The 144,179-nt window shown below is 36.8% G+C and overlaps 4 protein-coding genes, 2 long non-coding RNA genes and 1 pseudogene across 8 annotated transcripts; 4 read left to right on the plus strand and 3 right to left on the minus strand.

The window, feature by feature from the left end:
• Positions 1 to 15,468: 15,468 nt before the first annotated feature.
• Positions 15,469 to 19,990, minus strand: LOC114292000 (uncharacterized). The gene is made up of 2 exons (XM_082874665.1): positions 19,845 to 19,990; positions 15,469 to 16,411 (listed from the first exon to the last, which is right to left on the minus strand). The coding sequence occupies exon 2, from the start codon at positions 16,355 to 16,357 to the stop codon at positions 15,929 to 15,931; it is 429 nt and encodes a 142-aa protein (XP_082730791.1). The 5' UTR covers positions 16,358 to 16,411; positions 19,845 to 19,990; the 3' UTR covers positions 15,469 to 15,928.
• Positions 19,991 to 21,339: 1,349 nt separating this feature from the next.
• LOC114291998 (WAT1-related protein At1g21890) lies at positions 21,340 to 23,738 on the minus strand. Of its 2 annotated transcripts, XR_014332998.1 has the most exons (4): positions 23,478 to 23,738; positions 23,004 to 23,162; positions 22,566 to 22,710; positions 21,340 to 21,840 (listed from the first exon to the last, which is right to left on the minus strand). XR_014332998.1 is itself a non-coding variant. In XM_082874666.1 (3 exons), the coding sequence occupies exons 1-3, from the start codon at positions 23,646 to 23,648 to the stop codon at positions 21,781 to 21,783; spliced, it is 390 nt and encodes a 129-aa protein (XP_082730792.1). In that variant the 5' UTR covers positions 23,649 to 23,738; the 3' UTR covers positions 21,340 to 21,780. The 2 variants fall into 2 exon arrangements, 1 of the variants encoding a protein (XP_082730792.1); XM_082874666.1 differs by lacking the exon at positions 22,566 to 22,710.
• An 18,330-nt stretch (positions 23,739 to 42,068) lies between these two features.
• LOC114292041 (uncharacterized) lies at positions 42,069 to 60,512 on the plus strand. Its single transcript, XR_003639565.2, has 4 exons — positions 42,069 to 42,263; positions 43,872 to 44,050; positions 56,258 to 56,332; positions 60,048 to 60,512. It is a non-coding gene; the product is annotated as an uncharacterized LOC114292041 (long non-coding RNA).
• Positions 60,513 to 84,438: 23,926 nt separating this feature from the next.
• Positions 84,439 to 86,958, plus strand: LOC145792379 (uncharacterized). Its single transcript, XR_014331774.1, has 3 exons — positions 84,439 to 84,505; positions 86,527 to 86,558; positions 86,690 to 86,958. It is a non-coding gene; the product is annotated as an uncharacterized LOC145792379 (long non-coding RNA).
• A 15,901-nt stretch (positions 86,959 to 102,859) lies between these two features.
• Positions 102,860 to 107,300, minus strand: LOC114292040 (WAT1-related protein At4g08290). The gene is made up of 7 exons (XM_028235949.2): positions 107,001 to 107,300; positions 106,581 to 106,643; positions 105,435 to 105,551; positions 105,007 to 105,244; positions 104,371 to 104,529; positions 103,518 to 103,669; positions 102,860 to 103,210 (listed from the first exon to the last, which is right to left on the minus strand). Exons 1-7 carry the CDS (start codon positions 107,219 to 107,221, stop codon positions 102,997 to 102,999), a joined length of 1,164 nt encoding a protein of 387 aa, XP_028091750.2. The 5' UTR covers positions 107,222 to 107,300; the 3' UTR covers positions 102,860 to 102,996.
• Positions 107,301 to 110,384: 3,084 nt separating this feature from the next.
• Positions 110,385 to 111,565, plus strand: LOC145793558 (protein FAR1-RELATED SEQUENCE 5-like). Its single transcript, XM_082876409.1, has 3 exons — positions 110,385 to 110,625; positions 110,758 to 110,990; positions 111,077 to 111,565. The coding sequence occupies exons 1-3, from the start codon at positions 110,385 to 110,387 to the stop codon at positions 111,563 to 111,565; spliced, it is 963 nt and encodes a 320-aa protein (XP_082732535.1).
• A 16,707-nt stretch (positions 111,566 to 128,272) lies between these two features.
• LOC145793559 (5'-adenylylsulfate reductase-like 4 pseudogene) lies at positions 128,273 to 129,397 on the plus strand (annotated as a pseudogene). Its single transcript, XR_014333879.1, has 2 exons — positions 128,273 to 128,378; positions 128,574 to 129,397. The product of XR_014333879.1 is annotated as a 5'-adenylylsulfate reductase-like 4 pseudogene (transcript).
• Positions 129,398 to 144,179: the final 14,782 nt, after the last annotated feature.

The raw sequence follows: 144,179 nt of genomic DNA on the forward strand, positions 1-144,179 counted from the left end.
TTTTAAAATCATGAGGGGAACCTAGGGTTGGTTGCTTGAGAATGGTTTTGTTATCATTGACTGTGGTTTGGACTAATTAGAGAATAAAATTAGCATGATATTATTGAAAGAAGAGAAAGCCCTAAATTATATTTTGATTTGGTAAAATAAAAAGGGTTTATGGTTGAACAATGTTGGTAAATTTCTATTGTTAATATGAGTTGTGTAGAAGGTGTTATCAGTTAAAGGATTAATTATGGTATTGGAGTTATTTTGAAATGAACGTAATGAATCAAGTTGGGTTATGGCTTATTATCCATGGAAATGATTTTGTAAAATGAAGAGAATGTAATTGGTTTTGTAAAAAGGAAAAAGTGTTTTTGGAATAAGTGATGGAACATGTTGACTTGAAAAATTATGAAAGTTGATCTTGAAAATGGTAAATGAAATGTTAACTCTATGTGAGTCTCAGAAAATAAATTTGAGAATTGAACTATTGTATCATGAGTGTTGAATACACACATTTGGGGGTTTTATCTTTACCTATCATACTAGTGTCGTTGTTGGGTTTACGGATTGCTTGAGAGTTGAGTCTCTTTTATTAGGTGTACTGAATACATGCATCTAGAGGTTTTGTCCTTGGTCATCGGTGGAGGATGACATTGGTGTGTTGAATTGTGATGTATGCGTTACACTTGTGTTGGTTAAACATTATTGAATAGTTTATGTGTATGTATTACACTTGTTATTGATGCTTTGTTGTATTGAGGAATTTGTATATGATAATTGTTTATATACATTGTGTTGTGTGGGAGGAGATAGGGGATGTACTCCACGGTTTAGGGGAAGATAGGGGATGGACCTCTAAACCGGAAACTGTTTGATATTGATACAACACTAAAATGTGTATCATTTGTGAAGTATAGAAGTGTTTTGGTTACTCAACGGTTTAGGGGAAGATAGGGGATGGACCTCTAAACCGGATTTTGTTTGGGAGGAGATAGGGGATGGACTCCATTAGCACCACTATATGTGTGCTTATTGTTATTGGAAGTGTTTTTACATGTTATTGATACAACACTAAAATGTGTATCATTTGTGAAGTATGGAAGTGTTTTTATCTGAGATTGATACAGTACTAAAATGTGTATCTATTATGAGGTATGAAATGTTTAAAATGAGTTATTATCTCGCTTATCGCTTGGCGTATCCTTAGCTTACTGTGCATATAGCCGGTAGAGCAGAGTTTTAATTGTTATCGTCAATGTATCTAAGTATGTTATGGGTTGCGATGGTTACAGTTTTGAAAGGCCGAGCTGCCTCATTTGTGGATTATATACATGTTGATGATTTGTTATTTCCTTTTTATTTAAGGCATGCATGTATTGATATAAATGTATTGGGAACAAACCAAAATGCCATTTTAAGATTTTGGAAAGTGTGAAGGAAAATGGGGTATTTGTGAACATGTTTTCAAAAAAGGTCATTTTGTTGTAAGTACGGAAAATGGGGGAAGAGTAATGGGCTTGGTGAAATTGTTTTCTAGAACTGTTATTGTCATGAAAGTTTGTGGAAATGGGTAATGAAAAGGAAATAAAGATGAACCGCTTATAGCGTCTAATGAAATGGCTGTTTTCGAAAAAAGTTCATACTTATGTATATTTTGTATAAACTGCCACATTACTATTCTAGTATGAGAATGAACATTCATGATCATAGCTATCTGTAAGTTGTTATTGTTGGAGATCATGTTGAGATCCCTACTGGACTATATGTTCATCCCACGTTGTTGAATCTTTTTCAGGTGATAGCCAGGATGTTCTACAAGGTTTTGGATCTTCTTATTTGTTGGCCACGGGGCCTCTTTTGTGTTGGCGGAATGCCATTTTTGTAAAAAGGGTTATACCCTTCTTCTTGACTTTTAATGATGTAAGCCCAAGGGCAATTTATTTAGTATACTCATGTTGTATTTACTTGCATACGAATGAGAGCAATGTTATTCACTTCTACAAGTTGTATATACGAGTTTATTTCCGCATATTATCTCTGAAATGGAATTAAGTAAATGAAATTGGTAATATTTCGAGTAATAAAAAGTGGGGCGTGACTACTTGGTATCAGAGCGAGCCGGGTTTGAATACTTTGGGCTTGTGGGAAGTAGTTTTTACTACAGTGGGTTTGCTACATGTGGTGAGGACGTTGCATATAGTTAACATGAATGTTACGACTTGTTTGTTGCATTTATATGAGCATGGGATTAAGTTTTCTGGATAGTACTCGTAGCCGGTGAACTTGCTTTGAGGTCCTCTTGGAAACACGCCTGATCAACGTTGTTTCTGATAGGAATTCCTTGAGAGTTCCGGGATGAGTGACTATCTTTATGGACTTGATTCGATTATGTGTTTAAATGTTTAAATGTTTATATGCAATAGAAATGTATGTTTAAGGTAGTAAGTGTATGCCTCAGGAAAGGCTGTTGTGTTGTGCACTAAGTGTGGTTTTGTTTTTGGACTTTATAGGATGTCTACACGAGGGAGCATGAGATTTGTATCTTGGGTTAGAGGGAATAGTACCGGTGTGTGTTTTGGGCTTTGCTAGTTAATGAGTTTGTTGTGATTCCATCAGTTATGTATTTGGGTGGTGTTCGTACTGTGACTTGTTATCGGTTGGTGACTATGTGAGGGTGAAATGAGTTAGTGGTGTTATTAGTTATTGGGAATTTTGTTGTATTGATAAACTTTAAGAGCATTGAATATGTCTTAAGTTGTAAAACATTGTATATGTTTCGGTTTATGGAAATATTATGGAACTTGCCTTGAAATAGAAGTTTATTTTAACATTGCATATGTTAATTCGGTTTTAGAAATGCAAATATATTGATTGGCATTGAATATGTAATTGAACTGTGGAAAACTTGTGTTGAAATTTTTGAATTTCAAGGGAATGCATGTTGATGACGCATGTTGTAACATATGTTGTAATTTGCCTCATGAAAAGAGATGGAACGACCGGTAGTGAGTCAAGTCGATAAATATTGAATTGTAATATTGTTGAGAATTGAGAAATCATATTTTTGAAATTTATTTATCTAATTTCGGGGACGAAATTCTTTAAGGGGGGGAGGTTATAGCGATCCCGATTTTACCTTCATTGTTTAATTGTAATATATGACAACTTTTCAAAGATTTTGCATGATTATACTAGATTCATCTCATTAGTAAGATACATGTACATCAATTAGATGGTGACTAATCATTAATACCTATTTATACAATGTATAGAAGACTAATGCTAATACATTGAATGTGATGGATTTATTATGAATGAATCTTAGAGATGCATTATGTTTCTATTATGAATATGTAAAATACATTAATCTATCTAATGAATTCATTAATATAGAAGATGCATTATGTATAATGAATGTATGAGATACATTAATCAATTTAATGAAGTTCATTGAATGAATAACTTGAGAGTTTCTCTCTATAGACTACATCTTCTCTCTATAAATACATCTAGTTCTAGTGATCTTCTACCCTAGTTCCTTTGTATTGAGTGTGGAGCATCCCTTGATCTTCATTTTAATCTGAAAGTTTGGCGATTTGGAGCACTTTGGTTTTTGGCCTTCATCTTCTCCATTTGAGGTAGGGATTTCTTTGTTCTTTTTCAATACTCCGTCTATAGATAGACATGTGGTAATTTTGTATTGCATGAAAATCATATCCGTGTTGGATTTGTTTTAAAATCATGAGGGGAACCTAGGGTTGGTTGCTTGAGAATGGTTTTGTTATCATTGACTGTGGTTTGGACTAATTAGAGAATAAAATTAGCATGATATTATTGAAAGAAGCGAAAGCCCTAAATTATATTTTGATTTGGTAAAATAAAAAGGGTTTATGGTTGAACAATGTTGGTAAATTTCTATTGTTAATATGAGTTGTGTAGAAGGTGTTATCAGTTAAAGGATTAATTATGGTATTGGAGTTATTTTGAAATGAACGTAATGAATCAAGTTGGGTTATGGCTTATTATCCATGGAAATGATTTTGTAAAATGAAGAGAATGTAATTGGTTTTGTAAAAAGGAAAAAGTGTTTTTGGAATAAGTGATGGAACATGTTGACTTGAAAAATTATGAAAGTTGATCTTGAAAATGGTAAATGAAATGTTAACTCTATGTGAGTCTCAGAAAATAAATTTGAGAATTGAACTATTGTATCATGAGTGTTGAATACACACATTTGGGGGTTTTATCTTTACCTATCATACTAGTGTCGTTGTTGGGTTTACGGATTGCTTGAGAGTTGAGTCTCTTTTATTAGGTGTACTGAATACATGCATCTAGAGGTTTTGTCCTTGGTCATCGGTGGAGGATGACATTGGTGTGTTGAATTGTGATGTATGCGTTACACTTGTGTTGGTTAAACATTATTGAATAGTTTATGTGTATGTATTACACTTGTTATTGATGCTTTGTTGTATTGAGGAATTTGTATATGATAATTGTTTATATACATTGTGTTGTGTGGGAGGAGATAGGGGATGTACTCCACGGTTTAGGGGAAGATAGGGGATGGACCTCTAAACCGGAAACTGTTTGATATTGATACAACACTAAAATGTGTATCATTTGTGAAGTATAGAAGTGTTTTGGTTACTCAACGGTTTAGGGGAAGATAGGGGATGGACCTCTAAACCGGATTTTGTTTGGGAGGAGATAGGGGATGGACTCCATTAGCACCACTATATGTGTGCTTATTGTTATTGGAAGTGTTTTTACATGTTATTGATACAACACTAAAATGTGTATCATTTGTGAAGTATGGAAGTGTTTTTATCTGAGATTGATACAGTACTAAAATGTGTATCTATTATGAGGTATGAAATGTTTAAAATGAGTTATTATCTCGCTTATCGCTTGGCGTATCCTTAGCTTACTGTGCATATAGCCGGTAGAGCAGAGTTTTAATTGTTATCGTCAATGTATCTAAGTATGTTATGGGTTGCGATGGTTACAGTTTTGAAAGGCCGAGCTGCCTCATTTGTGGATTATATACATGTTGATGATTTGTTATTTCCTTTTTATTTAAGGCATGCATGTATTGATATAAATGTATTGGGAACAAACCAAAATGCCATTTTAAGATTTTGGAAAGTGTGAAGGAAAATGGGGTATTTGTGAACATGTTTTCAAAAAAGGTCATTTTGTTGTAAGTACGGAAAATGGGGGAAGAGTAATGGGCTTGGTGAAATTGTTTTCTAGAACTGTTATTGTCATGAAAGTTTGTGGAAATGGGTAATGAAAAGGAAATAAAGATGAACCGCTTATAGCGTCTAATGAAATGGCTGTTTTCGAAAAAAGTTCATACTTATGTATATTTTGTATAAACTGCCACATTACTATTCTAGTATGAGAATGAACATTCATGATCATAGCTATCTGTAAGTTGTTATTGTTGGAGATCATGTTGAGATCCCTACTGGACTATATGTTCATCCCACGTTGTTGAATCTTTTTCAGGTGATAGCCAGGATGTTCTACAAGGTTTTGGATCTTCTTATTTGTTGGCCACGGGGCCTCTTTTGTGTTGGCGGAATGCCATTTTTGTAAAAAGGGTTATACCCTTCTTCTTGACTTTTAATGATGTAAGCCTAAGGGCAATTTATTTAGTATACTCATGTTGTATTTACTTGCATACGAATGAGAGCAATGTTATTCACTTCTACAAGTTGAATATACGAGTTTATTTCCGCATATTATCTCTGAAATGGAATTAAGTAAATGAAATTGGTAATATTTCGAGTAATAAAAAGTGGGGCGTGACAACCTTCCACCAGGTTCTAAACCTCTTGGATATAAATGGATATTCAAGAGAAAAATAAAAGCAGATGGTTCAATTGACAAGTATAAAGCAAGACTTGTAGTTAAAGGTTACAGACAAAAGGAAGGTCTGGACTATTTTGACACATATTCTCCTGTGACAAGAATAACTTCCATTCACATGCTTATTTCTATAGCAGCGTTGTTTAATTTAGAAATACATCAAATGGATGTTAAGACAGCTTTCTTAAACGGTGATCTCAATGAAGAGATCTATATGGAGCAACCTGAAGGGTTTGTAGTGTCGGGGCAAGAAAAGAAAGTTTGTCGGCTTGTGAAGTCTCTTTATAGATTAAAACAAGCACCTAAGCAATAGCATGAAAAATTTTGATCATGCAATGCTTACTAATGGGTTTAAGATAAACGAATGTGACAAATGCGTCTATGTTAAAAACGCTGACCAAGGATATGTCATAGTTTGTCTTTATGTGGATGACATGCTTATCATTGGAAGCAGTAAAAACATTATCAAATCAACTAAGCAAATGCTTAACAAAAGATTTGATATGAAAGATATGGGGGTCGCAGATGTTATATTAGGAATGAAAATTACTAAAACATCTGACGGATATGCATTATCTCAATCACATTATATTGAGAAAATTCTTGGTAAATTTATAAAGGATGATATGAATTTAGCTAGAACACTTGTAGACGTCAATCTTTATTTATCGAAAAATAAAGGTGATGCAGTGTCTCAGTTAAAATACTCCTAAATTATTGGAAGCCTAATGTACCTTGTACTCATCCTGATATAGCTTATGCTATCAGTAAATTGAATAGGTACACTAGTAACCCCGGAGAAGACCATTGGAAAGCGATCATTCGGGGTCTTAGATATCTAAGATTCACCCGTGATCATGGTTTGAACTTTGCTCGATATCCAGCAGTACTTGAAGGTTATTGTGATGCTAATTGGATATCGGATACTAAAGATTCAAAATCCACCAGTGGATATGTCTTTACTCTAGGAGGCGCTGCTGTTTCTTGAAAATCCACGAAACAAACTTGCATCGCACGATCCACAATGGAATCCGAGTTTATTGCTTTAGACAAAGCAGGAGAAGAAGCAGAATGGCTTCGTCACTTCTTAGAAGACATTCCAATGTGGCCAAAACCTGTGCCAGCTATTTGCATTCATTGTGATAGTCAATCTGCAATAGGCAGGGCACATAATCATATGTATAACGGTAAGTCATAACATATTCGTCGTCGACATAATACCGTAAGACAATTGTTGTCAAACGGAATAATCTCAATAGATTATATAAAATCTAAAGAGAATATTGCCGATCCGTTAACAAAAGGTTTGACAAAAGAGCTAGTGTATAGTTCATCAAAGGGGATGGGATTAAAGCCTATTACATAAGAGTTGTCATAATGGTAACCCTACTTATATGACTGGAGATCCCAAGAACTAAGTTATGTATGGTTTGCCAGAAATCACCAAAGGATTAAGTTCCTACCCATTCCTATGGTGAGAGTGATACCTGCAACATATGTTGTATGCAGGGGTATAAGGATAAGCTTTGCTTTTAATGATTACTTATATTTTGATTAAGGCATAAAATCAAGACGAGTATAAGGAGATACTCACAATAAGAATTACCTATATGAGTGTCGAACTAGGGCCGGTTCTATGAGAATGAAAAGGCTAAATTCTCTAGAAACATTCATGAAAACCAGGAGCGTTCAAGGCCAAAATGAACATAACAGTGAGAACCACGATGTGTTAAAAGATATTTTGTGTGAAAACTATTATCTTGGCTTACACAAACGGCTGAACAATTCAAGGCATCGCGTCCATTGGTTAGCTAGTAAGTCCGATAGGTTATCACTACGGAAGGTTCAAGGCCGAAAACTACCTATCCTGATGCAAGATATTTTCGACTTATACTCTTTCGATAAATCTGCATATTGTTGCATTTCCGTTGTCATCAAATTCCATTCATGTGGGGGATTGTTGGAAATGGTTATAAATTCTGGGTAAAACTAGAATTTTATCCTAAGTTCGTTCTATTTTTTAGGTGGGCCCCATGCGTCGATTTTCACGGGTCAAAGTGGTAACGCGTTCTATGCCGCGTTGTGATTCACGTGGTATATTTGGTTGCTCAAAACCATTACCGAGCGAATGGGAAATTGAATCCAAAGTGTGTTCTATGGAAATGGAGTTTTTGTAGAAATTCCTTAAGGTTGTAAAATGGCTTGTCCCACATTGATTTGGTGGGAAGTTTTGAATGGGTTTATAAGGCTTGGGTTTGGTACTTGGGGTGTGCCCCAAGAGGTACCCAAGTGTTTTAGAGGGAGAGATTATGGGCAAAATGGGCTAGACCCATTGGACCCAAAAATCACCACACACACGCGTCGCCGTCCGTCCGTCCGTCCGTCCGGTCGGGCTGGCTGGGCTGGGCTTGGACGCGGGTGCGTGGTGTGAGGTTGGGTTGGGCTTGTTCGGCCCAATATTAATCTTTTTGGGCCAAAAACATTTGAATTTAATTTTATTTTTGGTAAAATAAAATCCAAAATTCAAAATTAAACTGGTTTTGTTTTACTATACATCCAAACAGGGCCCTTCCCGGTTTTAAACCGGAATTAAACTGGGCCGGATTTACTGTACACCCAAACAGGGCCCTTCCCATTTTTGTTATCTGTTTGAATTGTAATCCAATAGATTCAAATCTGTTTGAATTCAAAACCAACAGGTTTCATACCTATTCAATTCAAAACCTACAGCCACCATTACATCTATAAATAGGACAACCCTCATTTGGATTTTGTAACTCTAATTTTTGTCCTTTATAATTCTGCAAACATCCTCTTCACTTTGCTGCATTATTTTCTTGTCAGAGAGAGTATAAACACTTAGTGTGTTCGTTAGGCAAGCAATTTGTAGTGCTGCTATTGTTTGTAGTAGATCATTTTATCCTGGGAGATAAACGTCCAAATTCTAAAAGCACCGTGGAGAGGACGAATCTGTCTTAAGGACACAGTGTCAAACACTGGACTTGATTAGATTATAATTCAAACAAATTAAATCAAGTAAGTTATTTAATTTATTTATAGTGTTATTATTATTTATTTAAATAAGATTTTAATTTTTTTTTGTAACAAAATAAAATTTGTTTTTATTTATTTATTTTTATTTTGAGTCTAATTTTTGTAATCAAACAAATTCTCTCATTTCCTTTATTTCTTTATATTCTGATTGTTGTTTAGTACACAACAAAATTTAATTTATTTAAATACAGTGAAGATTGTCTAACAGGGACAGCCTGGTCTTGGACAACTGGCGCCAAATTTTGAAAACTAGTGTCCTTTCTCGTCCAGACTTGTTGGGTTTGCCGGTTGTTTTGCTTCTCCGGCATCGGATTCTTCAACTGTTTGCCCTTCCTCTAGACCAACATCCAAGGACCAAAAGTAGCAGTAGATAAGGAGGATGGGGTGGCAGTACCTAATTTTCCAGATGACTGCTTATTTTGGACCAGCGATGGGCACTCACTGGACTTGTGTCCAATCATTCCATAGTGAAAACAAATGGCATTAATGCCTTCATAAGCAATATTGATGAGGATGGACCCCACTAACAATTTGGCTATGAGTGGTTTGGCCAAATCGATTTGCGCACACAGTCTTGCAAATCTGCCTCTATCTCCATTCTCAGTGTGGAAGTCAATCTTTAGGACCTTACCCAACTTGTTACCAATCCGCCGAAGAATCTGGTGGTCATAATATTCAATGGGGAGACTGTGAAGTCTGACCCACACCACTATAGTAGAAAGACTTTCCTTCTCCGGTTGAAAGTCGAGTTCCCAGCGACGAATCGCAAGGAAATTCCTTCCTACAAATCAAGGCCCTTCATTCAACACCTTATTCAAGTCTACCACATCTTGGAATTTCAAAAGAAAGAAATGGTTGCCCAGATCGATACTTAAAAAGGAACTATGTAGTTTCCAGATGTTCTTGAGTCTGTCCATCAAGTACGTATAACCCAAACTTCGGCCCATGAGCTTCACTATGAGTGAGTTCTGCCAAGGGTTACGGATTCTCTCAAACTCTTCCTTCGATAGAACAATGGAGGGTATGGAAGTATCAGAATCTGACACCTCCTCAACAACCCCATTCGAGAGTAACTCTGGCTGTTCCGAACTGCTTATCAGGTGAAATAGAGAAGACAGAGCCTCTTTGAAGGAGCGATTAACAGAAATAGGCCCATCCAGAGTATTCCCCTTCTTCCTGCTATGACGTTCTAGTAGATCCTCTTCCTCCATTGATTTCTCAGTGTCGTTACCCTCCTCTTGGTCGTGCTGCTGGTTGGTTACAGTAGAATAGTTGAGCGTCCCTGTGCCGTCCTCCAGTCTCCGAGCTGGTGAACCACCGTAATCCGCCAAAAGTATCCCAAAACACAATGTCATTTACAATTAGGGCAAATTACCAATACCACTTTGAGGTTTGATTAAAATACATTCCCTCTAAAGTTTGAGAAATTACAAATTGTCCATTGAGGTTTATAATTGCATAACAAATTACTTTGTTATGCAATTATAAACCTCATGAGACAATTTGTTATGCAAATATAAATATCAAGGGCGGGATATAATTTCTCAAGCCTCAAGAGAATCCATATTTTAGTCAAACCTCGAGAGGTGTTGGTAATTTGCCCTTACAATTAATATTTTTACAAATAACATCAACATAAAAATAGTTGTATAAATATATATATTCGGTAAAAATATTTATATGAATTACATATATCTTAAAATATGAATAAATATAATTTTTATTTAAAAATAATTATTAATATATTTATTAGATAATTATGACGTTACAATTTAATTCTAATTTATCTGACGATTGAACCACTGAACCATAATTCTGTCACTTTTCCAGTTTAATCAATAGTCCAACTTTCAGAAACATTAACACGTTAATTGACTCACAACAAAAATAGTATTCTCGTTTGAATGGTAAGGCATGAATTCAAACACAAATGTCGTTTGACCTTCGTCAAATTTATGCGTGAAAAAAGTAAGCTAAATTAATTATTGTCAAAATACTGAAACCCAAATATAAAAACATACAATTGTGTGAATACACATATACGAGTGTATAAATACCTGTAGAACTCAGAGGAGAAAACAATGGATTTTTAAGCTCATCCTTCAGATTGTATTGAGTTTGTCCCAAGCTTCACTCGAGTATTTATGAGATCAAAACTATGAATGCTCAAGGACTCAATCTAAGCTAAAATTAATATATAAACTCAACATTTATAATGAAATTGAAAACGCCAAAGTGATGCATAGGATATCTCGAATTTAAATCACTTTGTGTTTTGAATTTCATTATAAATTATTTTGGATACTTAACTAGAAATTGGAATTTAAAAAGGAAGATGATACTCACTCCCGTTTTTGTCTTTTAGGCCTTGTTTGAAATAAATTAAAAAAGCTAAAAAATCAAAAAGTTATTTAAAAAAATTAAAAAGTCTATACTATTCAATGATAGCTTGTGGAAAAGCCACAAGAGCAAAAATATTATTTTGCCCTTTAAATTTAACTACTCAAAAAGTCAAAAGGATAAAATTGTCATTTTGATTTTACTATAATATTTTATTACACATATTTTTGTAAAAATTTAAAAAATTATCCCAAACATACATTTAAGTCCCCATGGATGCCGTGGGGGAACGTAGCTGTTATGACCTCAATGTTACAGCCACAATCAGTAACTTTTTTTTTGAATAATTCAATAGGAAAATGTTTAGACCCCACAAAGGAAGACTCCCACGATTCCCATTAATATGTTGGCCATTGATGTGTTTGAATTTTTTTGAAGGAGTTGGGTCTGACAGTGAAATGAATGATTCAGATCATTTTGAGAGTTGTGAGGGTTGTATTTTATAAGAGTCTCTATCATTACTGTAATTCAATACAAACTAACACTATTACTAAAAATTTTCCTAAAAGTACAAGGTCCGAAATATGATTAGTTGTCATAAAAAAAAAAACAATACTTGGTGGGTGTTTGGAAAATTGTTATTTTAGTAGACTATTTTAATTTTTGACTATTTTAATAAGCTAAAATTTTTGTGTTTGGAAAGATAATTAAATTTTTTTGTAGTTGGATGTGATATTTGTGAGAGAAAAAATAAAATGATTATGGATTCGATGTATCATTTTGTCTTATTAACTATTTTAACCTATTTGTAAATTGTAGCATAAAAAGAGCTAAAATAGCCGTTGCCAAACACCGCCTTAGACATCTGAGGGTTGGACACATTTTTAGTAAGAGTTCTCGTACATATAGCATTACTCAATCTTTTTTCCAAACAATATATATTTGGAAAAACCAAATTCTAATCTACACATAAACCCACAGCACCCCATGATATAGCACTAGCAAGAAAGAAGAGAAGAACAAAGAATAAGAGAGAAGAAGAGAAAGAAAAGATATGCTAAGAAAAGTTAGTCCCGAAAACTCAATCAATATTCAATATTCAACATTCAGCCTCTGTTTGGGAAGTGAGTTGGTTTTTTAGTTTTTTGGCTTTTTAGTTTTTTTGTAAGGTGTCTTCCTATTAAATTACCAAACTGTCCTTCATCCATGTTTACATGTCACCAACTGAAATCAACTCCTCCACGTCAGCCTCCGTTTGGACCGAATTTGTTTTTTGTTTACTTATTTATTTATTTTATTTTGGGTTTGGATTTGGCGTATTTGCATGGTTTTTTTTTTTTTTTAAAAAAATTATGTTTTTGTCATTTTTCTTTTTTTATACATTAATTAGTTCTTCTTCTTTAATTTACGTTTTTTGCGTTATTTATTTTTATTGGTATACAATAATTTTTTTTTATTTTTTAAAAATGAGTTTTCATGTGTTTTATTTATTTGTAAATTACGTGGCGAATGGTAATTTATGTTTTTATGATGTTTTTTAAATGTTTTTGAATGAGGCGTATTTTTGTCGTTTTTTTTTTTAATTTACGTTTTTGTCATTTTTTTATTTGTGCACATTAATTTGTTTTTATATTTGAAAAATGGGTTTTCATGTGTTTTATTTCTTTGTAAATTACTGTTTTTTGTTTTTTGTTTTTTTTGTTTTTTTGTTGATGAGGCGTATTTTTGTCGTTCTTTTTTTTTTAATTTACGTTTTTGTAATTTTTTTTATTTGTATACATTAATTTGTATTTATATTTCAAAAATGGGGTTTCATGTGTTTTATGTATTTGTAAATTACGTGGCAAATGCTGATTTCTGTTTTTTTAATTTTTTTTTTTGGATGAGCCGTATTTTTGTCATTCTTTTTTTTTAAAATTTACGGTTCTGTCAAATTTTATGATGTATACATTAATTTGCATTTATATTTCAAAAATCGGGTTTCATGTGTTTTATTTATTTGTAAATTACGTGGCAAATGCTAATTTCTCTTTGTTTGTTTTCATTTAAAATGATGTGAAAAATCATACATTGCTGTGGCACATGACCAAAAATGGGTGAACAGTTGTGGTTTTTTGTTGTTTTCAATTGGTGTTTTTATGTTTTTAATTGACGTCGCACATGATAATTTCTGTATTAGTTTTTTTTTTTGTTCTTATTTGTTTCACCTTGTTTTCTTTTTCGAAAAGGCTTTTTTCAGTAGTTTTTGATTTTTCGAAGTTAGGCACGTCACCAACTGAAAGGGGGTATATTCCCGTGTAAACACATACATATTGTACATGATAATATACAATAATACAGTCTGTTCCACGTGTGTTACCAATGTTACAACCCTACGAATATTAGGTCGACTATTATATATTTCCTAACGTTCCGTTATTACGCATGTAACATAACTTGTCGCGTATGCAAAGGCGCACCAATGCCATATGCGGGTCCTCATCCCCAACCATTAAACCATCCTCGTCATGTTCAACTTCTGGTATGACATTTACTATTGTCATAGCCTCTTCCTCGTCACAGCTTGGGTGAACAGTTGTTGGATTACCTGTGTTTCGCCGTATATAATTATGTAATGTCATTGACGCACCTACTAACTGAACTTGCACATTCGCAAAGTCATACCGAGGCATGTCTCGAATAAACCCCCATCGATTTTTCCAAGCACCGAAAGTGTGTTCCACCACACTGCGTAACGACGAGTGAACTTTGTTAAATAATTCCCTTGGCGTGTTTGTCGTCCTGTTCCGTTGAATACGTCAGAATTCTTGTTGGTGGTAACGACTGCCTCTGAATGGTGCTAAGTAACCTATCTGGTTTGCATAGCCAGAATCAACAAGATAATATTTGCCTGTAGACAGGACAACAATGTATGACACCAAAAACAAACATTGTGCTTCATTTTCAAGTAACGCTGTTTGACAAAAAATTATAGCCCCATCAATGCAGAATTCATGGCACTGTGTTACCTTCGTCAGGATGTGGAAATGGGACATTGTCATTTGTAAGTATCTCGTTGAAGATGCGACTATCATGCATACTTCCTTCACTTCCGCACGAAATGAAGATGAAACACATGTCAAAATCGACTGCGGCCATGATATTTTGCGCCTGACAGTATTTCTTACCGAAATATGTCGCCGCATCTGGCCCCGTAACCCATGCACTTACATGTGCTCCGTCTATTGCGCCAATACAGTCCTGCAAACAACCCAGTTATTTGATTGCTTAAACGGGTAACAAGTAATGGTTTTTTTCGTCACGTCACGTCCTGTTAATAATAAAAACAAAATAACTGCACTTGTCCCACCTATATGTCAATAATTTTTTTCAGTAGTATCTTGAACGGTAGGTATTTTTCTCTAGACTGCACATACAGATGTATACGATGCTGATTGTATGTGGGCTAGCAATGAACAACAGTAAACTCTTTCATAGAAGTTAATACGTTATGCACGTGCCGAGACACAGTCTCCCCCGAATGTTGGAAACGTTCTTGGATTTGCCGATTTTGCATCCCTTGCAACACGTGGAGAAACGTTGCAACGCTTTCTTCAACAGCTAAGCCATGTGGACGTTGCGGTACTTGTAACGCAAAATCATTTACTAATGTCTCACACAAAGCAGCAAAAACTTCCGTCGGCATGCAAACATTTTCCTCAAATCGACCCATATGACCCGCATATAGTTCGCATATCCATGCATGCCCGGTTAATATCGAAGTGCGACATGGCGTTTTAGCCATGTGTTTTTTGTACCATTCTGTCGCATACTGACATGCTTGTAGAAATGTGCAGTTGTGTTCTTGTTGCACCTGGACCGCCATTTGATTAAGCATTTCCCTTAAATCGTCATTGTTGCTTCCATCCCAGGGATTCATCACTTCCTTTGTTGATGCGAAACCTACAAGAGTGGCACTATTTCAATTAGTTTGCACGTGATTCATTGACTCAAATTATATTGAAGTTTGCAATTAAAGAATGCCGACATTGTTTTTAATGTAAGTAACGCCATCACCAATGTCATTACTAACGCATAATGATATGAATTGAACAAATTGTGAACCTGGTCGTTATTGTTTACAGGGGGACCATGGTGGTAACAACCACTAAAAATGACGTCAAACTAAACTAACAATTATAAATTTGCAAAATATAGACATACAAAAGCTAGCAAGAAAACCTTTGTTGCGCATTTCATTGCCATACATTTAATTAAAACAGAAGCATCCCATTCCTTTCCCAAAAAACATGCACAACCATGCTTCCATTCCGTCTACGACAAACCTAACTAAAAGTTTTGTTCACCACAACTAGCAAGAAAAAAAAACAACAAGGAAGAATAAAAACATGCAAACACAACCATCCTGTTTTAATACAGTGCCAACAATAACATAAGTAAAAGTTTTCAAAAGCAAGAGAAAGGCAGGCTTCTTCAACAATCCTAACACCGCTACATCACATCCGGCGAGCCCCAAACAGGTTCACAAACGGCACCGACGCAGTACACTAGAGCTGCTTTTGTGTAAGCCACCCTATGATGTGGTCGTCATCAGGCTGGCACATCATCACCTCCCGGTAATATGCGTCATCCATAAGTGTCAAGGCGAAATGGAATAGCGGCGTACCAATCAGGGATGGAATAGCGGCGTACCAATCAGGGATGGAATACTCATCAGGCGATGCATGCACTCCGAAATAGTGTACAGCGATTCGTTTCCTGTGAGTTGCCTCATCGTAACTTGCTGATTCTTCGTACGCACCACATCTGTTAGATTGTTCATGCTTTCCACAATAACTGACGCTCCACTTGTTGCCTTCTTCGACTTTGAAACACTTGTTGATGACGTCTTTCTCCTTTTTCCCTTTTCAATCGGAACATGCCCCAGTGAAGAATCTGAATCCATGTCCTGTACTCCTGCGGGTATAGGACCAGCAAATGGCTGGGCTCCCAAACTATGCACTGAATTAGATGAGTCATCAGCAGCTTCAGGAAGTTTCTCTCCCGGGGTCCAATGGTGCTTACCAGTAGCTGATACCCCCATGAAGACCGTCTCCATCAAGTCACGATGTTCCAAGGTTTTTTTCCTGAACTTGGCACACACCTTGTTTATCTGTAGAAAGTGAGATATATGAAAGAGAAAGACGTTACATTTCATATAATTAATTAAAGTTAACTAAAAAGGTTGAAAATGTACTGGTAACAGACAAATATGAAACTTGTTTGTACATGTACTTACCTATTCCATCTTGTCCCATCACTCCTCAGGTACCTGAAACATACCGGTGTCACAGTCAAACCCTATCCCTGACACTCCTTTGCTTGAATCCATCAACTTTGTCCATGCTTGCCACTCTTTTTTCAAACTCATGTATTTATTCTTCAACTGTTTCAGGCCATGTTTTCTTCCTGTTTTTTTTTCTCAAATTTCCTTGCCAAGGACTTGTACCCTGCTTGGCTGAGAACTAGGAATGGGTGATTTCCTTTTGTAATCTCATTTGCAATTAACTGCAGGAAAACTTGGATTGAGTCACTGTCCCATGAGGCCTTGTGGCTGAACTGATTATGTGTCTCTTCAAGACTGCTTGACTTGTCTGTGACAATGCCTTTGCTTTTGCATTGGGTACGCGGAGAAGTACGTATGGAAGCCATTACTAATGTACGGTTACAAAAGATTACCATCACAAATTCGGTTGTTATATACAAACGCATAAGCCATTGCACATTAATAACAACAAACAGAGAGATAGGATGCTAAATTAGACAGCATATAACCATTGCACATTAATAACATACATACACAGGTTCCATGGAACTCAGTAGTGGACATAGTTATGATAGTCATTAATAAGTCTACCGTTTCGTAGTGGAGGAAGGCAAAGGCAACTTAAAGTCATACTAAAACATACTACCAACATATTACCAACATACTAACAACCTCATAACGTGTTTGTACATACTGACAACATCCTAACGTTGCTTACATACGGAACAACAAAATGACAACGACAATGCATAGCACATAGACAATGGTCTTAAGGACACGCAAGGATTGTTGAATGTCTATGACATCAGCTCGCAATTGCATGACAATTTCGTCTCTAGGTGACGCATAGTCTTGGTTCTCTCACCTTGGTTCTTCGCACCAACCAATCCAACTGGCACAGGGCTGATGAGTGCAAATGATGGAACTATTAGTCAATGGGTTGTTAATGTTCATGCAGTTATGACCGGTAAATAATGGTCACTCACCACAGGGCGGGGACATGCAAAGTAGGGACGCCCTGGATTTTTGGTGGACCTGGAAATCTTAACAATACAGGGGCCATGTCCATAGGCACACATTCGTCGTGGCCATGTACTGGAAGTTGCAGTAGAGGTAAACGAAGCCATGCTATGCTTTACAAACATACGGAAGTGACAATGAATCATATAAGTAATTAATTTATGTTATCCATATATCAGGTTAAACATGAACGGAATACGCTGATGCACAAGTTAAACACATATGTATGAAGCATAGGGGAAAATCCAACGGTTTGGATTTCGTGCCATAGTGAAGCATAAAATCCGCATAACATATGGAGCTCTACAAGGAGAATGAAGCATGAACCAAAGTAATTAAATATGGTGTTTTGTTATGAATAGGACAGGGATGGTTCGTATCAGAACTAAATGGTTTCACCGTGGAGGTGATCTAGAAAAAGAAGACCAAGGCCAGGATTGGTCAAAACATATAAGTAAAAAAAAAAAAAAATTAAGATGGATACAAACATGAAGAGAACACGAACCCATAAATGTAATGCAATGTGATATACATGTATGTACAACCAAATGGTTCGATCATAATACACTTGTCAGTTGTCGCTGACGGAGTAGTTGTGTTTGAAGAAGTGAAGTTGTGTTTGACGGAGTAGTGGTGTTTAACAAATCAATTAAAAACGTTTATGTTATCCATAATAGTTGTGAATACGCTGATGCATAAAAACAACAGAGGGAACGCTTTCAGATTTATGAATACAATAGCAGAGGGTTTTATTCAGATTTACCAATGCTAGCAATACATAAATTTACATTTCTTTCTTCATTCACTAATGTACGTTACCAATGTTACAAAACAGAAATTTGTAGCAGAGACACAGATTTCATTCACAGAACCCATTCAGAGACTCACAGATGTGATTCAGATATTTCATACACAGGACCCATTCAGATACTCACAGACTCACAGATTTGATTCACATAGTCACATATGTGATTCACAGATTTCATTCACAGGACCTATAAACATTTCAGATTTCATCTTTCATTCACAGAATCAGATTTCATTCAGCATTGACAAATCAATGCGTGTAACAGATCTGAAATGTTTTATGAGGTAATGAAATATAAGAAATGCAAGCTACTAGTGTTTAAGAGAATGAGAATTATAAGAAATCAACTTCAACTTCTGATATGAAAATGTTCACAGAATCAGATTTCATTCACAGATTGAACTTTCCATTTGTTTAACAGACATGATGGAGAGATGTGATTTCATGAACTTTCCATTTGATTCACAGACTCACAGATGTGATTCACAGAATCAGATTTCATGAACTTTCCATTTGATTCACAAACTCACAAATGCGATTCACAGATTTCATTGACAGGACCCATAAACATTTCAGATTTCATCTTTCATTACAGAATCAGATTTCATTTAACATTGACAAATCAATTTGAATAACAGATCTGAAATGTTTTATTAGGTAATGAAATAAAAGAAATGCAAGCTACCAGTGTTTAAGAGAATGAGAATTATAAGAAATCAACTTCAACTTCTGATATGAAAATGTTCACAGAATCAGATTTCATTCACAGATTGAACAAAATGCTAATTCTGTTGTTTATATAGATACATGGAGACAGGGTGTTTGTAAATTCAGAATGTTTGACATGGAGCCATTGGCAGAGTTATGAACACAGAAAGTTCGTTTTCAGAGAACTTGCAAAAAAAATTGGTATACAAATTCCAGAAATGACAGGGAAAAATTGGGAAAACATATGAACTGCATGTTTCATATTTGAGAAAAATCTAATTTCAGCAATGAGATTTCAGGTGAGGCACAACAGTGAGTTTTATGAAGAAAATAATTTTGATTTTAGATTGGGTGACAAATCAAGATGTAGAAATTGCAGATCTCACAAAAAAATAGGTAGGAAAAAAAACAGAAAATGGGTGTTCAACTTTGAAATCATAGGGTTTACGATTCAGATATCGTAATGTGAAGAAAATGTGTTTTCAACCACTAATCAGCCGTATTTTTTATTTTCCATGACAGATTCAAAATCGGAGTGAGGTTTTGCATCTATATCCACACAGATATAACGGTGGGTTTCCCATTCTACAAACCGAAATGAAAAAAATGTAACCCAAAGTGGAGGAAAAATTTTTAAGCAGCAACAACAATGGGTTCTAAAGATCAAATCACAGATCGGGTTGAAGGAAAGGGTATTACGCAAACAAACCCCCCCCCCAAAAAAAAAGGGAAAGCTTAGTTTACCTTCAAATTCCAGATCTTTGAGAGCCTGAGTTGTAGGGTCGCCGGCGATATGAACTCCGGTGGCGCACCAATGTCAATTCTGTCGTCGTTCTTCTTCCCTTCAAGTGCCGATTGGATCGCCTCGTTTGCTTCAGCTCCAAAGTGGATGACCTAACTGGTGCGAAATGTGTTCGAGGGTGTGATAGTGTGAACACCGACCCAGGGGTAATTTGGTAATTTCACCCCTCCTTGTATGTAAGATACAATTCAAACGGGGGAGCTTCTATATACACACACACAACACACTTTCTACACAACCCCCTCTCTACACTTCCCACACACCTCCTTCATTAAGTGTGTGTGGAGAGGGGGTTTAGTGTGTGTATATAGAAGCTCCCTTCAAACAGAGGCTGAATGTGTTTTTGTCGCGTTGTGGCTAATTTAGCCAATTCTGTCATGTAGTGGGTAAATTAGCCCACAACTCTCTTACCACACTGGTAGCTTGCATTTCTTATATTTCATTACCTAATAAAATATTTTGACCGGGCCAAATTTACACCCCTATTATTATGTTTGAAAATTCTATATAAAATTTATATTTTTATATCATCACTCAATAAGAATATGTTTAGGTAAAATTTAATGATGGAAAGTTATAAAATGTAGTCATGATGATAGGAAGAATAAATGATAGGAAAAATGATAAGATGGTCATTTAAAAAATTTTAAGGCATGACATCAGCAATTCAGGGGTCAATTTGTAATGAGATTACAAATCTCAAAGAGGAGAATGTAATTTTTCAATTATGAGAAAAAATTTGTATTAAATAGAAACCTCAGGGGGTGTCAGTGTAATTTACCTAATAAAAAACTATAATAGAAACAAATAAAAAAATATAAGTAACTCTAAATAATATAGAAATATAACAAATAATATAGATAACAAATAAAATAAATCAATATTTGATAAAATTTAATTTAGAAATTATTTTTAAAATTTTGTAATATAAATAAGGGAGATTTATTAGAAAATCATTTTTCAAGTGTTTGTATTGCAATTAGTCCATAAGATATTCTTGTATTCTAATAAGTCATATTATTTGAACATTTGATCTACCGAACCTAATTCTCATATTTAAAGTATTTTATGAACATTTCTACCCTTACAAATATTTTTTGAACGGTTAGCAATTTGGTGATGTGAACATTCATATTTTACAATATGAATATTCACATTGACAGTGTGAACATTCATATTTACATGTTAACATTCATATTGATAGTGTGAACATTTATATTGACGGTGTGAACATTCACATCACGGAACATTCACTGTAAATGTGAATATTATTACGGGTATTTTGGTAACTATATCACTCATAAGGCTTATTGAAACGTAAGAAAATAATGTGGACTAAATGAAACATAAGTAGGTGAAAATGGATTTATGAAAAAATGCCCCTATAAATAATTAAGAAAGTGAGAATTACTAAAATTTTAAGAATGCTTAATACTCTAATTTAAAATTATTTTATTAATTATTTATATAATATATATAATTTTTTAGAAATTTTAGGAGTGCGAAAAAGAAGTCATAATGAGAATGATTTAACTTAAGCCACATTGGAATCTCAAAGTACAAAATAAGAGTTGCATCATTTAGAAACAATACACAGAGAGAGAGAGAGAGAGAGAGAGAGAGAGAGAGAGAGAGAGAGAGAGAGAGAGAGAGAGAGAGAGAGAGAGAGAGAGAGAGAGAGATTCTCATTTGTGCAATATTCTGAATCATGGCTCTTGGGGTAGAGAATTTTTTCCAGGAATCTTCAACTTATTGGCAGAAAATCCACAATCATTTGTATCATCAACAATGGTTGATCTATTAGCATCAACTACTGGCAATGCATAGGCTTTGTCTTTCTCAGTTGCTGTCAATGTTGTTTCTGAGATTAAAGAGTCTTTACTTTTCCCCCACACCACTGAGTATAATCCAAACACTATTATGATTGCTCCAATTAAACTGAGATCACAAGCAACCAACAACCAAACAGCATTGTCAATTAATTGAATTAATAATCAGTTTCAATCTGTATAAATATTTATTTATTTAATTTTTTTTTTCGGATAAGATTCAAATAATGTAAATCATGTCAATTTCCTAATTTCTAAATGGAAGAAGGACTTCCCTGGATAATTAGATTCAAGAGCCTAGTTAAGGGGTTTGTAGGCCCTCCTTGAATGTAACACGGTTATTTAAATGGTCTATTTTATAGTATTTGTTAAATAAATTATTCATATAAAAATGAGATTGATAAGATATTAGTAATCATGGGATTTGATCACAATTGTAATACAAAATTGGTAGTCTATTTTTGAAATAATACTTGTCTAACTTTTTTTTTGTTTTTTATGACAAATTTTCTTACATGATGTTGAAAGATGAACTGTTTGGATGATTAAAAATGAGCCCAAAATTTGCCCACAATCCTTTTATAAATAGCATTATATGAGTTTGTGAGTTGATTTTGAGGGAGAAATGCAGTTTGGGATCCTTTTATGAATAGCATTAAATTTAAATTAATTATGTCATTGTTAAAATCTAGAAGTTCATTAATAATTTTAAAAATAAATTACATTAAATTCAAATTATAAGGATATGACAACAATGGAAGGATAGAACATAAAGTTAGAATAGAGAAAACGAACAGAGGATCCAAAGACGGGAAACTGTGGCAAAATATATACCTGCCAAGGTGGATTTTTTCCGCCAAGACGATGGCACCGAGAACGGCGGTGATGATCATGCAGAGAGGGCTGAATGCTGTGATGAACACCGGACCTCGAACCTTGTTCACTACACCTTGCACATAATATGCTACTCCGGAGCAAACTACCCCCGTTCATCATCATCAAGTTCAGTTTTTAGTTCATCCCCCCCCCCCCCCCCCCCAAGCAAAAAAAAGCATTTTTTCTATCAATAAAATCTCTTTTGTGCTAAAAATAAAACATCCAATTGATTGATTGGTTGTCAAATTTGTTAAAACTTAACACATATGAAACTAAACCCTCAGGAAGAAAATGAATTCCAGGATCAAACTCTATATTACTCTATATTATGTATTGATATCAGCAATATGATCATATGGTCACATATCAGTCAATATCAGACAGTGTGATACTTACAGAATAAACTGCAGCAAGAAGTCTCGAGTCAAAACCGACCACCCAGGCACTCATGTCGCGTTCCATAGCAAGTGCCACGGCTGCACCTTCCACCATGCCCATCAAGCATATTGACGCCGTCAAAGACAGCTCTGCTGGATATTGCTTCAATGTAATCGACTGAAAAAAGAGAAGGATCAAATAATTACTTGTGTACTCTATGTTCAATTGTATGTTTGATTTCTGTGCTCGTAACAAAACTATACATAAAACATTCAAAACCTTTTTTTTTTTTGGAAAATATTTCAGAGCTCTAGAGCAAGAGCTCTAGAACTGCTCTAATGATGTGGCAATTGTGTGAGTCTCACATTGATGTGATATTTTGGCTTAACTTTTTTTTTTTTGAAATTGCCATCTCAGTAGAGCTCTATTTTTAAAGTTACCAATCACTGCTGTTTTTTTTTTGTGTAAATAATGTCGAGGAGGGGGGCTTACTTGCACAATGAAGAAACCAGACCAACCACAAGTGCAGGCAAGGATCATGAATGTCCCCATGACCCAATGCTGATCAGTAGAGGTACTATTGGTGGTGTTATGATGGTGATTTCCTGATTTGGAGTACCATAAGATATCAACAATAGCGCCTTTATACAAAGTCATCACCATTGCTCCTGTTACTGTGATCACTGTTCCAACCACCTTTGCTACACTTTATATCTTCTTCAAATTCACTTTCTCCAACCTATTCATCATCACATGAACAAATATATATATATAATATTGATGAAGATGAAGCAGAGATCATCATGTGTACAATTTAGTTGAATTGATGAAGATGAAGCAGAGATCATCATGTGTACAATTTAGTTGATTAGTGGTAATTTCAGAAAATTATTACAAATTCATGAAAAAGTTTATGTTTTTAGTTATTAATATTTATAAAATTTATTACTTATTTGCAATTATTTTTTAAATTACCTCTGAAGTGAAATTTTGCCACATAAAAATATTATTCTCATACTATTATGTATAAAAGTCCTTATTGTTTAACACTTTCTAAAAAAATGTCGGCAAAAGGTGATAACATGCAGAAACACATGTTCTTACCAATTAGTAAGTAATATTACGGATTCATAAAAAATTGACAAAAAAAGTGTCAAAATTGCATTTATTGTGGTAGAATATGTAGGCCTATCCAGAATGAATACAGTGCTGTTAGCATAACATTTTAGACACTTTCTTGGTTTTATTTATTTTAATTATTTTTCTTTCTTTCTTTTTTTAAAAGGTTTGTATGATTTTCTTACCACCATGCATCTATAAAAATATATTTAAGAGTTTTGACAAAAAACAATTTATAGTACCAGATCATAAAATAATTTTCTAATAGTTGTGCTTCTATGAAAAATTCTAAATGTACATAATTAGATCATATAACCAAACACAACCCACTTTCATATGAGATTGGGTCTACAAATGCATGAACCCTGCTCTACATGAAAAAAATTTGTCTGGTTTTTTGATTGAATTTTGTTTACGTAAATGTCTAAATTAAGAGCTAGGATTTTAAAAAAAAAATAATAATAATAATAACCAAAGTCCCAACTGACCTTTGTTCATGAGTTTTGAACTAGGAAAAAGTGAAAAAGTAAAATTTTACGCACATGAAAGTCTATATTCTAACATCATCCTTATATGTAAAGAGTGGGTGCTTAGAACATTACTCTAGTAAACCGAGTGCCATTATTTTTAGGAACACTGAGAGTGTCATCTTTGGCCTTATTTTCCTGTAAACAAAGAGCACAAATGATGTGAATCAGTTATGTTATTACGATGTCAATGACAAACTATTATTAACTCAATAAACATAGAAACTGATATAAAAATGAAATCTTAGGTTTTAGTAATGTAATAGTGTGTATAACTTGTATTTTATCTTGCATTAATAATATGTTTAGGTTTTAGACTCGACATAAAAATGAAATCTTAGGCCCCAAGGTCTATGGACAATTGAGGCATTTGACGATGCAATTTTATTTTGAAAATTTTGAAGACTCAGATAATATGTCAACTTACTTAGATATGTGTCATGTAACTTGTAAGTGTGAGTTATTGACTTCATTGTACCATTCATTTTAAAGTCATGCAGGCTCAACGCTAGCCGCTAGCCCATCGCGAGCGAGGCTCTCATTCACCCGCTTGAGGTCCCATATGTTTTGAAGGTCTTAAAATTTTATTTCTTTCATATTTGTCAAAAGGTTCCATTGGGGGGAAAAAAAAAATATCCTTGCTAACTAGAGACCATCCAAATTAAAAAGACCATGTCTAAATGCTAAACAAAATTAAAAACCGTCTTTGTATCCATAAAAAAAAGAGTTATCCTTAGGCCTAAAAGCTTAATAAAGCGCTTTTTGTCCAAAAGGGCCAAAAAAAAAAAAAAAAATGACATAAAGGCCCAACAAAAATTAAATGAAAAATTACCATCCAGGGTAGATTTTGAAAAATTATTACATATTGGTGAAAAAAATTATAATTTTAATTATTAATATGTATAATGTTTATTATTTTTTTGTAATTTTCTTTCCTAACACCACTGAGGTGTAATTTCCACCAAAAAAAAAAAAAAAAACCCTTTTGTCCAAATATCTCCAAATAAATTTGTTATTAATATTAGGCCGTCCAACCAAAAAAAAAGAAAAAGAAAAAGCATCTCTCCTCATTTTGAGGATGTGTTATTGGAGAATCGAATTGATCATAACCATTCAATCAACATGGTAGTATGTACTATTATTATTATTCGAAAATGGACAGCAATGTCTTTTGATTATTGAGTACAAAAGCATTTGGGAGACAAATTCCCCGAAAAGAAAGAGAAGTTGGTGCTTTCAATCTTGGCTTCCAACTTAGAAAGAAAAATCAATTAGGTTCCAACCCCCCCCCCCCCCCCCCCCCCCCAACCACCAATTGGGAAGCTTTGGAATTGAAATCTCAAGGAGAATGGTCCCGTTTGGTGTAGTTGTTAAAACAACTTATAGATTATAACTTAACAGATTATACATTATGACTTTAATCAAAAGTTGTTAATCTATTTGGTGTAGCAGTTAGATTATAGATTTAAATTGCTGAGTAGTGTTTGTTAAATATGCTGTGAAATAACTTTTTCAATTATTTTTTATTTTTTGTTATTTACTATTTGTGTACATTTCTCATAAAAAATAATAATAATAATCTATAGTCCATTTGGGTCTTTTTATATTTTAAAAAAAATAAAAAATAAAAAAATCTAAGAGTATAACCATAAATTAATATATCCATAGCAGAAGCTGATAATCAGAAACAAGGGGTGAGTAGCTTTTCAAAATCAGTTTTTTTGAGTTAAAATAAGCTATTAGAATTAGAAATTGTTTGAAATAAGTTTAACCAAACAATTCAAAATAATTTTTTTAAACCTAAAAGCTATAAATTAGCTTTGAAAAGCTGAAACAAACACCTCCAATGCATGGTAGTAGGTAGATATTGCGCATAAAGAATTTTGTATTTTTTTTGTTTTTTTTTTTTTTGGTGATTGGAAGAAATCATCTGAAAACTGTGTATGAATCATGATCATGAGATGTGGTTGAGAATTTTTAACTCCCCACCAAAAAAAAAAAAAAAAGACAAAAAAACAAACAAAAGTCAGTGTTCCTTGCTGTTGTGTATTACTCATGCCACTGAGCTTTGTCCTCGATAAATTTTTGATAGGAAAATGTTATTCTTTTAAAATTTTGGGTTAATTATATTTTTCATCACTGAATTTGACTCAAATTTTATTTTAATTCCTATAATTTTAATTTTAATAATTTAGCCCTACACCTTTAAGTCTAATTTTAATGTAAATTTTTCGTCAAAATTGGAGGTTAAAATTAATAATTTTGGAAAATTTATCAAATTTTTAGAGTGCTGCTGTTAGTATCTCATCAATTATTTTAGGCCCCCATTTTTTTAATTATTATTATTATTATTATTATAATAATCTCAAATGAAATTATTAAAAAAGATATCAATAATTTGGGACACACCATCTTACAATTAAGCTTACACACCCATTACATCATGAGTTAGGGTTTATAAGAGCACTCACCTTCATTACCACTCATCCATCTTCTGTAAATCTCACCTTCAAAACCCACCTACCTACAAAACCTTGATAATCTTTGGCGGCAATATTCCAGCGGTAATGGTAGTAACCATTTGATTACCTATACTTATCCGGCAATGACAATGAATGGATGTTTTTTTAACAACCATAACTCCATGAGACGAGAGTAGTACAACAATAAAAACTCAGAGGAAGTTCATAACTTTGATGGTGTTCTTAGCTCAAAGGAGATAGACATTGTGAGGGTAAGTTTCTTAAAAAAAAAAGGACAAAACTAATAAAAACTGTTCGTCATTTTTTCGGGACTGAACTCTCGAACATATGATTAAACTTCAGAAATACAAGCCCGAATATTGTTTATTTGTTCAGAAAGAGATAACCGAACATTTCTTATTTGTTAGGAAACAGATAACCGAACATTATTGATGAACTTTTTTCAAACTTTAAAATTACAAAACCCAGGTAAGATAAGGAACAAGAATTGAAACTGCCAGCGAATTCAAAGAAACCCACTTTTTTTTTTTTTTTTTTTGATCAACCAAAAAGAACCTTTATTGATGAAAAACTATACAAGAGATGAGATTACATCAAAAAAGAGGGGAGGGAGGGGAGAGCAGCATGCATCATAACGACCTAACCCAATCCCAACTAGGTTGGCATCGAGAAGATAGCCTAGTCATCTGCAAGCTCAACCCCAGGAGTTTGGTGAGGAACCAAACTCGACAGAAAAAATGCAAAAAACAAAAAACCAGGCAAATTATAGACAAAAGACATAGTGCCTGTTTGGTGCAGCTTAAAAGCTGCTTATTTCAGCTTTCAGCTTAATTTAAGCTATTTTGATGTGTTTGGTTTAGCTTATAGCTTATAGCTTTTTGGAAGTCAGAAATCAGCTTATTCTTTGAGTTGGGCAGGAGATGCTTAATTTATAAGTCAGAAATCAGCTTATGTTCATAGTTATAAGCTATAAGCTGTTTAGGCATAAGCTATAAGCACTTTCCCACAGCTCTACCAAGCAGGGCCATAGCATAATAGCTAACAACAACATCAACTGATAGAATCACTCAACAGACCCCTAGCAGCCCATAAACAACCACAGACCCCAGCAGAATGAAAAAAAGAAAAAAAAAACTCCAGCCATAAGACAATATTGATAGAGGCGAAAACTGAGAATCACAGAGACCAGCCGAGCATATCAATTCATCAAACCCAGAAACTTGCAGCCACCATCAGAACTGAACAAAACAACAGTAGTCCAACAATAGTTTAGCATTACCAACAAAACAAAAAGATTTGCAGCCATTTTCCACCCCGGACTTGCATCCAGCATCACCAACAGACTTAACAGAGCGCCACTATTGAGCATAGCAGACCAAAGCACCACTGTAGAAATGCCCAAGGTCTATTGAGGACTATATAGCCTTGGAATTGCATAATGAGACGATAAGTGATATTGAAGCCACAACGCAAAAGTCGATTGAGATGATTGTTAGTAATTGGATCACATTTGAGGACCAATCACAGTTACGACTTCAATTGACTGCCGTATGGTAGTTGGTCCATGCATCATTTTCCCTATTCTCTTGCACCAAAACACCTCAGCAGACCAGCAGAGAATAGATCTTCTCCCTTGCTTCATTAATAGACCACATCTGATGAAGAACTTTACAGAAGCAAACCATAGAAAACTGCCCCTTGTTGCCCAATGCACTTTATCATATTCCAGCCAAAATGCCCAAATTTACTCCTAGTGACAGATCCCAGTCTCAGCACCACAGCACACACAACAGCATTTAGGAAAATTGAATCTGCTTGTGTACTACCTAGTAAAAGTGCAATTCTTGATATTTTGATTTGATGATGAAATAGATGTTGATACAATACAAAGATTTGCACCAACCAACAACAGACATCTTTTGCAACCTTAGACCAAATTTGCAACCTTCCCCTGCTACTACCCAAAACGGATCATGCACCAGACAGAACATGTACCAGAAATCCACAGCAAAACACACCAAACAGATCATGCACCAGAAATCCACAACAGCAGCCCAGAAATCCACAGCCTAGAAATTTACTTGAACCAACAACAGCAGCAGCATCAGAACTACCCCTTACAAACACATCCTAATCTGCTGAAAATTAAACAAGAAGTCATGCACAGAGTATTGCAGACCTGACACACAACTCTTGGCCCAAAAAGCTACTCTAAGTTTTACAACTTCCACCAAATCTGTAAAATTTGCCTGCCCATTATTAAAAACAATCTCATTCCGAAATTTCCAAATTGATCACAAGACAACCAATGGCACAATCTTCCAGATGCACAAAACTTTTTTCTTGAATCTAGCTCCAGACCACCATTGTAGCAGAGCTTCAATAGAACTCGGAGTTGTCCAACACACATCCCACCAGCTCAACATTGCAGCCCATACTTTCTAAACCAATAGACAATGGAGGAGAACATAACTAACTGACTCCACTTCATTTCTGCAGAAAACACACAAAATACTAGCATTAGCTGGCAACACCCCAATCCGATGAAGGAAAGCTGCTGTTTTTACTCTGCCCCGCCATGCCAACCACCCAAAAAATTACAGTTTTGGAGGGACAGCAATCTCCACAACCATTTGGCAACATTCAAGTCTGGACCCCTAGCTGCTTGTAACCACAACCGAATAGAGGACACAGTGAATTGACCTGAAGTATTCAACTCCCACGACAGATAGTCATCCATTTGCCCACTATTAACAGAGGTATCAACCAACTAGGCATGGAGGCAACTTACCTCCTCTTCCTCCCACACCCTAAGTGGTCTTCTAAACCTTAAATTCCAATCCCCTGAACTTCCCTTTCTCTGTTTGAACTGCATAACAAAACCATCCCTATCTTCCGATAAACAAAACAACCTTGGAAATTCCTCACTGAGCTTACTGTTATTACACCAAATATCAGTCCAAAATTTGACTCTCTCTCCATTTCCAACCCTTAACCTTATATTATCCAAATAAAACTCTACTAACCGAGGATGACCCTTAGCAATATCAAGAATACCCTACCAAATTGAAGACACTCTCCTTACAGCCCCCAACTCTAGCCACCACCCCCCACCAACCCATCCATAAATGCTACAAATAACTGACTTCCACAAGGCCCTATCCTCTGCCCCAAACGTCCACCACCACTTTAGCATCAAACAAACATTCATAACTTCAATACTACTAACCCCTAAACCACCTTGGCTTTTAGACGTAGTTAGCTCTTGCCATTTTCCTAAATGGACTTTTCTTCTCAACTCACTGCCTCCCCAAAGAAATGTAGCCTGTAATTTTTCAATCAACCTGACCACTCCCTTAGGCATTTTGAAGACCGAAATATAATATAATGGTAAACAAGACACAACTGACTTGATCAACGTTAAACGTCTAGCGAAAGACAATACCTTTCTCTTCCAAAGAGACAACTTCTTCCTCACTTTATCAACCACTGGTTGCCAAGTAGACTTCCTTTTCGGATTAGCTCCTAAAGAGAGGCCCAAATACAACAAAGGCAGCTTCTGAACTTTGCAATTAAGCACAACACTTAAATTTAATACCATACTATCTGATATACCCACCCCACAAACAATGCTTTTGTGGAAATTAATTTTGAGACCCAACATAACTTCAAAACACCTTAACACCCTTTTAATATAGAGTAACTTTGAAATCTCAGCTTCGCAAAAAATAATTGTATCATCTGCAAAATGCAGATGCGAGATGTTCATGTTAGTAGAACCCACTATAGCTCCCTTAAACAAACCTAGCTGCTGAGCTCTACTTAGAAGCAAATTAAGACCCTCAACCACAATATTAAATAAGAAGGGGGATAGGGGATCACCCTGTCTAAGACCCCTTTGTGGTGTAAACTCATCTGTGGATAATCTATTCACCAGAACAAAAATCCTGGAAGAGGATAGACACTCCTTAATCCAACATAGCCACTTCTCATAAAAACCAAAATTGCACACCATTGAAAATAAAAAATCCCAATTCACAAAGTCGTACGCCTTCTCTTTGAGCATTTCCACCATTCAATAACTTCATTTGCTATCATGACCCCATCTAAAATACAACGACCCCCGATAAACGCTGTTTGAACCTCATTAATTATTGCAGGAATCACCCTTTTCAGCCTCCTAGATAAAACCTTTGCCAAAATTTTGTAAATAGAATTCACTAGACTAATCGGCCTAAAATCCCCCAGCTCCACAGCATTCTCCTTTTTAGGCACAAGGGCGATGAATGAACTGTTCAGCCTTTTGATCAATTTCCCATTTAAATGGAACTCCTGTATGAACTGCATAACATCATTCTTCATAACTTTCCAATTTTTCTGAATACATGCTAAATTAAAACCGTCGGGCCCTGGAGCTTTGTTTCTACACATTCCTTCATAGCATCCCATACATCTTCCTCGGAAAACTCCGCTACTAACTCCACTGAAATCCTATCCCTGCCAATAGTAACAAGTGGCCTTTCTAACTTTGGTCTACCTCTCCACACCTCAGAATACAAATCTTTGAAATGCCTAAATACAGCTTGTTTGACCTGATCTGGATCACCAACTTTAACCCCATCCACAACAACAGAATCAAGCACATTCTTACGCTGCCTTCTACTAGCCACCACATGAAAGAATTGTGTATTTTTGTCCCCCTCTTGAGCCCACTTCAGCCTAGATTTCTGACGCCACAACCATTCTAACCTTCTACTGTAATTCCAAACTAGAGATCTCAACTCGCGTCTTCTATCAATAATAGTCTCCAGCAATGGCCCATCTTCAGCTAACAAATCAATCTCATGTAATTCCTCTTCAGCTACTTTTAACTGGTGCTCCACATTGCCGAACACATCCACAGTCCATTTCTTGAGATCTAACTTAAGCTTGGCCAATTTATCTTTCAATCTATACCCTGCCCATCCAAGAGCATTGGCCTCTTCCTAAGACTTCTTAACAACTGACTTAAAATCAGGATGAAGGAACCAGGCATTTATAAACCTAAATGGCCTAGGTCCCCAATTCCTAACATCTTCCATGAGCAATAAAGGACAATGATTAGACACACTTCTTGGCAATCCCTATTGCTTAAACCGAAAAACCTCCAACCACTCCGGATCCACCACAAACCGATCAATCCTACTCCATCTCTCGCCTTCAACCGAGTTACACCAGGTGAACCTCCTTCATAACAGAGGCAGATCACACAACTCCATCTTTTCTAAAAACTCATTAAATTCAAACATACCTCTGCCACGCCGCAAACAACCCTTTCTCTCGCCCATACTTCTAACTTCATTAAAATCCCCTCAAATGCACCAAGGTTGTTGGAAAGATAGCTTCAACCTAAGTAAAACTTCCCATAATTGACCCTTTTGCCTACTCCCATTCAGTGCATATATGTTGACTACCACACACCCAAATGACTGATTATATGTACCTAACAGTAGAATGAAAGACCTTGCACTGCAACACTCAACAAGGTTAAATACTTATGGGTTCCAAACACATAATAAACCCCCGACACTCCCCTTCGAATCCACAGCCATAAGCTGCAAGACTCCCAAGGTCACATAGACTTCACAAAACTACCATCCACGCTACTCCTCTTGGACTCCTGCAATAAGAGAATGTCAATCTTCCTCTCTTGGACCAGCTTCTTAATCTTCACCCTTTTGTTTTTTCTCCCCAAACCCCTAATATTCCAGGACATCAACTTCATGACCATAACAAAAACCCCAAAAAACCCCTTTCGGATACCCAATCATACTGGAACATCCCTCATACCATCTCCCACCTGGCCCAGATCCTTGGCTTCCATCTCCACAATGCGATTTATGATCTCCTCCTCCTTACCCATACAGTTCATCCCCAACATCTTACCCACCTGCATCATAGATAAAGCTTCCTTGAACAGCGAATTCCTCCAAACAGCCTCAACCTTCTGAGAAGAGGAGACCGACAATGTAGTAGCTGTAGCTTGGAAAACAGCTCCTCTCGAAAAGCTACAAGAATTACCCGAGCCAAACCTTCTCCTCCTCTGAACACCCTTCCTCACTGTTGATCTTTGCCTAATCTTACTACTCTCCACCCTACCTTGTTTACCCTTATCCTTTCTAAATCCAGCCTGTGAAGCCATTAATTTGAAACCGGGCCCAACAGAATTAAAAGAACTTCCCCTTATAGTTGGGTTAACTCTTTTGCTACCTATTACCCCCCCATGGGCCTCTTTCAACACAACCTCCAAATTAATACTGGGCCTATCCTTCTCCAGCCCACTAACACTTTTTAGAAAGCCCTGGGTCACTACCTCCTCATCCACCCTCTACGATCTACCTGTTTCCTCAACCCACAACTCTTTCCCTTCTCCTACTTTCGCCCCACTCAAGCAACCTTCCTCACAAACTTTTTCCATCCCCAATACAGCCTCATTAGTTGTAGAATACAACAATCCATCATTACAAATGCCCACAACAGGCAGTACACAATTTATATTAACCACCTCATTGACATGCTCTGATACCTGCACCAAATCCTTGTTAACCACCTGTCCCTATGGCTCCACCTCAGCAATTGTGTTTGCCTCTTCTCTCACCTCGCCTACTGATGCTGCACCACCATTAACTGAGGACTTATCAAGCTCAGCAATGGTGTCAACCTTAACATCATCACTTTTACTGCTACTACTGATACCACTATTTAGAGTCTCCAAAGCCTCACATACCCTAACAGGGTACAGCCGACCATTACAGTTCAACTGAATCAACCTATTAATATATTCCAAGGACTTTGTAATAATTTTAACTTTCCTACACTGAAAAGATCTCATTCTACTTGTGTCCTTATCAGCCTGTACTACCTCACCCAGACACTACTGATTCTTATAAAAGTATTCACACTCCATAGATTGAACGAAACACCAAAACAGACAATCCAAACACATCTCTCCGGTTCCTCAACAACCCCTTGTCTCCCTTCCATCACAGTCTCGCACCAATCATAAATCTATTTTTTCAGACTGCCAACACCCTCGTTTAGAGCTTGTTTTGAATTAAACATCAGCACTGCTACCTTACCTCCCCCTTCACGAACAAGAACATCCTTCAACCCTCTGCTACTAATCTCCTCCTTCAAATCTGAGAATGAAAAGCAAGCTTTTAGCTTAACAAACACGCTCTCGTATATCCAACCGTTACCTTCTTCTTTTGTGACGACCGTGATCATATCTGACCTTTGTCCCACTCTTTTAACCACTACTTCAGCAAAGGTTCGTTCATCCCTCCTCGCTTCCCTGCTCTGCAATTGAAATTGCTTCACTTATTTCACTATAGCCGTATTTGCTTCCATCCTTCATTGCACCTTCTGCGAAAAGCCATTTGCCTTATCATACTACCCCTTACCCCCTTGCTCTTCCTTAGCAAACTCTGCTTTCTTAACTTTTAATCTAGAATCATCACATCATAACCCATTTGCCTTTTGAACTACAACACTCGCCGCAATCGGACAATCAAATCGAACGAAGCTGAACCTTAAACCCGTCGATTTCCTCCTCTTCATAGGAATAAAGACATCCTTGACCACTCCAAAGTTACTGACCACATTGAACAGATTCTTCGAGCTCATAGATGCGGGAATATCATCAACAAACAACGAAACTAAACCTGACTCCACTGGTGGTCCGCCTAGTTTTTGTCCCCACTTTTTCCTCACCACCGGTTTCCATCCTCCATCCATCTCCTTTTTTTTCTTCCTCATCCAAATATTGTTATAGTTTACTCAAAGAAACCCACTTGAGATATCACAAATCTAAACTCATGGAGATCGCATAACCCATAAAAGGGGAATTTTGAATCAACAACAAAAAAATCTTACATTTATTTTCTTAGGTTATGAACAAGTATGTGAAGATAAAGTAGTAATCACCTTCATGGGCTTTGTTAAGGTTTTTGGGAGAGGCTTTTTGACGTGTGAGGATGTACATTCAATTGAATAGGTGAAATATTTTCAAAAGAACAATTTTGGCATTATTTGGGGAGAAAAAAGAAATTTTAAGGGTTTTAGAATTTATAAGTGGGACTCCAAAGAAATAGAGGATCCAAAATAATTGATGGGGTGCTAATAGTAACACTCAATTTTTAAGGTTTCAATTTGGTTCGTCTTTCTAAATTGGAGGTTAAAATTAATAATTTTGGGACACTTATCAATTTTCTAAAGTATATACATCGATAAAATTAACAAAAATTTAGAAAGAATGACCACATCAAAAACTCGACTTAAAATGTATGGTCCAAATTATTCAAATTGAAATTATAAGGACCCAAGTCAAATTATAATAATGAAAAGTGTATTTAAGTCTAAGATTTTATACAGAATCATTCACAAAAACATGTGTCAATGATATTTTCTTTTTCTTTTTTTATTTTTAAAGAGGCATTTAAATTTTTTTTATAAAATTTTTAAAGTGATAAACTTACAATTGTGCCACACCATCTTTTTATTTGTATATCAATACTCATTTTCATGAGGCTTTGCAAGTATTTTCTCGATTGACAAAATTATGTACCTTGAAAATAAAATAGATGATGCAAATTTAGTTTTGAGACAACTATAAAAAAAATCTCAGGGTTTGAGTCTTTTAACAAAATAAATTATGAGTTTTTAATTTTATCAATTTCAATCTTAATCTTTTGATTTGTTTTTATTCTAAATCATTTATATTTTTGTTAAGTAAAATTGACAAAAAAAAAGAGACTATTATGCAAATGGGAATTACGTCTCAATTGTTGTCAGAAAAAAATTACAAAAAATTAATAAATTAATAAATATTTAATAATTAAAATCATAAATTTTTTCATTAATATGTAATAATTTTTCTAAACATCTCCTGAATAGTAATATTCCCTATTTTGTAGTGCGAAAAGAAAATTGGCCAACTGTATTTATTTTGAATGTGTTTCATATATATATGTGGAAAAATTTTAGGTTGGGTACCATGTGCACTTTTTGTTACAACATTTATGCTTTTGGTTATGATCTACTATATTGTTAATTATGATATACTGTGATGTTGGTTATGACATTATTTTGATTATGATCCAAAAGTTATTTAGTTATACCTCATGTGAGGTTTGGTTATAACTCAAATTTTCTTTTAGTTATGACTATGTACTATGACATTATCCAGAAAATATCTGAATAAAAATTAAAGGAGAAATTATTTAAAAAAACTCAGGATTTGACCCTTATAATAAAATAAACCTTGACTTTTTAATTTTGTCAATTTAAACTTAAAAAAATTTAATTTGTTTTTAATCTAAACCATTTGTTTATTCCGTTAAGTAAAATCAAGGAAAAAATATGTATTTTAATTATTAAACTTAATAAAAAGATTATTTTAAACATTTTATGTACATAATATTGCGAAAAATGTTAAAAATTCTAAAAAAATGTCATGACCCAAACCCACCCCTATAGGTTTAGTATCGTAACCGGCCAATAATCCTTAAATTACCAAAGGCCTCTTGATGGATTAACATAAAGTTAGGAGTTGAGGAAGCAAATATACATAATATACACAATCCATTGAGCTGTGAAGACATACATGATACGCATAATTTAAAACTTTTATAAACTTATGAGTGATGTTAAGAGACAGTCATTACATATCACCCCTAGTAGCATAATGTCAGAAACCTTGCTCAAAACTTAACAAACAAACAAACTCTAACATGATTACAAAAACAGCCACAAATCTCGACTTCATTCGGAACCTCCTTAGGAGGCACAAAGGTTGGCTGACAAAAACTGAACATAGGCCGTCAACTCTGGGCCTGGTCACGTGCCTGCTCACCTACATACATAATATAAATAGTGAGCTAAAGCCTAGTGAATAATAACAGAGTAAAGACTTTAATAAATGATGCCCATAACATATTTCAAACCTCATAGCAAATCAGAATCATATTCAGATGACAAAAACAAAATCATAATATTATCCATATTCAAATCATGTGTGGTACATCCATTAGTGTAATCATGTCTCTTTGGTCAAGCATATCAAGTTCCATAAAGGAACCTCCAATATCGGATGACACATCTCATACATAGGCCAGGGTATTGTTTCCCCCGGGCGAGGGCCTGTGCCACGGTATTATTTCCCCCGGGCGAGGGCCTGGGCCATGGTATTATCCCTCGGGCTAGGGCCTCATGACCATAAGCCACAGTATTATGTCCCTTGGGCGAGGGCCTCTACTAAGGATACCAGAATTACGTTTCAAAGAAAATTGGGCAATCATTCATTCATACAAAACATAATATTTCAGAAAATTTATCATTTCATAACATCAGAAAATAATTAAAGTTAAACATAACTTTACAGAGTTATTACTCACAGATAATTGGTAGCTCCAATTAGATGGCAAAGTGGGCAATTCACCTTTCCTGCGACGCGTGATCTACATAACATGGCAGATTCATACATTGAATCACACGCTCGATTGTACATAGCTTAATTCATTTGTTCTTAGTGTGTTTCTAGCCTTTAATCCTCATTATGGAGTCTTAATCATGGCTTAGGAATGCCTAGGATGGAATGAGGATGCAAAAATGCACTTAAAAATATTTTTCAAAACTTGCTGAAAACAAGGGTCTCGCTCGAGCGTAGCTTTCCTCGCTCGAGCGGAAATGCAAAATGTGAAGCTTAAGCGTGAATGCAAAAATCTAGAATTTCTAGATTTGATCTCTAAGCGTCAAACTCAAACCAAATACTTCAAAACTCATCATCTTGGGCCAAAATTCTGGAAAACACTTAGAAACTCACAAAATATCATGGTTTGAAGATCATTTCATGAAATAAAGGCCCCAAAGTATGTCAATTGTTCAAAAATTCAACTTAAACTTTATAAATGTTTCATGATCATAACATGCATGAATTTTCTTGATCTTGAGTTTCTCGAAACATGATCAAATGCCATAAAACAACGTAAAACTTGATAATTTCCCAAAATCAAGGTGAATTCAAAACATGCATGAGAGAATTCTTGGAAATCATGCTCAACTTGTAAAGGAATAGACATGCATGTATGAATTAATCTTCCTTCCTATTACCTAAGCTTAATTCTCACATTTCATAGCTCAATTCTCTTGAATTCATAGATGAGTTAACTCAATTCCAAGACTAGAGACTTGGCTTCTTACCTTAGATGTTCTATTGAGTCCTAGATGCCAAATTCTTGAGCTAGATGATCAATCTCCAAGGTTCATTCCTTTTCTCCTAGCAATCCCTCTTGTTTGTGTTCAATCTTTTCTTCCCTTCTGTCTCTCACGTTTTTGAGCATCAAAGAGTAGGAAATGAGAGTGTAAAGCCAAGTAAAGGAGTCAAAGTAGCCTTATATAGGCTTATTAGTGGAGCTTAATCAATGTAAGCTTAGACTAATCAATTGGAGTTACTTTATTCTAATTATTTATTCCGAATTGATTTCAAATTGAACTCTCCAAAAATTCCTAAAAATACCAAATAACACATAATTGAAGTCAATTTTTGTAACGGATGCCGATAAGGCCTTCAATTCACAAACCAAAAGAAAAACATGAACAAATCTTTTTACTTTAAACAGATATAGACACAAAATGATGCAATGCACATGTAATTGACTCAAGATTTCTTCTTAATTACTTATTTGGCATACTTAACGTGAATTAGCGTTAATCATGGGTCAGGGTTCTAACAAAAAATTACTTGCGTTTGGTTTAATTTTGGAATTGTGATTCTCTTTTTGGAGTTGTGATTTGAGTGTGAAATTGCGAGTTGAGTTTTGCAAAGAGAAAATTTGTTTGGATATGAGTTTTGAAAGGAATTTTTGAATTTTAAATTTTGAAAAGAGCGGATTGGGACTACCCGATCGTCCGCCCGAACATCCTTCCAAACGTCCAGTTGGTTGACAATAACAGTGCAAATTTGTTTTTTTTTTTTTTTTTTTTGTTTTTTTTTTACAATTGCAACCTGTTATTTTAAATATATATATATATATATATATACATTTGTTTTAGATATTTTTTAAATATAAAAATTATTTTTTTAGATTTTTAATAAAAATAATTTAACAATCCCGTTACTAAACATCTTCAACAATATATTATCAACAGAGTTTTGAAAAGAGTTTTAAATTGAGTTTTGAATTGTGTGTTTGGTTATGAGTTTTAAAAATAATTTTTGAATGAAATTTTAAATAATTTTGAATTGTGTATTTAGTTATAAATTTTGAAAAATAATTTAAAAATTATACCTTCAAAATTATGATTCTAAAAGCAAACTAAACACATAATTTCTACAAAATATCTTTTGGAACCTTTCGCATTATTTTAATATTCTGTTTGTGGACAAACCCAAGAAGTTTGGCCGCTGAGATAAGAGAGGAGAAGTTGTGACAATAGTATGTTAAATCCAGTTTTGGATAGGAAATTCCTGGTGGAATCCGCGTCTTGAAATGACAAATTAAGCATATACATGGATTCCAACCTAATTCTATTTTTATTTATTTATTTATATTTATTTATTATTTTTATTAGGGAAAGATGAAATTTTATTGATAAATATTTGAAAATATTACATTAATAAAGGAAACAAATGAGTGCAAAGATCATAGCGAAATATCTCAATCCCAATTAGATTAGCACCAAAACACCAACCCAATCATATGCTAGTACACTATCAAGGATTAATGAGAAACCAACTACAAAAGAGACACTACAAGAATTTACACTTTTAGCGACTAAATTTGGCGACTAAAACAAATTTAGTCGCCAAAAGTGTAACAATAGGCGACTAAAAAAATGATTGGTCGGCTTTAACATAGATTTTAGGCTACTAAATTTTTTTAGTCGTGGTATGTTAATTTTTGCCGACTAAAAAAAATTTAGTCGCCAAAAGTATAACAATAGGCGACAAAAAAACAATTGGTTGGCGTTAGTTTAGGGTTTAGGCTACTAATATTTTTTTAGTCGAGCTATATCAATTTTTTCCGACTAAATAATAATTTAGTTGCCAAATAATAATTTGCAAGTTTAATTTAGTCTTCGACGACCAAAACATTGGTCGCTAAATATGTATTTTTAGCGACCAAAACCATTTAGTCGGCAATGGTGTTACACTTCTGGTGACTAGAAAAAAAAAATCGGCATTAGTTCATGTTTTGGCTACTAAAATAATTTTAGTCGTCATTTGTTAATATTTCCCGACTAAAATCTCGTCACCAAATGTGTATAAAAATTTAGTGGGAAATATTTCATATTGGCGCCTAAATTTTTGCCCAAATCTGTTAGTCTTCACACGGTTCTATTCTATCTCTCTCTTGCTCTCTCTCTCTCTCTCTCTCTCTCTCTCTCTCTTTCTCTCTCAGAGAATCGATCACCACCGCCCCTCTTCTCGCAGTCCCAGACGACCACAGTGTCCGTCAATCTTCCACTATCGAACATCGCCACCGCAGCTCACCATTGCCTCGCCTCCCATTGACATTCAGGTTATTCTTTGTTCTTCTCTCTTTCTCTCTCCCCCTTCCTCTATTTCCTTATTTCACTCTAGCTCTAGGGTTTTTTTTTTATGTTGTAGGATTTTGATCTCTATGTTTCGAGTAAATGGGTTTTGATTTTTGTTCTAGATTTAGGGTTTTTTGAACTGATTATCGAGTAAATAGGTTTCTTTGCTTCAAATCTATTGATTCTTTTGCCTTTCTTTTACATTTATTTTTGGGGGTTGATTTGTATAATCTGATAAACCACTTGAGCTTGTTTGGGGAAAATTTCTAAATGAGGCTATCTTGGTTGTTTCTTCTATGCATGATGCTTGACTTCTACCTAAAGCTTTGGTGATTACATTAATGGAGGGATAGTTGAAAAGGTAGAAGACATATTTCTTTATGTGTTTGTGTGTAACACATGCATTTATAAATAGAGTTTTTTTTCCCCTATCTAACAGGAAAATAAATAAATAAATTGGATTTAGTAAAAGGCACTAACAAAACAAAAGGCAACAATTAAAACCTAATCAACTTTAGCTAATCTATCCAGAAATGGATCAGTTTTCATAATATATCTATGACAAAATATTGTTGATTTTCAAGAAGTTATCACTCTGTCCAATCACATTACTAACTATGACAAATTCAGTCCTTGTCTTGCATTGCAGGCTTTCCTTCTTCATCACCATTTCTTTACTAGCTTTATTTGACTTCTAACTTTTTTTTACATGGGTTATTATACAAGACACCTTAGATATATGCATGAGTAACACTATCACATGAAGCATTCTAAGTGGTGAAGCTAATGTAAACTTCATTTTTTGTAATGAAGAGGGGGAAGAATTAAACCATGTGTTGCTCTTTTGTCCTTTTATCTAGAAGGTTTGGTCTCATATTATCAGATGGTGAGGCTTGCAATGGGTACTACCTGGCTCTGTGAATTGCTTACTACAATGGTGGGCTGGTATTAAATTTTAAAAATAGAATAATATCATCTGGAGGGCCATTCCTTTGGCTATGCAATGGTCCATTTGGAAATAGAGGAATAATTGCATTTTTAAGGGGTCACAGCCATATATAGAGGAGTTGTGTGAGACTATTAAATTAAGGATTGCAATGTGGATCAAAGTATCTTGCCCCTCTTTGGATTTTTCAATTAATGATATTATTTTCAACTTGCAAAAAGTCAAAGTTTGCATTGGGGGGATTGGTTAGCAAGCCTGGGGTAGAGTATTTAGGCTGGTGATTTTGCTTTAGGTTTGTGCTAACATTACTTGTATTTGCTATACAATCTTTTGTACCATTTCCTAATTCCATGTTTCCATACCCATTTAGGCTTTAGCTATTTTAAACTTTGTGTCAATCACTTCTACACCTATATAAGCTCGTATTAAACAATCTGAATTTTTTTATATGGTTGGGATTGTTTGTCTTATTTTTGGTTGAATTTGGATTGAAGGTTTACCGAGCATGATAGCAATAGGGACTTCAACATGCAACGGTTTCATGACAAAAGGAAATCTACCTGGAAGGTTGAAGACTTTGGAGTGAATCTTGTTTTAGCCTCTTATGATGATAAAGAAGCCTTAAGAAGTAAGTTGATGATGCCACTTATGATTATAAAGATGACTTCTTCTTGATGTAAAAGCAGTTGTGATTTATTATGTTCTGTAGTCATTGGGAAGTCAGCTTTTATGTCACATATATATAATGCTAAATCTTTTAAAATGTTGTGGAATTTTTTATTATTTATTATTGGTTTTTGGAGGAATATATGTTGGAGGTTGGAAAATGACTGCACTGATAGAGAATGCATATGCTTTATTTTATCTCATTTCCCCTTTTCCTGAACTCTGATCTTCCCATGTTGCTTATTGTTTGATTTCTTTGGAGAACATGCATATGTTTTATTTTATCTCACTGCTTTGAAATTCAAAAATGCCAGCTTGTCTCTTATGGTTTTCAGTTGGATTGCTGCCACATGTTGAATAAGCTTGCTATACTCTTATTTCTTAACTTCTTTTACTTGTGGTTTGCTCAATATCATACCAGGCATGTCCAAGCAAGAGTTCATTTTCTGTGAGCGAGTGAATGAGAGGTTGCGTAGTTCAGATGATTACCAAGCATTCATTTTCTGTGAGCAAGTGAAAGTGTCTTCATATTTATAGCACATAAATAATCACAAAAAAGTATTTACAAAGTTTGGTATGTGAGATCCTTGCTATCTATCCTGGTGGCGATTTTATTCTTTTGCATCTATAGAACTACTAACTATTCCATTTATAAACAAGAACTTGGGTTAACAACCCTTATTGAATTTGCACTATTGATTTCATATGGTGTTTAGTTGTAAATTTTTATCAAAAATTAGTTGTCCAAGTACTATAAATGTTTTTAATATATAAAAGAAATAGAAATATTAATTTGGTTTACAATTTTTTTTCTTCATAATAATAATAGTAACAGTTTCTTTTTTCTCCAGTTGCTCGTCAAACTTGCCATTCTAAAGTGCATAATTTATTTCATGATTTATAATTGTGAATGGAGGAGTAGAACTATTTAATTCTTTTACTTTTTAACTACATGGTTTAAGTAAAGTAAAATTTTTAAGCAGCAATTCGTAAATGATGGATAGATAGTTTGTAAGTCAATTGGTCACAACATGTATACCCCCAATCTCTTGTCTTGTGAACAAACACAATGTTTAAATTTCATATAATTTCAAAGTTTTGACTAGTTGTTTCATTGTCAATGCTTGAGTTAAATAGGATGATGTAATATGTTTATTCATTCATTTGAGTAGTTAAGGTCATTGGTTTTAAAATAAGTTTGCACATCTGTCACATGTATGTAGGATTTATCAGAATAACAAACTAATTAATGACTTTATGCTCTGTTTAAATTAATGACTTTATGCTCTGTTTAAATTAATGACTTTTGCAAGTTCACAATGAATGGTTTGTATCGTCAATTTTTTTGCAAATCAAATAATTCTAGTGGTTGCTAGATACTTTTTTGCTCACAAGATTTTATGGTTTCATAACTTTCATTATTTGTGTGTTGTTCCTGTAAGCATACTACATGTTATATAGCTGCTGATTTGAGAATATTTAAATAATATAATCTTACAGTTAGGAAATATTTCTAGATTAAATTATGATCTTTATTTTCAAATTTGTATATCTTATAATTGTGCCTTAGGTTAGGGAGAGGGAACTGAGTGGAATGCCTATTCCTTTTGAGTTTGAGGATTGTGATAGTGATGATTTCAAGGATCTCTTGATGAATGAGACTCCTTCAAATATTATTTATTGAGCAAAAGTGCTTGCAGGCCTCTTGGAAGATCAGCATATGACAGAGACTCATTACTCGTTTTCCTGGTGAGTGTGTCATTCTTTTGCATGCATTATTACCATGATTTCACTACAGCCTCGCTAGCCAACCATGCAGCAGTTTTACTGTCATTGATTATCTTCCTCTGGTTGTTCTTGCTTTAGAAGGCTCTCTTGTCTCCTTGTGCTTTCTACATTTGGTTTGTCTGATGTAGTTTCATACAACTTCAACCTATACAAAATTTAGACAAACTCTTCTGATAGGGTAATTTATGTGAAAATTGGGCCAAGCTAGGTAAATTGGCCGCTATGAGCCGCAGTACAAAGGGCCGAGTAAAAAGGGCATGTAAAGTTACTCCGGTCGTGTGGATATTTTGAAGTTAGTCTGGTCCTAAGGCTGTGAAGCTAGTCCGGTCCGACGTAAGATCGGAGTTAGATCGGTCTAATGGTACCTTTGAGTTAGACCGGTCTTGGAGTTACACCGGTCACGACTTGTTAGTTCGGTCTACCTACGCCATGGGTTGTGCATGAGAAGCCGACGTAAGAGCAGTAAAAGGAAGCTCTAGTTCGGCTTATCCTACGGCTATGCATAGTCATGTTTACTTCGGCCATATTGGAGTTCGGCCATGATAGAACCATCTCACTTGGTTTAAGCAGTGAGGGGGGTGTTGAAGGATAAGCATTATCTTTCAGGAGTATGAATCCTAGGAGGACTCTGCATGGAGGAGTAGAAGTCCTACTAGGATTGTGCCACACGAAACCTATAAAAGCTCACAAACATCACCTTTGGAGGGGTAAGACACAACTTTGCTTTCTGAATACACAGAGCTTTTATCTATTTGTCAAGCTTGCTGACTTAGGCATCGGAGAGGTTTCCGACACACACCCGCCAACTAGCTCACGTTTGTGTTTTCAGGTGATAAAGCGACGACGTACAGAGGAGTGCAGACTTGATCAACAGGATTATACGAGAAGGTTTATTTCTTTCCCGTACAATTGGCGCCGTCTGTGGGAAGAACAGACAGGACAAAACCTCTTGATCAAGCTTTACCTCTTTAGGAACAATGGCGCACAACGAAGCTTTACCGCAGTCCGCCATCGACGGGCAAACACCAGATGGGGGTGCAAGGCGTGAAGGACTACCTTCTATCCCTCCCATGGCGAACTTGGAGCCCCAATGACATAACCCTAGGAGGAATACTAGGGGAAGGAGGACTAACAGCCCCCGTCAGTCTCGTTCACAAAGTCCTGACAGGCAAAGGCAGAGGATTGATCCTCAAGCTCTGGAGGACCGCGTAAAGGAACAAGATGAATTAATAAAGAAGATGGCAGCGGACATGGAGGCCTTGAAGCGCCAGATGAAGAGAAAAGAAGTGGCGACAGGAGAGGGGCACAAAAACAAGATGCCCCCTCGCCACTCAGAAAATCGTAGTAGGAATACCACACCCTCGCAAGGAGAAAGCAGAAGCCTCAGGACAGGCAACACTCAATCCAGGTCTTCCAGAACTCATCACTCCAGGTCTGAGAGGACGAGATCTGAAAGATCATACACTGAAGGAAGCACGTATTGGCCCTCACATACGCTCCAAACCAGATCCAGACAGACGGAGTTACCCAGATCATCCGACTTACGAACCGTGCTCGAAGAAAAGGCACGATGCAAGGAGGATGCCAAGGCACGGGATCCACACAGAGTTTCTGCCTTACAGCGGTTGGCTCCTCGGACGCATGGAAGCGTCGAGGTTGGAATGCCAATACCGCGCCTTGCCTACGAACCAACGGACAAAGCAGTAGCAAGGCTGCAGACTTCGCCGTTTGTTCCGACGATTGAAAACACGCCCCTACCATCAGGCTTCCTTCAGCCCAAATTCACTACATATGAAGGGAAGACGGACCCCTACTCACACTTGAGCCACTTTCGCCAGGTCATGGCTGTATACAGGCGAAACGAGGCCTTAATGTGCACACTCTTCCCATCTAGCCTTGGCGACCTAGGCTTGACTTGGTTCGAGAAACTTCCAGAGGATAGCATAGCCTCTTGGGCGCAATTGATAGAGGCGTTCGTAACAAGGTTCCGAACAAACACTAAAACCCTGGTGGAAATCGACCAGCTACTCTCCATCGACATGGGCGATAAAGAGACCCTAAGATCCTACAATAGTCGCTACTAGGAGACATTCAATCAGATTGGGGACTGCCCCACCAATCTCGCCATTGCATAGTATAAAAGAGGCCTTCTAGTCGGGAACAGACTAAGGGACTCGATCACCATGACGCCACCCCTCACCATGGAAGCCTTGATGGAAAGAGTGCATCAGCACATCAGGGTAGAAGAGGATGGCGCACGTGCCAAAGCAAAATCCGGGGCGACCACAGTACCAGAAAAGAAGACCTTAGCGAAGGTTAATACGGTAGATCGACCAAACAGAAACGGACGTAGCAGACGAGATAACGGAGAAGACCCGGATAAAAGATGGTTGAGAATCCGCACTACCATAACCACGGTGTTCAAGAAACCGATATATCAGATTCTGAGCGAAATAAGAGATGAGCCTTTCGTCAAGTGGCCGGCCAAGCTGGGAGAAGCACAGAAAGACTACGACGAAAGATCGCGGTGCACCTTCCATAGAGAAAAGGGGCACCGCACTGATAATTGCACACCATTGAGACAGCACCTGGAGGAGTTGGTGGCGGCTGGTCACTTGAATAAATACATTGAAGGAGGGACGCAGCCAGCCCCCCAGGACCATAATAACCCCAATGGTATGCCAATCGACGCCCCGCCTCAAGGCATTATCAATGTGATACATGGAGTTTTTGAACCTGAGCGTGTATGCGAGCTCAAGGGATCAATCAAAAAGGCTGAGCACTTTAGAGAGGTGCTAAGTGCCCAACCTGCCATCAAGAAGGGGAAGACAGAGGCAACAAACGTCATGTTTTTTTCCGATAAAGACTTGGAACGAATATACTGCCCTCACAATGATGCCCTGGTCGTCACTCTCCGAGTCAAGGATTTTGACGTCAAGCGGATTCTGATTGACCAGGGTAGTTCATGTGAAATCATGTACTACGAAACATTTCAACAATTAAAGCTGCAAGACAAAGACTTGGCACCGGCCGTATCTCCCCTAATTGGATTCAACTCCATACCAGAATGGCTCGTCGGTAAAATAATTCTTCCAGTCAGAGCAGGAAGCGTGACGAAACAAATGGAGTTTTGGGTATTGAGGGTCCCCTCCACTTACAACATCATCTTGGGCAGAACATGGCTGCATGCCATGCGATCAGTGGCGTCATCCTACCACCAAGTAATGCGGTTCCCCAACGATACCGGGGTAATTGAAGAAGTCTATAGAGATCAGATCATGTCAAAGCAATGCTTCGTCACGGTGAACGGCAGCCGCGCTGCCAAAGGATACGTTCATTCGGTGGAAGAACCAGAGAGCAATGAGCTATTCGTAGATGTCGACAAAGCGGCTGATCAGAAAGCAGTGGAGGACTTGGTAGAGGTAAGAATAGATGAAAAGAACCTGGATAAGTTCTTTTTGCTCGGTTCGTCGTTGTCCAGCACTGAGAGATTAGAGGTCTTAGAATTCTTAACCTCTAACATCGAAGTGTTCGCTTGGACACCCTACGACATGCCAGGCATTGATCCAAACTTCATCAGTCACCAACTTAATGTCCACCCATTTGCCAGACCAATCATCCAACGAACACGCAGATCAGCACTCCACCATGCCGAGATAGTGGCGGAAGAAGTAGGAAACCTACTGGAGGCAGGACCAATTAGAGGAGTGCACTACCCAAGATGGATCTCCAACACAGTCGTAGTGCCAAAGAAGAATGGCAAGTGGCGTGTCTGCATCGACTATAAAACAGTCAACAAGGCATGCCCAAAAGACAGCTTTCCTCTACCACGGATAGATCAACTAGTAGACCTAACGGCGAGGCACAACCGACTTAGCTTTCTGGATGCATACAGAGGCTACCACCAAATCGCCATGCATGAACCAGACCAGGAAGTCACATCCTTTACAACTCCAAGAGGACTATACTGTTATAAGGTCATGCCCTTTGGCCTAAAGAACGCTGGGGCAACATTCCAACGGATGGTCACCAAGATGTTTGAACCATTGTTAGGCAAAACAATGGAGGCTTACATCGACGACATGGTGGTCAAGAGCAAGGATGAGAATGTCCATCTCAAAGACCTAGGCGAGATGTTTGAGATCCTGAAGAAGCACAAGCTGCGCCTCAATGCATCCAAATGTGCATTCGGAGTAGGGTCTGGCAAATTCCTAGGCTTCCTTGTGACCAACCGGGGTATAGAAGCTAACCCCTCTTAGATCAAAGAAATCCAGGATTTGGAGAGACCAAACTCAGTAAAGGAAGTACAGCATCTCGCCGGCATGGCAGCTGCGCTCAATCGGTTCATAAGCCGATCATCAGATAGACTACGACCATTTTTTCATGCCTTGAAGACCAAGTTTGAGTAGGATGAAGAATGTGACCAAGCTCTGGAAAGCTTGAAGGAATATATGTCTTCCCCACCACTGCTCGTTACCCCAGTACCTAGTGAAGAACTCTTCTTGTACCTGGCTGTCTCTCAGCATGCAATTAGCGCAGTGTTGGTTCGTGCAGAAGGAATCCAGCATCTGCCCATCTATTATGTCAGCAAGACATTGCTAGGAGCCGAAATAAGGTACTTGCCACTGGAAAAATTGGCGTTGGCCTTAATGATGGCCTCCAGGAAATTGGCACACTACTTTCACGCCCACACCATAGTCGTCCTCACAGCTTTTCCACTAAAGGCTTTGTTTGAGAGGGCGAACTTTTCTGGGCGAATCTTGAAGTGGGCAGTAGAGTTTGGACAATTCGACATCAAGTTCCAACCCAGAACCGCAGTAAAGGCCCAATCTTTGGCAGACTTAGTCACAGAGTTTACTCCTGGAAGTCATCATATCTGCCCAGTCGACCTAACTAACACAACCGAACTGGGGATGGAAGTTGACGCCGGAATAGCGCAACCCCTAGCAGAAAGCACTCGGTTAGACTCCAAGGCAGACCAGACTAAAGACAGCAAGGAAGAAACAAACCAAGACTCACCAACAAATAAAGACTTGGTACAATCAGATAGCGAGGGGCAGACAGCAAGCATGGACCTTGAAGAAAACACCAGTAACATTCTTGACCCCACGACATCATCTGACCTCTCCACCTGCTGGAAGTTGTTCGTTGGAGAGATGTGGAAGCTCTTTGTGGATGGAGCATCCAACCAGCATGGTGCAGGACTTGGCATAGTCCTCATCTCACCAAACGGCCTGGTTGTAGAGCAAGCAATCAACCTTGGCTTCCCAGCATCAAACAATGAAGCGGAGTATGAAGCGCTTCTCGTAGGACTCAAATCAGCATACTACATGAAGGCCACCGAATTAATGGTCTACAGCGACTCACAGCTGGTGGTAAACCAAATTTCTGGCGACTATGAAGCAAAGGATGATAGGATGGCCAAGTACCATGAATTGGTCAGAACAGAGATCAAGAAATTTGAAGTAATAAGGATAGAACAGATAGGCAGGGAAGAGAACGGCAGAGCAGACGAACTAGCAGGCTTGGCTTCAATGGCAGATACATCCATCCCTCATCCATTGCTCATCGACTACTTACCAAGACCAAGCATCGAAGACCCAGAAGCAGAAGAAGTATGCTGCGCCGATCTAGGCCCCTCATGGATGGATCCCATCATACTATTCTTGAAAGATGGCGTCCTACCGGAAGAAAAGAAAGAAGCCAACAAAATTAGAGCAAAGTCACAACGATTTTGGCTCTCCCCATCTTTAGCATTATACAAAAAGTCATTTTCAGGACCCTATCTAAAGTGTGTCCACCCTAGCAAAGTGGAAGCATTCTTGTACGAGATACATGAAGGGGTGTGCGGAAGCCATCAAGGAGGAAGATCGCTAGCTTACAGGGCCATTTCACAAGGATACTGGTGGCCATACATGCAGGTCGATTCAGAGAAATATGTGAAAAAGTGTGAGAAATGCCAAAAATTCGCACACCAAATACATCAACTAGCTAGAGAACTCCTATCATTGACCAGCCCATGGCCTTTCGCAGTGTGGGGCTTGGACATAGTAGGACCACTTCCAACAGCACCCGGCAACAAGAAGTTCTTTCTCGCAGCAACAGACTACTTCACAAAGTGGGCGGAAGCAGAAGCATTGACATCAATCAAGGAAAAAGATGTGAAGAAGTTCGTCTAGCAAAACATCATCACTCGGTTTGGCATACCAAAAGCCCTAATCTCAGACAATAGTACTCAGTTCGACAGCAGAATCTTCAGAGGCTTTTGTGAAGAATACAAGATAAAGTTCTATAATTCTACACCGGCATATCCCCAAGCAAATGGACATGCAGAAGCTTCAAACAAGGTAGTCTTGGATGGGCTGAAGAAAAGGTTGGAGAAAGCTAAAGGCAAATGGGCAGAAGAGCTTCCTCATGTTTTATGGGCTTACCGCACCACACCTCGGCGGTCAACAGGAGAAACACCATTCTCCTTAGCCTACGGAATAGAAGCAGTAATCCCACTAGAAGTTGGCCTCCCCACAATTCAAAGCGAAAATTTTGATCCAGACTTAAACGGCGAAGCCATAACATTGGAACTCGACCTTGCAGAAGAAAGAAGAGAAAGAGCACTAGTTCACATTGCCTCATATCAACAAGAGTTATCCAGGAAATACAACAAGACAGTGCATCCAAGACAATTCAAGATCGGCGATTGGGTACTGCGCAAAGTGATAGGAAACACTCTGGTGCTAGGAGATGGCAAGCTAGGGCCTAATTGGGAAGGTCCTTACAAAGTGGTTGGGTTAGCAGGCAAAGGGGCATATCGCTTAGAAGACAAGGACGGCAAAGTAACCCCTAGGCCATGGAATACCGCCAATCTCAAGTTATTTTATTTTTAGCTTTTCTCTTTCAAACATGTGTAATTTTTTATTTCCTCAATAAAACAATCGATTCTTTTCAGCATGAGTTGTTCTCTGTAAAAGTTAGCTTTAGTGAAGTTTAGGTACATTGCAAACATTGTATTCTAAGTTGGTTGGAAAAACTAACTTAGAGGTTGGCTGGAATAAACCAACATCCCTCCTAAGCCCAGGATAAGGATCCAGGCTGCAGGACGTTTGGTCGGTATAAACCAAACATTTTATTCTAAGTTGGCTAGAAAAACTAACTTAGAGGTTGGCTGGATTAAACCAACACCCCTCCTAAGCCCAGGATAAGGATCCAGGCTGCAGGACGTTTGGTCGGAACAACCAAACATTTTCTTCTAAGTTGGCTGGAAAAACTAACTTAGAGGTTGGCTGGATTAAACCAACACCCCTCCTAAGCCCAGGATAAGGATCCAGGCTGCAGGACGTTTGGTCGGCATAAACCAAACATTTTATTCTAAGTTGGCTGGAAAACTAACTTAGAGGTTGGCTGGATTAAACCAACACCCCTCCTAAGCCCAGGATAAGGATCCAGGCAGCAGGACGTTTGGTTGGCATAAACCAAACATTTTATTCTAAGTTGACTAGAAAAACTAACTTAGAGGTTGGCTGGATTAAACCAACCCTTAGTACTCTTTCGCCGAAGTAAGGACATCGGCTAAAGAGTGGTTGGCTGGATTAAACCAACCCATAGTACTCTTTAGCCGAAGTAAGGACATCGGCTAAAGAGTGGTTGGCTGGATTAAACCAACTCTTAGTACTCTTTAGCCGAAGTAAGGATATCAGCTAAAGAGTGGTTGGCTGGATTAAACCAACTCTTAGTACTCTTTAGCCGAAGTAAGGACATCGGCTAAAGAGTGCTTGGCTGGATTAAACCAACTCTTAGTACTCTTTAGCCGAAGTAAGGACATCGGCTAAAGAGTGGTTGGCTGGATTAAACCAACTCTTAATACTCTTTAGCCGAAGTAAGGACATCGGCTGAAGAGTGGTTGGCTAGGGAGCTCAGTAAGATTGCTCAGCTGAGACCGAAATAAAGTATCTCGGCCACACTACTATTAGAAAGCAAGCTCAAAACAGGAATTTAAACCGAGATAACAGTTGGAAGAGAAAAGATCATGGAAAAGTCATTGCAAGTACATACAGATAAATCGAAATAAGAGTTCAAAACAAAAAGGAATTTTTCATTCATCAAAAAGCAATTACAAAGGGGGGGCCATAGCCCGATTACAAGAGCAAAAAGTAAACAAAGAAAAGAAAGTAAAAAATCAAGCGAAAAGGTCTTCAAGGTTGGCGTCAATGTCAACTTGAGCACCGGTTGCAGAAGGAAGAACAGACTCAGAAGCAACTACGTCAGTCGGCGGCGGCTCAACAGTCAGGTCTTCAACCGTTGCCTCCAACCGAGCTGATTGATCGTTGACTTGCTCGTTGACTACCGGAGTAACAGTTTGTTCGTTTTCTTCATCATCTGAATCCTCCAAAAATTGTTATTGGACGGAAGCAGCATACTCCGCTAGTGAGGCCGGAATGAAATACTGAGGAGCATTGTAGACCTCGGTTTCGGGCCCACAGCTGAGCTAGCACTTGAAGAATAAATCTTTCGCTCCCTCACATTGTGGAATGTAAAGGCCTTCCGCCTCCTTGAAACCTTCGGCGTTGGCATCTCCCACCTTCTTCTTCAAATCGGCTATTTCGGCGTCCTTCTTTCCTTCAAGCTTGACCAGCTCACGAAGGTACTTGTCTTTCATTACGATCAACGCCTTCTGCTTATCAGCTTCAGCCGAGGTAACTAGTCCGGTTCGACGAGCTACCTCAGCCTCTAGGTCGGCCGATTTTTGGTGAGATTCCTTCAGCTCGGTCGTTTTTGCTTCAACTTCTGCCAAGGCCTGCCTCGTCGTTTTCCTGAGCTCCAACACATTTTGGTGGGCAATTTGGCTCTTCTGAAGAGACTGAAATGAATGGAAAGAAATCAATAAGGAAACCAAACTGAAAGTTGGGAAATTTTTTTTGAAGAAACAAGGGGCATCATTCCAGGATCATGGACTTGCTGGCCGATCGAATGGCCTTTAGCTCGGTCAAATTCTGGTGGTGCTCCATGTCTGTTGGAAGGCACACACTTTTGGCAAGATTGAAGGCCATCAAGTGATCCTTCTCTGCGACCACCGAATCGGTATCTTGAATAAGGCGGTTCTGAAATTTCAGCTTCGGTGCCCACCTGGTATCTTGAATAAGGCTATATCTATAGGTCGGCTTGAACTTTAGCAGCTTGGCCCAACTACGTTCTTGATACCGTAGTGCGGCGTGCAAGGTCGCTAGGTTTGGGTAGCTGTATAGAGAATGGAGGTGGGCAGAATCTGCAAAAGAAGACAACTGTTAGTTCGGCTGAAAGATTGAAAAACCAAAATATTGTAAAGCACGCAAGAAAATCGAAGTAAATATACCAGGTGTTCCTTTTTTCCAATTGATGCTTCGGCCAGGTATCTGGGCTTGGTGATCCTCAAAATTCCCAGACACCCAGAAAAAATCGTCGTCATTTAAGTCTTTATCCGGTGTGTTTTTTATTATTTTCTCACGACGACGGCGTATTCTGAGATAGTACACCCAGCCGTCTTCCTTCGAACCAATGGAGTATTGGTGAAAGATTTCGGCCAGACCAAGGTTGAGACCGGCTTGGCGGTTTAGTTTGGCTATTCCCATTATTATACAGTATGAATTGGTGGATAGTTGGGTTGGGCATAGTCTAGTTTGCCTAAGAAACTCACAAATTAAGGGTTGGACTGGAAAACGTAGTCCAGTTTCAATTATGGACAAGAGGGTAAAGGGGACAAAGCCTTCGTTCCCCCAGGGTATGACATCTTTTTCGGCTAAAATTAGGTGGACGTCGTCGGGTATATTGTAATCTTTTCAGAATTCGGCTAGACCGCCCGGAGTATTTACTAAAAACCTATACTTCTCCATTTATTGTATAATTTATGAATAAATTAGTTTGGTCCAAAAATTGTGCTCAGTAGCTCGGTTGAGCGCGCAGAGGAGTGCTTGGGCAACCTAAGTCTGCAAAGTGAAGAGCAAAGGTGTTAAGCACAAATCATTGGGCTGTGCCACAAATCAAAGTAAAGATAAAGAAATCCTACTTCGGCCTATGGGGGATGCTACAAGGTTTATCTCGGTTCAGCAAAGTTCTTGATAACTCGGATTGAGCAAGGGGTTCGATAGATCGGTTTGTGTGTGGGATTGGTTTATACGGTTTGAACTACGGGTTTTTGTTAACCTCGGTAAACCTATAGGGGCAGCTTTCTTAGTTCGGTTTAAAAACTAGGAAAGCTGGCTTAGCCCCGAAGACTTAGCTCGGTCGAAGGCAAAGGTTTCCAGTTTGCTTAGTTCAAACTTAATTCGGTTCGTTTATCTCGGTTAAAGTGAATCAGAAGGTGGTTTGACTTGGTGAAACTACTAGTTTTGTGTGAAGTGTTAGTCCGGTGGGTAGCCTGGTTATGCAGGCACCAGCCACAAACAACTTTCTAGTTCGGTTATGTTGGGGTTACGGATCAAAAGTGATGTTCTACAGGTTTCATGAAGTTGAGTGGTTCTATTACATGTTTTGCAGAAAAGACGAAGGCTAAACAGAAAACATGTTTGCAAAAAGCACACAAAACAAAATATGGATTGAACAAATACGAAAACAAACAGAGCAAGAAAGATGGATTTGCTTACCAGATTGAAGTAGAAGACCTGGAAATGGAAGCAACGGCAGTAAAAGAGGAACACGAAGCAAACTTCACAGTTGCAAAAGTTGGAGAGCAATGAAGCTTGAAAGAGAGAATGAGGGAAATAAGAAATGCAGTGGTGAATTCGAAAATGAGGAGGTTGTTTTGTGAAAAGGACGAAAGGGAAAAAGGCGGGACTGTTCAAATTTCATGAAGTACGAAGAACGGCGTGACAGCCGTCCTCAGTCAATCACTGCATGCCACGTGCCATTAGAATGGGAAGCGTTTCAGTCTCTGTGATTGAAGAGACGTTACTACCGGACAGCTGGAGCTCGGTGTGAAAGTAGCCCGGCCGGATAGGCTAAAAATCTATAGCTCGGTTGGAAAGGCTGAAAGTTTATAGCTCGGCTGGTTGACAGATAATCCCAAACATGCTAGGCAAATGGAATTAAGGGGCAATTGAGAGGGTAATTTATGTGAAAATTGGGCCGAGCTAGGTTAATGGGCCGCTATGAGCCGCAGTACAAAGGGCCGAGTAAAAAGGGCATGTAAAGTTACTCCGGTCGTGTGGATATTTTGAAGTTAGTCCGGTCCTAAGGCTGTGAAGCTAGTCCGGTCCGACGTAAGATCGGAGTTAGATCGGTCTAATGGTACCTTTGAGTTAGACCGGTCTTAGAGTTACACCGGTCACGACTTATTAGTTCGGTCTACCCACGCCATGGGTTGTGCATGAGAAGCCGACGTAAGAGTAGTAAAAGAAAGCTCTAGTTCGGCTTATCCTACGGCTATGCATAGTCATGTTTACTTCGGTCATATTGGAATTCGGCCATGATAGAACCATCTCACTTGGTTTAAGCAGTGAGGGGGGTGTTGAAGGATAAGCATTATCTTTTAGGAGTATGAATCCTAGGAGGACTCTGCATGGAGGAGTAGAAGTCCTACTAGGATTGTGCCACACGAAACCTATAAAAGCTCACAAACATCACCTTTGGAGGGGTAAGACACAACTTTGCTTTCTGAATACACAGAGCTTTTATCTATTTGTCAAGCTTGCTGACTTAGGCATCGGAGAGGTTTCCGGCATACACCCGCCGGCTAGCTCACGTTTGTGTTTTTAGGTGATAAAGCGACGACGTACAGAGGAGTGCAGACTTGATCAACAGGATTATACGAGAAGGTTTATTTCTTTCCCGTACATCTTCAATTCAATATTAGATTTTTTTAATAGCTTTATTAATGTTGATAGCAATTGATGATGGTGTGTAGCATTTTGGGCATCCTTCTGAGGATGATGATCATGATATTGTTTCTGAGGATGATGATCATCATAAGATTCTACAGCTATGTAATATAATGATTAAGAAATATTTCTGAAATTTCACTTGGATACACAATTATGATTTTGTTTCTGAACGCTTAAGCTAGCAATTGCATTTAAAAAGTAGTGATGTGTTTTATATTTGATTATTCTTGTAGTTTGAGTCATTTTTTGTTGCCCCTCCCAAAATATCCTTCTTGGTTATATGTTCTTATGATATAATATTTACTTGCGTGAAATGAAACAGGCAGGTGGGTGACACAGGAAGAGGCATTTGCTGCATCTGAAACTTCTTCAAATTCAACTAAAAAAAAAAGCCCAGGTGGTTTTATCTCTGCATCCCATTTATCTTGTTGCATGATTTCATATTAATTGATATTTAATTACAATTTGGATTGTATGTGGATTTTGTGGAACAATTTGGAATACTCTATTTCTTCTTGTTGCACTTGTCATTGAGTTTGGTTTAATCTCTACATCACATTTCTTTTTTTGCAAGATTTCATATGAATTGATAACAATTTGGAGTGCATTTGAATTTTGGTAAACTTAAAGTACTATGTATCATTATATCTTCCTCTTCTCATTACATCATTCTTATTCAGCTAATTGCTCGTGATGATCGGATGTGTAGCTCTCTTTAAACTATCTTGATTGCTGTTCATCAAAATGTTTGTGCCCAATTTATCTTCATGCTATATAATGTCCTTAAGACTATTTGTTTATATGAAGTTCTAGTACTTTTGAACTTCTTGTTTAATCTTAATTCCTAAAATGCATTGTTCCTTTTGCAAATGCTGAATGATATGAAATTGAGAGTAAACAAAAACAGAAAACAAGATAGCAAACAATCTTCAAGTTGGCACGTTCCTCCGCTTTGTTTTCAAAATTCAGACAATAGTTACTATTTTATTTTGCTTACTTTTTTACTTTGAGCTTCTGAAAGTACAAACAGAGTTTTGTACAACTTTGAATTTAATCAAACCAAGATTTCTTTAGTTGTTCTAAGAAAAAAAAAGCAAAAGCAAACCAAAAAACTGGTTTACTTTGTCGAAAATGCCTTAAACTTAGTTGGAAAAAGGCATTCGTGGGGAAAAAAATACAAATCAGCCCCCGAACCACTCCATGGATGTCACGGGCAGCTTTCTCATGAAAAATAGAACCCATAGGGACAGATGACATGTAATTAGCACACATAGGTTGGGAGTTTGAGTCGAAAATGCCTTAAACTTAGTTGAAAAAAGACGTTCTGGGGGCGAAAATGCAAAATTGCCCTCGAACCACTCTATGGATGTCACAAGCAGATTCCTCATGACAAATAGGACTGATGAGAACTGACGGAACGTAATTCGGACCCATAGGTAGAGAGTTAGAGCCGAATACGTCCAAAACTTAGTCGAAAAAGTCGTTTTAGAGGAAAAAATTCAAAACAGCCCCCAAACCACCATGTGGCTCACACGGATAGCATCGCCATGACAAATAGCACTTGTGAGAACTGACGGAACGTAATTCGGACCTGTAGGTTGGGAGTTAGAGCCGAATACGCCCTAAACTTAGTCGAAAAAGGGCGCTTCAGGGGCGAAAATTCAAAACAGTCCCTGAACGACTGTGTGGCTCTCATGGAGAGCTTCGCCATTACAAATAGGACTTGTGAGAACTGAGAAAATGTAATCCGGACCCGTAGGGTGGGAGTTAGAGCGGAGTACGCCATAAACTTAGTCGAAAAAGAGCATTTTGAGGGCAAAGAGCATTTTGAGGGCGAAAATTCAAAACAGCCCCCGAATGACTGTGTGGCTCACACAGATAGCTTCGTCATGACAAATAGGACTTGTGAGAACTGAAGGAAAGAAATTTGGACCTGGAGGTAGAGAGTTAGAGCTGAATACGTCCAAAACTTAGTCGAAAAAGGGTGTTTCAGGGGAAAAAATTCAAAACAGCCCCCGAACCACCATGTGGCTCACACGGATAGTTTGGTCATGAAAAATAGGACTTGTGAGAACTGACGGAACGTAATTTGGACCCGTAGGTTGGGAGTTAGAGCCGAATACGCCCTAAACTTAGTTGAAAAAGGGCGTTTCGGGGGTGAAAATTTAAAACAGCCCCGCAATGATCGTATGGCTCATATGGATAGTTTCACCATGACAAATAGGACTTGTAAGAACTGACAGAACGTAATTCGGACCCGTAGGTAGAGAGTTAGAGCCGAATATGTCCGAAATTTAGTCGAAAAAAGGCATTTCGGGGGCAAAAATTCAAAACAGCCCCCGAATCACCATGTGGCTCACACAGAGAGCTTCGCTACGACAAATAGGACTTGTGAGAACTGACTTAACGTAATTCAGACTCATAGGCTGGGAGTTAGAGCCGAATACGCCCTAAACTTAGTCGAAAAAGGGCATTTTGGGGGTGAAAATTCAAAACAGCCGCTGAACGACCGTGTGGCTCACACGGACAGTTCCCCCATGAAAAATAGGACTTGAGAGAGCAGATGGAATGTAATTCGGACCCGTAGGTTGGGAGTTAGAGCCGAATGCACCTTAAACTTAGTCGAAAAAGGGCGTTTTGGGGGCGAAAATTCAAAACAGCCCCCAAACGACTGTGTGGCTCACACGGATAGCTTCGCCATGGCAAATAGGACTTTTGCGAACTAACAGAATGTAATTCGGACCCATAGGTAGAGAGTTAGAGCCAAATACGTCCAAAACTTAGTCGAAAAAGGACGTTTCGTGGGCGAAAATTCAAAACAGCCCCCGAACGACCGTGTGGCTATCACGGATAGCTTCCCCATGACAAATAGGACTTGTGAAAACTAACGGAATGTAATCCGGACCTGTAGGTTGGGAGTTAGAGCCGAATACGCCCTAAATTTAGTCAAAAAATGGCGTTTTGAGGGCGGAAATTCAAAACAGCCCCTGAACGACAATGTGGCTCACACGGATAGTTTCTTCATGACAAATAGGACTTGTGAGAACTAACAGAATGTAATTCGGATCCGTAGATAGAGAGTTAGAGCCGAATACATCCAAAACTTAGTCGAAAAAGGGCGTTTCGGGGGTGAAAATTCAAAATAGCCCCCGAACCACCGTGTGGCTCACACGGATAGTTTCGCCATGACAAATAGGACTTGTGAGAACTGATGGAACGTAATTTGGACCCGTAGGTTGGGAGTTAAAGCCGAATACGCCCAAAACTTAGTCGAAAAAGGGCGTTTCGGGGGTGAAAATTCAAAACAGCCCCCGAACGACCTTATGGCTCACACGGATAGTTTCGCCATGACAAATAGGACTTGTGAGAACTGACGGAACGTAATTCAGACCCGTAGATAGAGAGTTAGAGCCGAATATGTCCAAAACTTAGTCAAAAAAGGACGTTTCAGGGGTGAAAATTCAAACAGCCCCCGAACCACCGTGTGGCTCACACGGATAGTTTCACCATGACAAATTGGACTTTTGAGAACTGACGGAACGTAATTCGGACCCGTAGGTTGGGAGTTAGAGCCGAATACGCCCTAAACTTAGTCAAAAAAGGGCATTTCGGGGGCGAAAATTCAAAACAGCCCCCGAACGACCTTGTGGCTCACACGAATAGCTTCGCCATGACAAATAGGACTTGTGACATCTGGCAGAATGTAATTCAGACCCATAGGTTGGGTGTTAAAGCCGAATACGCCCTAACTTACTCGAAAAAGTGCTTTCCGAGGGCGAAAATTCGTAACAGCCCCCAAATATGCCTTACACTTAGTCAACAAAATTACAACACTTAGTTCAAAAAGCAACAACTTTATTAAAATAACATCTACATATTCTAATATTTGCCTTTATATATTTATAGGACGAAGAAATTACATATTACATTGTTTGTGTTGGTTGGAATAAATATTGCATGATACGTATATATATATATACTTTCTTTTATTTCCTAGAAGACATTTCTTGATTGTTCTGCCTTAGATGCATGTTAGAACATGTTCCATATGGCTGACTGAATTGATATTTTGTAACCAATTCTAATGTTTCGTTTTTTGTTTTTCTTTGTAGATGGCTTTGTTGCGTGGACTTGTGGATAATCCATATTGGTGTATGGAGAAGAATTTTCACTTTTGTGTAGAACTAATATAATACTTTTGTCATCCTCAGCTTTTGTGTAGTTCATTATTACTGACACAGAAAACTTTTGGCAATCAACAAATAATGACTGTCGTGGTACATAGATCACCTTCTGTTGTGGTACATATATACCATTTGTCGGTGTACATATAGGACGTTTTGTCATGGTCCATAAAAAACTTTTGTCATGGTACATATATCACCTTTTGTTGTGGTACAAATTACGACGGTAATTTGTACCATGCCCAATAGTAATTTCGCTTGGTAGTAAATGTATTTTTTGTATACGGAGGGCTTTGGTTTTTGTATGATATATTTTGTATGGAATTATTATTTTAGTTTGGACAATAGTTGATTTGTATGGACTTTGATATTTAATATTATTTATTTTTGGTATATGGATGCAGATTGTGGAATGATTGATAGTATGTATCATTTTGTTTATTTACGTATTACAGGTTGCATTGTATATAGACAGGTTGTAGAGAAATTATAATTTCGTGATAAAACATAATATCATGTTTTTGGCGACTAAATAATTAGTAGGTAAAAAGAAATTGGGACTAAAAGTTTTATAGCGAAAAAAAAAAGATATTTAGAGACTTAAAGTTTTGTAGCAAAAAAAAAAAAAAAAAGACATTTAGCGACTAAAATTTTTGTAGCCAAAAAAAATAGACATTTGGCAACTAAAAGTTCAGTAGCCAAAAGAAAATCAAACATTTGGCGACTAAAATATTTCGTAGTTAAAAACAAAAAACTAAATTATAAAAACACTTTTGCCAACTAAAATTTTAGTAGCCAAAAATGTAGAATTTTAGGCGACCAAATATTTAGTAGCCAAAAGAGGAACTCTTTGCCGACTAAATATTTAGTAGCCAAAGATGGGGACTTTCGGCAACTAAATTTTTAGTGGCCAAAAAGAACTCTTTGCCGACTAAAATTTTAGTAGCTAAAAAGGTGGGACTTTAGGCGACTAAAAGTTTGGTCGCCGAAAAGGGTCTAATTTAATTTAATGCCCAACCTTTTGGCGACTAAAATTTTAGTTGGGAATTGTATACATTTGGCGACTAAAATAATTTTAGTTGCTAATTACCTTTACCGACAATTTTTTGGCGACTACTTTTGCGAACAAATAATTTAGTCGCCAAAACTAGGGGTGCAACTCGGGCGGGTTCGGCGCGGGTTGGGGGTTTGCCCAAGCCCAGCCCGAATTGTGTTTGGTAGTGCCCAAGCCCAACCATGAACTCGAGCATTGCTGCCCAAGCCCAGGACCAAGCTTTATAATTTGAACTCAGGTTAGCCCAAATTGCCCGAATTGTTCGAAATTCACAAGGCAACAAACAACCACTTTACATGATAAGGCATGATTTCAATCTTGGCTTAGTGCTCTGCTAAACTAGTTTCGCACACCTAGCTCCACTCGAATCACTCAACTCCACTCGCTAGCCTACCTCATTGCCTCGCCTAACCATTGCAAGCTATGATTAGAAGGGTGCCATGTTGCCATGCCAATCTAGGTTAAGAATAAGGCCTATGAACCCCCTCAGGTTGGTGTCTCAATCATGGGATGCTTGAGGAATCTATGACCCTGTGCAGGATCACTAGGTCCTTGTGGAATGGGGACTAAAGTTGGGGATCACTTTAATATTAAAGACAACTATTTAATTTAATTTATACATATATTATATAAATTATATAATATATTAAATGTAATTCGGGCTCGGGTTGCTCGGGTTAGTCATTGATTCTGCCTAGGCCCGGCCCGAATTACAATTTGGGCATCAAAAATCTGTCTAAGCCCATCCAAATTACAAGATATTGTTGCCCAAGCCCTAAAAAAACTCGAGCTGGGCACTGGTTGCTCAGGTTGAGCCCGCCCAAGTTGCACCACTTGCTAAAACCATTCGGCGACTAAAAATTTAGTCGCCAAAAGTGAAAATTCTTGTAATGAGAGTACCCAAGACTAGCAAATTACACAAGCAAATACACCCAAGAGCCACCTAAAGAAGTTAAGGTTGACCTCATTGTAGGCCTTTCTTCATTCAATTTTGTGCGTCAAGTTAGGTCTTTTCTAGGCACGCAGGTTTTTACCATCGATTTATCAAAGATTTTAGTAAAATATCCTATCTTTTGTATAGTTTACTTACTAAGGACGCACTTCTCGTCTTTGATGAGGCATGTCTTAAAGCGTTTGAAATACTGCGAGTGGCCCATTCTACTGCCCCTATCATGCAATCTCCTAAGTGGTCCCTTTCCTTCGAGATCATGTGCGATGCATCTGATTATGCCCTCGGCACCATCTTGGGCCAAAGGGTGAATAAAGTGTCCCATGTTATATCCTATGCTAGTTGTACTCTTTTTGATGCTCAATTAAACTACACTACCACTGAGAAAGAGTTACTAGCTGTTGTGTTTGCACTTGATAAGTTCCGGTCCTACCTCCTAGGGTCTAAAGTCATTGTGTTCACAGACCATGCCGTTTGCGGTACTTATTGCCCAAAAAAGAAACTAAACCTAGGTTGATTAGGTGGATTCTACTCTTTCAGGAGTTTGACCTAAAAATCCGGGACAAGAAGAGATCAGAGAATGTAGTTGCAGATCATCTATCTCGTATCTTTATTGAGCACACGAGTGATCCCTTAGCCTTACATAACTCGTTTCCTAACGAGCAACTTCTTGCGGTATCACACGTGACCTTCTCGTGGTTTGCTCACATAGTGAATTACTTGGCGGTTGGTCAAATTTTGAAACGTGGTCTACTTAAGACAAATACCGATTTTTCTCACAAGTCAAGTACTATTTCTAGGAAGGCCCGGAATTGTTCAAGTATTGTCCGGATCAAGTGATTCGGTGTTGTATGCCTGAGAGTGAAACCCATTGCATTCTCACATTTTTTACTCTTATGCATATGGCAGCCATTTCAGTGTGCATAAAACGGCCGCTAAGGTTTTACAATGTGGGTTCTATTGGCCCTCTATCTTCAAAGATGCCCATAACTTCTGTAGAGCTTGTGAGCGTTGTCAACGCATGGTCTCTATGTCATGGCGAGATATGATGCCGATGAACCCTATTTTGATTGTTGAGATTTTTGATGTTTGGGGCATTGACTTTATAGGTCCTTTCCCACCATCTTTTGGATTTGAATACATCTTGGTGATTGTGGACTATGTCTCCAAGTGGGTGGATGTAGTGGCCACCAGAACGAATGACGACAAAGTTGTGGTTAAATTACTCCATGAGACCATTTTCTGTTGTTTTGGGTTCCCACGTGCCATAATTAGTGACGGTGACAAACATTTTTGCAATCGATTCTTTGAGGCATTGGTGCGCAAATACATGATCACTCACAAAGTTGGCACTCCTTATCATCCCCGGACTGGTGGTCAAGTAGAGGTTTCTAACAGGGAGGTTAAACACATCCTCGAGAAAACTGTGAGGCTCGATAGAAAAGGTTGGTCCACTAGGTTGGTTGATGCACTTTGGGCCTATCACACTGCATATAAGACACTCATCGGGATGTCTCCATATAGGATTGTGTTCGGGAAACAGAGCCATCTCCCTATTGAGTTAGAACACTAGGCTTTGTGGGTCATTAGGAAGTTCAATTTTGATATGGCCAAAGTCGGTGAGCACCGAAAACTCCAACTTAATGAGTTAGAGGAGCTCCATAATGATGCGCATAAGAGCTCAAAAATTTACAAGGCTAGGACTAAGGCATTTCATGATAAACACATTTCTCATAAGTTCTTCGAGCCTCATCAAAAAATGTGGCTGTTCAATGCTAAATTGTGGTTGTTCCCGAGTAAACTTCGGTCTCGGTGGGATGGCCCATATGAGCTTATAGAAGTCTTTCTACATGGGGCGGTTGAAATTAAAAATTCACAAGATGGTACGACCTTCAAGGTCAATGGCCAAAGATTGAAACACTATGTGGATGGTATTGAGAAAGGGGAGATGATTGAGGTCGTCCACTTGACGGACCCAATATATCTTCCATAGTACTTGCTTTGAGTCTAGGAGACTTTAAATCCTCTAAAGGTGTAATTCCTTTTGTGTTTGTTGTACCTGAACGGCATCTGGCGGTCTGGTATGGCCATCTAACTGTGTTTATAGTGAGTTCTTAGGAGACCAACTTAGACGGTGGAAACTAGAGTTCGAATGGCCAAGCCTAGAATGCAAAGGTTTGGAATTTCTAAGATTAAAATCAGGTTTAAATACCCAGGGGTGTGGAGATTGCTTCAAGACCATCTCGACTTAAACTCTGTATAGCAATCCCATAGGTCGAGTTAGCTTTATGCGCCTCAATTCTGAATACCGAATCAACCTAGTCTGTCACCCTATTGGAGAACAGGGAAAGTTATAAACATAGTTAGGGAGAATGGTACCCATGGTTTTCGCGTGAAGATTATACATTTGTTGCGCATTTTGATGTTTTCGTTGCTCTATTTTTTTTTTGGTATTATTTCAGATGTGCATTAAAGGTAAAAATGGTTTAAATTTTTATATGAATTGTGATTGAGTTTTTTATTTAAAATAAATAAATTAAAAAAAAAATTGGGTTGCACTTGGGCTTAAAAAAAATAAAATATAGAGAGAGAAAAAAAACCTGTAGATTTTGTTTATTATTATTTTTTATCTATTTATTTTTATTTACTTATTCATTATTTCTTCAAAAAAAAAAGAAAAAAAATCCTGCAAATTTTATTTATTGATTTATTTATTTTTACTTACTTTATATTTCTTCAAAAAAAATAAAAAATAAAATATATATATATATATATATTTTTTTAATTTATTTATTCTTTTCTTTATTTATTTATTTATGTATTTATTTTTATTGTTTCGTTTTTATTCTCATATTTTAAAAAAAATTGCACTGCACGAGCGGTCCATCTCCGGCGCATGTGCGGTCCAAAAAAAAAAATCAATAATAATAATAATAATTTAGCTTATTTTTTTTTATATATTGTAATTGTTTAGTTTAAATTGTTTAATTAGTGATTCTTGTTAGTTTAATTGGTTAGTGGATTGTTTTTATTTTTGTTTTAATTGTTTAGTAGTGAGTTAGTTTTATTTTTATTTAGTGATTTAATTGTTAGTTTAATTGGTTAGTGTTTTAGTTTTTATTTTTATTTTTATTTTTATTTTATATTTTATTTTATTCTCTTCTACTAACTTAGATTATTTTATTTTATTTTCTTATTTATTTATTCATTGTAGTTCATATGTGTGTTTGTCAATTTGTCTCATGTTAACTTAGTGTAAGTTAATTTTTTTTTTTTTGGTAGTGTATATATATATATAAGAAAGAAAAAAAAATTGAACTAAAAGAAATCCGGTAGTGTGATGGCAATTAGGATTTGCATGATTTGTGCATGCATGCGATGTTTGATGCGGTCTAATATAATGGTTCAACATTTTTGGTTGTGCTGGTTGTATTATTTTGTGCAGGAATAACCACATCGTCCCGCCGAGCACCTAAATGGCCCTGCAATGCCAACATTGCTACTAGGGATGTACCGACTGACACTTGGGCCAACAAACCAATTGCTTGTGACACATCCTTTGATGTGGACTTCTTTTGGCGCCATCAAACCACTGCGTGAAGTGTCCAACAACTTGAAGACCGGGGCCTCCTGGGCATCTGCACCATTACTGAATCGGCGTATCCTCGCATTGTGCGAGCCTTTTATCAGAATATGTACATCAGTAATGCGGTCCCAGGAGCTCTTTTGTCCCTGGTTGACGGGGTGGAGTTAGTGGTCACACTAGCTTTTATTGCTAAGGTTCTCCACTGTTCGATGGACACTATCAATGAAGAGCAGTTCTGGGTGTTCACTCGGGAACTCACAGTCCCAGCATTGGTGACCGAATTTTATGAGGGGCGACAGGATGATGACAACCGCAATAGCATCTGTTGGGCTAACTTACCGCACCGCCTCCTCTTCCATGATGTGGTTCTTAAAAAGAATGTCATCCCTCTAGGCCACAAGGAAGAGCAGCAAGGGGACTTCCTCCGTGTCTTGCACCGATTTGACTTTGGATTTTGGGTCGACATTCCTATTTTGATCTTCAACCAGATGAACTGTATCCTTAATGAAGTGAAGTTGCGCAACACCCGAGGCGGTTCTGCATGGGCCCTCTCTTTCACCAACCTCATCACTGCACTCATAAAAGGCCAAGGGACATACCCACTAGAACCTAATGAGGTTCAACTTCCGCTACCCACACTTTATGGTAAAACCCACTGGCGCCAAAGCATTGCTCGCCTACTACCTCCACTACTCCTCCTTGATGCCTCAGCCAAACCTCATGATGTTCCGGTAGAGCCTGCCGCCACACCAGCCCCAGCGCCACTGCCATTCCGTATGACAAGGGCGCAATATCAGGCTCTTTTGGACAATCAAGCCGCTATTTAGCAATCTGTGGTTGATCTGTGGGCAGACTATCAGGCATATCAGGATCACTCGCAGATGGCCTTTGATGGGTATCAACAGTCAGTTGCATCTTTGCAAACCACCTCACCGCATATGCGGCCCACCACCACTCGAGCGGCCCATATGGGCGCTCAAGCGGGTCACCTAGGGTTGCGTGTGTGAAATTTTCAGTCTATTCTACTAAAAATAAAAGAAAGAAAAAGGGGCTGTAAAAGGGTTCGAAAATTATACTAAGAAAATAGAGGCTAGGGTTTTGGAAAGGTGATTTTCCTCAAGCTTTAAGGAGAACTTTCATAGGGGCTTTTTCCTCTTCCATCTCTTCCACCTTTTTTCACTCCTCCATGAGTGGCTAGGCTCTTCTTTTCCAAGGTTTTGATGAAATCCTAGTCAAGTAAAGGGATTTTTCTTAAGCTTTGATTGTGAAACGGTTTGAACAAATGTATAGACATTTTAGAAGTTTATAATAATTGTTCTTTTCATCTTTTCAAGTATTTTACTCTCTGTGTGTAACGCCCCCAAAATAAAACCACATATTCAACCGAATTATAAATAGTTAATTACATAAATCAGAATATAACGTTCTTACATTTCATAGAGTTAATAGTACAAAAGAGTTAAACGTAAATAAATGCCATATCGGCTTACACCTTTCCAAGTCTTGGCTTGGTTACAACAAAAATGAGACTAGCTCATACAATTCAAGCCCTAGGTTATACAAAAAGTGAAACAAAACAAAGAAGCTCTTGCTTCCCAAAGAAGTCCTTTCAATGCTATTGCCTTGGTGGAGGCATGCCCTCACTACCTAAAAATGTTTTTCCCAAATAAGGTGAGCCACAGCCCAGTAGAAATAATATAACACAGTATATGAGATTTAACAAAGGTATAAGTACGATGTGCATACACAATGCGAGAGATACAATATCCATATTTTTTACAGTCATAGAATACCAAGTCCATATTTTATTTCACTTCCCTTTAATTCATTTCAATACATGGACTAATTTCATTATTTTCCAAGAATTCAAAAGAGACTACAACTCAATGGGTCTACAATCACACCATTAACACACAACACTTTAATCTTGCCATTTTACGAATATTTCATCCGCGGGATCGGCACCTATGTATAAATTTTGGGACTTTCACCCAGGACACTCCGACCAACTTAATTATAATGGAGTCCATCCCTTTTCTCCTCCCAAACAGTGGAGTCCATCTCCTTTCTCCTCCCAAACAATCATACATTTGCAATGTATTTAAACACATAATCACACATGGAGTATATCCCCTTTCTCCTCCCAAGTAATCATACACATACAATGTATTTACAACATGATCATATTCGATGATAACCATCCATGGATTAGTTTTAATTCACCTAATCCTCATGCAATTTCTACAACAATCATAGCTATCCTCCACCGATAGCCCAATACAGATATTTCTAAACAGATATACAATCTCAAGACAAAAAATTTATTCAAAACTTCCAAATGTGAGACGTATCACCTACTTAATTCTATCATCTATTTCAATACTTGCCCAATTTTATGTTTACAACACCAATTTCATTTATTTATACAAAATAAATATCATAATAATTTTGGGGCAAACTCCCTTTTTTCCCAAATATCAATCAAGTACCAAAATGAACAATTTTGACATCATACAACATCATTTTCAAATTCCACAATCATTTCCTTCTCATTTACCAAAAACCCTCATTCCATTTTATACCCAAACCCTAGGTTTGGTCATATTACCATCAAATTCCACCATTGTTACATGTTAACAAAATAACTAAGTTAAAAACCACATTAAAGTGCAGAGAATCCCTACCTTAAGAAGAGAAGACCAAACAAGGCAAGGGAGAAACCTCAAAAATCTCGAAATCCAACTATATTCGGATCAAAGTGTAGATCTTGAGATGTTTTAGCTTTTTTACAAAGGCACTAGGGTAGAGAACCCAAAGGATCTAGATCAAAATGTAGAGAGAGAGAGTATTTTAGAGAGAGAGGGTCAAGGCTTAGGTTTTTGGAAAGTTTTGGAGAGAGAGAAAAATGAAAAAGTGATATAAAATGTCAGTTTCACTCGAGCAGAGAAGTTGACGCTCGAGCGTCAGACACAATAATTTGTTCTACTTGAGCGCATAATACACACATGCAGTACTTTTGCAGACAACAGACAAACTGCTCGAGCTCAAGAAATGCCACTCGAGCGCCCACCCGTTCGAGCGTGGGAAACGTCACTCGAGCATGAAAAACACCTCTCTAGTACTTTTGTAGACGTGAAAAGTACTGAGAGTTTGCAAATCCTGCTCGAACGCAAGAAAGGCCGCTCGAGTGGATGACCAAAATTTACATTACCCGCTCGAGCGCAAGAATGTCCGCTTGAGCGGAGGAGCAAAAATCTGGAGAATAATGTTTGAAAAAACAAGTAACCAAGCTGTTCCAAACGCATAACTACAACTCAATAACCAAAATAGAGGGAATACAAGAAAAATAAGATATGAATCACCATACAAACCCGAGTCTGGAATACAACAAGTGACGGGTCAAAACCGGAATCGCTATTACGTTCCCCTCTTAAAGAATTTCATTCCCGAAATTACAAACCAAATTCAAAATTAACATTAGACCACTCATAACAATGTTATTCTCACGAATTTAATACCATAACCCATTCCCCGATCATCCATTCTCATCAACTCGATACACATGTCCCAATCTAAAATGAAATTTACAATTTCCCAAAGCATTTACAATGTTTAATCAAAGTCCGAGTTTTCAAAATTTACACAACATATACAATGCTTCCAAGAATAATACAACATCATCAATATTCCATATTCTCAAAACATGCGTAATGTTTATATAAAATTCATGTTTCCAAGATACCCATAACATATACAATGTCTTTACATTTTCATTCACATACTGAAAATCTCAATGTAGAATTTAAACATCAACAAATAAGTCCAAATATTTCTCTCGGACTTCCAATTTATGCTCCCAAATTACTTCCTCAACTCTGTGATGTTTCCACAGTACCTTAACCAAGGGAATCGTCTTACCTCGCAAAACTTGATCCCGTCTATCTAAGACTCTCATTGGTCTCTTCTCATAAGAGGCATTCTCATCTACCTCTAAGTCAGTCCAATCCAACATGCATGATGGATTCAGCTTATATTTCCGAAGCATGCTAATATGAAACACGTCATGGACCCCGAAAAGTTGTGACGGCAATGCCAAACAGTAAGTTACCTCATCAATCCGCTCAAGGATCTCAGAAGGACTAATAAACTAAGGGGACAACTTCTCACTCTTCCTGAATATCATCAAACCCCACCTAGGTGATATTTTCCAAGAACACATGGTCTCCTACCTCAAAAGACAAGGGTTTTCTCCTACGGTCGGCATAACTTTTCTGCGACTCTGGGTTGTAACCAACCTTTTACGAATAAGTGCCACATTCTCCGTCATTTCTCGAATCAAGTCTGGGCCCAACAAAGGTGCATCACCCACCTCGGCTCAGCACATCGGAGATCTATACAGTCGGCCATACAAGGCCTCAAATGGTGCCATGTCAATACTCGATTGGAAACTGTTATTATAGGCAAACTCCACTAAAGGCAAGTGTCTCTCCCACGACCCTTTGAAGTCAAGAACACAACCTCGAAGCATATCCTTAAAGATCTGAATGGTCCTCTCAGACTTCCCGTCAGTTTGAGGGTGATACGCTGTGATAAAGATCAATCTAGTGCCTAAAGCACTCTATAAGCTTTGCCATAACCGAGCTGTGCAACATGGGTCTCTATTCGAAACAATCGTCACAGGGACTCCGTGCAACCTCACCCTAATATACAGGTCGGCCAGATAGTTTACTGAATCGTTCACACGCATAGCTATAAATTGCCCCGACTTGGTTAACTGGTCAACTACCACCCAAATGGCATCACTAACCCGTTGAGTCCTCGAGAGGCCCACAACAAAATCCATCGTGATATGCTCCCATAGTTTAGAGCAAACGCCTCGTGCTACTCGAGATGATTCGCGCTTGTACGATGAATGCAGCAACCTTCTTGATCAATATTTCAAACTTGTAGTTGTGAAATATTAGGTATTTCAAAAGGGTTGTTGCATTCAACGTATAGGCACGAATCATCCCAAGTAGCACGAGGCGTTTGCTCTAAACTATGGTAGTAACACGACCTGTTTCTCGTAGCATGACTCGTCTTGTACTTTGAACACAAACACAAAGAAAACTAATGTATAGAAAGCATTAAACAATCACAGAGAGTAAAATACTTGAAGAGATGAAAAGAATAATTATTATAAACTTCTAAAATGTCCATACATTTGTGCAAACCGTTTCACTCTCAACGCTTAAGAAAAATCCCTTTATATGGCTAGGGTTTCATCAAAACCATAGAAAAGAAGAGCCTAACCACTCATGGAGGAGTGTGAAGAGGTGGAAGAGATGGAAGAGGAAGAAGCCCCCACGAAAGTTCTCATTGAAGCTTGAAGAAAATCACCTTTTCAAAACCCTAGCCTTCATTTTCTTAGAATAATTTTCGAACCCTTTTACAGCCCCTTTTTCTTCCTTTTATTCCCATCAGAATACACTAAAATTTTCACACATGCAACCCTTGGTGGGTCGCACGTGCGGTGAGGTAGCTGGCTCGAATTTTTCGCTTTTCGCATGGATAATATACTTTTGCGCTCTTTGTGATTGAATTTGTGTATTTCCTGCCAAATCTGTATAAGTGCATTAAACACATCATATCCACCAAATAAACAAAATTGAAAGACTATAAATGTAACTTAAGCGACCTCAATGTGGTACCTTTTGGCCTACATCATGCTCCATGCTTAGCCTTGGCTCGGCTCCCAACATATCAGTAAGTCTTTTCACCTCATCTTCTTTCCAAGCATGAAGATTTCTTCTAAAACTAAAACTCCACATATTTAAGCTATCCAATCTTGAAATCTACACACTTAAAGAAGCCTCTTATTTTGTGTACAACTAATAAAGTCTAGGAAACTGAGTACAAAGCGTGAGAATATTATGCAATTATGGAAATATATAAACTAGGTTGATTGTGAATATTCGATTGATTATATAGTGATTGTATAGGGTTGTTTCCTATTATAGATTAGGTTTAGGATTGCTATAAATATTGGTTGTAATCTTTGTATTACGTACAAGTTGAATATATAGAAAATATTCAGAAATCTTACATGGTATTAGAGCAAGGTTCAAAACCCTAACTGCTTCACTTGTCGCCATTGTGGTTCGTTGGTCAAAGGGTCATCGATCTTGACCCCTCCTTGGTTCTTCTAGTTCATGATCAGCCTTAAGTGGTGACTTTTTTGGTTTGTCCGGGTCATCACCATCAGTCCTCTCTGGTTTGTCTGGTTTGTCACCATCGGAGTCGCGACTTTTCTCTCTCCAGACTCGCGTTCGTGATCGCATCTATCTCGCGAAGGTCTCTCTCTTTCTCGCGATCTCTGTCTGATTCGCAGTTATCTACTTCGGCTTTAGATTCTCATCTTCACTCTCTCTCTCTCTCTAATTCAACTTGGGTATTTCTATTTAAACCCTATTTCAGGATTATTGCACTAAAACCCCATACCTGTTTGTTTATTACATCTTTCTGGTTTATTATAATCACAGACACCAAAACCCAAGCCATCAGATGTAAACTCATTGGTACCAACTATGCTTATTGGGCTAGTGTTATGAAGAATTTCTTTCTTGGTCAGAAAAAATGGGACTATGTTTCTGGTTCTGTTCCTTATTCATTTGACCCGAAACAAGAAGGATATCTAACTTCCTATGACACTTGGGATTGTGATAATGCCCAAGTTCTGACCTGGTTTCATAACTCTGTGAATGACTATATTGGAATGATGTTTTCTAAATACAATACTGCTAAGGAGGCGTGAAACTATTTATTATGTGTGTATTAACAGTCCAACTTTGCCAAACGATATGAGTTGGAAACAGCTATTCAAAGTGCTCGTCAGCGGAATCAATCTATTCAGGAGTTCTACATTGAGATGACAGGTCTCTGGGATCAATTGGCTCTCGTAGAACCATCTAGCCTCAAGGAACTAGACACTTATGTTGAGTTTCAGGAGCAAGGTCGTTTAGTGCAGTTCTTAACGGCTCTCTCCCCTCAGTATGAGGCTATCCCTGGTGGCATTCTCCATCGGTCTTCTCTCCCCTCTGTGGATGCTATTGTTCGTGAGCTCCTCTCTGAAGAAACCCATCTTAAGACGGCCAATCAGACTTTGTCTCCATCTGCCTTCCTTGTTCCTACTCAACCTCCTCTATTGTCGACCCCATCACCTCATTAGCTTCAAGGCCATGCGAAGCCCAAGAAGGGGTCACTAGCCTCTGATGACTATGCTTTTTGCAATCAGAAGGGCCATTGGAAGTGCAACTGTCCTAAGAAGGGATGTCAGTTTGCTCAAACAGCTTGAGTTTGAGCGGGGGTTTGAGAATATTATGTAATTATAGAAATATATCAATTAGGCTGATTGTGAATATTCAATTGATTGTATAGTGATTGTATAAGGTTATTTCCTATTATAAATTAGGTTTAGGATTGCTATAAGTATTGGTTGTAATCTTTGTATTACGTACAAGTTGAATATACAGAAAACATTCAGAAATCTTACACAGACTTGAATCCCCCCTTCAAAATATCATCCCAAAACACTATTCTTCTACCATTCTCTATTATGATCTCCAAATTCTCTAGAAAGAATGTGTATAATCTTGGGTTAGAGTGTGCCACATTCCTAATATCCCTCCAAATCTTAGAAGTTGATCCAGCTTCATTAGTTGATGGCAGCCATCTCCCTTCATTGGAACCATACTTGCTATATATAGCTGGTTTCCATAATGCTTCATCTTCCAAAGCAAATATCTACTACCATTTGAATAACATACACTAACTTGCAACTCTAATGTCTCTAATCCCAAGATCCCCTCTTTGCTTATTCCTTGTAACTTCTTTCCATTTTACTAAATGAATTTTCCTTCTAACTCCTGTGCATCCCCATAGAAAATTTGCTTGTAATATATCAAATTCTTTAGCAACATTTTCAGGAATCTTGAATAATGACATGTAGTAAATGGGCAATGAGAGCAGAATAGATTTAATAAGAACTACTCTCCTTGCAAATGACAACATTCTTCTTTTCCATCTAGAAAACCTCTTCTTGAAGTTATCAATGACTGGTTTCCAAGATTGTTTTCTGCTTGGATTAGCACCAAGTGGTAGACCAAGATATTTGAAAGGTAATTTTTGACTTATACAATTAAGTTTAGCTGCAAAATCCAACACTAATTCATCATCCACATCCACACCCACCACCACCCCCACATACCACACTTCTATGGAAGTTTATCCTAAGCCCATGCACCACTTCAAAACACTTTAAAATTCTTTTAATAGCAACAACTTTAGATCACTCTACATCACACATGATTATAGTGTCATCTGCATACTAAAGGTGAGATACATTATGCCTTCCATGACCCACTTCCACTCCTTTGATAATCCCCATTTCCTTTGCTCTCTTCAACAATATATTAAGCCCTTCAGCTACAACATTAAACAAAAAAAAAGTGAGAGTGGATCACCTTGCCTTAATTCTCTTTCAGGACAGAACTTATCAGAGGGAGATCCATTTACTATTACAGACACTCTAGTTGAAGTAATGCACTTCTTCAACCATCATATCCATCTTGGCCCAAACCTAAAGCTTGCTATCATTTGTAAAAGGAAAATTCAGTTTACAGAATCATAGGCTTTCTCAAAGTCCAATTTTAGGATTATACCTTTCTTTCTTGATTTCTTCTACCAATCCATAACCTCATTGGCAATAAGAACCCCATCCATGATGTTCCTTCCTCACAAGAAAGCTGATTGGACTTTATCAATCACTCCTGGTAACACTTGTTTAAATCTGCTTGCTAATACTTTGGATAAGACTTTGTAAACAGAGTTGATCAAGCTAATTGGTCTATAATCCGCAATAGATGATGGGTTGTCTTTATTTGGGATAAAAGTGACAAAAGAATAGTTCACTCCACACCCTAATATGATATTTTCTTGGAATTCTTTCATGAAGTTCATTATATCCTTTTTCATTACCTTCCACCCCCTTTGAAAGCATAGCATGTTAAAACCATTAGGCCCTGGAGCTTTATTCTCATCACACTCTTTTATTGCTGCTTACTTATCTGCTTCATTGAATTCTTTTTCCAAAATTTCATTGTCCTGATTATGATCCACCTTTTTTAAGTTTCTACCAATGGTGGGCCTGCACCTCCATTGTTCATCAAACTGGTACTTGAAGTGGTTATAAATTGCTTGTTTGATTTCTACTTTTTCTTCAACTGTAACATCATCAAATTTCATTGAATTAATCATATTTCTACCATGCCTCATTGATGCCATCACATGAAAAAACATTGTGGTCTTGTCCCCTTTTAATGCCCAATCCATTCTTGATTTTTGTAGCTACATCCATTTCTTTCTTTTTCTATACTTCCAAACCAACCTTTTTACCTCCTTCCTTCTTGCTACTTCATCCTCATTGAGGTTTCTAGACTATGCAAATAAGTCTAGGTCATGCAGCTCTTTTTCAGCCTCTTTAAGCTTTGTTTCCATATCCCCAAACGCCTTAAAGTTCCATTTTTTTCAGAGTCAATTTCAATGCTTTCAACTTACTCATAATAATATACCCTGCCCACCCCCCACATGTGTAAATTCCTATACCCTTGTGACTTCCTTAATGAACAAAGGATGTAAAACCCATGCATTTATGAACCTGAAGGGTTTAGGACCCCAATCTCTTTCATTCTCCATCATTCGTATTAGGCAATGATCAGAAAGAAATCTAGGTAATCCCCACACTTTGATCTTGAACCAAACCAACCATTTTGGGTTAACCAGAAATCTATCAATTCTACTCCAGCTCTGAGAGTTGCCCCGTGTGTATTATTTTCCTAACATGGGAATATCCACCAATTCCATACTATTTATAAAGTTCACAAACTCAGTCATACCCCTATCCCTCCTTAAACATCATTTTCTTTCTACAATTGAAATGATTTCATTAAAGTCACCTCCTAAACACCAAGGCTTAGGGAATGTTTCTTTCAATTTAGACAAAACCCCCTACATCTGCCTCCTATCTACATCATCATTAGGTGCATAAACATTCCTAATAACACAATCAATGCTAGAATGAATTGTACATGATAGTAGAACAAATCTCCTAGAGCTGCAGCAGTCTTTTATTTCCAAAACTTCTAGTTTCCAAATGCAAAATAATACTACCTTTAGCATCCACCATCATGTATTCCATTAATTCATTAGGCCATAGTGACCTAACAAATCTCTCATCAATTTCTACTCTTTTTGTCTCGAAACCATGTCAACATTTTCCCCTTAATAACCCCTTAATTCTTTTTCTTTTCTTAACCTTTCCAACCCCTTTCATATTCCATGATATAATCTTCATTTAACAACTTATTTCTCTTGAGTTCACCTTCTAGTGTTAAATTAAACACCTCCCTTCATTTTCTCTCTAGCAAGTCTTGTCTCATCATCCTCCTCCATCTGGATAATCTTTTTAGTTGTTTCAGCTTCTTTTCCACCTAAATCCAAACCTAATGCCTTCCCCATCTGAATTGTATTTTGAGTTTCCCTTAATAACTTCCTTTGTCTACCAGAGATGTTGCGTACCGACAGAGAAGTTGAAACTGCAACTATAGCCTCTTGAAACAGAGTTTCTCTTTGAAAACCATCTTTAAATGGTGCTCTTCTTCTCCCTTTATTTTTCCTGTATCGATATTCTTTCTCCTTCCTTTGCTGATCTTGATTCTCACAAACAGCAAAATGTTCTCCTCTGGTATGGCCTTATTGAAATGCTAAGTTAATGCCTTGCTCCAATTGGGCCATCTTATGGATTGAACTCAATAATACAATGGGTTGATTGTCAAATTTCTCCACATGACCCACGTTATCCCTCAGCCCAAAAAATTACTCACTACTTTCCTTTATAATAATTGGGCTATCATTCAGTTCAATAGAGCTGGATTTGTTAATGACTAATCCATTCCTTACATTGTCGAACTGGGCAGCATCCAAGACCACTTCCAAATTTAAATTGGGCCTACATAGATAATTCTCATTTAAACTTCTTACAAGTCCATCTGAGCCCATCGAAGTTCCATCTCTTCATCTTTCTCACTCCTTTGTGCTCTGACCTACTTCTTCACACATACCTCCCTTGAGTCTTGAGCAATCATTAAATTATGTCACTCCTACATTTTGAGCTGCCAAACCTCTGTTAGTTTCATTCGCCATTGATACTAAAGTGGACATATGGGCGTGCCCTTCATCCAATCCCTCCATTCCAACTTTGCTCATTTTATTAATCGCCATGTCATCATAGGCTTCCATCTCAAACTTTATGCATGCCACCACTACAAAAATCTGCACTTTTAGCGACCACTTTTCGCGACCAATATAAAAGTTGGTAGCTAAAAGTTACCTTTTGGCGACCAAATATTAATTAGTCGCGAATGATCATTATTTTTGACGACCAAATATGAGTTGGTCGCAGAAGACCATATGTTGGCGACCAAAAAATGAGTTGATGGCAGAAAGTGATGTGGTTTTGGCGACCAACTACAAATTTGGTCGCGGAAGGTCACATTTTGACGACAAAAAAATAAGTTGGTCGTGCAAGATCAAAAATAAGTTGATTGTGGAATTGGCGACCAAAATTTTGGTCGCTAAAAAACTTATTTTTAGCGACTAAAAATATTTTAGTCGCTGTATATGGAGTTTTGGCTACTAAAACTATTTAGTCGCCGAATGGAAAATGAAACATTATTTTTTATCTTTGGCGACCAAAATTTTGGTCGCCAAAAACTTATTTTTAGCAACTAAAAATATTTTAGTCGCCATATATTGAGTTTCGGCTACTAAAACTATTTAGTCGCTAAATGGAAAATCAAAAATTATTTTTTATCTTTTGGCGACCAATAGTTTGGTCGTCAAAAACTTATTTTTAGCGACAAAAAATATTTTAGTCGCCGTATATTGAGTTTTGGCTACTAAAACAATGTAGTCGCCGAATGGAAAATAAAAAATTATTTTTTATCTTTTGGCGACCAAAATTTTGGTCGCCAAAAAACTTATTTTTAGCAAGTAAAAATATTTTAGTCGCCGTATATTGAGTTTTGGCTACTAAAACTATTTAGTCGCAGAATGGAAAATAAAAAATTATTTTTTATCTTTTGGCAACCAAAAGTTTGGTCGCCAAAAACTTATTTTTAGCGACAAAAAATATTTTAGTCGCCGTATATTGAGTTTTGGCTACTAAAACAATGTAGTCGCCGAATGGAAAATAAAAAATTATTTTTTATCTTTTGGCGACCAAAATTTTGGTCGCCAAAAAACTTATTGGCGACCAAACTTGTTGTCGCAAAAAAAAAAAAGAAGAGTTTTTTGCGACTGTAATAGGTACCGTTGCAAAAAAAAAAGTAAAAAAAAAAAAATATATATATATATATATATATATATATTGTGGCTTTGAGACATTTTCATATATATATATAGTCACAAAATAGTTTAAATAAATGCAACGTCATTTTTCTGTCACAAAAAAAAATTAAAAAAACAATGTCGTCTTACTCTTTCTTTGTGTCTGTCTGTCTGTCTCTCTCCCATTGTGTTCACCTTGCTCACTCTCTCCCTCTCATCTTCTCTATTTATTGAGCTCTCCACTACAAGAAAATGCACTTTTAGCGACCGCTTTGTCTCTCTCTCGCTCATCACTCTGTCTCTGTCTCTGTCTCTCTCTATCTGTCTCTCACACATCTCTCTCTCACCACCCATCTCCTCTACCACATTCACCACTACTGCAAATGTCATTCCACTACCACCATTATTACCAATGTTGTCACTCCACCTCTACGACTACCATTACTACCACCATCACTGCCACTACTACCACTGCTACCACTACTACTACTACTATTACCTCTCCTCCTCTACCACCACTCCATCTCCTCTACCACTACCATAACTTCACCACTAATCTTCTTCGCCATCACCTCTTATACACCACCTTCACCACTACTGTCGCTCCCTCTTCTCTACCACAAAAAATTAGCTCTTGATTTTTAGTAAACAAAAAAAAAAAAAAATGGGCCACAAAAAAATATTTTCCATTGACCATAAAAAATTAACTTTATTTTAATAGAAAATATTTTTCATTAAAATATTACCCTACTTCTACCAAATAAAAAAAAAATTCATTAAAATAAAGTTAATCTGTCTGTCTCTATCTCTCTAAATTTCATTAACTTTATATTTTAATTGAAAATATTTTTCATAAAAATATTACCTCTACTTTTACCAAATAAAAAAAAGATTTCATTAAAATAAAAATGAAACTAATAAATTTTCAACCTTAATAACTAAGAAAAATAAAAAAAAAATTTCTGCAGTTTCAACCAAAAAAAAAAAAATTAGCAAAAAATAAATAAAACTATGGCCTATCTTAACTCTCCTCTTCTTTTCTTCTTTTTTTCGTTTTCCCGCTCTTTCTATTTCCCTCCTTTCTTTCCCCCCTTTGTTTCTCACGATCTCAAATCCCCAATCCCTAACAAAAAATCCCCAAAATACGATACTATAGGGAGGGGGAGAGGGAGGGAGAGAGAGAGTTGATCGGAGATTCTCAAAAATGGGGAACTATCACTTCGTGTACAAGGACGTGGAAGGAGCTTCGACTCAATGGGACGATATTCAGAGAAAATTAGGAAACCTCCCTCCGAAGCCCCCTGCATTCAAGCCCCCATCCTTCAAGCCCGCCGAGGACGAAGACTCTAAACACAAAGACAAAGCCCGCCACCGCGACTGTGACTACCACCGACGACTACGACTCTGTTAAGTTCTCTCTCTCTCACTTGTTTGCTGCTCTCACTCTGCCCCTTTCCCTCTCCTTCTAATTTTTGAAACCCTAACAAGTGATTTTTTTAAGTCTAGGGTTGGTCAAAGTCGTCTATCTCCTATGGGATTTTGATTTTGATTCGATTTGTTCATTTCCAAGTTCTTTTTCTTTAATTTGATTTATGTGTAAATTTTGCACACCTTCAAACTGCACGCAACTATATGCTTAATGCCTACTGATTTTTCCTTCTCTTCTATTTCAGTCCCTTAATTTCATTTATCAAAAAAAAAAAAAAATTTGCGCCCTTTAATTTTCTTATGGTGGTTTCATCAGCAATCCCCTTGTAATGCAGAAACCTTGCTGGAAATAGCTTCACTGGTGGCATCCCTTATTCCATATCTCAGATGACTTCCCTAAAATACCTGTTAGTGAAGCATCCGAAATTTGATTTTTATTGTTCATGGAAAAGCTATTTAAAACTTCACACTTAACCACTGGTTGTTACATTGCATTACCAAACAAGGGAGGAGAGAAAACACAATCTTTTATTTCCTCTTGTAATTTAACAAATCATTTCTTTTAAGTGATGTGCATTTTTAGTAAGATTGGCTTCTTTGATTTGTTTCTTAATTTACTAGCATTTAAAAGATAGCTGTAGTAAGTATGCTTGCTTTTAATAGCTGTAGTAAGTAATCTGATTTCAGTCTTGGCATAAAGATGCTTGTGAGACCCTGAAAGATTAGAAATTCATTACTGTTGGTCTTAATGATTATCATAGTCTTGGTAATAAGTGTTTTGACTTCACTACTCTATCTTGTTGCAGAACTTTTGTGATGCCTTCTAGGATGTGTATTAATCCAATACATAATAATAAAGGGCTTTTTCATCAGTCAGACAATGCAAATTCAGAGGAAAAGTAAGCTTCATTTGGCTTCTATTGTAAAGAATCCTTGGTTGGTTACATCACAACAGAGGGAACAAAAGAAGAAGACAATAGTTGAACACTGGCTGTTGTTTTGTTTTCAATGAAATTGTTTGCATAACACTTGTAAATAATTTCCTTGCATTTCTTTTCCTTTTATTAAAAGCAACAACTTGAGGCTTATGGTTCAATGCATGGTACAAACACTGACACAGGATTGGTGTCTTGCATGCATATTAGGCACTTCCTAGTTTGCTTATGAATAAAATAAACCAGGACATGTGTGCTGCACTCACAAAATAAAATAAAATGAAATAAAAATAGTTGCCTCATTGTATTAGCAGTTGTAACTCTCTCGTGTTAAAAATTGAGTGGTATTTTCAGAGAAATAACTAGAGGTGTTGTCTAATGTATGCTGATATTTGTGTCATTTTATTTATTAGGTGGGCTGCTAGCTCCTGTGCCATGGATTCGTTGTATGATTTGGAGCTCATTTCCAACACTGTTCCTGTAGTTTTTGACAATTCTGAAACATGGCATCTGGCTCTATCAACAAGCTTGAAGTTGGGGAGTAGAGGGATGGCCCATGTACAAAAAATTACTCGTGTTGATCTCAAAGAGAAATGTCAATATTCAAATATCTTGCTCATTAATCGAACTGCTAGCCCTCTTGCATGGTAAGCTCATTATTGCCATATAATATTTATTTTGCTTTGCTTAGTTCCACAACACCCCCATCCCCACAATACTGGTGAAGGACAAATTGAAGAAATGTTTGCTCCATTGATTGTTCAAAGTCTCTGTAGTAGTTACCCTGTATTCTCACATTATAAGGGTTTGGAGGAGACCAGCCTAACTTCTTTATATATTAGTTATTGACTGAAAAATGATCAAGGCTGTGATAGGGTCTTATTCATTTACATAATTAAATTTTAAAAACCAATTTTAATTGAAATGAACAACAAAACCATTTTGAATTAGTTCAGATTTCATAAGTAGTAATTATATTGTTTATGTCATATGCCATGCAATATTATTGTTCAAATCTTTGAAAAAATCACACCTGTGTTGGTAGAGTTTTTCATGTTTTAATCATGATTATATTATTAATCTTGATAATTATTCAGGTTTATGGAGTGCAAAGATCGAAAAAACCACACTGCTACAATGTTGCCATATTCATTTCTTCCTTCAATGGCTTCCCAGAAACTATGACATGCAGCAGAAAAGGTTTACCATGTACAATCTTTTTAAGTTATGATTATCTACTCAGTTCAGGTGAAATAGCACATGATTTACCATGTATTGGCTATTTGCACTGTCTGCTAACAAATACTTGGTCCAGTTATCTTGTTAATATCTTTTGACTGCGCATAAAGTTTCTCTTCAATTAATGCAAGAAAAAACTAAACTCAAGGAAGCAGTAAAATTCTGATATTGGCATAATTTCATGGTGGGCCCTATTAGAACTATGCATAATCATTGTATTATTCTTGGTAGAGTCTTATATTATGATTATTTAGGTTAGGCATTGATCTGGTTTGTTTCATATTATCTAGTAGTGTTCTATAGGTCATCAGTATATTGCTAATTTCAGAAATTTCTGAAAATGGGTTGTAGTTGCTGCCTGTAGGTTATAATTTGGGTCAAGTTTTATATGGGTTGTTAAGTATGATTTTAGGTAAGTTTTGAATGAGTTTTAAATGCCAAAGTCTTTATTTTTTAAATTTTGGAGTCAGTCCTTTTGGAATTATGAGTTCTGTATAAAGGGATGTACTTCTTATTCAACAATGATGAGTTTAGAATTTTTTTTGAGAGCTTTTGAAGCTTGTTTGGGATGGTCTGTGCGATGCCTGCTTGCAGGAATCCATGTGTGTTGCCTACTCTAGTTGTCATCTTCATCATCATGATGCACTTTAACCGTTAAAACACGCTGAACCAGATCTGTTTCATCTTCCTTTTCCTACCATTAATTTTGTTTACAACACTAACATTTTTTCTTCAATTCTTCAACCCTAGCTTGCTTTAAGTACTTGGATTATTATTTTGTTAGTGGATTATACCAGTGGACTTGGTGGACAATTTCATATGATAAGAATTATTTATTTTTATGAATTTTGGCATTATGATAATTAAAGATTTAATTTGAGTATTTTGCATTGTTGGTTTATGTGGTTGGACTTTTAGTCTTGTATGCTTATTTAAATGAGTGTGCGACGTTGCCATGGAGCTTGAGGCGTGACAGTTAGGAAATGGAGACTGTTGGTTTATCAGGTGGTATGGACCTAATAGCCGTAATCAGAGCCTCAGGAAGAATTAGTCATGCACGGGGTCTCAATGTTCCTAGTTCGGGTATTGTTGGTGAGCAATTCATTGAGAAGATTCGTAGGGTAAGAGGTATGATTTAGATATTGGATCTGCATTTTTTTTGATTAATCTGTTTGAGGGAAATCTCGTTTCTTGCTATTTTAATATTTTAAAAAGACATCCTTTAGAAACAACCAAAAGAAAAAATGGAAAAAAGGGGCATGTAAAATTGATGGCATAGTTAATAGTTCATGTTGACCCTTCTGTTTCCCTTTTTTTATTTTTTATTTTTGCTTTTACTTTCCTTTACAAATTGTAAAGTTTACTCATGATGCAAACTGTAAGGTCATCTATAAATAGTAAAATTAAAGCAGCGAGAATGTTTGGAAATTGGTTGGTTTCAAGATGGACACACTTGGAACTTTTCTTAATCACATTTTGGTATTGGTTGTCACTGTTTATGCTTATTTTTAAGTTAGTATGGATATAATTAGCTTTCGATATGAAAAATCAAGTATTATAGGTTAAGAGTATTTTGATTATTTCAAAATTTTCTTGACATGGAAGGTAAGGGCATCCATGGGTCATACATAGGTGAAGTTGTGTATTGGGTCATTCTATATTCTTTCTATCTGTTTTAGATGAGTTTTAAAAGTCAAAATTCTAGTCAAATTGAAAATATGTTTCAATTTATTGATGGATGATTTAGAAATGCTTCAGAAACCACAACAATAAAATGTAATGACAAATTAGTGTTGGTAATGAGGAAGACATGGTGGACTGAGGAAGGTGTGAAAAAATGTACGGTAGCATGGTGTTTTGTAGAGCAAGTATAGAGTGGATGAAAGGATAGGCCATCATGTCATTGGTGCATCAAATGCAGTAAACTGTTTTGAAGACCTTGAGACGTACTAAATGGGACAGGGGGTTGGTTTGCTCTGATGAATAAGGAGAAAGAAATATTCTAATGTTTATTTTATGAAATACCTATTTGCTATGTATGCAGTTCCATTTCTGATTATACTACTTCTGTGTAAGCCAAAATTCCTTTCCTTGGATTGTAATGACAATGTTTAAATAGTGAATAAGAAAATAAATCGTTACGTAGGAGTGAGATTTTTTGAATTGTTACCAACAAATACTTTGGAAATAATATGTAGTTGCCTTTTCATAAAGAAAATTCTATGAGGAAACATGAAGACTGGTTAATACTTGGTAATGGGACATGTCCTATATAGAATTTTGGTCATGGTACATTCTGTGAGGGGACATTGATGAGAATGTTCATTATTATTGTTTATATTTATAGTCCTGGTTAGAATTTGATTTGAATTTTTCCGAATTTGAGTGGTCATATGTTGTAGTAGTGACTGACCTTCCAGCATGATTGAAATGTGTTAAACAAAGATGTTGGTGGCCCATCTGAGAAGTTCTGGGGTTTACTTACTCTCCTTACTTGGTGGCCCATCTCAAAAATTAGATTCCATTAAACTTTGAGTCAGAGAGCTAGTCTTAGCTTTTTGTTAAAAGAAAATTTCTCTGAAGAGATTTTCCTCTTTAATGTGTTTTCAAAATTCCTCCACTGGGAGTATTATACAGATCCTTATTCACTTCTTTTCTTGAAAAAGCACTCTCTGGTTGGCGTGATGAGTTACGTAAAGACATTGAACAGCTGTGTATGCAACAAGCTGGTCCTGGTTACCTTGTTGTGGCTACTCGAATGCATTTTCAGAGGTATATTATTTATCTCAAGTCCATCAGATGAAGTTGTTATCATTAATATTTTTTTTGGTAGGTATGCGTTGGCATTATCTTTTCAAATTGGAAATAAGAATGCATTGTGAATTTATCCCCCCCATTAGGACAGCTAGCTTGGAGCAGGAGATTGAGAGCTTGAAAAAGAAGTTAACTGCTTGCACTAGAGAGAAGTTAAATCTCCAAGAGGAGCTTTCTCAAGTCCTTCCTGTAACATTGATGGGAAGGGCTGGGGATGGTTTGAAATAAAACAAACTTCACATGACACAACTCCTGTTTCTAGCACTAGGACAAAATTTTACATTCCTTAATGAGCTAAGATTAGCTCTAATATCACCCATTTCTATCTTCTTGACTCCTTTCCCTTCCAAACATGATACATAGTACCAGCAAGGGTCAACCTGTAAACATAATCTGTAATAGCCTTACCTCCACACTCTTCAGCAAAAGTCAGGCATTCTTCTACCAGGAAGAATTCTCCTCAAAAGAACAGTCCAAGTATATGCTGAAAAATATTAACAAAAAAATAAATGATCGTGATCAAACCCATTGCACAATACACACATGTTTTCAGAAACAATCCCCCACCTAAACATTCTATCCATTGTAGCCAGTCCTCACTGAACAGCAACCCATTACACAAAGCTCCACTTAGGAACATTTTGAGGCAACCATGCCAATTTATGTTAAGGGACGATAGGGTATAGTGTTTGAATTGCTTGCCAAGCTATTCACCATTACTAGAGGGTAGCCAAAACACGGAGTCAGGCTTATTAGGATTCAATACAAAGCTAGCAGGGTATTAGCTTCAATCTCAGAATAGCAACCAATTGCACAAAGCTCCACTTAGCAACATTTTGAGGAAACCATGCCAATTTATGTCCAGAGACGATACGGAATACCATTTGAATTGCTTGCCAAGCTGAAGCCACAGTATATTCACCATTACTAGAGGGTAGCCAAAACACTGAGTTAGGCCTATTAGGATTCGATACGAAGCTAGCAGGGGTATTAGCTTTAATCTCAGTAATAACCACTCTTCTACCTCTAGGCCACTTCCAATTCCCAAAATTAATGATAAGAGGAAACTCTACTATTCACAGCCATGCCCATATGAAAAGCAACCCTTTCCCCATATTTCTTATTCAAAGGACCCAAGGGATGCCAATTATCAAATCGCGGAAATGTAACAGTCCCATCACCAATGATATATTGATCAAAGGCTGCCCCACAGCTCTTAGTTCAAAAAACTTCCTGACAGTCCAAGATGCCTCAGTAGGAAGACACTTACCCTTAATTACACAAGTATGGACCCACTTAACCCACAAAGAATCAGCTTTCTTACTTAAAGCCCACAAAGGTTGTCTTAGCATGGTGGCCTTATTCCACTCTCTCAAATTTCTGAATCCCAAGCCCTCTTCAGCCTTTGGTGCTCAAATATGCATCCACTTCACTTTTGCACTGTAGTACCTAAACTCACTCCCTGTCCACAAATATGCATCCACTAGAGAGAAGTTTGTTTTATCTCTATTATTATTTTTAAGGAAAACTCGTCAGATGTATTCATTCATATCATATCTGGTAGGTAGGGTAGCAGAATGGATGAATATGCTTTCCCTTGATGTCTTGGGAAAGAGAACAGAAAGGAGGCACAAATGTTATGCCACCTTATTTATGTGAACTGCAAATTTATATTTTTTTTTTGGTACACGTTAATCTTTTGTGTGTGATTACTTAGATTAGGGGCCTTGATCATCAGTGCTGATTGAATGTCAGCTCAAGTTGCTCATCTACAACCCAAAGTTTAATCTAAAGCTAAGACCATCAGAATCATTCATGTTTTAATTAATCTGTGGTATTATTCGTTAAAATAAACTTTACCAACTTTATTAAAAAATCATATATAAAAGTGAACTGAATCAATGGAGCTTTGATAGTTAACTATGTCTGTATTTGTTATGGTTGTTAGCTTATTAATCATCGTGTACTGAAATTTGCAGGTACAGCAATAGGTACAGTTTTATTATGCCAGGTAGTTGTCTCAATACGATGTACATGCTTATAGGATTTAATTGATTTTTGCAAAGATACGGGTTTGCAATCCAGTGTTGCTGCCACTATCATGCTTCTCTGATAAATTTTCCAATTCTGTTTCTTTATTAGGTGCCTTACATCACTACTGCTTTGATGGATGCGAAGCGTGGCACGGAAGGGCGCAAGGATTTTTTGATTGGCTATCAAGGCAACTTAGTGGATTAAGCAATTTTCCTATTGCTGTAAATCTGAATTATGTATTGTTTCAATTTGTTATGCTAGATGGATGTGACTTGTGAATGAAAACTTAGAATAGTTGTATTGTGTCGAATGTTAATGAATTATGTATTGTGTCGAATGTTAATGATTCAGTTAATTTGAAGGATGCTTTAAAATTATAGGTTTATTATGGATTGAATGAATTATTAGGAATTACAGGTGTATTGTTTTCCTGCTTTGGCGACCAATTTATTAGTCGCAACAAATAAATTTTTTTTTTTTCGCAAAAAATGACAATTGCCGACCAAGAGTTTTGGTCGCAAAAAATACATCTATTGTCGACTAAAACAGTTCTTGGTCGTAGAAACTCACTTTTGCCGACCAAAAGTTTTGGTCGCGAAAAGTAACAAATGGCGACCAAAACTTTTTTTGGTCGTGGAATGTCACAATTGACGACCAAACTTTTTGGTCGCGGAATGTCACGATTGGCGACCAAAATTTTTTGGTCGCGGAATGTCACGATTGGCGACCAAAATTTTTGGTCGTGAAATGTCACAATTGGCAACCAAACTTTTTGGTCGTTGAATGTGATAATTGGCGACTAAACTTTTTGGTCGGGAAAATATCACTTTTCGCGACCAAAGTGTTTTGGCGACAAAATAAATTAGTCGCGGTAATTAAATATTTAGCGACCAAAAATTTAGTCGCGAAATCCAACTTTTGCCGACCAACCACAATTTTGGTCGCGAATTACTTTTGCCGACCCTCAATTGGCGACCAAAGTAGCGACCAAAAAAATTGGTCGCGGATAACTTTTGCCGACCAAAAATTGACTTTTAGCGACCAATTTTTTTGTTGCCAAAAGTGTTAATTCTTGTAGTGCACCTAATACTTTGCCATCGTTAAAAAAAAAAAAAAAAAAACCCTAAGTCTTTGCCTACCTTTTTGATATCTTATGTTTGGTGACACATTAGATATATTTAAAATTTAGTATTCAATAATTATTTTAATCTTTGATATATTTTTTGTAAAAATTATCAAATAATTGAATAAGTAATTAGCTAATAAAAGACTTAGAAGTGTAATGGTGGGATATTTAGAAATGAATTAATGGTGCGAAATGTAGGGATGGCAACGGGCCGGGAATCACACTCCCCGTCCCCGATCCCCGATGGTGAAAATTCCCTCGTCCTCGACCCCGATCCCTAATGGGGAACCTATCACTGTTCCCGTCCCCGCCTCCTCTCCCTAACGGGGATCGGGTGTCCTTGACCCCGAAAATTCCCCGACATCATTAACATCATCATCAACAGATCTGTGTGACTTATTTAGTTAAACATTTAATGAAATTGTGAATAGTAAAATTAAAATTTGACTTAAATTGAACTTAGTTATTAACAGAGAAATTAATCTGTGGACCAAGGGTAAATAAAAGAGATTAAAAAAAAAATTACAGTGGCTTGTCACCACCTTTGCATATAGGGTGGTGACTATGCACATATAGCATAGGTGAGTCATCAAGTGGGGACTAGGAGAATAGGACCACCTGTGAGGACAGGTGACCAAATTAAAAACTACCCCACGTCAATAAGAAAGAGACCATGCATTCTTCTCCTCTATAAATAGTCAGCACTAGTGGCTGATAACGCTAAGCTTCGAATAAGAAGGGAATATACCTATGGGTAACAACAAGGCAGTTATAGAAAAGTAAAGGCTAAAGGTTAATATTAAAGTGAGTTATATTATACATTGAGTAACCATAATATATTTTATGTATATTTTGAGTTATCATAATTTATTTTATACAAGTTATGTTTTAACTTATATATATATAGATTTCAAGTACATTAATTATTTTTCTGAACTCTATTTGTTTAAAATGAAACCCATGGATATATTTGTTTAAATTTTAAAAATTATTTGACAATGATTTTATAAACAATCATATTTTGTAAGTACCACCATGGGAGTCCTATGCCTAAGGGGGACTTAAATAACCATTAGCCTCTGTTTGGTCACTTTGTGACCCTCTGTTTGTCATGGATCCATTGACCTTTGTTCTGATTGTCACTCCAGTGACCTCTGTTATGTTCTGTTCTGTACCGTGGTTATGGTTGTTTATTTACATAATTTCTGTATTTCAGTTTCTGCCACTTTGAATAATTTATTTATTCAAATTAAATTATGTTATTGTTTTAGCTTAAATAACTATCCATGGTTATTTTGTACTCCTTATACTCTTGGCATAATAATTCTCACTCTGCTATGTGCTTATAGCTGTTACCCATTCAGGTGATGAGATGTAAGGAAAAACCATAACCTCATGTAATGGAACCCACACAAGAATTCGATGATGATCCGTTATTTTGTTTCTTTTACTAATGGTTGGTCACTACATAATAAAATAATAAAAGCCCTATAAATTTATTTTCTTTTATCAAAATAGTAGAATGGAATTAATTTTTTGTTTAATTATTTTCTTACTTCCATTTTGCTTCTGTCTATGCCATTTAATTTGTTAAGATTAGAATTAATTAATAAGTTGCGATTCTAGCCCTAAGCCCTGGGGTTGGGTCATGATAATCTGTCTATCATTATCATCAATAGAACAGATTCAAACAACTACCATTCATCAAGAGCAAACAAATTGAGATGTAATACATTATATGTGTGTGTGTGTGAGGGAGAGAGAGAGAGAGAGAGAAAGGGAGAAGGTTTTGTGATGATTGGATCGATCAGAACTGGAACTATGGACTTAGAAAATGAGATCGGCGATGGACAGACTTGAAAGCTTCGTTGGATTTGTGTAGCCGACCCAAGATGTCTCGTATTGAACCCATCTCTATTTTCATTGCCTCGGCTTCTTCGAGAAATGATCCAAGGTTTTTGTCCATCTGAGTCGATGTTGTCATCTGTAGATCGGAGTCTAGACCAGTGGTGGTGGTGGTGTCGATGACTGTTGTATGTGATCAACGGCTAAAGAGGGGAGATGAGAGAGCAAACAAGGTGTATGTGTGTGTGTGAGAGAGAGGGAAAGAGAGAGAGTGGTGTGGTGGTGGTGTCAGTGACTGTGAGAATGAGAGAGTTGAGAGAGCGTAGAACGAGAGAGTGAGAGAGTTGAGAAAGAGATATATAATACAACCCTAAACACATATGTAGATAAACGGGGATGGTTAGGGGAAATTTCGAGGTGGGGCCGGGGCCGGGGGAACCTATCACCGTTCCCGGCCCGAAAACCGTCGGGGATGTATTTTTCAATACCAGTCTCGGCCTTATGGGAAATAATTTTCGGGGAAAATCCTATTTGTTGGGGCGGGGTGGTTCGGGTCCCCGTCAGGTCGGGTTCATATTGCCATCTCGAGCGAGATGTGGGTTGAATCATTCAATCTGTAGTAGTTTTCAAAATAAAAAGTAAAGATTTGAACTAAAAATAAGGTTGGATTTGAATTTATAGATTTTAAATGAAACAATTTGAGCACGAATCAATTGACAAGAACCGGTCAAATTTGTAAATTATAGCATTGTTTTAGATTTCATGATTAAATTGGAGAGTTTTATTGTGATGAATTTAAAATAACAATATTAAACTAGTTATTTCAAATCTGTGAAGATTATTTGTATACAAATATCATAATTGTAGGGATATATTTTCTGAGTACCAATACGTGGCTAAGGTCACGCCGACGTGTCAGTCGAGGTGCCACGTGTCCTGGTCATGACGCCGAGGTTATCTCGGCGAGGCCGAGGTTATCTCCGAAAATATCAGAATCCGAGATAAGCGGATAAGGCACAAGAGTCCTAGCATAGAAGAAGACTTCAGTTAGGAAAGGATAAGACTCTTAGAGAGTTTATTCCAATCCTACTGGGAGTCCAAGATTAGCAGTAATCCTAAGTCCATTAGAGCTAGGCTCCTATTGGGACTAGGATTGTGTTGGCTATAAAAGAAAGGCACCCCCATGGGTCTAAGGTACGCAATTTATATTTTAAATAGTGAGTTTAGCACTATTGCTTATCTTTGAGAGATATACTGACTTGATCGTTAGAGTGCCCCCGGGTGGACGAACCTCCACCGGAATATTCTCTTTCTGTTACAGGTTAGCCAGGTGTCATCTATTCTGCCAGTGTTCTCCAGCTGAATATTGAGTTGGGCAGTGTGATTGGAAAATCACTCACACAATTTGGCACCGTCTGTGGGAAAGAAAGGAGAATAGATGGCCAGTAACGGACAAAAGGAAAAGATTGGAGACGACACTCCTGCTGGGAGTGGGAAACCTATTGACCTTGATATCACAGGAGATGAATGCAACGCAGAAACTCGTGACCAGAATCACGGAGTGAAAGACGTCGGCCAGACTGGCGACGCACCAAAGAAATCAGATCGAAGTGGATACTACAACGAGGACGACCTCCAGGTATGGAAGGATAGGTGCCTGCGGAGGGACGAAGAGGTAAAAGAGATGGCAAACAAATTGGCAGACCTGCAGTCGGTCGCCAATTTCATGATGCAAAATAACGTCATGCAGCCACCGTTCCCGCTGCAGGACACGCCGATTCCAGCGGCCAATGCCCAGAAGGGAGGGTAGAAAACAATCCCCGTAGCCCCTCAGCACAACGGGAGCGAAAGATACTCTCACCGACCTTCTAGGGAAGACGGACGAAGAGAGTCAAGAAGAGAAGAATCACGGAGGATGCATCGCACAAAGGAGGTAGACCCCAAAGGACATCGGAATGTTCAGGGGCAAGCGCTGTGCTTTGACACAACTCATGGAGAAGGGTCGAAGAGGACTCACCACGAAGCTGAAAGTAGTGCACCAAAAAGACTGAAAGCAGGAGATAGCCGAGCTCCTAGGCGGACAAAGGAGGACTTAAGAGATTACCTGAAGTGGAAGCAACAGAATGTCTACGCCGAGGTAACCTCCCAAGATAAGCCGAGAACACCATTCTCGGTGGAATTGGACAGGTTTGAGGCGCCGAAGAGATTCAGTATGCTGAGGTTTCAAATATACGATGGTAAGTCAGACCCCAACTTCCACATTGGATTATGTTCGAACTCAATGGCATTGTATAGTGGGAACGAGTCGTTGCTCTGCAAAGTGTTCCCCTCATCCTTCGAGGAGATTGCATCAAATTGGTTCCACAAACTACCAAAGGGAAGCGTGAAGACATGGGAAGGCCTGGCCGAGATGTTTGTGGCCAGGTTCGTGACAAACAAGCTGCAGCCATTAAGGGTGGACGCATTGATGGCTCTGAAAATCAGCAAGGATGAAGGCCTTAGGGCCTATGCAAAAAGATACTATGAGGTGTTCAACTGAATACCCGAATGCAATCAAGAGGTGGCGGGCGTATCTTTCAAGAACGGCCTGAAAGACAACTATCCACTACGAAAGCCTTTGGCAAAGACATTGCCAAAAAGTATGGAAGAGCTCATGGCGAGAATCGAGAAGTATGCCAGAGCCGAAGAAGACACGTCGGGGACTAAGGAGATAAAACAAGATAAAGAAAATGGCTCGCCGAAAGAAAATGGCTCGCCGAAGCGAGGCCGAGGTAACAATGGATCAAGCAAACAAGAAACAGAACTGAGGGCCACACAAGCAGTAACAACTGTGTTCCGAATCTCGATTCCCAAAGTCCTGGACCGGATTCGGAACCAACCCTATTTCAGAACACCAGCGAAGGCACCAGGAGAGTTTATGGGAAGGAACGTTGGCAGACATTGTGCTTACCATAATGAAGATGGGCACACGACTCAGGGTTATAAAGCCCTGAAAACACACTTGGAAGAACTGGTGAGGCAAGGCCATCTGAGAGACCTCGTCGATGAGGCCAGGACAAGGGAAGAACAGGCAAGATTGCCTCAGGCACCAGCAGCCCAACCTCCCCCAGCACCACAACCTCAGACAGGAGGACCTCGGGTAGTCAATGTGATTCACTCGAAGGTCAATGAGAACGAAATTAGGGGGGAGACCCAGAAGGTGAAACACCTGCAACATGTCTACCAAGTCGGGGAGAAAAGACATCGGGCAGAGGAGCGCCAAGGACCAGTAGTGTCCTTTCCAGAAGCCGACCTTGAGATGGTACAGCGTCCGCATAATGATGCCTTGGTAGTATCCCTCCAAGTTGGGGAGTGCCAAGTAAAACGCATCCTGATTGACCAAGGCAGCTCTTGCGACATCATGTACGTTCGATGTTACAAAGAGCTTGGCCTTCACCCAGACGATATGGAGCAATCCAATAGCCCAATGGTCGGGTTCAATGGAGCGCTGACATGGCCACTGGGAACAACCAGCTTGGAGGTGCAGGCAGGCACCAGGAAGGTAACAACAGAGTTCATCGTAATCGACACACCCTCCCCTTACAATATCATCTTGGGAAGGCCATGGTTGCATGCAATGGGGGCTGTTCCCTCAACGCTACATCAACTATTGCGGTTTCCAACAGAGCATGGGATTGAAGAGGTCAGAGGAGATTAGCTGCAGGCAAAAAATTGCTCCATGGCAGCAATGAAATCCACCTGCAGCATTCGAGAACCAGAAAAGGCAGAGATCGAAGACGAGGACGTGGAGGTCCTAGAAGATGTCGACAAGGAGCCAGCCGAGAAAAGTGAAGAAGCACTGAAGAAAATCTTCGTCCAGGAAGGGGATGAAGAACGATTCTTTCTTCTCGACTCGGGCTTAGCTGAAGAAGAGGAAAAAGAATTGGAAGTTTTTTTTAGAGCAAACATTGAGGTGTTCGCGTGGATGCCTTACGAAATGCCAGGCATTGACCCCGAGGTCACTTGCCATAAGCTGAACGTTGGCAGGTCGGCCAAACCTGTAATTCAACAAGCAAGAAGACCGACGTTGGTACACGTCGAAGCAGTGAAAGAAGAAGTAGACAGACTTCTCGATGCCAAGGCCATCTGAGAGGTAAATTACCTGACGTGGCTATCAAACATAGTAGTGGTGAAGAAGAAGAACGGTAAATGGAGGGTCTGTGTAGCCTTTACCAATTTAAACAAAGCCTGTCCCAAAGACAGCTTTCCACTACCGAAGATTGACTAGCTGGTAGACGCCACTTCAGGGCATGGAAGGATGAGCTTCCTGGATGCCTACAGGGGGTACCATCAGATAGCCATGTACCCCCCAGATGAAAAGAAGACTGCGTTTATCACCACAAAAGGACTGTACTGCTACAGAGTGATGCCTTTTGGGTTGAAAAACGCAGGAACGACTTACCAAAGGTTGGTAACCAAGATGTTCAAACATCTAATTGGCAGAACGGTGGAAGTCTACATCGACGACATGGTTGTGAAGACCAAGGAACCCAAAGGACATCTGGCCGACCTCAAAGAAGTATTTGAAATCCTTAAGACATATCAGCTCCGACTCAATGCCTCGAAGTGTGCATTTGGAGTTAGATCTGGTAAGTTTTTGGGATACCTGGTGACCAGAAGGGGCATTAAGGCCAGCCTAGATCAGATCAAGGCCATCCTAGAACTGAAGAGCCCGGTATCGGCAAAACAGGTGCAGATGCTAACTGGAAGGGCCGCAGCCCTGAATAAATTCATCAGCAGAAGCTCAGACAAGTGCAGACCTTTCTTCAACTTAGTGAAGAAAGCCACAGACTTCCTGTGGACCGAAGAATGCGAGGCCGCCTTGGCTGACCTAAAGAAGTATCTGACCACAGCTCCGGTCCTTTCAAATCCAGAACCTGGAGAGGAGTTGTTTTTATACTTAGCCGTTTTAGAGCATGCGATAAGCGCAGTAGTAGTCCGAGAAGACAAAGGGGAACAAAGGGCTGTTTACTATGTAAGCAAAACCCTGGCCGATGCAGAAACGAGGTATCTACCCTTAGAAAAATTGGCACTGGCTTTGGTAATGGCTTCAAAGAAGTTAAACCATTACTTCCAGGCCCATAAAATTGTGGTGCTAACAGAACACCCCTTGAAGTCCTTACTACAACAAGGAGACCTGACAGGAAGAATAGCCAGGTGGGCAGTCACCCTAGGCCAGTATGACCTGGAGTACAGGCCAAGGACATCAATCAAAGGCCAGGTTCTGGCTGACTTCGTGGCCGAGTTCATGCCAGAATCCATCGAACATCGGGCTCCATTGAGCCAGGGTGAACGATGTCCAAACAAGCAAGGAGAAGCTCAGCCAAAGGCGAAAGAACAAAGAAAAGAGGAAAAACTCAGACCCTGCAGCATTTACATCGGCGACTCCTTTCGACTGTTCGTTGATGGAAGTTCAAACCGACAGGGAGAGGGGCAAGAGTAGTGCTGATATCTCCAGATGGACAGATAGTGGAACAGTCCATTCGTTTGGGGTTCAAAGCCTCAAACAACAAAGTAGAGTATGAAGCATTGATTGCAGGACTGAAGCTGGCAGTAGCAGCAGAGGCAGACGAGGTAATAGTCTTCTGTGACTCCCAGCTCATTGTCAACCAGACAACGGGTGAGTTTGCTGCCTGAGATGAATGGATGTCGGCCTACGTAAAAGAGGTCATCAGGCTGGCAGCCTTGTTTCAGAACTGCCGACTACTTCAAGTTAGCCGAGATGATAACAGCCACGCCGATGCATTGGCCTACCTAGCTAGTGCAGTATAACCTGGAAAAACAAGGACAATAATGATCGACTATTTGTCGGGCCCGAGCGTCGAGCCACTGTCCACAGAGCATGAAGCAATGTGCATGGACATGGGACCAAGGTGGATGGACGTAATTGTTTTATTCTTGAAAGAAGGGAAGCTGCCAGACGATCACAAAGAGGCACATAAGATCAGATTAAAGTCGGCAAGATTCAGTCTGACAGCAGAGGGGCATCTCTACAGAAGGTCCTTCATTGGACCCCTTTTAAGGTGTGTACATCCTTTACAAGTTGAAGATTTTTTATATGAAATTCATGAAGGAATTTGTGGAAGCCACGCTGGAGGCAGATCACTCGCCCATAGGACCATTATCCAGGGGTATTGGTGACCTTACATGCAAAAGGACGCAGAAGCATATGTGAAGAAATGTGAAAAGTGCCAGAGATTCGCACCACTGATACACCAACCAGCAGCAGACCTGAACCATGTATCCAGTCCTTGGCCATTTGCCCAATGGGGCATGGATCTCGTTGGGCAACTACCCCAAGCAACTGGGCAAAGGAAGTACTAGCTGGTGGCAACTGATTACTTCACTAAGAGGATGGAAGCTGAACCCCTTGCCAAAATCCAAGATGTGGATGTAAAGAAATTAATTTGGAAAAATATCATCACCAGATTTGGGATTCCAAGAGCAATAGTTGCAGACAATGGAACACAATTTGACAGTAAGCTAATTAAGAGCTTCTGTGCAAAATTCAGGATCAAGAACTACTTTTCAACACCAAGCTTTCCCCAAAGCAATGGACAAGCAGAAGCATCCAACAAAGTAATTCTGGACGGGATAAAAAAGAGGCTGCAGGCAGCAAAAGGAAAGTGGGTGGACGAGCTGCCCAATGTGCTCTGGGCATATCGGACTACGCCGAGAAGATCAACAGGGGAATCCCCCTTTGCCATGGCCTATAGCACAGAAGTAATTATTCCGCTGGAGGTCGGCATCCCAGGAATCAAAACCCAGGGAGTAGAGAACGAAACTAATGATGTACTCTTAGCCCGAGATCTGGATCTTCTAGAAGAACGAAGGGAGAAAGCTGCGATTCAGCTCGCAGCGTACCAGCAGCAGCTTGCCAGAGCTTATAACAAGAGGGTTAACCCAAGGGAATTCCAAGTCGGCGACCTGGTCTTGAGAAAAGTCGTCGGCAACAAAAAGGATCCCAGAGAGGAGAAGCTTGGCCCAAATTGGGAAGGACCCTACAGAATAATCTCGGTACTGGGTAATGGGGCTTATCGGCTTGAAGATAATGAGGGCAAAGAGTTGCCAAGGCCTTGGAACACTTGCAATTTGAAATTTTTCTATCATTAGAATTCCTTTGTTCTTTTGTCATTTGCCGAAGTAAATAAATAAAGATTCAGCTTGGTTTTCTTTTCAAGATACTTGACATTGTCTCTAGAATACATGTATAATGAGAACCCAAGTAGAGCTTAGGTTCACATGAGGGGGCAGAGAGAGGCGAAATCATTGTTGAAATTTGTGGACAATTTACAAGTTGAAGTTAAACCGAAATCATTGTTTAACACTTGTTGAAATTTGTGGACAATTTACAAGATGAAGTTAAACCGAAATCATTGTTTAACACTTGTTGAAATTTGTGGACAATTTACAAGTTGAAGTCAAAACCGAAATCATTGTTTAACACTTGTTGAAATTTGTGGACAATTTACAAGTTGAAGTTAAACCGAAATCATTACTTAAACACTTGTTGAAATTTGTGGACAATTTACAAGCTAAAGTTAAGCCAAGGTTAAACACTTGTTGAAATTTTATGAAAAAATTTACAAGGTGAAACCAAGTTTATGCCAAGAAAAGTACTTGGGTACTTGCCGAGGTAAAACATCAGTTTGTATAACCGAGGTGTGTCACCACGAGAAGATTGCACGAGGATTGAAGTATATATTAAAGATATGAAAAAATATTCCAAATACGGAGGCATACAAAGCAAGCATGCAAGCATTCAAAAGCAAAAGAGTTGTTGTATTAAAAACACATCGGCAATGTGAAGAAGTTTACAGTACTTCAAAAAAGGAAAACAAAGTATAGGAAAAGAAGGGAAAAACATAAGGCTAAGACTCCTCAGCAGTAGCAGTTGGTTGAGTTTGAAGTTCAGATGATTGTTGGGAAGACATTTCAGCAGCATTATCCGCCGCGAGCTCGGCGTCAATTTCTGCAAGAGTTTCATCTAGGCTCTTGTCGGCAAGAGGAACGACGGGCGATGTCTTCTCAGCCGCAGCATCTTTTGGGACCTCTTCACCCTCCTCATCTTGAGTTAAGTCCAGGACTTGCTCATTCAGAGAAGGGGACTTGGTCCCAGTAGTCTCCTTTGATTTCCTTACCAAAACTTCCTCATCGGCCTCATCCTCAGAATCAGATTCGTTGTCAGATTGAATGGGAGGTGGTGTTGGAGGGAATGGCATCAGTATTCCTCAAGGAGGAGTCCTCAGGGACATCAAGTTTCTTCAGCAAAGTCATCCAACCAAGGGAGAAACCCTTGTTGCATGCTTGCTTGACTTGCTTTTCATAGGCCTCCATGACATCGGTCATGCCCTGGGCATACGCCTTCTCGTCGGCGTTCTTGATTTCAGCCTCTTTGGTGGCCAAGGCGTCTTGAAGCTCTTTTTGGGCCTAGGCCACTTTGTCCTCGGCCTCCTTTAGCTGGGCTTGAAGGACTTTGTTTATCGCCTCAGCAGCACCAACCTTCTCCTCAGCTTCGTCTTTCGCTTTAATAGCGACCTCGGCCTGACCCTCTAGGGTCTTCATCTTGGGTTGCAAGTTTTTATTGGTTCTTTGAAGGCTGGAGACCTCCCTCTTCTTTTTGGCTAGCTTCTCACGGTTCTCAAAAGATTGCATTGAGAAAGAGTGGGCATGCTGGATGGCCTAAAAGAAAACAGAGGTATTAGAAAATATTCTAAGTATGAAATGAAGAGAAAGAAATAAAAAGTACCAAGCAAAAACACTTACCTGAACAGAGTGCTGAAGCATCAGAGCGTAGTTCTCGTACTCGCTGAACTTGGCGTTTTGCTCCAGATAGCCTGGAAGAAGCAAAGCAGTACTAAGGGCAACGCCGACATTGATGTCATCAGTGCTATCACTAGCCATAACAGGCTTATCTTCCAGAGTGATTTCGGGGGTCCAAGGGGCATCAGGCTTTTTAGACCCCGAGGTCGTTGCAGAAGATGACCTCGGCCTTTTGGATTTGGTAGATTCGGATGGAAGTGTTTCAGCGGACCTCTTTGCAGGGACAGAGGCAATTTTCTCACTCGGAGCCAGTTTGGAAATTGGCAAGGTATCCTCAGAATCGATCTGAGGCACCTTTGCCTTCGGCTGAGCCTTTTTGATTCGTTTTGGCTTTGGAGGAGAATGGGTTTGTGTTGACTGAGCGTCAACGTCAGAGGGAATACTGGCTAAGAGATCTTTAGCAACCAGTTTTGGGCGGCCCATCTCAGCAGCAAGAACAAGTCGTCGACGACGTTTTCGTTGAGATGATGGGATCAGGTATAGAGCCAAAGTAGACGGTTGTTCTGCTGTATCAGAAGTTGATCCTTGATCTAGCCGAGATGAGGTAGCAACTGAAGGAGTTGTGGCAGAGGGAGGAGATAAGTTCTTTTTCTTTTTCCTCTTAGGAACGTCAAGAAGAGCTGATTTATACGTCGGGATGAAATTTAGTACTAGTGGGGCCCTTCGCTTATGAACAGGAAGGTCCAATAGTTTCTTTAAACCCGGACTTGGGTAAAAAGACTTGCGGAAGTCTTTTCCTGGTTTTGGAAGAGCTGCAAGGAAAAACAAACATCAGCATATTTGAAGTATTAAAGATTTTGAAAGCAAGTAAATGTGAAATACAGGGCTCTTACCATTGCCCTCTACGAAAACTGTCCAAGGAAGAGGGTAGAGGTGGAGGTCCTCATCCGGAGCAAATTCTCAGTTCCCCGAAGTAATAAAGTAATCATCTCCAGCTCCATTATTGGAGTCTGGGAGGTCGGCAACGATTTTGTACTCCGTTGACCTCAACTTAAGGTAATAAACATAGCCCGTGTCCTTTTTTAGGCCACACATGGTATAACAATACTAGATATCGGCTAAAGTGACCCTAACGTTCTCTTGTTTTGCTAAGGCTATGATGCCATTAATAACTCGGTAGGAGTTGATGGCGAGCTGCATTGGGTTTAACTTGTAATAATGGATAATCTCGCAAAAAAGAATGCTGAGTGGGAGCCGAAGTCCACACTCGATGAAAGCTACGACAGGAAAAGGCATGGAATCAGCTGTGGGCATAATAGAATCGTCCTCCCCAGCCAGCCTTAGATGGACATCGGCAGGGATTTCAAACTCTGTCCTAAAGTGATCTAATTAGGTTGGGGTATCTACCCTATGCTTCCACATACCCATAATGTCGGCCTGAATTAGAAGAGTTGGATTTCAGAAAGAAAAGGGGTTTTGAAGGGTTCTAGGGACCTCGGCTAAAGCTTAAAATCTATGGGGAATCGTTTCAATTTTCCCTAAGAAGACTGTCTTGAGTTCTACAAACAAGTCCCAAACCTAGATCTATAGAAGCAAAGGTCAAAGGCACGAATCTGGAAAAGACACAGAAAAACAGAAAACAAAAGCGCGTTTCAGAATCAAGAACAATGGGGAACTACCAAGAACACTGTGACAAAGTGTGTGAAAGGGCATAAAGGCAAGAACAGTGGCCAAAGTGCAAACAATATTGTGAACAGTGCGTGTATTTAAGACATGGGCAAAGGGCAAGGTTGTGAAATAGAAGCACACTCAGATATATGATTCACAGATCGAATGTTTAAGCAAAGCAGTAATAGCGGCAAGTTCAAGAAGAAATCAAGAAACTGAAATAAGAAGGAATAGTGGCTTACCAAAAAAAATGAAGCCAGTGTGAGGATCGCCGAAACAGTGAAAAACCCGCCGGAAGGGATGAACGGAACAAGTTGCAGAGCAAGGAGAGCTTGAACAATGGAGGATTTGGAGAGAAAAACTAGAGAGAGAGAGCAACAGAGACAATGAAAAGTGAAAGGGCAAAAAACGGAAACAAATTTTGTGAAAAATTGGAAACAGCGGCAAAAAGGCCATCAATGCGCCTAGGAGGATGGTTTTGTCAGGCGGCGCACGCAGGCACGAGACGGTTTTCAGGCGCGTCGCAGGTACGATCCAATATAGGAAAGACGCGTGTCGTAAATAGTTGAATTATTGTATATGACAGCTCATACGTGTGAAAGGGTTCTTGAAATTATTGTTCTTTAACGAAGACATGTCGGCCAACATAATGATCTCGGCTGAGATACTGTAAACCGACGTACTGGAAGGAAGTACCTATATATAGGTTTCATCACCTCAGAATGCCGAGGTAATAGAACCTAGGGGGCAGTTGTGGGGATATATTTTCTGAGTACCAACACGTGGCTAAGGTGACGCCGACGTGTCTGCCGAGGTGCCACGTGTCCTGATCATGACGCCGAGGTTATCTCGGCGAGGCTGAGGTTATCTCCGAAAGTATCGGAATTCGAGATAAGCGGCTAAGGCACAAGAGTCCTACCATAGAAGAAGACTTAAGTTAGGAAAGGATAAGACTCTTAGAGAGTTTATCCCAATCCTACTGGGAGTCCAAGATTAGCAGTAATCCTAAGTCCATTAGAGCTAGGCTCCTATTGGGACTAGGATTGTGTTGGCTATAAAAGAAAAGCACCCCCATGGGTCTAAGGTACGTAATTTACATTTTGAATAGTGAGTTTAGCACTATTGATTATCTTTGAGAGATATACTGACTTAATCATCGGAGTACCCCCGGGTGGACGAACCACCACCGGAATATTCTCTTTCTGTTGCAGGTTAACCAGGTGTCATCTATTCTGCCAGTGTTCTCCAGCTGAATACTGAGTTGGGCAGTGTGATCGGAAAATCACTCACACAATAACAAAATATTTTTTCATCTTATCTAACTCGATTTTCTCTTTAGTTTCTCAATCTATTTATAATAGTCAATTCTATTACATTTTTATTATCTTCAAATCTCTTTATTTAAATTTCATCTCTCCAAACAGAGCCCAGATGTTTTATGTTGAAGACACAATGTTACAATGCTACACGCCCATGCAACATGAAAACATATAGGTGATGACCTTGACGTAAAGGTGTTTTGGCTGTCAATAATTAGAATGACATATTGTATTCTCAACTAGTTACACTTTTTGAGCTCATTGTCAATATGAAAAATGCGGCAGAGCCCACCCCCAGTGACCTCCAACCCCATGTGGCTCTGAGTGGTTGAAAAAAAAAAAAAAAAAAAAACTGGAGATGCTGGGGGTGCCCCACTGGGAGTCCCTAGCACAACTGTCGTCAATATTTAGCCTGTCTTTATTTTTAAAGTGTTTAGATTAAAAAATGTACTTTTGGGTTAGTCTCTCTGGACAAGCCTTTTTCATGCGAGTTTTTAATTAAAAAAGTTAAAAAAAAATTTATAAGTTGTTAAATGGAGAATTACATGTAGGTGGAAGTTGTAAAAAAAATTACCAACATATGGAGAGATACAACCTCCACAGTCTTTCATTTGCACCTTACCACAGACATACTTACACCTCGTGTGTTTGTAATTTTTTTTCCAACTCTCATCTACATGTAATTTTCTCTTGTTATATCATTTTCTCTACTTTTTTATGTTTTTTTCTTAAAAAAATTAAAAAGTCAATTAAAATAATAAATTTCCAAATAAGTCCTAAGTTTTACTGGGAAATGTGGTACAAAATAGAAGGATTAAGGAGGTCTGGATAAAAGGTATAAAAGATCAAAGTATTTTCAAATTATGATTGTTGTACCATATAACTCATGTTCAGTGATTCGGGGGAAAAAAAAAATATGGAATATGATAAGAGTCTACTAATTTCTCCTCCTAATTCAAGAATATTCAAATGTGGGATATGCTGCATAATCTTAAGTCATGCATGTTTGATTGGACTAAATTAGATGAGATTAATATTCCTTGGACAAATCATCTTAAGATTATCAATCTTTTTAGATTTTGTATCATATCCTTTGTTTTGAATTGATCAAATATTATAAACAAAGATTAATAAAATTCTATAAATTTTGATTAGTTTTCCATTATATATTATATTCCCCTCTTGAAATTCAATAGATTTTCATATGAAGGACATCATGTCCAAGTGAACCCACTATGTATTTTTGTTAAATTATTAATTCAACCCTAAATCCATGTCCCTCGAATAAGCATAACCTTAACATTGTGTTTTGATTAAGAATTTGAAAATTGATTTGCAGAGGGAAAAGAAGTAGGAAAGCAAATGAAATAGAAGCAAAATTTTTATCACATTTTCCTTATTATTTTCTTTTCCCTTTCCAAATATATTCTCCAATTTTAAATCCAAACACAACTTAAAAATTGATAATCTAGATACTACAAGCATTATATAATTCAATTCAATGAAACAAACATTAGGTTAACCTCAAAGCCATTATAGTAGTAATATTTATTCACGATCAGTATGTCATAACAAAGGATTCAAATTTAAACCTTACTAGCTTCAAACTAGTGTTTAAAAGGTGCAAATTAAGAAAAATTAGCCGCTTGTACGTATTACAGACAACTTTGCTTGATCATCCAAGTCTCCAGCGAGTTTGTGGTTGTTTTTTCCTCCGGCAGCCATTTAGCAACTCCGGTGGTGGTGGAAATTGGCAGTTCTCTGACATCATCCTTGTCGTCAGTCAATAGTGTGGGAGCAACATGATCCTTGCTTTTACCCCAAACGACCGCGTATAGGCCGACCGTGATGATGATGGCTCCAATTATGCTGAAAAATTGAGATGGTCAAACATTTAATTCAACAAATTAAAAATAAAATGCAACTCAGTGCATCAAACTCTTCTCCATAAAAAATAAATAAATAAAGTCAATGCTATAAAGAATTATAAAATGCGACTCAGTGCATCAAACTCTTCTCCATAAAAAATAAATAAATAAAGTCAATGCTATAAAGAATTATATAGTCTATGCAGCAAATTTTGAACTTTCATCATCAATTTATAAATTAACAAATGCAAAATTGGATAATTAGCCATGAAATTAATTGTACAATTAGGAAAATTCACTAAATGTACCTTCCAAGGTGAAGTTTTTCGGCTAAAATGATAGAACCCAGTACTGCTACAATGATCATGCAAAGAGGGTTGAAAGCAGTAACGAACACCGGTCCTCTTGTCTTCATCACAAGCCCTTGAACGTAATATGTGATTCCGGAGCTAATCACTCCCTAAATAATTCAAAATCCAGGCTAATTGAGTTGGAAATTTTGATACGCTTTGGGTATATAAAATCATGTTTTGTATAATAGTTTTGGATAATTTTCTCTGTTTTCATGTGGTGAAAATTTTAATTAACATCTTGCATAAAAAAAAATAATCATAATATTAAGCAAAATGTTTTCCTTTCTTCCAACATTCTCTTTTATTTTATTTTTTTCACAAATTCAAAATCCAAACACAAGTTTAATGATATACTCATGTATAATCCCCAATAATTAGACAGTTACAACATTTTACATCAGATTATACAAAATCATATATATATTATTTTGATAGTGGTTGTTAAGCTTTTTTTTATTAATATTTATTTTATTGCTAATTTTGTCACTAGTATTTTTTCTAATATAAATTTGATTATTTAAAAAAAAATTATTTAGCCATTTCTAGTCTAGAAACTGTTAAAAAGTAAAAAAAAATAAAAGAAGAAGAAGAAGAAGAAGAAGAAGAAGAAGAAGAAGAATCCACTAAATAACAAAAATATATTTTATTGACAAAACCAAGAAAATCATCTTTTGTTTTTCATGATTTATTTTTAAAATTCGATCCATTTTTAAATAAATTCTTAGAGTTTCTAGTTTTGAAGCATCTTTAAAAAAAATTAAAAAAAAAGAAATTTTTTTATTATTTTTTTTTAAATTTAAATACTAACCGAATAAACAGGAGCAAGGAGCCTAGAGTCCCAGCCAATTGCCCAAACACCGGGATGACGTTCTGCCACGAGGGTCAACGCCGCGCTCAGTACTGTGCCCATCAGACATATCCAAAACGCCAAAGACAGCTCTGCTGGGTATTTCTTCACTGTTATTGACTGCACAGTGAATGTGGTGAGGACGCAAAGTTAAAATCCAACAACAACCACATTAAAAATTGAAAAAAAAAAAAATTTATGAACTTTTTTTTTTTGTTACAGAAAAATCCTCCCACTCTCCCGTAGGTCCAAGGCAGTGCCCCTTGAGGAAATCACCAGGGTGTCCTGTTGTCCGTTTCAAGTAAGAGACTATAACCTAGAAGCTTGTCCTGACCTCCCAAGGCAAGTTTCGCTTAAGTCAGGACTCGCACAGCGGGGGAGAATTAAACCCACACTAAGTAGCTGATAAGGCATCCTTGAGGTCAACCTCCTAACCAACTATACTACGCCCAGGAGATTAACCCAGAGGGTAGTTGAACCCAGGACCTAGGGGCTTAAACCCCAGGCCCTTACCAGGTTGCCACTCACCCCTGGGTTCAAAAATTTATGAACTTAAAACACATTAAAACATAAAATTGAAAAAGAATGAAAACTTACTTGCAAAATGAAGAAACAAGACCAAGCAACACAGCCAACAAGGAGACAAAGAGTACCAGAGAGCCAGTGTTTATCAGAGGAGTCATTGGAGAGTACAATATGGCTGGTTTTGGGGGACCAAAAAAGATTGATGATGGGGCCTTTGTACAATGTCATTGCTAGTGCTCCTCCAAATGTTACTATGGTTCCTAATACCTTTGCTTGGCTTCTCACTTCTTTGATCTTTACTCTCTCTAATCTGTTAATTACCATAATATGTAAGTACTTCCAATGCAAAAAAAAAAAAAAAAAGTCCTTTAGATTCCACATTCCCATTTGCAATAAATCTCAATAACACATAATGTAAAGATATAAATAATTAAATAATTGTGTTACACAACTTTTTAAAACAAATTAACAAATTTGGGTGATTAACATTTAATGGATACCGGAGAATAACGGCGATGAGAAAGGTAACAGCAGGAACGGCGTTCATAATGGCAGTAGTATAGGATGCTGACGTCAAGTTCATCCCCAAGAATGATAAATTCTGATCAAGTAGTGGCCTGTCATATATATACATATAATTTCATCATACATGCACAAAAATTGTATCAATTTTCCTTTCTAATTTTACATATTGTGTTAATTTAATTCTATTGGCAACATTTATTAAGAAAAAAAAAACTCAAATTGATCTATTTAAAATGGAATAGATAATTTTAAATTAAATATCAACTCCTTAATCATTCTAAAGAGACTGAATGCACTATTTTATTTTTTAATTTCAAGCCCATTTCTAAAAGGTTCTATCAATTTAGTTGAATTGATATAATATCAACAATTTAAAAGTAAAATTGATAAAATTAGAATTATATAGAGCAAATTGATATAAAAGACAAACTAGAGTTCATCATTTCTGCCGATAATAAAATACTTTTCTTTCAACATGTTTGTACAAAATCTGGAATGAAGTGACAGTATCCTTTTTGCAAATAGAGGACATCATAAAATTTTTTATTTTAAAATAATAAACTCACAACTCAACATATAATTCTACATTTTTTTTTATATACATTTTCTATTTATCTATTATTCTTCAGACATTTATCAACTCTTCTTTTTAGATCTCATATCATGTCCCTGTTGGTTATATGACATGATTAAGACTAGTTTTCACCAAAATGACCTCAATTAACCTAATATGCAACACACACACACACTCACACAAAATTAGTATGCCATTTGGCTGATTAGTTCAATATCAATCAAAAGATGTGAATTATATATATACACTCTCCGTTCCGAAACATTAATCTCTTATTTCATTTTATATTGTCTCAAAATGTTAGTCCATTTTTAAAAATCAATGATTAAAATACTATGAATTTTCTATTTTGCTATTCTTTTAAATTCATTAACAATATAAAAAGTATAATTATAACAATTAACATTTCTAAAAAATGTACTATCAAAGGGTAATTTTAAAAAATTAATATTTTAAAAGTGTAATAATTGTACTATAAAAAAAAGTTAAATTCTTCAAAAGAGACTATTATTTTGGAACGGAGGGAGTAGGCTACATAGAGCATTACTCAAGAATAGCGAGGACCATTATCTTCCAGAAGATTGAAATTGTCATCTTTGGCCTTATTTTCCTGCAAAAAAAAAAAAAAAAAAAAATGAAACGTTTTCCAATTTTTAATGACAATATTATTATTATTATTATTATTATTATTATTATTATTATTATTATTTAACTTGACTTCATTGAAGAAGAAAAAAAATGTTAAGAAAATTCAGCATTTGTGTTCTCATAACTCACTTTTGAATGACTACAACAATTTGCATGCATGTAAATAAAAGGTAAATTCTTCTTCAACCACATGATTGTACACAGTTCCCTCGGTATAGAATGGAACCCACATATTTGGTGAGATTCATCCTTTACTAAGAATTGTGTTCGGTTGTGTGATTAGAGTTAGAAAAATTCACGAAAAGGGAGGGAGGGGGACCTTTCAAAAAAGAAGGCAAAAGGAGCGAGGGTGATAGCAGCGAAGGCATTGCGGTAGACAATGAGTACGTAACGGCTCATTCCTTGTTTCAGTGTTGCGTCAGTAATGATGAACATCCCAGCTGCCCCACACTGCAATCCTACCATCATCACATATGGTTTTCCCTTTTTCCACACTCCCTCTAACCTCTTCCCACATGTTGTCTCTGTTTCCTCACCCATTTCTGTCTCTCTCTCTCTCGCTCTCTCTCTCTCTCTCTCTCTCTCTCTCTCTGCTTACTTGTTTCCAGTGAAAGACCAATGAGCAATACGGCCTACTTATATACACAAGAAAAACAAGAATCTAAGATTTAAAACTCCTTTCATGATATTTGAATCAGCAGCGTCCCCCATTGGAAAACACTAAAATCTGTGGTTATTTCAGGAAATGCTTACCTCGTCATCAGTTTTTTCACTTTTCATGATTTTGATTCTTTTATTCAGTTTATTTCAGTGGAAATTTTTTTCTTAGATGTGGAGATTGGGGGGCGCTATTCAGATTTAGTGAGGTTTGTTGTGGATTTTGTTTTAATTATTCAAATCGTTTATTTTATCTAGCACTTCATATATATCATTTATAAAAAATTAACCCGATATTTGTAACATTTAATTTATTGTGTTTGTCACAAAAAAAAAGATAATAATTGTATTTTTAAAAATAAAAAATTAATTTGTTTTTATAATAAACGTGATAAATTGAATAGGTTACGATTATCAAATCGACTAAATTTTGTGCATGGATAATATAAGCAAAGTATCCGGAAAAAAAAAAAAATAGTTCGGATTGTCGAAACGGACCTGACGGATCTGGACGACGTCCTCCAGTGGTAATCTACCTCTTTTTCTTTTTTTTTTTTTAGAGAAACTGTTTTGTACCAATAACTTATTTGAGAAAACATTTCTTTTTGTCAAACGTGAATTTTTTTTTTTTATTGACCTTCATTTTTTCGTTATACCAAAGACAAGAAAATGTAGTGAAAATATTTTTTATAGAATCAAACACAAAAGTTTGTTTAAAAAAGAAATTTTCAAATTGTAATTTTAGAAACTCAACTAATGGCGCACATTGGGGGCGTTTGTTTAGGCTTTTTTGAACCAATTTATGATTTCTGACTTTTAAAAAGTTATTTTAGACTATTTGGTTAAACTTATTTTAAACAATTTTTTATTCTAACAACTTATTTTAAGTCAAAAAAGTTGATTCTGAGAAGCTGTTTAGCCCTTACTTCTGATTATTAGCTTCTGTTGTAGACATGTTAATTTATGCTTATACTTTTAGATTTTTTTATTTTTTATTTTTTTTAAAAATAGAAATAGATTAAATGGACTATTGAATATTATTATTATTTTTTATGAGAAATGTAGACAAGTAGTGAATAATAAAAAATAAAAGTTAATTGAAAAAGTTACTTCACAGCTTACTTAACAAACATTACTCAGCAATTTAAATCTATAATTTAACAGTTACACCAAATAGATTAACAGTTTTTGATTAAAATCATAATTTATAATCTATTAAATTATAATCTGTAATCTGTTTTAACAGTTACACCAAACGAGACTTTATTATTTTGTATGAGGTTTTTAAAATAAAAAATCTATTTATATATAGTTTTCATCATTTATTGTATTAGAATCAAGTTGCTAGATTCTGTGTTCTATTGGATTAACTGAAAAAAAGCTAGTTGACTTGAGCCAAACTCACGCGTCAAATTCCACCTACTCAATTGTCAAGAACAATATCCTTCACACACACATGGAACTCACTTCCATAAAAACACCGTTGAAAAGATGTGTACCTTTAAAAAAAGTTAAAGAAAATAGAAGTCTAAAGAAAAGCAGCACCATTTCGTAGCTCTAAGGATCGAGGCTCGAGTTAGTCCGAGTTCTTTCTACACCCACCTCTATTTCTTTGTACAGATCAACTGTGTTAGAATACAAAACTCAGACATTTCAGTTGAAATAAAAAAAAAAGAAAAGAAAAGAAAAGAGAACATAGTAGAGAGACTCAGAGAGAGGAGACCCATTAGCGCCGACGATGCTGTGTGTGCAAAAGGGTGCCGCCGACGAGGCTGCTACTGTTTCTACTAGTACCGACGGGTGCTGCCGCTGCTGCTGTGTATGCGAAAGAGTGCAGCCGCTGCTATAGTGCACACTGAAAGGTGTCGTTGATGCTCCTTGATTCATGCTGCTTATGATATTTTTATGTTGCTTATGATTCATGCTACTTATGATTCATGCTCCTTGACTCATTAGTTGGCTTTGTTTTTTATTTAGGGTTTTGCATTGGGTGATTAAGGATTGATAGCAAAAATGGATCACAAGCCCCAAAAATATGTTCTTTGAATATATTCTGGGCATTGGGTGAATATATATGTTTGATAAATATATATGTTCTGGGCATTGAATATTGAATATATTCTGGGCATTGAATATATTCTTTGAATGTATATGTTTCTAAGCATTGGGTGAATATGTTATGCAAAAATCTGCTCTCTGTGTGGAAATATTTGACAAATAAAAATAAATGTTCTTTGAATATATTCTGGCCATTGGGTGAATATATATGCTTGACAAATATATATGTTCTGGGCATTGAATATTGAATATATTCTGGACATTGAATATGTTGTTTGAATGTATATGTTTTTAAGCATTGGGTGAATATGTTATGCAATATCATACATAATTCCTTAATCATGTTTTTGTAATATGACTTCTATTTTAATGGTCAAATACTAAAACAATATTATAGAAAATATAAGGCCAAAAAACTTAACTTTAGTAGTAATTTAAATCTCATATCAAGTATTAAGTGTGCAAACATAATTGAATGCAATATAGTCAACAGAATGATTTGAAAATCTAAGTACCTCATAATCACCAATATTTAGCTCGTCCAGCAGTTCAGTCATAACCTTTATGACCTCAAAGTCTGGCCCCATTGCCTCATATTGACCAGCAATATCAAAGTCACATTGATAGAATTCAAGGTATCTTCCCTTAGATGAGTTATCTCTTCGATAAACCTTCGTTATTTGATACCTTTTAAATGATGTAATACCATTCATGGCCACATATCTAGCAAATGGAATTGTTAAGTCATATCGCAACGAACAAAGCTCTCCACCCTGTCCTGAAGTCCAACAAAAAGTAACAAACTAGTTAGATATTCAAAAATTAACTCCATTTTTTCATCTAACAATTTTACTATGAATTTTACATCTGAAAAGAGCCGCAATCATTACTTTCACCTCCTTAATTCATGCTGCCAATGATAATTTTCTGTTGCCAAATTGCTTATTTTGCTTATTTAAAGTTGTTTACCTTTTACTTTGAAGCTAGAATGGATATTGATTCAAACAACAATTCATTCAATGTGAGTGACGAAGTTGAACAACAAGATAACAATGTTGAATTTAATGAGAGTGGTGAAGGTGAAGAATCAAAGAAGGGGATGTATTTTATGTCAAAGCAAGAAGTGTACGCATTTTATGCAAAATATGCGAAACAACTTGGATTTGCTATAGCATATAGAACACAAAATGTAACAAGGGATAGGGAAATAAAGTCCTTTGGAATTGAATGTACTCGGGCGTGAAATAGAACAAAAAGATCAGAAGTAAATCCCCTTGAACCATGTTTGTCATCAAAAATTGATTGTAAAGCACGGGTAAGAGCCAGTCTACAAAAAGATGAAAGATATAAGTTAACCACAGTTATGCTTGAGCACACTCATGATTTGATTCCGACTGACTCACGGCATTTTCCAATAAATAAGAGGATTCTTACTCCTGTGAAGAGGAGACTAGAAGTTAACGATGCAGTAGGGATTAGGGTGACTAGGAATTTTCATTCCATAGTTGTTGAAGCATGGGGATATGAGACATTAACGTTTGATGAACAAGATGCAAGGAATTATATTCAGAATGCTAGAAGATTGAGACTTAGGGTAAGAGACGCCGAATCAGTTACATTTTATTTTCATAAAATGCAACAACAAAATTCAAACTTCTATTCCAATTGACCTTGATGAAGATGGTCGCATGCGGGGTGGATGCAAGGAGTCGAGCGGCCTATAAAGCATTTGGAGATGTTGTCTCCTTTGACACAACCTATTTGACAAACAAATATGATATGCCGTTTGCTCCGTTTGTAGGAGTTAATCACCATGGACAATCAACTTTGTTTGGTTGTGGGTTGTTAAGTAATGAGAACACAGAGACAGTTGTTTGGCTAATTAAAGAATGGTTAAGTTGCATATCAGTTGCTCCCCCAAAAGCGATAATAATTAACCAGTGCAGAGCTATGCAAAATGCCATAGAAATTGTCTTCCCACAGGCTCGGCATCGTTGGTGTTTATGGCATATTATGAAGAAAATTACGGAGAAATTGCGAGGATATTTGCAATATGATTCCATAAAAGTTGCTTTGAGTAATGTAGTTTATGATTCATTCACAAAAGATAAATCTGAGGAATATTGGGAAGCAATGATTGAAAATTTCAATTTGAATGATAACGGGTGATTGGGGGTATTATACCGTGAGCGATATAGGTGGATTCCTGCCTATGTTAAAGTCATATTTTGGGCTGGCATGTTAACTACACAACGAAGTGAGAGTATGAATGCATTCTTTGATGGATATGTGAACTCCAAGACAACCTTGAAGCAATTTGTTGAGCAGTATGACAATGTGTTGAGAAGTAAGGTAGAGAAGGAGACAAAAGCAGATTTTAAGTCTTGTAACAAATTGTATGATTGCTTAACGGCGTATCGTTTGAGAAGCAATTTCGTGCAGCTTACACTAATTCAAAATTTAAAGAAGTTCAACTAGAAATAATGTGTCTAGTGTATTGTCGTGCAAATCTTATCAAAGAGGAGGGCGCAATTTGTACCTATCATGTGAGGGAGGCTGTTATTGTGGGTGAGAGGATGAAAAAAGTGGAATTTGTTATGTATTTTAATTCAATTGAATGTGAGCTGCAATGTATGTGTTGGTTGTTTGAGTTTAGAGGTATTATGTGTGCCCATTCACTTTGTGTGCTCACTGAGAGATCCATATATGAGGTGCCAAATAAATACATTATTTCGAGATGGAGAAAAGACTTGGAAAGAGGCTACACATGCATTCCAATCACATATACTAACTTTGGCTCTTCTCTATATCCAAAGTTGCATGAAAACTATCACAGCACGTCGGATGAGATCCTAGTACTTGCTACCAATGATGATGGTAAACACAAAGTGATTCAACTTGGGTTGATGAAAATCAAGGATGGAGTGAGAACAGTTCAATCAAGTAGTGCGAGCAATGTGCCATGTACTAGTACTTTACCACCTTCAAGTAGTACTTTACCACCTTCTCATACTTCACCAAAAAGTTTGCCTCGTATCAATACTACAAAAGAAAGCATGTCTCGCAAGGTACTCAGTCCTTTGGTTGCTCGCCGAAGAGGCCGTCCATGTACGAAACGGAAGGTTAGCAAGGTTGATGCAATAGTGAATCGGTTGAAGGGAAAGAATAAGAAGGCTAATCTGGTACAGGTACATTTTTCATTCTGCATTACATATGTATATTTCAGAATTTGTTAAACGTAAAATATTCATCAATGTCTGGTACTATGGGGTCAGAAGGTGTGTCAAGGTGAACCTCGTAAGTTAAGCTTTCCTTGTACGGGAGGCGTGCAACACACTATGTATGAACCGGTACGTGTTAAATATGAAGGTTGTTTCGTGTTTTTTTTGTCGAATTTAATTTTATTGCTTCAAATTACTAATTTACTTGTGTTACCATTTCATCATTAGGTGCTGCCAAATCAACCTTGCTATTTCCCTTGTATGGATGCCACACAACACATTATGTATGTACCGGTACGTGTTGAATGTATTCTTGCGACAAATTAAATTTTATATTGGTGAATATGTTTGTGGAATTTTTTTTTGTAATACTTACTTTATTTTTACAAGCACCGATTAGCACAATTGGGGATGACATTGAAAGCACATCTCATACTCAAACTGGAATGGTCAACAATATTAGCAGTCAAAGTTCGATAGTACCATCAAATTTTGTTGACTTGAACATCGACGGGGATCCGAATGTCCCATTTTTTTTTTTAGTTTTGAAGTGCTAATTATACGTGAATTTCATTTGTAAACTTCGGATTGTTTTGTTGACTTGAATGTCTTATTTTTTGTAAGCTTCGGATTGAGTGAATTGAAGGTCCTTGAACTTGTTGACTTAAATGTCTTATTTTTTTTGTTGAATTGAAAATTGGTGGATGTCCTTCAACCTGAATTGAAGTGAATTGAACTTGAATTGAAATGAATTAAAGTGAATTGAAGGTCCTTGAACCTGTTCAGTGAATTCACTCAACGAAGTGAGAAGTTGACTTGAATTGAAGTGAATTGAAGGTCCTTGAATCTGTTCAGTGAATGTCCCATTATTTATTTATGTTTATGGAATTGGTGGAATTTGATGAATCTGGAATGGTTCTTCAATACTTGAATCTGGAAGTCCTTCAATGCTTGAATCTGGAATGGTCCTTGAATCTGGAGTGGTCCTTCAATGCTTCTCATTTAAAAATAGAAACCTGTTGAGTGAAACTTGTTGAGTGAATTCATTTAATCCAACAGATTCGATCAAACAGAAATCTGTATTGATTTCAAAATAAAACATATTCATTCATAACATATTCAATCCAGTCCAACAGATTCATTCAATCCAACAGATTCATTCAAAAATACAACAGTTTCATTCATTCCATACAGATTCATTTAATCCAACAGAAACCTGTATTGATTACAAAATAAAACAGATTCATTCATAACATATTCAATTCAATCCAATCCAACAGATTCATTTAATCAACACAAATTCATTCAAAAATACAACAGATTCATTCAATCCAACAAATTGATTACAAAATAGAAACCTGTTTCAGTGAAGATGGTAGGCAATATTGATTACAAACTAGAAACCTGTTTGACTGAAGATGGTAGGCAGTATTGATTACAAAATACAAATTATAAAATAAAATACAAAACAAGTACATTCATAACATTGTCTAAAACCTAACAATTGATTGATTTAGATGATACAGTAAAAAAATACACAAAATACAATGACATAAGTCATTGCCTTGAAAATCTTCTCCATCATTTGAAGGCTTCTATCATGCTCATGAATTACATTATCCATCTCACCAAGCCTTCTCCTTAGATCATTAATTTCTTCTGTTCTTGTAGCTGTCCGAGGTCCAGCATTGGAACAGATTGTGGAGATAACGTCGTTGTGATCATCATCTGTAAACCTGAAGTAATTGCAGTGTTCATCTGCACTCTACAATGCACAAGAATCAATTAATCAAATCAGACAAATGAAATTTGTTAAAAGTAAAAGATTAATTTACGTAACAGATACTTACATATTTTGTTGGGCAAACAAAAAACACTCGTCATTGATTTCCATTCTCATTGGTTCGTACAATATACATAGAAGCTGTTCTTCCACAATCACACAGTCTTGGCTTTAATCTTATGTTCCTATTATTAGTTGAAAATGAAGCCATTTTTTTTCTGCATAAAAAATACCAACAGATTCAACTACCTCATATTGATGGATAAACGTCATACTAATGCATAATAATGCATTCATAGTGATGTGATCCATAAACAGAGTTCAATTTGTTTAAATTCTGAAAATGGAACTCTTTAAGTGTTCTTGATGAATGTTGAACTCTTTTAATTCAATCTGTGTTCTTCATAACATAGTTCAATCTGTTCAAATGTGTTCTTGATAACAGAGTTCAATCTGTTTATGAAGAGGATTCTTATCAATGAACACCACATATTCAACATTCAACATTCATAACAGTTCAACATTCAACATTCATAAGCGAAAACCCCAAACAGATTCAACATTCAACTTGTATCTGTTCGTTTGTAATCTGTGTTAGGGTTCAACGAACAGATTCATTTGTAGAGTTCAAACATTAGATTTTGCAGCGTTCAAACAAAACCCCAAACAAATTCAAAAAACAGAATCAAAATAACAAAATGATATTTCAAGAAAATATGAACACAGATGTATGAACTTCAAACCAAACCCATGGATGTGTACCTCAAACCAAATCAAACTCATCACAAATGTGTATTTCAAGCAAAACCAATCAAATATATACAGAGGATAACAGATTCAAAGGCAAATCCCAAACCCTAACAAATTAAAGCCAAATCTCAAACCCTAACCCAAATTGCAAGCAAAATCCTACCCCAAATACTCTTAATCGACTAATTTATACAAAAATTGAAGCCAAACATAAACCCTAACTTTGTTCGTCCTCAGATTCGCTAATTGAAATGTAAACCCTAATTTCAGGTTTACCTCAGATTCGCTGTCACAGGCTTTTGTTCATCCTCCGTCGTCGTTCGTCGTTCATCGTCCTTTGTTGTCCTTCGTCCACCGTCTCCTAGTCTTTTGTACTCCTTCAAGAGACAGGTGACAGAGACGAGACTGAAGAGATATAGAGGAGAGAGAGGTGATAGTAAATGGGAGGGATAAGACGAGAAATGTGAGATGGATGAGGATGAGGCGAGAGTGAGAGAGAGGTGAGAGTGCTAGTTTTGATTGGAGAGATCGAGAAGAGAGAGAAACTTACTTCCAAGCCATTCGAGCCCGTTTTATTCGAGCTATGGATCATTTTTGAAAGAAAAGTTTTGCAACTACTCGACATATGTGTAATCAGAGTGGGTGTTTGGGAAGTGGGTTTTTTTGTAGGTTTTTTTAATTGTAGGATATTATTGGATAAAAAAAAATTTGTGTTTGGAAAGATAGTTGGGTGTTTTCGTAGTTGAATGTGATGTTTGTGAGAGAAAGTGAAATGATTATAGGGTTTGATGTGATATTTTGTTTGGATTTATTTTTTTTGGTTTTGTAACTAATTTGTCTTTTAGTGAAAAAAACCAAAAAAAAAAAATCATTCCCAAACACCCCCAGAGTCATTCTGAGTGTGATATATATATATATATATATATATATTTTATTTAATTTTATATAATAAATTTAAATTTAAATTTTTTAAGTGCATAACATTTCCATTTTAATGTATCGTAATTTTCATATATGATTCATAGTTTGTGCTCATATACAGTGGTGGTGTTATGGTTTAAGTTAATTGAGAAAAACTGTATAGTTCGAGTTTGAACTAAAACGATTTATGCCACAGTATAAATGATGTTATTGTTGGAATTATGGTTTTTATAGATTTATTTTGGATTAATTTTGAGTTTAAATTTAAGTGGGTCCTACATGTCTTTTGGGATGGGTCTAAAGAGGTGATGTGTTCCTTACCGCATGGCAAGTCATACGGTGAAGACGGTTCGTCAAAACCATTTATGAGTGAATAGGAAGTTGACGTCGTTTTTGGATTCGTGGAATAGACTATTAAAGAATAAAAATGGGTTTCTTTGTAATGATAGTCCCACATTGAAAACTTAACAGAACTTATGTGTGTATATAAGTTCTAGGTAGTAACACTTAGATTGGGCCCCAAGGGGCACCTCAAGTTTTTAGAAGGGAGGAGTTATGGACAAAGTGATCTTTGGCTCAAACCACCACCACAAGCGTGCACCGTCGCCGGTGGGCGCAGGTCAGGTCTAACATTATTTTTTAGAAAAAATTTATTTGAATTTTTTCCAAATATTCTTGAGGGAAAAATTTATTTTTTCTGAATGAAATTAATTTGAATTTTGCGCCAAATTTTTCTGTCCAAACAATGCCCTTTTTCAATCCATTTTTCAGCAAGTTCAAAATTGGTCCAAACAGATTTTTCAACCTATTGCACCCGGACAGATTTAGTTTCCAGTTTCTTCCGAGAACAAATTCAAATCTGTGTTCAAACATATTTTGCACCTGTTCAATTTGAATTACACCTATTCAGTAAAGGCACCAATTTTCCTATAAAAGGAGACCCTCTTCCAACAACTTCATCATTCTGAAATTCTTTTTCCTTGCCTTCATTTGTGCTCTCTTGCATATATATTCTATATATTATTTTAGGAAAATTTCTGAGAGTATAGAACACAAGTTGTGTTCGCTGTACAAATTGTTTAGAGTGCTACTACAATCTGTGTAAAGATCATTGTATCCTAGGAGATAGACGTCATTTATCCGTAAGCACTAAAATGGGGCGAATCTGTCTTAAGGACAGAGTGTCACACACTCGACTTAATCTTTTTGTATTATTCAGTTCGGTATATAAATTCTGTAAGTAATTTATTTTTATTTGTTTGATTTGGTTTCAAGTTATTTATTTTACACAGAAAATTGTTTGAACAATTTTAAGACAGACTCGAATTATTCTGTTTATATAGAAAATTTTCGTTTGTTTCCTATTCTTCCTTTCTTCTTCTTACATAAATTTTTCTATGCTTATATAAAGTAATATTTTGGTTGGAAAAACAAATAGTAATAATATACTGTTTGAAAAATAGTAGTAATATACTGTTTATTTTCTTTGACAATTAGTAGTAATATACTGGTAGTCATTAACAATTCAGAATCTTTATTTGTGAAGTTGGTTAGAAATTAATTTTGGTTATCAAAAATAATTTCTAAGTTTTCATTAATTAAAATTCCGTTTTCAGTATTTTAATTTTTGAAGTGTTACAGAAATATTTTTCTGTGTGGAATAAATTTGTTTAAATAAAATTTTATTTTCAAATTAATTAGAAATAAAAGTTACAATTCATGTTCTTTTATTTTTACAGAATTAAAATTATGTGTTTATGGTTTAAATTTTCTGTGTAGTATAAAATTGTAATTATAATTTTATTTTATAATTTAGAATTCATGGCTACTGAAACTAATGCTTAAACAAGTACTGGTATGGTGACTGCAATTGCGCTAACCCCTCCTCCTGTTGTGATTGTGCCAGTCAATCATGTTGAAAAGCCAGAGAAGTTCTTAGGAACTGATTTTAAAATATGGCAGCAGAAAATGCTATTATATTTTACTACTCTAAACCTGGCGCGTTTCCTCCATGAAAATGCTCTTACTCTGAACGAGGATGAAACTGACCGACAAGTGGTTGTTGCGGTCGATGCCTAGAAACATGCTGATTTCTTTTGCCAGAACTACATTTTGAATGGGCTTGATAACACATTGTACAATGTCTACAGCCCTATCAAGATGGCAAAGGAATTTTGGGAGTCTTTGCAGAAAAAATACAAAACAGAAGATGCTGGCTCGAAGAAATTCGTAGTAGGCAAATTTTTGGACTTTGTGATGGTTGTTTCTAAGACTGTGATCAGCCAAGTTCAAGTTCTCCAACTCATTCTGCATGACATTTATGCAGAAGGCATGTCTCTCAGTGAATCCTTTTAAGTTGCTGCCTTAATTGAAAAATTACCACAAGGCTGGAAGGAATTTAAGAACTACCTCAAACACGATCGCAAAGAAATGACCTTGGAGGAATTGATTGTGCGTTTGAGGATTGAGAAGGACAATCGCAATTCTGAGAAGCGGGCTAGTAAGCATCCCATGGAGTCTAAGGCAAATGTGGTGGAACATGCTCCAAAAGCAAATAAACGAAAGTTTTCTGGAGAAAGTTCCACACAAGGCTCTAAAGGAGGGTAAACTAAAAAGTACAAGTTCAATAGCAAATGTTACATTTGTGACAAAGGGGGATATCGAGCCAAAGATTGCCATAGCAAGCGCAAAGGCAAAGAAAGATCAAACAAGAAGCCTGCTCAAGCCAATATGACCGAAGCGGACAAAATTTCCAATAGTGTAGATGACATAAATCTTTCTGCAGTTGTTTTTGAGGCAAACCTTGTCAGAAATCCTGAAGAATGGTGAGTGGACACTGGTGCTGCTCGTTACATCTGTACCGACAAATAGATGTTCACATCTTATTCTGTAGTGGACAACTAGGAACAACTTTTCATGAGCAACTCCTCGATTTCTAAAGTTGAAGGACAAGGAAAGATTATTCTGAAGATGACATCTGAAAATGAACTCACTCTCAACAATGTGCTACATATACTGGACATTCGCAAGAATCTTGTTTTCAGATCTCTGTTGAGTAAAAATGGGTTTAGGCTAGTTTTTTAAAGTGACAAATTTGTACTTACCAAAAACGGGACATATGTAGGAAAATGTTACATGTCTGATGGCCTTTTCAAAATAAATGTAATGACTGTTATACTCTCTGTTATTAATAATAATACATCTTCTTCTTACTTGCTTGAGATTTCAAATTTGTGGCATGGTAAATTAGGACATGTTAACACTACAAGAAAATACACCTTTGGCGACTAAATTTTTAGTCGCCAAAAGTCCCTTTTTAGTCGCCAAATGTCAAATTTCCACTTTCCCCGACAAAATCTTTTAGTCGTCGGGTTTGTCGCGAAGAGACGGTCGCCAATACCTTTGGCGACTAAAAAACTTTTAGTCGGCAATACACAGGTCTTCAGCGACTAAGATTTTAGTCGCCAATAGTCAATTCCATTTTTGGAAATTATACCTTTGGCGACTAAACTATTAGTCGCCAATAGTGAATTAATTTTTTATTATTTATACATTTGGCGACTATTTTTTTCATCGGCAATGCTCAATCTTTTGGCGACCACAGTGTTTAGTCGCCAAAAGCATTTTTGAAAAAAAAAAATTTCCCTTTGTGCCTCAGACCTCCCACACTTCGAACCTAAGACCTCCAGGTGGTTCCAAACCTTAACCACACACTCGACCCCACTATGCCACTAAACCATCTCATGACTATAGTTGCAACTTATATTATTTATACATTACTTTCACCAGTATTAATACAAAACTATATATATAAATGTAATTATATATATTCAATATAATTTATGTAAAAAATAAATTATTTATTAAAAAAATTTAGATCACTTTTGGCGACTAAAAAAATTATTTAGTCGCCAATTCTATTATTTTTGGGCTACTAATTAATTTTTCATCGCTAAAGAAAACTATTCCGCCTAAAAACCTACCCTTTTGGCGACTAAACCTATTTTTAGTCGCCAAAAACCTCCCCCTTTGGCTACTAAAGTGAATTTTAGTCGCCATAAACCTGTTTTTAGCTACTAATTTTTTTTTAGTAGCCAAAAAGCTTGACCTTCAGCGACCAAACTGTTTTTAGTCGCCAAAACACATACAATCAGCGACCAAAGTGGTTTTGAGTCGCCAAAACCTTAACGTTTGGCTACCAAATGGTTTTAGTCGCCAAAAACCCTAACCTTTGGCTACTAAAAAATTTTTTGTCGCTAAAACCCCTGTATTTGGCGACTAAATTGCCTTTTAGTGGCTAAAACCATTGCATTCGGCGACTAAACTCTTTTAGTCGGCAAAAGTGACCAATTTTGGCGACTAATTCCATTTTAGTCGCCAATTCTACGACTTTCAGCGACAAAAATTCCCATTTCAGTCGCCAATAGTGTTTTTTGTTGTAGTGTAATTATGGATTTTTGCGTAGATTAATTAATATGGAATGTTTACCTACATTTGACATTTATTTAAATCATAAATGTGAAATTTGCGTTGAGGCAAAATTAACTAAAACTTCTTTTCATTCAATTGAAAAAAGTACGGAACCACTTGAATTAATTTATAGTGACATTTGTGATTTTAAATCAATTCAAACTAGAGATGGGAAAAATTATTTTATCATTTTCATAGATGACTATACTAGATATAATTATGTTTATTTAATTCGAACTAAGGATGAAGCTTTGGAAACTTTCATTCAATATAAGAATGAAGTTGAAAATCAACTTGGTAAGAAAATTAAAAAACTTGGAAGTCATAGAGGTGATGAATATGAATCACCTTTTGGTGAATTTTGTAAAGAACATGGAATAATTGATCAAACCACCACTCTTTATTCACCTCAGTAAAATGGAATTGCTGAAAGGAAAATTAGGACTTTAAAAGAAATAATGAATGCCATATTAATAAGTTTTGGATTATCTCAGAACTTGTTGGAGGAAGCAATAATTTCTACTAATTATATACTTAATAAAATATCTCGAAAGAAAGTGAATCAAACACCTTATGAAATGTGGCATGAGAGAGTACCATTCTACAAATACTTAAAAGTGTGGGGGTGTTTGGCTAAAATAGTTATTCCTAGTCCTAAAAAGACTAAGATAGGTCCTAAAACTGTTGATTGCATATTCATTGGTTATGCCATGAATAGTAACACATATGGGTTTTTGATTCATAAGTCAGAACATTCCGAAATACATGTAAATATTATTATTGAACCTCAGAATGTATCTCTCTTTGAACATGTATTTCTTAATAAAACTAGACAAGAGACTAGTACTAATAAAAGATCTTATGATCCTATTACTAGTCGTGATCAAGAATAAGAGTAAGAGATAGATCAAAATGAGGAAGAGGAACCTAGGCGTAGTAACGTGGTAGAACCTCAAAATCTGTTGGTCCAAATTTTCTAACTTTTTTGTTAGAAAATGAGTCATTAACTTTCAATGAAGCCATGTCCAGTCCTGAAGCTCTTTTATGGAAAGAGGCTACAAATAGTAAAAATTGAATCTATCCTGCAAAATTACACTTGGGAATTAGTGGATTTGCTACAAGATTATAAACCTCTTGGGTACAAGTGGATTTTCAAAAGAAAAATGAAAGCGGATGGATCAATTGACAAATACAAGACAAGACTTGTGGTCAAAGGATATAGACAAAAATAAGGTCTTTACTACTTTGACACATACTCATCAGTTACTAAAAAAACATCCATTAGAATGCTAATTGCCATTGTATCTTTGTACAATCGAGAAATTCATCGATGTTAAAACAGCTTTTTTAAAAGGTGAGTTAAATGAAGAAATTTATATAGAACAACCAGAAGGATTTTCTATTCCAAGAAAATAAAAGAAAATGTGTAAATTGGTTAAATCATTATATGGTTTAAAACAAGTGCCAAAGTAATAGCATGAAAAATTTGTCGAGGCAATGATATCAAATGGATTTAAAATTAATAAATATGACAAATGTGTTTTATGTTATAGTATGTCTTTATGTGGATGATATGCTCATCATATGTTGTAATAATGACATGATTAAAACTACCAAGAAAATGTTGAATAAATATTTTGATATGAAGGACATGAGGATTGCTGATGTAATTCTTGGTATGAAAATTATCAAAATATCAGAAGGTTATGCTTTGTCACAATCACATTACATTGAGAAAATGCTTGCCAAATTTAGCAAAGATGATGATCATCTTGCTGGAACACCTGTGGATGTTAATTTGTTTCTTTCTAAGAATGTACAGTAAAGTATCTCTCAATTAAAGTATGTCCAAATTATTGGAAGCTTAATGTACTTGACAAATTTTACTCGCCCAGATATAGCCTATGTAGTAAGTAAATTAAGTAGATATACGAGTAATCCATGAGTAGAACATTAGAAAGCTATTATGAGGGTTTTAAGATACCTCAAATTTGCTCGTAATATTAGGCTAAATTATACTAGATATCCAGTAGTACTTGAAGGATATTGTGATGCAAACTGGATATCGGATACTAGAGACTCAAAATCCACCAGTGGGTTTGTCTTTACTCTTGGTGGGGCGGATGTATCTTGAAAATTTTCCAAACAGACTTGCATTGCTAGGTCTACTATGGAATCAAAATTTATAACTTTAGATAAAGCTGGGGAAGAAGCAAAATGGCTTTGTCACTTCCTTGAAGATATTCTAATGTGGCCAAAATCGGTGCCTGCTATATGCATACATTACGATAGTCAATCAGTAATAGGAAGAGCACAAAATCATATGTATAACGGTAAGTCACGATACATCCGTTGTCGAAAAAACACCATGAGACAACTACTCTCCAATGGAATTATTTCCATTGAATATGTAAAATTTAAAGACAACATAGTGGATCCACTAACCAAAGGGTTAGCAAGAGAGTTCGTTGAAAATTCATCGAGAGGAATGAGACTTAAGCTTATTAAATAAGAGTTACCACAACGACAACCCAACCTAGTTGACTGGAGATCCTAAGATCTAGGTTCAAAGGGACAACCGAGTTGTGTATGACTCATAAGGATCACTGGGGAGTCAAACTCCTACTCATTTCTATGATGAAATAGTGATGTCTACAGCATTTTAGGTTAAGTAATACTTTTAATGATTCTTATATCTAGGAATACCTAGTGGAATATGGTAATATATTCTTCATACGATTCACCTATATGAGTGTGAACTGGGCCGGTTCTAAGAGATTTGTGACGGGCTACAATTCTCTAGAGCACATATGAAAGACTAGGTTGTTCAAGGCCAAAATGAACACAATAGTGAGAACTAAACTGTGTTTGGTAATATAATGCGTGAGTTCTGTTGTCTTGGTTTACATAAATGGTTGAACATTTCAAGACATCATATTCACTGGTTAGCTAGTAAATCCGATAGTGTCACAAGGGAAGGTTCAAAGCCAAAAGTTACCTATTCTTTGTAGAATATTTTCAATTTATATATTCTTTTTAATTAGATCATGTTGTTGGATTTTCTCTCCGTCAAATTCCATTCATGTGGATGATTATTGGAATTATGGTATTTATAGGCTTATTTTGGGTCAAGTTTGAACCCAAATTTGAGTGGATCCCACACGTCTTTTGGGATGGGTCCAAAGAGGTGACGTGTTCCTTGCCGCATGGCGAGTCACACAGTGAAGACGGTTCGTCAAAACCATTTATGAGTGAATGGGAAGTTGACATCGTTTTCAGGTTCATGGAATGGACTATTAAAGAATAAAATGTGAGTTTCTTTGTAATGGTAGTCCTACATTGAAAACTTAAGAGAACTTATGTGTGTATATAAGTTCTAGGTGGTAACACTTTGGTTGGGTCCCAAGGGGTACCCCAAGTTTGTAGAAGGGAAGAGTTATGGACAAAGTGACCTTTGGCTCAAATCACCACACACGCGTGCGCGCTACTGCCGTCGGCTGGCCGAGCCATGTCGAGCGCAGGTGTGGGTCAGGTCAGTTCTAACATTAATTTTTTAGACAAAATTTATTTGAATTTTTTCCAAATATTCTTGTAAGAAAAATTATTTTTTTCTAAATGAAATTAATTTTAATTTTGCGCCAAATGTTTCTGTCCAAACAATGCCCTTTTTCAGTCCATTTTCCAGTAAGTTCAAAATTGGTCCAAACAGATTTTTCAACCTGTTGCACCCGGACAGATTCAGTTTCCAGTTTCTTCCCAGAACATATTCAAATTTGTTTTCAAATAGATTTTGCACCTGTTCAGTTTGAATTACACATGTTCGGTAAAGGCACCAATTTTCCTATAAAAGAAGACCTTCTTCCAGAACCTTCATCATTCCGAAATTCTTTTTTCCTTGCCTTCATTTGTCCTCTCTTGCATATATATTCTACATATTATTTTAGAAAAAAATTATGAGAGTATAGAACATAAGTTTTGTTCGTCGTACAGATTGTTTGGAGTGCTAGTACAATCTGTGTAAAGATCATTGTATCCTGAGGTATAGACGCCATTTATCCGTAAGTGCCAAAGCGGGGGGAATTTGTTTTAAGGACAGAGTGTCACACACTCGACATGATCTTTTTGTACTTATTCAGTTCGGTAAATAAATTCTGTAAGCAATTTATTTTTATTTGTTTGATTTAGTTTCAAGTTATTTATTTTACACAGAGGATTGTTCCAACAGTTATATCAATATTTTTTACACATTAAAAATTCAGATTTGTTCACTCAATTACAAAATCCATTGATCCATCAAATTTTGAGTCAGACTTAAAATTTCTATTTGGTTGAGTTTCCAAATTTATTTTTGGTTTATCTTAATAGAAACTAATTTGATAAAAAAAATAAATACAAAAAAATATTTTTTAAATTTCAAAAATCATTTTCACTCCATAAAAGAAGAAGAAAATCATAAAAAAAAAAAATTGTTTTTCCACAAAACTATTTTTTTAATTTTCAAAAAAAAAATGAAAACTCAACCAAACATTTTTAGACACAGTAATCTGTCAAGAAGATGATTAGTTGATAATTAAATATTATCTAATTATTTACCAATCATTTTCTTGACACATCACTGAGTTTGGAAAGTGAGTCTAAAAAGTAGATTTTTATATCATTTTCCTATATAAAAAGAGTAATACTGGAGGCCCAACATTTCTACAAACTATTTTACCAAATGTCTCACATTGGTGTGGGTCTAACATGAGTGTGGAGTCCACACTCATGTAAAATATTTGGTAAAAATGTTGGAGTCTCTAACATTTTCCTTATAAAAATATTAATATGACACAATCTAATAGTTAGATTAAACTCTTATTGAACCTCCAATTATAGAAAAGCCAAACTCTAGATTTTCTATGTCATACGGTTCAGCCATCAACTCTTTTTGTATCTTATTTTAATATACCATATCTAACTCAATAAGGTTCATCATAGACCTATTTCATTTTTTTTTAATTCTATTATGGAGGAAATGATTTTTTTTATTATCACATTATGTTTAAAAAATAGATTTATAAAGTGGATTTATATATCATGTTTCATAAATAAATATACAAGATTGAGGAGTGAGAAAGACATTGTTAGGTTATCAACACCAAACATAAAGAGAATACAAATCGATGAATTGTTGAATATATCAAATCGAATCTTTCTTGCTTTTAGAGAAGTTAAGCAAACCTTGTAGAATTTTTCTTTCTACACCCACTTCTTTTCTATTAAGCTTAATTTGGATTAAACTTCTTTGGTAGATTGAGTGAGTGCATGGTGATATAATGAGTCAACTGTTTGTCATATGTCATATGCACAATAATGCAAAACAAAAATGGTTTGTGTTGCACTAAAGCTTGCATGTACAACTTCTTTCTTCTTTATTTCTTAACTTGTTGCCACGTCTATATATATATTGCCACACTTTTTATTTTATTTATATCTAAGTAGTGGGTGTGGCATGCAAATAAAGCAAATAGAGATTTCAACATAACTAAACAAAAGGTGGCAGCTTATCTTCAATTAAGAAAATGGGTAAAATTTTAACTTGTGTGGTTTGTGGCAAAAGTATTTTACTCCCTTATCATTCAAATATAGTCTGAAAGTCTTCATGTAATTTTAGATTAAAGTACAACCGTTAACTATAGATGTAAAAAGACTATAATACTCTCAAATCTTATACTTTTTTGGTTCTTTTCTTTCTCTCTCCTTTTTCATATACATAATTTATAATGTATAGCATTAATTTAATTAAATCACAGTTCTTATAAAATTTTAATTATTTATTATAATTCTTAACATTTTATTCTAATTTTAATTTAATTATATTTTAGTGCACAATTAGTCCTAAATATTTAATTATTTATTGTAATTCCTTATTTTTTAATCTAATTTTAATTTAATTATATTTTATATCACAATTAATTCTAAATTCTTAATTATTTATTATTTTTTTCAACATGTTAATTTAATTTTAATTAATTATATTTTAGATCAATTTTTAATTATTATTTATGTATATTTTTATTTAGTTATATTTTAAATAAATTCTTAATTATATTTTAAGTCAATCATTAATTATATTATATTATATTATATTTTAATTAACATATTAATCTAATTTTAGGTTTGGAGAAAATTGATGTAAAATTGTCTTTTTGTTGTATTAATTTCACTTTATTTTTTCAAAAAATCAAACCTAAAAAAAATAGTGTTATACATCTTCCGTTAGTTTGGATGAAAAACTTAACAGTGACACTTTAGTCCAAAATCACATAGGAACTTTCTAGCTATATTTCAACTATAAGGGGAAAAGTGCTCAAGTCCCAAATCATACGGGGTAAAATGAATTTAACCTTGAAAGAAAAGACGGGACTCTATTGGCAGATTTTGTGGTTCATCACAAAGTCTACATTAATAATATGTTTCATTTTATTTATTTATTATTATTATTTTTAATATGGAGCAGATCATTAATAAAAAAAATTAAGTGATTTGATTATCATTACACTACAAGAATTTATACATTTGCCGACTACTTTTGCCGGCCAAAAAATTTTTGGTCTAAAAAAAATGACATTTGGCGACCAAATATTAATTAGTCGCGAATGATCAATATTTTTGGGGACCAAATATGAGTTGGTCGCAGAAGGTCACATTTTGGCGACCAAAAATGAGTTAGTCGCAGAAATTGGTATGCTTTTCGCGACCAACTACAAATTTGGTCGCGGAAGGTTACATTTTGGCGACCAAAAAAATTTAGTCGCCAAATTTGTACTTTTAGCGACTAATATTTTAGTTGCCATTGATTGAGATTTAGCGGCTAAAAAAATTTGTTGCCGAAGGTACTTTTTTTGCGACTAATATGATGTTTTGGTCACCAAAAGTGTTTGGAAGGGAAATTTGAAACAGGGAGGGGGGAAATGAAATTTTTTGGCGACAAAAAAAATTTGGTCGCCAAAGTAAAAACGACGTCGTTTTGTACCTGGAAAACAAAAAAAATAAAATAAAAAAAGGCCTTGATCTCCTCTTTGTCTCCGACTCTCCCTCTCTCTGTGTTCTCTCTCTCAATCGGCTTGCAACTGCTCAAGAATTGCAGCCAATTCCAGTCCAGAATCCAACATTTCTTCCTCAATCTTCTCTCTTGTCTCCTGATCCTCGGCCCTGGCTAGACGAGTACACCACACAATCTTCAATCGGTTCTGCAACAAACACTTAACAAGGCTGAAATTATCGAATTGGAGATGACCCAAAAGCTTGGTCTCAACTTTAAGATCATCATCATCAAAACCATTCTGTTCTTCTTCCTCGTCAAACACAACAGTAAAACCCATTCTCTTCCTCCTGTTCTTCTTCCTCGTCAAACACAACAGTAAAACCCACATTATCATCAATCATAACATTGTCTTCTTCTTCTTGGAAATCAGTGATTAGGTTCCCAATGGAAACCATCTGATCGAAAACATGATTCGACATAGGGTTCAACAATTTCTCAATCTCCTCCCTCTTGTTGGGGTTATTGTTCTTCAAAACACCCAAAACCTCATCAGCGGCGGCGGCGACTGTTCCGGGAGGCTGACCACCGCCCAATTGCTGCTGTACGAGGCTAAGCATGGTCTCATAGGGAACCCTAGTTTTCTTTGTCTTGGGCTCGAAAAAAAAGGCCCAAATTTGATTCTACTGATTATGGCTCGGCAATAATACCATGGGTTTCCTAGTCTTTTCCTTCTAAATTCTACCATGCATGTATGCTATCATGGTTCTCGGACCCTTGGTTCTCTTGTTTCTTTCTATGATGATGTTACTGGTAAGGCCTTACCCTGGAACTTTTCTGGTCATTGTTTAAAGGAAACTCACTTGAAGATCTTACATTTTTTTTCTGAAGATGTTGATTTCATTTATCCATAAGAACTTGTAGTATTTTGTTCTTTGCATTATTTGTGTCAAATTACTGAAGAAATTTCTCAAGCAATATCTAATGAAAACAAGGTCACTTTTTTAGGCCTTAAGACTGAGCCATTGAATGGAACATACTTGGAAAGAATTGGACAGTCATCTGATGATGGAAAAAACAACCACCCCGAGCAGGAAAGTTGCCCATTCTCATGGGCTAGATCTCCAGAGAATTTGCTTCAGCAGGAGACATATTTGGCCTTGGCCACTGCATTCGTGCTTTTGAGGTTGCTCTATTTCCTTTTACCAACTCTGTCTGCATGTACTCGATTGGTTTGGAGACTGTACATCCCGAATATGAAGTTAAAGAGCTTGTGGGAACATCCTCCGGCCTATCTGAATCGAGCAATCCAGTTATTCAATTCCCTAAAGGAGCCCTGCAAGAGAAGTAATTTGCAAGAGGGAGCGATGAATGCTAAGGCATGGGCTTCAAAGTCCTTAGCTTCGGTTTCATTTGGGGATGCAAACACCAGCCGGGTTGTGCCAGTAAGTTGATCTCATTTCACTTTTTCTGGCGAAATTAGGCTTTTAGATTCTCCTTTGCTGCAGAATCTTTTCTGTGTCCGTCTGCAACAAATTCATGATTTGATTTGGTTTTCCATTTGGGGCTCAATGTTTCATGGTAAGGTGGAAAATTTTACATTGGTTGGTTGTTGTAGCAACTATCATTTCTATGTAATTTAGAATAGAATTTGTTATCACCATCCCAAAAATAAGAAATGGCTTTAATTTTGTGAATAGCTTGTAAGCTATATAGCCTTGACTGGCTGGTTTGGACCCCCTCTTGTCATTCCAGATAAGTTTGTCATTTATATATCTCATCTTTCTATGTTATTAACATTTCTTGATAACTAATTTTAAGCAACAAGTTAAACAACAGTTTAGAAAATGCCTTAGTGTATGACTTTTTCTTTTCTTCTTTTCTTTTCTTTTCTTCTGGCAGCTCTTAGAACTTTACTTGTGTTTGTGTATATACTTAAAAGATGTTTAAAAACTGGTTAAACGGGGAATCTGATCTGAACTGGTTGAAATCGGGTAGTTTGGTTCTAGTTTTAAAAAATTTAGAATCATTGAATATGGTTTCGTTAGTAGATTAATGCTCAAAAGAATTGAACAAAACAAACTGAATTTTTTTGATGTTTTTGTTAATTTTAGTATTCATACGTATAGGATCTTCCATGTGAATAATGGGTGTTCTCTTCTTTTTTTTAATTTTATAATATGATGAGGAATATTGGACTGAATTTCTGGGCAGCCCCGTTTCTCTCAATCTGAGCCCTAATTTCAATGTCATCTTGTGAATTAATTTGAGCAGGGTTTTTAATAACAATGAACTCGGTGGCAAGATTCGTTCAACGCTAGGACTACTGCAGACTTTGGAGATGTTGTGAGTATCTCTATCACATACCCAATTAAAATCATAATAAGATGCTAGCTGTGAATACCCATTAAATTTTTTGAATTGAGTATACAGTGTTGGCAATGGATTTTCCTGGATATGGACTCATTGGTGGCCCTATCCTAATTTCAATCTCATTGTTTTTCGTTCTTGTAGTGACATGCCTGTTAACAAAGCACATACTTTTATGTACCATTGAGTGTAGTTAATCCTAATATGATCTATGTTTGTGCATTTATATCATTGATCTATAGACCTTATTCAAGTACCCAATAAAATAAGAAAGTTTAAATACATAGAGAATCAAACACATAATAAACACAAAAATATCTCTCAAATTTACAAATGTCTCACAAAAGCAGAAAGTCTATGTTTAGTTCTCTACATTTCTAACATTGCTCTAATTAAATTACTGCTCTGGACTTTGGCAAAACAGTTGACATCACATGAAGAATGTGTTCCTATAATTCTTTTTCTCTTACATGAGCATTTACTTACAATCTTTTTCTTCTAGTGACTTTTTATTTTCCCCAGTAGCCAAGATCACATCTGAGGCAGGTGCACAATGAATTTCATGAAAATGCCTTGCAGGTATGGACTATGAAACTATGAAGAAGCCTATATGTTGATATTATAAACATGATTCTAAAATGTGTACTGAATTAAATTTCAAATTCACATGAAACTAACAAACTGAAAAGAAAAAGACATGATCTTGGTTTTGTTTTAGAGTTTTTAACTGATTTGAGTATATACAAATGGCAGGAATTTCTATTGTGGATCGAAATTATTATGGTGTGTTCCCGTTGAGAGGTACATTGCTTAATGTGAGGGAAGCAAGCCATAAACAGATCATGGAGAACACTGAAATGACGAGCATCAAGCAGATTCTTGGACTTCAGCATGGAAAACAGTATGACAGTGTGAAGACTTTGAGATATGGTCATTTGATGATCATGACTGATCAGGTTTAAAACATTTAACTTCTTGTTTTGTTTTTTCTGTTGGTTTTATCTATATGCAATGGACAAAGGTGAAATTTTATATGTTACAAAAATGTGTTTAGAATGTTTAGAATCTGTTACCAAAAATCTGTTACTAAAATGTGGGTCCTCTAGTGATGTTTAGAATGTCTCATGTCATTTCTTTATGTCAGTAGCTTTAGGGGAATTGAGTTCTATCCTTTTTTTTATTTTTCTTTCATGATCTTGTCAATTGACCTTGCTTCGGGTCTTTGTCATTTTTGTAAAGCTATGGTTATAATTTTTTCATCATATTTGTTTTAGTATGATCTACCATTGTTGATTGTGTTATCCTTTGCATTAGATGGTTTCTCCTAATGCTAATTGCCTGTATGTGGTTGAAGCATCTATGGCACATAGATCATCAGATGAATCCTTAGTCTATGCTATATGATTTTTTTTCACTAGCACTTCATTTACCTTCAATGGCATCTGTTACAGCTAAAAATATTTGAAGGATTGGCCTTTCCTCCCCTTTACTTCTACAATGAAGGAGTTAGAGCGTTCCTTGCTACAATAAAGCAACATGTTTTTATTGCGAGGTAGGTTGTTTTTAATTTTAATTGTTCTTTTCAACTTGAAATCCTTTGATTGTGAGTAATGAGCATAGTTGAAGATAGAATAAATTTGTTTTTTGGACTAGAATATATATTTTTTGTTAAATATTAGGCAATTAAAACTTATCTACCCTGTTAAATTTGGTTTCTCAAAGAATTATCTATAATTAGAGATTAGTAAGTTGTTAGTTGTTAATTATTGGAGGGTTTGTTGAATCATGTACCTATAAAATATAATATGGTGCATAATTTGGATTCAAATAAAAAAAATCAATCTTCACCGAGAGGTTGTCCCGGGAACAAATATATAATGGAGCTTTAATTTTTGTTTATTATAGGTCATCAGATGTAATTTTGCCTATCACTATAAAAAAAAGGGAAAACTACATATCAGTGCATGTGATAAAAATAATTTGCAATATCTGGTAGTGCAACTCTTTTTGTGTAAAAAACACAGCAAATGTTACATCCCAAGAAGATTCTTACCATTTTAGCAAGTATTTGCCACACTTCCCACTGAATTGTAATCTCCCCTAGAAAAAATGGTGGAAATAAGGAAAAGCAAAGGAAAATGAGAAAAGTTCTTTAGAATCTGTTGAGATCCCATGCATGTTGTTTAACATAAATATGGTGCTAGTGTTGAAATTCCAAAAATATATTTACTCCAACAGTCGGATCCGCTGTTGAGTGTGGTTCAGTTCTTATCTGATCCACACTGCTCCAACAGTTTAGGGTGCTAAATTGTATTGAAATTGAATATTTTCCCCTGCTGTGCTTAATTGCCTTTACTCACAGTTTAGGGTGCTTCTTGATCCAGTTCACTTTCACTCAGTTCTTGAACTTGTGTACCAACAGGAAGATCGTGCAAAATGTGCTGCGCGCAAGAGAATCAGGAAAAGGGGTTCTCACTGCTCCTTTCAGGTTACTCAAATCAAATCGCCTGGGAGTCATATTGACTTTTGCTGTCTACAAGACAGATCTCCCCTCAAATGCAACATCAAGTGAGAGGATTCAAGCAACTGATGGGTATGTTGTCTGCCTAAAAATCAAACTTGTCATTAGCTCCTTAAGGGGGAATAGAGAAGAGAAGAAATAAATAAATATACAATGATGACAATTGTATAACTGATCCTATTCATAAAATAAATTGTATTTAAAAAATATAAAACAAATTTGGAGGTCATCGCAAAGTAAAATAGAATTAATTGAGTTGATGTACTGTCTTAGCTATAAATAATGAGTGCAGCTAGAAATTTCAGGATGTAGACAAGATTAGAAAGATTGAATTAGAGAAGAACTTCATTTAAAGTTTCACTACTGCCTATGAAGCACGGATACTTCAAAAAGGAAGACGTATCCGTATCGGATACTTATCGGATACCGATACTCCTTGGATACTCGTGGATACGTATCGGATACTTCTTAATTAATTTTTTATTAATTTGGAAGTATCGGATACTTAATTTTGAAGTATCGGATACTTGAAGTTACATATTACTTATAATATTTTGTTTAGCTCTTTGATAAGAGAAATATAGTAAGAGTTAAAGTAATATAATTTGTTAAATTGATGTATCCTTGTTGTCTCTCTCACTTCTCTCTCGCTTTCTCACTCTCTCACGTTTCTTGTTTTTTCTCTCATTCTTTTTTTGGTGTTGGCATGTAAGGATGATGTTTAATTTCCATTTGCTTTTGTTTTTAGTTTTGGATGTTTTATGAATGTTTGAAGATTTTTAGGTTAATAGGAATCTCTCTCTTTATTTATTAATTTACTTTAAGTTTTATTTTCATGCATATTACATTATTAAAATTATAAAAATATATTTTTTTTACGAACGTATTCCCGCCGTACCTGTATCATACTTTTCAAATTTTGACGTATCGCCATATCCGTATCCGTGCTTCCTAGGTTATCATTGATGACTTAAAAAAGTATATGTGCTGAAATTTTTATTTAATAATGGTTTTTTGGCTTTAGCTAAGGTCCTGTGATATTCACTGATGAAGGGAAACAAGTTGAAACTATTAACCTTGAAGACTCTTAGTTTTATAGGAATCTTTCTTCTTTATTAAGTTGTCTTTTGTTATAAGTTTTATTTTTATGCATACTGCATTACCAAAAATTGTAAAATAATATTTTTACGAACGTATCCCTGCCGTACCCGTATCCTAATTTTTCAAATTTTTTCGTATCGCCGTATCTGTATCGTATCGTATCCGTATCCCGTATTTGTATCCGTGCTTCCTAGACTACTGCCAAGCAAGTACCTTGGCAAGTCTTCGATATCGAATCAAATGTGGAGAGGTTGCTTCAACAACTTGCAAGCAAACAAACCATACTTGTAAATGTGTATGATACCACCAACTTTTCGCACCCTATCAACATGTATGGCTTGAATCTATCAAATGATAGGTTACAACATGTTAGCACACTTAACTTTGGTGATCCGTTCAGAAAACATGAGATGTGTTGCAGGTGATCTATGTAATCCTATCTGTTACTGTGTATTTTAGAGGGGTCAATGCGAGTTCTTAGATTGAGATTCAAAGTGATAAAATGGACTTACAACTAAGTTTGTTCTTGAAGCAGATTCAAACAAAAACCACCATGCCCATGGTTTGCGATGATGATTTCAATTGGTATCCTTGTAATTGCATTGCTTCTTGGGCATATAATCAACGCAACAGTGGGATGTGCTCGCCAAAGTTGAGGATGATTACCATGAGATGATGAAGCTGCAGAAACGAGCAGAGGCAGCTGATATTGCTAAATCACAGGTATTTAATAGTTGTAGTTCATGTATTGAAATTTTGTTAGGCTTCACCTAATATGTCTACATGGTTCTAATTGAATTTGAATCCTCTGTAGTTCCTTGCTACTGTGTCCCATGAGATCAGAACCCCAATGAATGGTGTTCTTGGTAAGTTTTTGTTATTGTCCTTTATCATTTAAAGTCATTTAAATACATTGCTTTGGGGAAAACATTAAAAAATTATTTAAAAATAAACAAAGAAAGTGGGGTTGTTGTGTGATGTTTGTATATATGTTTATTCAACAGGAATGTTGCAGATGCTAATGGACACAGATATGGATGTAACTCAACAAGACTATGTCAGAACTGCATAGGGCAGTGGAAGAGCGTTGGTTTCACTAATAAATGAGCTTTAGGACCAAGCAAAGATTGAATTTGGTAAGCTTGAGCTTGAGATTTACAGAGATATCTAAAGATCAAATCCATCAAGCTGATTCACAATTTCAAGCATAGTGCACTGATTCGTTTCACTAATATGATTGATTTTTGTTCATTTGGACTAGAATATATTTTTTTCATTTGTTGATAGCTGCGCATGGATAACAAATAGTTATGTTTCAAATTGTTATGCTAGATGGATGTGACTTGTGAATGAAAACTTAGAATAATTGTATTGTGTCGAATGCTAATGATTCAGTTGATTTGAATGATACTTTAAAATTATAGGTTTATTATGGATTGAATGAATTATTAGGAATTACAGGTGTATTGTTGTTTTCCTACTTTGGCGACCAATTTATTAGCCGCGACAAATAAATAATTTTTTTCGCAAAAAATGACAATTGCCGACCAAGAGTTTTGGTCGCAAAAAATACATCTATTGCAGACCAAAAAATTAGTTGGTCGTGGAAACTCACTTTTGCCGACCAAAAGTTTTGGTCGCGAAAAGTAACAAATGGCGACCAAATTTTTGGTCGTGGAATGTCACAATTGGCGACCAAACTTTTTGGTCGTTGAATGTGATAATTAGCGACCAAACTTTTTGGTCGCAAAATGTGTCAATTGGCGACTAAGATATTTGGTCGGGAAAATATCACTTTTCGCGACCAAAGTGTTTTAGCGACAAAATGAATTAGTCGCGGTAATTAAATATTTAGCGACCAAAAATTTAGTCGGCAAATCCAACTTTTGCCGACCAACCAAAATTTTGATCGCGAATTACTTTTGCCAACCCTCAATTGGTGACCAAAGTAGCGACCAAAAAAATTGGTCGCGGATAACTTTTACCGACCAAAAATAGACTTTTAGCGACCAATTTTTTTGTTGCCAAAAGTGTTAATTCTTGTAGTGTTATCATACAATTTTATCACTTTTATCTTTGAAAAATAGACGACAGGTGTGATTTTAAAAATAAACCATTTCTAAGACAAATGTGATGACATTTTATGGTTATAATTACTGAATCAATTCAATTTTTCATTTGTTAACCCAAAAAAATTCTATTTTTCATTTTTTATGCATAATATACTTGAGAGACATAAAAATGAATGGAACATCATTAAAATAGGAGTATCGCTATTGAGATTAAAAAATTAGACCTACTTTCTATACCAATGATATATCACTCTATTAAAATATCTAAATTAAATCTCTCTCTCTCTCTCTCTCTCTCTCTCTCTCTCTCTCTCTCTCTCTCTCTTATTTATTTTCTAATCATCAATCAATTATCTTGTTGACACATAGTCTAGAAAATGAACTTAAATATCATTTTTCTTAAAATAGACCTTGTGGTGGGCCCACAAGAGACAAATAGTATGGTTTAGTCTTCTCTTCTAACTGCAAAGCAACTTCACCTCAAACAAAAATAGGAAAAACAAAGAAAAGAAAAGTGGACTATGTAATGCATGTTTATAGTAGATACTTTGTTGTACGTTTTGCTTATAGTATAGGAGAATACATGCTTCAAACTTTTGCTTTTTGATGATGAATTATTATAAGCAAATACTTCTTTAGTACTGAAAATGTATTAAAAAGTTGCTTTAGAAAATCACTAATTATAATTGTTGTTAAAGAAATAAAAATCACTATTAATCTGATTTGTGAATAGAGTTATATTTTGAGTTTGTAAACTGTAAGTTTTGGAATTATGATTTGAAAAAAGAAAATTTGTTTGGTTATGAGTTTTGAATTATTGAGTTTTGAATTTTGATCAGCAAAAAAAGCTTTATTGATGGAAAATAAACATACAGAGCATGATAACTTACATCAATAAAGAGGAGGGTGCAAAAAGCATCACAGTGAAACATTCAGATCCCAACTAGGTTGGCACCTAGATGCACACCAAATCATCTGCTAGCACAAACTCCAAGCTCCAAGTTGGTGAGAAACCAACATGCAGAGAAAAACAAAACAAAACAAAACAAAACTAACAAAAACAACATAGCACACCCCTTGAATACCAAACATCCAAAAACCCCTCTGCTGGAGCATTAGATCAACATATCAAGAGTCCACAGCTAACAAAACAATCCACCAAGGGACAGAGCACCAAAACACAGCAACAACTCATCACCAACAGCAGCAACTCATCACCATCACCACCACCATCAACAGCAACTCATCACCAACAATAGCAACAATACATCAATAAAAGCTACCAACAGCCTAAGCATAATTGGGATCAGTATAACGGACAACAATAAGTAAAGCTACCAATAACCTAAGCATAACTGGGACCAGTATAACAGACAGCAAAGCACCAATGCAACAGTAACAGGATTAGCACTGCAACAGCAACCAATAGCAACATCCAAAACAACAACCATTAGCAGTGTAACAAAACACTCTCCATCCCTGAACAGCAAGTCACCACCTTTTAAGGCCCCCTTCAAAAAAATTTTTGCATGAAGTTCAATGACAATGCCTTTGGCTTCTTCTGATCACTTCATGATTCTCAGCCTCTTGCATGATCCAGTAAATCATCCCTAATAATATAAACCCCCATTCAACTGTGAACTCCACCCAGCAACACAGCAGTAGGATCAACCCAGAACACTTGTTGGAACTCTTTGCAGATAGTAGATAGGAGTAACGAGCAACTTCAATTTTTTGATATGACTTAACCCCAATTTGCTCCCCAATGTAGACAATATAAACCCCCATTTAGCTATGAACTCCACCCAACTGCAACCAAATACACCAAATCAGCATTAACAGTAGATCAGCAGCAGGGGCAACCCAAAATACCAACCCTCATCCCAAAACAGAACACCATCAGCAGCAGCAGCAGGAGCAACCCAGAAAATCTGTTTGGAACCCTCCACATCTTCAGATTCTTGATATGACTTACCCCAATTTGCTTACCAATGTAGACAATAAAACCCCCAACAATACCACCAAATCAGCCACAATGTAATGCATGCCTTACCTGATCCAAATAGGCCACCACATCATGCGCTGAGTATTGGAACTCACTAGAGGTTGCTATAATCCACAATGCAACTCTACTTTTAATTAGCTCACAAACCTCCTCAAATATAGGTTGTTTTTCATTAAAGATACACTCATGTCGAAGCCTCCACACAGACTAGAGGACTGCCAAAGGAATTGCCTCCCAGATTTTCTGTTCAATCTTTCTCCATTTGTACCCTCTCCACCAATCCAATACCCTTTTGGGCTTTTCAGGTATCACCCAAATCAAACCCCACCAATTCAGTAAATTTGTCTAGATCCTCCAACAAAAGGGCACAGCACCAGAACATGACACCCTGATTCCACCTTACAGCTGCAAAAAACACAATTCAATTGAGCCTCATTACTAAGACACCTCACTCTTTGAAGGAAAACTCTTGATTTGATTCGACCCTTCCAAGCGAGCCAACCAAAAAACTGAACTTTTGGTAGAGAAATATTATTCCAAAGTAGCCTTGATGTCCCCAAGCTCTGCTCCACACATCTTCTATTATAAATTGAATTAACTGTGAACATACCTGAAGATGACGCCCTCCAAGCCAATGAATCAGCTTTTTTTTGATAAAGATGGGTCACATGAAAGCAAAAGGGATTATAGTCTTTCCATCTCAACCTCCTCCCAAACTCTCAGATTCCTTCTGAAACTCAGCTTCCATTCAGATAAGCCATTTCTTTTATCCATCATCTGCTTAAGAGTGACCTCTTTTTCTACTGACAACTCAAATAATCTAGGAAAATCCTCCTTCAAGCATTCGTTGGTAGCCCAACTATCCTCCCAAAATCTAACCCTCATACCATTCCCTACTTGAATGACAGAATTATCCATAAAAAAGCAAAATAGGTTCGAATTGCTGTGTTCTAACCTGAGAATATCACTCCAGACTCTTGAACACTAGGCACTGCTACCAAAATCTGGTCTCCACCTTCCTCCAGAGCTGCCATATTTACTAATCAAAATGTCTTTCCACAACACACGGTCCTCACTACCACATCTCCACCACCATTTGGCTAGTAAACAATCATTGGCTTCCTTCAATTTCTTAATCCCCAAACCTCCCAAGTCCTTTGTTTTGGTAACCTCCTCCCATTTTACCAGATTGATCTTCTTTTTGAGTTCTGAATCTCCTCACAAAAACTTGGCTTGAATTTTGTCCAGCAATTTTGATACATTTGCAGGCAATTTAAACAAAGAGAGGTAGTACACTGGTAAAGAAGATAGCACTGCTTTGATCAGTGTTAGCCTACCTCTAAATGATAGTAATTTCCTTTTCCAAGACGCCAGCCTAGACTTGAATTTATTGATTACCGGCAACCATGTGCTTTTCCTCTTTGGGCTGGCCCCCAATGGTAAACCAATATACATGAAAGGTAACTTTTGGATCATACAATTCAATCTTCCTGCGAAAACATTTACCTCTGCCTCCTGTACACCTACTCCACAAACTGTACTCTTACAAAAATTAATCTTCAATCTAGAAAACACTTCAAAACACATCAAGATTCTCTTAACATTCAAAATGTCATTCTCTTCCGCCTCACAGAACACAATTGTATCATCTACAAATTGCAAATGGGTGACATTAACCTCCCTTAGGCCAATCACAACACCTTTGATTAACTCCAATGCTTTAGCTCTTTGAAATAATATATTCAAACCCTCAGCCACTATATTAAAAAGAAAGGGAGACAACGGACCCCCTTGTTTGAGTCCTTTTTCTGGGCAGAATTCATTAGTCGGGGAACCATTAACAAGAACTGAAACTCTAACTGATTGTATACACGCATTCATCCACCTAATCCACTTATCCTGGAAGCCAAAGCTTGACATCATAATAAAGAGATACTCCCAATTTAATGTATCGTATGCTTTTTCAAAATCTAGTTTCAAAATTACCCCATTCTTCTTTTTCTTCTTCCACCAATCCACTACTTCATTGGATACTAAAATCCCATCTAAAATGTTCCTCCCCACAATGAAAACGGACTGAGATTCTCCAATTATTTTAGGCAATACCTTTTTAAGTCTAGAAGCTAGAACCTTAGCCAAAATTTTGTACAGAGATCCAATAAGGCTAATTGGTCTATAAGCTGAAACACCACCTGGATTCTCATTCTTAGGTAATAATGAGATGAAAGGGCTATTGATACCTTTTGTTAAGCATCCATTATCATAGAATTCCTTGAAGAATTGCAAGATATCCTTTTTTAAAACTTTCTAACACTTTTGAAAGCAAAACAAGTTGAAACCGTCAGGTCTTGGTGCCTTATTTCCATTACTCTCTCTAATAGCTCTCCAAATCTCCTCATCTGAAAAAGGAGTGACCAGCCCATTAGAATCATTATCATTACCAATGGACTTGAAAACACCTTGGAGCTTAGGTCGAAATTTCCACTCTTCACAGAATCTGCTTTTAAAGTGTTTAGCTACCTCTTTGATCTTTTGTGGATCCTCATGAATCTCCCCATCCACTTCAATTGAATTCAGTAGATTTCTATTCTGCCTGCTTGTAGCTATGACATGAAAGAATCTTGTATTCTTATCTCCTTTTAAACTCCAATTAACTCTAGACTTCTGCCTCCATAACCATTCTTCTCTCTTATTTAATGACCATACTTCCTTTCGAACTTCTCTTCTTCTTTTAACCTCATTCTCCACAAGACTTCTAGATTCAGCCACTAGATCAATTGCATGGATCTCCTCCTCCGCTGCTTTCAATGAATGTGTAACATTGCCAAAGACCTCTACATTTCATTTTTTCAAAACTAAACGTAGAACCTTCAGCTTATTCATAATAATAAAACCTGCCCAACCAGTAAATGCAGAATCATCCCAGGACTTTTTCACAACTTCTCCAAATTTCAGATGTGAAGCCCAAGCGTTTATGAACCGGAATGGCCTTGGACCCCATTCCCTGCCATCCTCGACCAGTAACAGGGGGCAATGATCTAAAATACTTCTCTCTAGACCCCATAACTTTAAATTCAACATTTCCTTCCACTCCATTGACATAAGTACTCTATCAATTCTACTCCATCTTTCTCCTTCGTTAGAATTGCACCATGTGAACTGTCTTCCCAACATGGGTAAATCAAGAAGCTCCATATTTTCTATAAATAAATTAAATTCTTTCATCCCTCTGTCTTTTCTAGAACACCCCCTTCTTTCCCCAAGATTCCGTATCTCATTGAAGTCACCAGTTAGACACCAGGGATTACAGAAGCTAGATCTCAACCCATACAGCACATTCCAGAATCTACTTCTCTCATTAACTTCATTTGGAGCATGAACATTGACAAGGACACAGTTAAAATTTGGAAGAAGAGTACCTGAGAGTACAATGCAATGCCTTGTGCTACAACACTGGGATAGCTTGAAAACAGTTGGTTTCCAAATGCACAGAAGCCCACCAGCTCTCCCTTCAAAGTTGACTACCATGAATTTCATTTCATCCACATGCCATAATGATTTTACAAATCTGGTGTAACCTCAGTTTTTTTTGTCTCTTGGAAAAAAAACAAAATCAATTTTCCTATCCTTGAGCAGTAATTTGACCCTCCTTCTCTTTATAGATTTACCCATACCCCGTACATTCCATGATAAGAGCTTCATATAGAAACATTATATAACACCTGTAACCACCTGATACATTCAATCAATTTTGCACATCAGCTCCTAACTGTGCATCTACAGCCCTTGAAGCTGCCTGAACTTTATCCTTGATCTCCATAGCTTTTAATTTTTCCTTCACCTCCTCTTTCTTCCCACCAAAACATATGCCTAAGGCTTTGCCCATACATATTGTTGCTTCTTTCTCCTCCTGAGGTGTCAAATCTCTATGTAAGTTTCTCTCAATCACCTCCAATTTTGATCTTGCCCCAGACGTATCTTTACTTATGACTTTCCTTTGTGCATCCGATCTTGCTTTTAACCCAGCTTTACCTCTTAGGATAGCTCCTCTGCTCCAGCTTCCCATACCCACTGCACCTCATTTCCTTTCATTTCTCCCTCCCCTGGCTCTCCCTTGCTTGTTCACCGAGATTCTATTACCATTCCTCCGTACTAACTTTTTCCTCTGTTTTAACTCTCCTTTTTTCCCATCTGTGTTACCACTATCAAATGAAGCCTCAACATAAAGTGATGATGACCCAACATCTTGGGCCAGTGACACCTCATTATCTGAATTACAATTACTACCCATGAGCCCAAATCTAGGCCCATCACACTGGGTATGAACCAAATCCACTTCCAATGCTATCCCTGGGATATCAAGCCCATTCTCACTAATGCTTCTCATGAACCCATTACCATAACCTTCTACCGGCCCACACACTTCATTAAATAGTTAGATGGCACTCAAATTCTCTGAATTAGTTCTCGCCATGCCTGCTTTAATTACAATTTGGCTTCCCAAACCCACCTCCACTAACTCCTTCACTCTCAAGGTGGAGCCACCGTTAGACGTTTTCCCCTCTGCCACTGATACAATGTGTGCCAAATCAGCTCTCTGTGATCCTGCCATCTCAGCACTTATGTCCACCATATTACCGATTGGGCCTTCCACCTTAGCCTCGTTCACCTCTGCAAACTTTGCAGTCACCTGCTCATCTCCTCCAATTGCACTGCAAAGATCATCTCTCTTCTGGCTTGACTTACACTTACATGATATATCAGTAAATTTATTAACCATAATTTGTTCTTCGCACACTCTAACTAGATATAGCATACCTTTACATCTAATCTGTATTACGGTATTAATTAAGGACATAGTTCTTGTTGCAATCTTGACCCTCCCACAGCCGAAGGATATCTGGTTTGATGTGTTCTCATTATTCGAATAACTTCCCCCCAAATTTGACCTATTTTAATAAGCGTATCATTGTTCCAAAGGTTCAGAGGTACCCCATGGTAGCTTAACCAGACTGCCCTCTCCTGCTCTTGATGGATACCCTTCTGCCACTCTATTACAGATTCACACCATTCTTTTAGACAATCATCCAAGAGGACCAACTGAGACTTCTTGTCCTCCACTGATTTAAATGATACCACAGCTACTTTACCTCCCCCTTTTCTTACAACAATATCCTGAGAACCTCTTTGCCGGACATCCTTACAAAAGTCTGAGAAGGTATAATACCTTTTCAGTTTGATAATGACACTCTTATACGACCATCCATTACCTGATTCAACACCTATAATGACATGCCCTTCATTTTCAGATTTGTTGCCTTGTAACACAGCTTCTGCATAGGAACGATGTCACATCCTTGCCTTAAAGGCTTTTTCATCATTTCTTCTCAAATGGTCCTGTGGTCATCCCTTTCCATCATGCACATTCTTAATGGGCCCACCTTCCTTCTCATTTGTTCTTATCTTCTCAAACTCTGCTATCTTCACTTGTAATTCTTTATCATCAAACCATAATCCATTAGCTTTTTGAATTGCAACTTCAGCTGCCACTGGGCAATCATATCTAACGAATCCAAACCTTGTTTTGCTAGCCTTTCTAAGCTTGTTTGGGATGAAAACATCTTTCACAATTCCGAATTTTGAGAATAACGCGAACAAACCTTTTGGATTCATAGACCATGGAAGGTTGTCAACAAACACTGTAAAAACCCCTTCATTACCTTTCCTAGAATCCTCTCTTTGAGCATATCGTCTCTTTCCATACAAAACTGGTTGCCATCCCCCAACTGCTACTCTGCTTCCTCTACTCATAGTTGCTCTGCTTCCGCCGCCCACTGCTAGCTCTCTTTGAGAAAAGTTATTTGGTTATGAGTTTTGAAAAGAGTTTTAAAACTTAATTGAAAACTTATAATTCATAACTAAGCACACAACTTAAAACTTTATTAAAAATTCTATTCAAAACTCATAACCAAACTCTTTTTTAAAATTCAATTCAAAATAATAATTTGTCATTTTGGTCTAAAAAAATAATTTTTATATTTAAAAAATATCAAATATATATATATATATATATATAATTTTTTTCCCCAAATAACAGGTGACGATTGCCAATTGCAAAAATAAAAAATAAAAAAAAAATAAAAAAAAATACTGTTCCGGTCAACTGGCCAGATGACCGGTGGACGACGAGGTAGACCGAAAATTCAAAAACTATTTGGTTTACCCAACATATTTTCAAAATGTGTTTTGAAATTGATTTAGAATCATGATTTGAAAACTTAAATCAAATATAACATTATAATGTAAGGGTGGAATTAGTTTTAGAAAGTTAAATCAAAAGAAAAGTGGACTATATAATGCACATGTTTATAGTAGATACTTTGTTGTATATGTTTTTCTTATAGGATAGGAAATCTCCTATACTATAAGAAAACATGCTTCAAACTTTTGCTTTTTGATGATGAATTATTATAAGCAAATACTTCTTTAGTACTGAAAATGTATTAAAAAGTTTGTTTATAAAAATCACTAATTATAATTGTGGT

This window comes from Camellia sinensis, chromosome 6 (genome assembly GCF_055761805.1).
Source record: "Camellia sinensis isolate YWXY chromosome 6, ASM5576180v1, whole genome shotgun sequence".
Taxonomy (NCBI): Eukaryota; Viridiplantae; Streptophyta; class Magnoliopsida; order Ericales; family Theaceae; genus Camellia; species Camellia sinensis.

What these genes read in the sequence shown, in the direction of transcription:
- LOC114292000 (XM_082874665.1), bottom strand. Translation starts at nt 16,357, where the DNA reads ATGGAGACGGTCTTCATGGGGGTATCAGCTACTGGTAAGCACCATTGG.
- LOC114291998 (XM_082874666.1), bottom strand. Translation starts at nt 23,648, where the DNA reads ATGGTGATGACTTTGTATAAAGGCGCTATTGTTGATATCTTATGGTAC. An exon ending in CTGGTTTCTTCATTGTGCAA is followed by an intron (nt 23,163 to 23,477) that starts GTAAGCCCCCCT and finishes CTCTTTTTTCAG; the next exon opens with TCGATTACATTGAAGCAATA. An exon ending in TTCTTGCTGCAGTTTATTCT is followed by an intron (nt 21,841 to 23,003) that starts GTAAGTATCACA and finishes TTGTGATCTCAG; the next exon opens with TTTAATTGGAGCAATCATAA.
- LOC114292040 (XM_028235949.2), bottom strand. Translation starts at nt 107,221, where the DNA reads ATGGGTGAGGAAACAGAGACAACATGTGGGAAGAGGTTAGAGGGAGTG. An exon ending in CTTGTTTCTTCATTTTGCAA is followed by an intron (nt 104,530 to 105,006) that starts GTAAGTTTTCAT and finishes TTCACTGTGCAG; the next exon opens with TCAATAACAGTGAAGAAATA. An exon ending in TCCTTGCTCCTGTTTATTCG is followed by an intron (nt 103,670 to 104,370) that starts GTTAGTATTTAA and finishes TGAATTATTTAG; the next exon opens with GGAGTGATTAGCTCCGGAAT.
- LOC145793558 (XM_082876409.1), top strand. Translation starts at nt 110,385, where the DNA reads ATGGATATTGATTCAAACAACAATTCATTCAATGTGAGTGACGAAGTT. An exon ending in AAAGTCCTTTGGAATTGAAT is followed by an intron (nt 110,626 to 110,757) that starts GTACTCGGGCGT and finishes AGTTAACCACAG; the next exon opens with TTATGCTTGAGCACACTCAT. An exon ending in CTAGAAGATTGAGACTTAGG is followed by an intron (nt 110,991 to 111,076) that starts GTAAGAGACGCC and finishes ACCTTGATGAAG; the next exon opens with ATGGTCGCATGCGGGGTGGA.